Source organism: Cokeromyces recurvatus (assembly GCF_025118155.1).
Source record: "Cokeromyces recurvatus strain NRRL 2243 chromosome Unknown BX663scaffold_35, whole genome shotgun sequence".
Classification (NCBI taxonomy): Eukaryota; Fungi; Mucoromycota; class Mucoromycetes; order Mucorales; family Mucoraceae; genus Cokeromyces; species Cokeromyces recurvatus.
This window is the reverse complement of record NW_026251421.1, coordinates 1-129,210: the sequence shown is the minus strand read 5'-3', so window position 1 is coordinate 129,210 and position 129,210 is coordinate 1. Positions and strand designations below refer to the sequence as shown.

The window sequence follows — 129,210 nt, the reverse complement described above, 5'->3', positions numbered from 1 at the left end:
CTCTACTACTACTATTACTACTACTCCTGTTATTACTGAGATAACCTTTATATCTCCTTATATAGTCACTATTACTCCTTACTTAATGATATTCATTATCAGAGTACTAGTTATTTCCAACAAATTATTTGTTTCGGTCAACATTGAGAGTGTTAAAAGAGAAGAAGGAAAAAAAGCAAATTCTGTGATAATATACATATCTATTTTTATTTTACGTAATTGAAGGATAAAAGCAAAAGAAAAAAAAAAAAAAAAAAGAAAAAAAACAGAGAGAGAGAAAAGATACACGTATTATTTGTATTTTTAAAATTTCTGTAATGAATAAAATAAAAATATGAGTTGAAAAATAAATAAAATCAATAAAATATGTTTTCTTACCCAATCATCAGGTATATTTTGTGCCCATCTAAACTTGTCTATTAATGTCTTGCTAAAAACTTTCTCTAAAGGTACTTCATGTTTTCTACACCAAGCAACAGTAATACGAGGATCAATGTAATTCAATTTAGAAGTACTAAGAGCTACTTCTTTATTCTCTTCTTTATCTGTAATTTGATTTTTCGTAGCATGTATACGATCATCCACTTTTTGAATTTGGGAAATAAGTTTCTCAACTGTCATACTTGCTTTAGGTTCAATCGTTGCCATCTTACGTTCCTTCTTTAAACGCTTTTCTAACTCGTCAGCCGCTTTTAAATTCTCTTTAAGCTGGGATAAGGGCATACGTGGTTGATTTTCGGCAACTAACTTTTCATTTTGCTTTTCAAATTTCGACTTGATTTTTTCTTTTTCCTTTTCAACGAGCTTTTCTTCGTAGTCAACAATCCAATCGTCTTCAAGATCGGATTCCATCTCGGCATATCGAGGATTCTTTTTCATTTTGGGATCAAGAGTAAAAAGTTGTTTTCGAAGCTTCATGCGCTGATATTTGTGTTGTCGAATACGATCACTAATTCGTGAGATGGTCTGCTCGTGAGTTTTTGAAACAGATCTTTGATGGTTACAGAGAATCGCGACTTCACGATTAGCTCGATTGTATGATAAAAGCTTGTTAGCAATTGAATCGTCAGAGTTTGTTAAAAGATCAACCTGTTGTTGGAATGTGATAGATGCATTATAAGTACGGAATACTTTAGCTGATAAACCCTTCATACAAGAATTCAAGTAACGGTTAAGATCAGATGTCGTAAGACGATCAAAGATCATATGACCATGACCCACTTGCTTCTTAAAAATATTAATATTTTTATAGACTTGAGGATCGACTTGAACTGAATTCTGATATCGAATAGAATCTTTACCTAAGAAATCAAAATGCAATGTATTTGGAGGCTCTAATGTGATATGTTCGTAACGAAGAGAGCAACAGCCTACTGTATCTGCTTCATCTTCACCCTTTTCATTACCGGCTCTTAAAGCTAACCTATCAATCAAATACATGGCTGTAGCACGTTGACGTACTTCAGTCAATTTATCCTTTAATTCTTTTGTATAATTCTCACGAATTCGTTTGACATGTTTCTAAAAGACACATGTTAAATTCTACTGTTTGTTTATAGATATACATGTTGTAAATACCTTCAATTCTCTAGCTTTTTCAAACTTTTGCATATCACTCTGACCCTTCCAAGTAGAGTTAGCAGCCAAGAAAACATATTTAATGGAACCATTCACATTTTCTTTCCAAGTAGCTAACCAAGTAGCTGTTTGGTCATGAACAACAGAAGCCCATTTATGTCCTGCAGGAGGCTCAGGGATAGGAGCATCCACACCCAGATTTAATGTTACTTGCTCAGGCATAACTCTAGTCTTAAGTTTACCAGTTTTTGGATGACTACCACGACCACGAAATAATGCTGGAGGTTCAATTCTAAAATTACCAACTTTTTCTTTACGACCATCAACAATAGCATAAAGAAAAGGCTCCTCTGCTTTCGTTTTCTCTTCTTTGATTTTCTATTAAAAATGTCAACTATAAATATATGCAAATTGGGTGACATTCTTTCTTTTTTTCTTTTTTTTTTTTACCAATTTTTCTTCTTTTGTCATATTCTTCTTTCTTTCTTTATCTTCCTCGAACTTATTCCAAATAGGTCTAAAATCACATTTATTAAAATCGGTTATTTCAGGATTCTAAAAAAGAAATAACAATAATAAAAAAAAGAAATTAAATACTATAGCAAACCATAAGAAAAAAAATTTTTTTTGTTACCTTTGGATCCTTTTTCAAAATTTGCTGCCAATCCTCAAAAAAATTCTTTTGAAATACAGGATTTTTAGCATGATCAGTCTCCAAAAGGGCTGCAAAAAAAGAGGCTACTTCTTCAGCCTCAGGAGTAAGTGTGATAGGTTTACCATCATATTTCATTTTGACGCCATGAGGAACGTATTCAGGAGGAAAGAGAACGCCATTATGCTGGAGTGTAGTCCATTTAATTGAACCATCATTTTCAAGCTCACTCTGTTCCTCTTCCCACCATTTATAAAAACTGGGATCATCTTCTTCCTTTTTTACCTTCTTTTCGCGTTTAGTTGACGTTTTAGAATCTGAAGGTCTCTTTCGAGATGGCATATCAATGTCCATAGACTCGACTTTAATTTTTTTCTGTTGAAGACAATATATATATATATATATATATATATATGAGCCTTTTTCTTTTTAATAAAACATTCCTTTGCTTACCTCTTTTGGCTCCTTCTTAACTTTAGGAGACAATTTGCGTTGAGATAAAGGAATATCATCATCATCATCACTGCTTGCATTTTCTTTTTTAACGCGTGATTCTGTTTTTAGTTTACGCTGAGAGAGTGGAATATCGTCGTCATCACTATCGTCAATAGCTTTAGAGGCTATAGTGGTGTTCTTGGGAATAGAATGATTTCGTTGAGCTAAAGGAATATCATCCTCACTATCACTGCTATTATCTATTGTTGGTTTAATTTTGGTTGCTATATAAAGATTGCTATTAAAATGTATACAAATTCAATAAACATAGATGAAGTTTATTTTTTTATACCTAAATTAACTTTAGGAGATGAAAATTTCTTTTCATTATTTTCAAGAGGCATTATTAAAGTTTAGAAAATTACTTTTTCTTTATTAAAGAGAAAGAGAGAGAGAGAGAAATAAAAGGAGAAGAAAAGCTGCCTTAAAAAAAAAAAAAAAAAAAAAAAAAAAAAAAAAAAAAAAAATATATATATATATATATGTGTATATATTAATACATGTATGTATGTCTGTATATATGAATATATATACATGTGGCGGTATTTAAAGTAAAAAAAAAAAATATACATGTTTATATAAATATAATGACTTAATATTGTTTTATATATCAAAATGCACATATCTATTTGTATATATTACTGGAATGGATCAGCTAGTGTTGGCCAGTTTGGTAAATATCTTTTATCTACAAGTGGCCAAACTTGATTTGCATCATACAATTCAATAAATTGTTGATCCATAGATCTAGACTTTGGATGAGAAAACCTTCTATATTCGTCAAAAATTGAGGTGTGGCTCCAATTTTGAATTTTCCTTAAACAACCAATTAAGCAGCCTGTACGATGCTATTTTTAGGGTAATTTTATTTGAATAACAATTCTTTACTTAGCCAGCCACATAATAGTCATTACCTTTCCTTTATTACAATGAATTAAAATTGGATGGTTTCGCTTATCTAACAATGCTGCTAAGGCTGCGCTGATTTTATCTTCGGGAACTAATTAGACTATGTTAGTTATGCAAAGAAAAGATAAAGAAAATTTAGTTACGTCATCTTACTTTGTACAAAGGGCTCCTAAATAGACATACAACTATTTAACAATTAAAGCATATAATAAATAAAATTAAATATATTACCTTATTTCCTGCAATACCAAACTGTAAGAATTGAATATTGTGCTCTTTTAGAAATTTCATGTTTTGTTCAGGATACTCTTCAAGAATTAAGGTTCTACGTAATTAGTCTGTTTAATATTCCATTATTACTTGAAATATCTATATATATATATATATATGTATATACAATACAAAACGCTTTTTAATTTTAATTTCTCTAAAAACTTGTAATGCTTTTTCTTGGGAAAAGAAGATCGATAAACATGTTCACAGACCATGTTGAAATTCTCGGGAGGAATTAATGCTTCTTCAAACATTTCATTATCATCTTGAACATTAAAAGAATCAAGCACAGACCAGTTTGGATCTGTCAATGGTTTTGGAACCGTTACTACTGTAGTCTCTTCAGTGGTTGTATTGTCATTTTCGTCCAAGTTGTTGTCTTCTTTATCCGTCATTTACTTTACGTTGTATAAGGAAAAAAAAAATGGTTGACGGATATTCAATTTTACAGATTTGATAACAATTAAAAAAAAAAAAAGCATTTCGGTTTTATAAACCAAATCTCCTAAATGTATTTACTGCTGTATTATTGTTTCCTTTTTTTCTTCTTTCCTTATGCCTTCTACAAGATATCAAAAAGTATTAGCATAAAGCTAGATGTTAAATTAAATTTCTTAACCTTGAACTTTAAATAATAGCTAGCAACAATATCAGACAGCCATCATGATAATGAAGGCTCATCAACTACCACATCACAGCAGCAATCAGATTTACAGGATTCTTTTGGAGAATCATTTGATAAAGATGAAGATGAAGATAATGTTACAACGGTAACAGATAGGCTTCTTGAATACCACCAGCAAGATACATCTTCGTCACATAATGGAATACAACCAGCCATCTTACCAATATCAAATGATGGTGTTTTTGCCAATATATCAGCAAAACCAGATAATAATAAATTAGAAGAAACACCTCCTGTAATAATAATAATAATAATAATAATAATAATATTTGTTTATTTATATATTTGCCATTTTAGACTTATGAAGAAGCAGCAGCAGATGCCACACCTCCTTATTGGCAAACAACAATCATTACGCCAATAAGTATAGGTGACTTTATATTAGTTGAAGGACTGCCTGTTGGATCTATGTTTTCATTTTTTTGGAATTTAATAAGTAAGATAATATCAGCTTTTGTGCCTGTATGATTTTATTTATATACATATACAATTTCTTTTTTTTTTTTTCTATTAGTTTCTGCAAGCTTTCAATTTGTTGGATTTATGTTGACTTATTTATTACACACTTCACATGCAGCAAAAGTACAGTACATTTTATACATGTATAGTTACTAACTGTAGATATTAATTAATATCTCTATTGTATTAGCAAGGATCACGAGCTGGCCTCGGTGTATCATTAGTTCAGGCCGGATTTTATATTCGTGGTATTAATAACAATAATAATAAGATTCATTATACTTACTTTATATATAGGTGGCACATTAGAAGATGATGAATATTATCCTGATGGAGGGCAATCCTCTTCAAAGACAATGGAAGACAAGCTTGATATTAATCTTCTTTCTTACCTTTTTATGATCATGGGCTGGCTTTTTATTTTTCATTCTTTAGCTCAGTATTTTAAAGCAAAACAAATGGAAAGAATAATTACTTCTCAGCCAACCACTGCAGAAGCAATGGTTTAAACTTATTAAAGTAGAAGCCATGATATGTCAAATTGTGAAAAATGCAATTTATTAGCCTTTTTTTTTTCCATTCATAACACTGATAATATAATAAAATGGAGATAACAATATTGACATAATCAAAGCGAAATCTTTAGTCTTCTTTGATCTGATAGTTATAATAAGGGTCTATAAAGTACTTTTATATATAAAATAAAGATATACTAACTAATTCAATTTTAGTAAATGTTTATTATTTCCTTGTATTTAATCATTAGATTATTTATAATAATAATGAAAGGGTAGTAAAATCTTTGCTGTTATATTATCAGAAGTCGATACTACAATAATTGACATGAAAAATACAAAAAAAAAAGGCAATTTTTGTAAAAGTAACTGGTGAATTGGATGATTATAGTTTGTTCTCTGTAAATATGATAAGTCAACGAGCAGCTAAAGTTATGTGAGTACTGCTAACCTGACAAAATGCTTGAGCCAAATAATAAAAAATAGACAATTAAGAATATTTATAAATACTTATTAGTTTTGCTTTCTATCATTGTTGTGAGAAGGAAGTGAAAACTCTCTGCGTCCTAAATGTATTAGTTGAATATACACAAAGACTTTCTTCAATTAGTTCTCAAGCCTAACTAACGATAGGGAGGCCTTGAAGAAATTAACAGAGGGCACAGAACTGCATTTAATCTATCTTCTGTTGAAAGCATGTAGATATTGCAGCAGCTTTGCTAATGATTGCATCCTTAAAGAAAAAAAATAAATAAATGGCGAATAACTTAGGAAAAAGGTAACGTTGTTTGGCAATGTTTAAACTGCACATTCGAAAAGTTTACTATGCGATAAATTGGGAATAGAGTATGTAAATAACTTCTTTTATCTTTTATGCTTTCGCCAAATGGGGAAAGTAAGAATCAGAGGCTTATGAATGAACTACAAATACAAGGAGTGGCTTGAAGGGTCCCTCAAAAAAGATAAATCACCACTTGACTATTTTTCATTTGCACGAGTATACAATGACATATAAAGTTTGACGAACAGTCACTACTCTGATGTATTGGACAACCTTTCAAAAGATCAATCTAACAGACTTACTGGTATTGCATTTGAGGCAAATAATAGGTTTAAGGTATGACTAGTATTACAAGCCAAGAAAACATGAATTTATTAAATATATATATATATATATGCCTTGAGTAGAAGCAGAATGAAGATGACTCATTTGGTGTCGCATATAAAAAGTCCTGGAATGAAAGGAATCAACATGAGGCAATAGTTAAAATGAATCAGATAATCTGTGAAAATCTTGTATCCACAGCAGAACAAGTAAACTAAAGAAAAAAAAAACTCTAGGGATCTGTATATTTATATATTTTAAATTGATAGATAAGCAATGCACATGAAGTTGTTTGATCCGGCTTAGATCTAAATTCTTGATTTGAATACCAAGATTCGCACCAAGTTTTGCTTCAAGAGAATCATATTGATGAAATATTGAAATGCTCAGCTGACTCCTACGCAGATAGGTGATATATAATATGTGTATGTAAACCTAAATAATGTTAATCTGGTCTTTTTTTTTTTAGGAAAAAAAAAAAAAAAAAAAAAAAAAGGATCCTCCCGCCACTTCAAGTACTCAATTTTCAACAAAATTTTAGAAAAAGGCATCAATATTTTTGGAACTGACTGTGTAATCCCCTTAATAATATTATTATCTAATCGTCTGTCATACTTATTGCAGTTACACAATAAATTATCAGATCAAATTATAAAATAAATAAACAACACTTATTTTCTCACTTATAAATTAATAAACTTATATAATACTGGATAATAATAATAGTAATAAAATAGGATAACTACTGGCGTATCAGATACAATACGTTACACCTCTGACAGAAATAATCCTAACATCTGTCAGATCTGATCAGTAAATAATAATATTATTTAATGTTAAACGAGAGATACATTGGTATTTAATTTATTTATGTAGACTGATGTTTCCTAATAAGTGAAAAGGAGTGCTTGTTTAATGTTAATATTATATTCTATCAAAGATGGAACGAAATAAATACTGCGTGAATTTCATGAAAGATCTAACTGATAAGCAAAAAAGGCAACACAACAAGAAATAAAAGAAAATTCCATGCACCTCATTAAAGAAGTTGACAAAAAATATGCCTTCTGCCAGAATCGAACTGGCGACCTTCTGCTTACTAGGCAGACGCTCTGCCAACTGAGCCAAGAAGGCCTTAGTTGATTTTTGCGACCAAAAAATAAATCATAATTATCTATCAACTTATAAGTCACGTGACTAGTGATGACGTAAATAGTTGATTGCGTCATAACATTTTGTTTTAATCTATAGACGCTATTGGCCTTTTAGTTTCCCTTATTAAAATCTTAATCGTATTTATTATATTACTTCTTAAAAATATATGCTTGTTCATTGTTAATTAAAAAGTCATACAATCAAGGGTGTTGTTACCTTTTTTTTTTTCTATTATTGCTATAATAGCTAAATTAATAGAGAATAGCTATCATCATTTTTATTACAATATAAAGAGGCTATTCAAATAAAATCAGTTTACTATATTATAGTCCACAGTATAATGTCTGCTCAATATTTAGTCATTGTTATATATTATAATGATATTATCATAAATTCAATATGTCCTTTTACATACATACATACATTTATTTATAAGCATACGTTTTATAAATACATCAATGATGATAATTTAATAATATTTTACAATAATAATAAAAGTAGCATATAAATAGTTTATGTTAATATAACTAGAATATTATAAATTATTAGTGTTGACATAATATCTTGGAGGAAATATAGATATGCCTTATTGTATAAATACAGAGTAATTTGGAGATGCAATAGTTCCATATAATTCTTTATAACAGCATTCTTTGCTTGCCAACATCATGTTACTATTAATGCCACCTTACTCTTCAAAAATACATAAATAACTAGTTTCATTATGCATAGTCAACATTACTCTTACATACACATTCAAATATATATACTACGCTGACATTATCTTAGGAGTATTGTCATAGAATGGAGTTTTTATTAATTTTTTTTTTCTTTCTACATGCTCGTAATTTTACCAAAATTTAAAGGAATAAGGAAAACTGTTACTAAACAGACTAATAATTCATTATTAACATAAAGGTAGTCTAGTAGGTTTATCAAGTTAGTTTTTGAATATATATAACAACGAGGAATGTGTGATATTTATAGGGTAAAGTATAATAAAAAAAAACAAGACATGTTGCTGGCGCTTATTATGACATATAAACATTTTTTCAATTTGTATATGCAATGTTTTCATCCTCCTTTTCTTCTTCCCATTCAAATGCATCTTCAATATCCTCAACATCAGATTCATCTTCAAGATCAGAAACGAATTCAGCATTCTATTCAACAGAAAAAAAAAAAGAAAATTAATTTCTTATATAATATAAATTCTGTTTTCATTTACCTCATCCTCTTCCTCTTCTTCTTCCTCTTCTTCTTCAGATTCATCTTCTTCAGCGCCTTCAAGCTCCTCATCCAAAATCTTCTGCCAAATTTCTTCATTAACGTTCAATGGTGCATCACCATAGGCCTTATTCTTTAGTCTTTCAATTAATTCCTTTTCAATTGATTTCTCTATTCGTGCAGCTGCTTCTGCCTTACGCTCACGATTAGCCTCACGTCTTTCCAACTTCTTCTTGATACCAATTAATTGTGGTCTATCACTGTTTTTTTTAAGAAAAAAAAATAGAAATATTAATATATTTTCGGCTTTTCTTTATATCATCACTAACTTACTTTTCTTTAAGCTTCAATTTACGCATACGAATAAGATATTGCGTAATCTTGGTAAGACGCTGCTTACATTTATGAACTAAAAAGTTTGGCCAGAACTGTAACTCTTTATCAATCTACGACAGTGTCAAAAGTTGAGTCAGCTTTTTTTTTTATTAATACATAAGCAGCTTAAAGATGACTATATATACCTGAGCTAAGGCTTGTGCATAATTCTTTGATAGTTTCTTTCTTTCCCACATTTTTGCTGGTGAATGAGCACGTTCTGGTGTCTTCATGTACAAGTAAATAATACCTAAACATAACCATCTATTAGTAATCAAAATAAAGATCCAAGTTAATCTTATTACCCTTTTCTTCTCTAATCGTAGCATATCTACTATTTGCTAATGGACAAGATTGGCGATTGCAAAGACCAGTAACATTATATGGATTACGACAAAAGGTCCCCGTAGGTGTTCTATGAATAAATAAGTATCAACAAGATTGCTGTTTCAGTTGAATCTAGCTTACCTGACTTTATACGAACAAAATTGTTGATTAATAACTTGCCAAATAACTTCGTCAGATTGCATGATCTAAATTGACCTTTTTTTTTTATTGCAAAAGAGATTATATTAGCAAATAAAGAAAACCAGTTTGTTCTTAATTTTTTTATTTTATTTCTTTTTTTTTTTTTTTTTCAAGCAAAGGAAATTCAACAGAATAAGTAGTGACTGTTTTTGCATTTTAAAACAAGCCACTTTATTGTATTTCTTCTTTAATAAAAAAAAAAGGTACAGAATCTAAGCATAATAGATAGAAAATTCCATCTTATGTAAACATCCTTCTTCACTCTCCCCTTTTTTTCAACTCTGGGTTAATGTAAATTATATATTCTTAATATTTAAATTTACTTTTTTTTAATGAAAAACTTTACTTTAAAATGAACATGAACTGAGCTGAGATTTTAAAAGTAGTAATGTCACCTTGATCACTCGTTAAGTAAATTATATATATTAACAACGTTTAAGTTTATATAATCATACACTTTAAATGATATTATAATGATGAGGGAGGACCAATGAAAACATTATAGTTTTTATTTTAATGTTAAAGTTATACATTTCATTTATCATTTATAAAGTATTAGTTGTACATTTTCCCTTTGATGCTTACTTTATTTGTTATAGCCGTTTTAGATGTGTAGCATCATTTCTCTTTCTGTCATTAAGAGTATAATGTATTCCCTTAAAATGTGGAAACAAATAAAGAAAAAAAAACACTTTTATAAGCCTTATATACCTATAACATTTATAAAACAGATTTAATTCTTTTCTATTTTTTTTCCTTTTTTTCCTTTTTTTTTTTTTGCATCAATTCAACGCATTTCATAAACAAATAAATATTTTATTAATTGGTAGATTAGTGTCACAATCGGGACATGTTTTAATGCAGTCACTATCGTTTGAGAATCTCCTATTGGCAGTATCTCACTTCTATTTTTCATTAAAAAAAAGAGGTCTAGCTATTGTCTTTTTTTTTTCTCTTCCCTCCTTTATAATATTTTATTTTCTGTATACTTCTCTTGATATCCCTATTGTTCTATTAATATATACATATATAATGAGCGAAAACGAAGGAAGTATAAAACGCTCCATTGAAGAAACAACAGACATTGATGAACATAAAAAACAAAAGCTAAATTATGAAGACACATCTACATTTGTATCCAAAGAAACAGGAGAATCTGTTAATACACCAGTAGCAATTACATCTACACCCACAGGTAATGAGAAAAAAATATAAAATTAAATTTCAAAAAAAAAAAATACATGTATATAAAATGAAAGAAGGAAGGTTGGTTAAAAGTTCTAATTCACATTGTTTTATTATGAATGGAACAGGAGTTAAAGCCCGTTTAACTAAAAACGACTTAACATCAGGTATATTTTAATACAAGTGACTGGAGCCAATGTAGTCTTCTTTTTTATTTTTATTCAACTCTTTTTCCTTTTTTTTTTTTTTTTTTTAATAGTTGGGGAAGAGATAAATAAAAAGATGAAGCAGGATAATACTGTGTCAGCAGATCGATCAAAGGCAGTCACACCATTACCAGGTAACAACGGATAATTTTGAATTATTTTTAGTAAACTAATTTTTATATTATGCAACAGAACCAGAAAAGAGTGAAGAGATAACGAGTGAACAACTTTTATTTGCTCTTACATCAGTTCCTGAAGATACTCCAACAACAACAAATAATAATAATAATAACAACGATGACAGTAACAGTAAAAAGCTGTCGACACCTATACCACCTTTGACTATGCCTGTTGAAACAAAGCCAACAACAATGTCTACTTCTTCGCTAGTTTCTGGTCTTAATATTCCGCCCAAGTTACCAACTCTTTCACCACCCTCAAAAACGAACACCAATACTAGCCTAAGTTTACCAGACATCAGTGCTGCCTTGCGACGATTAAGTAGTGCATCTGTAATCGAACATCTATCACCACGCTTACCTCTTGAACGTAAAGGTTCTTTAGAACCATCCGAAATTTTAGGTAACGCATTAGCTGCTGTAGCTGCTACACCTAGTGTTCAAGCTACCATAGGCAACTTGGCGGCTAATATCAGCACTCTTTTAAATTCTGGACTTGAGGAAACTCGACGCCGACGTAAAAGTTCAATTGCAGCCAATGTTCTCTTTTCTAATATGATGGTTGATCTTATGACAAGACCTCAACAAAAACCCAAGTTGATTATTAAGAATGAAAAGGTATGGAAGATGGTAGAGGGCATAGAAGAAAAATCATTAGGTGTTTATCTTTATTCACCACACCTAATTTTACCTAATTTCGAGAATGGCGTGAATGGGTTAATAGAGATAAGAATACCGGCTCGATATTTGACATTCGACAATGTACGTGTGAGAAAAAGAGCATTATGGGGTACAGATATTTATACGGATGATTCGGATATTGTAGCAATGGTGATACACTCAGGCAAGTACCAGCCACACTGGATAGAGCCTGACGATGGTCCATTTATATCAGCAATATTAGGCACCAAGCCGCATGAATCAGTTATGCATCGACATAGATATGTAATACCAGATCATGATCTTAAAGTGACAGTGAAGGTGTTACCAACATTACAGAGTTACGCAGGATCAATTCGACATAAGTTAAAGTCTAGAGAATGGGGAAAGCATGATGGTATGAGTTTATTTATAAATAAAGTTGAAAAGATCAAGGTAATTTTCTATCATTGTAAATATATAGTAATAAACATACTTAGCTCTTTTTTTTTTTTCTTTTATTACATTTATAGAAAGGTGATGCCAAACTGAAAGGACGTAGTACATTAAAATCAAATATATTTGCACACGAATCTTATCGAAAACTGGCATTAGGATTGAATAATAATAAAAAAGAAAAAGAAAAAGAAAATGCAGAAAATACAAGAGAAATAACACCAAATATACAAAATGGACGTGTTAAAAAAACAAGTCGAGTGATGCGAATGTTTAAAGTAAGTGATTATGCAAAAAATAAAAAAAAAAAAGTTACCATAAAACAATAATATTAAATAACATGTATATAAATAGATACACTCTGAAATGAAAAATAGTAAATAAAGTTATTTAAAAAAAAACATAATCCTTTTCTTTATTATTATTATTATTTATTTTTATAATTCATCAAATTGACGGGCCAATTCTTCTAATTCAGCCTTTGAAGCCTTATGCATTTCATCTAATTTTTCATACTTTTCTTCCATTTCATTCAATTCCTTTTCGAGAATAATAATTTTACGTTCAGCTTCTTCAGCTCTTAAGTCAGCTTCAGTGAAACTATTAAAGTATTATGTTAATATGGTGTTATTATGTAGGAAGGGAGGGAAGGAAGAAGGAAGAGAACTTACTCTTGAGTGACTTTTTTAAGTTGATCTTCAGTACTCTCTAATTGTTCTTCTAAAATTTTAACACGATTTTGAAGGGATGAAAGTTCGTGGTCTTTGGCAATATGTTCTGTCTCTAATTCTTTAACATGGGCTTCAAGTTCGTCTGCACGTGCAGTTGCATTTTCTGCTTCAGCACGAAGGCTTGCAATTTTCTATATATAAAATTTTCAAATTAAAACAGAAAAAAAAAAAGAAGAGTGAAATTTTGCTTAAATTTACCTCTTTAAACTTTTCCATTTTTTTTTTTATTGAAAAAGAAAGAAAGAAAAAAAAAAAAAAAAAGAACTAATAATAATTTTTATTTAATTAAATAAAGATATAATATATCCCTAAGCTGAGTTTTATTTTATTAAAAAAAAAAGAAAGGCAGAGAATTGTATTAAATTTTTATCAAAGATAAAAAAACAAAAAAAAACAAAGAAAGATTGCTTTATTTTAGTACTTTCGAGTCAAATTGAAACTAGGTTAAAATTATGTTAGATGCAACATTCATATAAATGTAAACAGCATAAAGCTAGCCTGTTAGACATATATATATATATAAATATATACATATATAAATTCCGTTAGAAAAAAAAAAGCCATATTCAAAACAACGATATTAGTGTTCTTGATGAATCACTACAAATATATTCAAATGGGTTATTTCCTAGATGAATACTAAATATTATTTTAGTTACAGGAACCTTTTTTTTTTTTTTTTTTTTTTTTTTTTTTTTTTTTTTTTTTCAAAAAATTGGTTTTAGAGTAAATATGGAAAAAGAAAACGACTACTATTGTCATCTTCTTTGCTCAACAATCATATTCAAGTAGAGAATAACCATTTCTCGGAAAGCAACCGTTAAGCATTGTAAAATTTAATGGAGTGAGCTTTTTTTTTTATATGTGTTTCTACATATAAAATTCACTAATTTGAGTTCTTTTAGAAGTAATTAATTACAAATATATAAAAATCTGTTTGATAAAAAAAAAAAGGATACAATGTAATACTTATTTACCTTGAGTGAATATTGATTCACAAAAGAAGACCAACGTGCTCCATTACAATTAAAAGAAAATCCTTTTTCCTTCTCATTATTCGAGATAAATTATGTTAGCATAAAGAATATAAATCAAACTTATTTTATGCTATATAGAGTAGAAAATAACAATTCTGCATTTTTCTTTTAATAACTGTTAATTCGAACATCACAGAACTAACATTGTGAGTGTTGAATCGGTATATATAAATCTGTCGATTCTATCTGTCATATAAAGACAGTTATTGAAATTAAAGTAAATAAAGATAATAAAGTATTCTTATGTATACAGTAAAAAAGAAAAAGACTATTGCTGTCATCTATTTACATAATTTTTGTTATGAAATAATAAGGCCTTCATAAATGAATATCACAGCTATATAATGTACATTATCTAAAGAAAGAAGCACTGTTAACTATAGTTTATCGTTTCAAAGATATAAACAAACAAAAAAAAATTGATTATTATTATTATTATTATTAAATATATTACAGTGATACACATACAATGAATTCATTCATCTTAAGAGGATGACAATATGAGTTATGTTGGGCTATCTCTTCTATTAAGCAGAAGAGTTCTTATTAACATAGACATTATTATTGTTTGGTATAATTGATGAACGACTCATTCTCTTTTTCTTCTTTTCTTTTTCAGCTACAACACCAGGTGGTTCCTGAGTGATATTTACCAAATTATCACGTCCTCCAGAAGAAGGTGACATTACATGATGAACATGCTGTTTACCTGCTTCATGTACACCACAAACATCAATGGATTGAACCCATTTATCAGCCAATATAGTTTCTAAATTATATCTTCGTTTAGGGTCAATCTCTAAAATACCAGCTAACACAGGCCTTGATTCACGTGGTAGCAATTTAAGAAGCCTAAATTGTTGTTGATGTTGGTTAGTAGCGTAAGCTTTAAAAGATGGGTCCGTTAAACGTGGGATTCTCCAGGGGAAACGACGAATTGTCATGCAGATAAAGACAATACCACAAGACCAAATATCTGAAAGGCGTGGATCATAAGCAGGTTGAATATATTGTTCTGGAGCAATATAAGGATCTGAACCATAAACACCTAAGAGAGAGAGAAAGAGAAAAGAGTATTTTCTTTAGTCTACTACATACATACAAACACACACACATACACATACACACACATACACACACACACATACACATATGTATATATATTAAAGTACCTTTTGTTAAAGTAATGCTATTTTCAAATGGGTATTTGTAAACAGTTGAACAACCAAAGTCAATAATCTTTAATATTCCAAGATGATCTAATACTAAATTATCTAACTTTATATCACGATGTGCAATACCCATTGATTGTAAATATTCTACACCATTTAATAGTTGTCTCCAACAACAAGCAATCTCTTCTCTTGACATCATTCCACTCATTACCACATTAAATAAGTCGTTTGGGGCATATTCCATGATTTCAAAGAATTGAGCACCTTCTTGAATGATATCCAATGTTTCAATAATATTTGGATGATGTAAAGTAGAACCAATACAGAACTCAGCTGTTACCTTTTTTATATAATCTTTTTCAGATTCATGTGGAAAACGTTTTCGAAACTGTTTAACAGCGAATGTCTTTTGATCAGACGAACGTCGTATAAGACGAACTGATCCACCAGCACCTTTTCCAATATATTTACCTAATATAAACAAAGTAAATAAGTGAATACATAAAAGTCATCTTATCTATTCTTACCCCATGTCCCATATTTTCCTCCTATATCTTGTTTAAATTGATTAGCAAATGTATCTGATTCTTGTGAATGTTGTGATGTTGTAGGTGATATTTCTTGTTGTTGTTGTTGTTGTTGGTGTTGCTGCTGCTGCTGCTGCTGTTGTTGTTGTTGTTGTTGAGTATTAACAAAAAATCTACGTAAATCAGACCAAGCTAAAAATAAATCCTTTTGTTGTTGTTGTCTATGAAAATGAGTTTTTAAATATTGTTCATCATATTCAGGTTTTTTAAAGATGAATTGTGAAGGAGTTGAACAAGTACTTGCAGGTCTTCTATTTGATGATAAATTAGGTCTTCTTTGTTGAGCAAAGGTAGGTTCAGCAGAACAAGTAGAAAGTGTAGGAGAAGGAGGTTTAGAAGATTGAAATAATTGAGAACGAGGCCTTGGTTTATTTTGGGGTCTAGCTGGTTTATTATTATTATTATTTGCTGCTAATAGTTTAGACAGTTCAGATAAATCTATAGCGGAAGGATCCCATGATTTTCTTTCACTTGTAGCTATTGTAGGAGTTACTACAGCAGGTGAAAGTGTTGGACTAGAAGGTAAAGATCTCTCTGGTGTTGTTATAATATCATATCTTTGATTTACAAGATGTTGCATCATATTTTATTATAGTTTAAATAAATAAATAAATAAAAAAGAAAGGAAAAAAAAAAAAAACTCAAAAAAAAAAATTAACATATTCACATATAATAACATAATATGGATCCAATCTTTTTTTTTTTTTTTTTTTTTTTTTTTTTTTTTTATTTATTTATTTATATGTATTTATTTACAAATATACACTCGGGACCATATAACGGAGTTCCATCCTATAAGACTTTGATAGGGAGGAAAAGAAAGAAATAAATTACTTAATAAATATGTTTGAGTACTTCTTTAATATAAAATAAAACAAAACTTCATTCTTTTCTCTTTTCTTCTCTGCTGCTTTCCTTCTTATTTATTTATTCATCTATGTTTTATTAAAAAGAAACCATCATCTTTTTTTTTTTTTTTTTTTTTTTTTTTTTTTTTTCTATTTTATGTAGTATGTGTGCGCCTTTAATTATTCTACTCCGCTATAACTGAATAACATCATCCTATATTTTTCTTTTCTTTTTTTTTTATCTTTTTTTTATATATATACACACATACATACATACATACATACATACAAAAGCATCAATAATTACTCCTATTATTTATTTTGTTTGCTTTTTCGTTGGACTAATAAAATAAGGAGGGGAAGATAATGTAGTTTCTACTGCTACTACTACTATTATTATCATTACTGTTGTTAAGTGAAACCATTAAAACAATCTTTTTTTAGGCTCAGATAGGAATACCCACCACCCAGTTACAATGATATATTTGTGATTGCTTATAACGTTTTGATCAATCTTACACATGACTACAACTCGTAATAATAAATAGTTTTCTTTATTTTCTTTATTTTTTTCAAAAACAAAATTTAACACTATATCTAACTTGTAAACTTATTTTTTATTAGATCAAATATGGATAATAGGACGATTTTTTCTTTATCTCTCTCTCTCTCTCTCTTTCTCTCTTTTTAATAAAGAAGACGGCATAAATAGTTAAAGAAATAAACAATTTATAAATAACTCCGATTGAATATTCTTCACGTTGTTTTTTTTTTTATTTGTTATTGTTTGAACATTTTCAGGTGCAGAGTAAACATTGTCATATTTAAAGTAATTACAGCCTTTCTTTCTATCCCTCGTACTTTAAAGTTTCACTACCTGTTGTTATTATTATTATTATTGTTGTTGTTGTTGTACTCGAATTTTTTTTAATTAAAATGCATAATAACAAAGCTGTTGTAAAAAAGTTGTTTTGCTTTATATAGAAAATGACGCCCCTCGGTCTGTCTTTCCCTTTTTTTTTTTTTTTTTTTTATTATGTCATCTTCATTTCCTGGATCTTTTCCCATCTCACAAAAGAATAAAGCTCTAATTAAACCAACATCAAGTAAAAGAGTCAATGCTAAATTAAACTTCAAAACTAATCTATCTAAAATAAGAAATTATTTTCATGGTCAATCCTCATTTTGGAGGAAAAGTAAAGATGCATCATCAGTTACATTGAAACAACAACATGGAAATACAATAGGAAGTCTCATCAACGTGACTGTTCCTATTTCAATATCCAATACAACTCATTACCATGGTGGTAGTCATGGCAGCAGCAGAACCATCACCACTCTAATACAACAATGGGTTATTTTATCACCATTCCAAATCTATGGATTTATGTTTCTTTTTGCATTTTTATTATTCGTTATCGCATTCGGTATATTACAGATACATAGAACTATTTCTATTTTACAGATCGCCGCAAATGGAATTCGTTATACTTTAGTTGGTTTGACCTCAAATTTATCCTTTTTAATACAAAAATTCTTGTATTGCATGTTTGGGAAGCTAAAGTAACCATAAAATTACACATAAAATAAATATTTCTTTTTTTTTTCTTTTTATTTATATAAACAAACATATTATGTATCATCATCATCATAAGATTTTAATAGCTAATCATGGTGAAATAGCGATTCGAATGATAGCTGCTGCAACAGAATTAGGAGTCCAAACTGCAGCTGTTTATTCAGAATAGCAAGATAAAAAGTCTCTATTTATTAGCTCATGAATCTATTTGACTTGAAGATGCTTCTTTTTTTTTAAAAAAAAACTCAAAAGCTATTGTTGATGCAGCAAAAAAAAAAAAGTATCTTTCATTATCATATATAAACATATACATATATATGTAAATACATATACAAAAAAAAAAATTCAGTATTTTATAATATAGTATGAAGGCAACAGCTATTCATCCTGGTTATGGCTTTCTATCAGAATCAAGCGAATTAGCAAATCAATGTAGATAAGCAGGTATTCTATTTATTGGTCCTTCTTCATCTTGTATAGATACGGTTAGATATAAAGTCTCGGCTCGTCAAGTGACTCAATCAATCGGTATTCCTATTTTACCTGTTGCACCTCAACTTCAATATACGAATCCAGATCAAGTCAATACGTTTACGTTTGGCAAACCCATTTGGTTATCCTATTATTATGTTAAAAGCACGAGATGGAGGAGGTGGTAAAGATATTCGTATCGTTTCATAGTCCTAATCAACTGCCTGACTCACTCCCAACGTTGTCTGAAAGAATCTTCTTCTAAAAAGACAAGTCTTTTATCGAAAAAAAAAAGGCCATTCCAGGCGCAAAAACACATTAAAGTTCAAAACTTGAATGACTCGCATCAAACATGTTCATTCATTTATTTGAAAGAGATGGTTCTCTTCAAAGACGATATCAAAAGATATGAGAGGTAGCTCCATGTCCCTCTTTATCAAATGAGTTTCCGTCAAGAGATATGCCAAGCAGTCGTTCGATTAGCTCAACATATTTATTACGATTCAGTAGGGACAGTGGAGTTTTTAGTCATTCTTAAATCAGACCAATTTTATTTTATCGAGGTCAATCCTCGTATTCAAGTAGAATATACAGTTTCAGAAGTAGGATATCGTTCAGGTACAGATTAGAATTGCGTTATTTGGTGAAATTTTAAATGATTTGGGTCTCGTAAATCAACAACAAGTAATGGTAGTAGTAGTAGTAGTAGTGTTTTTTTCTTTTAATTTTTTTCCTCGTCATTTATACACTTTAATAGAATATGTATATAAAAAAAAGATATAAAATATAAACAAACCTGACAAAAAGGAAAGAAAAAAAACCTATTAATTGTCTAAAGTATGAGCGATGCAAAGGCCTTTTTGCTAAATGATATACAGTGGACTTCTTGTAATTCAGAGTTTGTTAGGGGTTTGCGGCATATATATACATATATATAAGGCGTATATATGATATATATATATAATATGCTTTTATCCTAATCGACAGAGTCTTCGTGCTCAACTCCTTTTATCCCCCCCCAGAGAAACGAGGAAATTGTATTTTTTGATAGTTACTTACTTTATTCTACTGCACCAATGTATTTGCTATTTTTTTTTTTTTTTTTTTTTTTTTTTTTTTCACTGAATTTTTTCTTTCCGTTACGTTCATCTGGGGGGATGCTCCATATCATCTTTAGTGAAAAACATGATTCAAGCAGTAGTTAAGAAGGTAGATGCTACCCCTAAGCAATCTCTAAAATTACAACAAGCTTGCATACCATTTGTAGTTGGAAAGGAACGGACCTAATATTGTATGCCACAAGATAAGCGCTAGGATTTTTTGAGAGCTATGTCTATTTGTACACATGGATAGATAAATAAGTAAATATATGTATATATATACTAAATACTTGATTAGAGTAAAGTATATATAAGAAGAGATAAGCATCAGGAAGATATAACAAGGATAGTATTGCTCTATTCTAGTAGTAGTAATAACAATTTAATGGTGAGTAGATAGTAGATAGTGTGTTTTAAAACAGTTAATATAGGATTACCATGAAATAGAAGACGTAATATACCTTTAGCATTAGCATCAATATAAAAGAAGAAGCCAGAAGACTAATCTATAATATATATGTCTATATATATATGTCTATATATATGTCTATATATATGTCTATACATATTTGAAATAAATAGGCGTAAGTACATTTTATCTTTTATTTCACTCTGTTCCCTTTTATTTTATTTTATATAATACCTCTATCGTTTCATTTTATGTATTATATCTGTATATACCATCTTTTACATGTATAGTTGAAAGATATAAAGCTAAAAGAAATACCCTTCTTTTTTTTTTTTTCTTTAAATAACTGGGGTTATGGAAAAAAAACAAAAGAAAAAAAAGTAGAAATAAACAACAAATAAAGATAAGAAAAGATGACGTATACAAACACTCCTTACATTATTGATATTATGAGAGAATAAATAATACACATGTGTATGTATGGATTGATTGACTTATTTTTTAAATTATATGTGCGGTATTTCAATCTTGTCTTGACAGTGCTGATACAAGCAAATTAAATTATATAATCTAGAGGGTACTAAAATAATTCAGGAACAATAAGGAACCAATATAATATTATATACAATAAAAGAGAAAATGACAATAAAAATAAAAAATCTAGATGTTTGAGTCATAATTACACTCCATTACTTGAAATGAGTTGTCAATAAATGATCTAATCTGATCTGATTCAATCTAAATCTTAGCAAATGTTCAAGTTCTATTATATATGATTTATATGATTTATGTGACTTGCATAATTTATATGATTTATATGATTTATATGGCTTATATAACTTATATGACTTATATGATTTATATGATTTTCCCCTTATTAAATCATAAAATGAGGATGATGTAATAGCATAGTATAATATATATATGTGTGTGTTGTCTATGACTACCGTTGGCCTTCAGCTAATTATATACCATTTTAAGCATTAAAATTAATATCAGAAAAAAAAAAAGTTAACGTTGTCTAGGTGATAGTAACTATATAATAATAAAGTAATAGATATATATCGTATAAAGGTAACTATATAATTCATGTTTTCACTTAAAAGGCATAAAATGCATAAAATGCATATAGTAGAATTAATAATAAGCATATCAGCCAGTTTTAGCTAGTTTTAGCTAATTTTAACCAGTATTATTATGCTTTGATTGATATTAATTTATCAGTATATTCCAATAACATAACATAATACAATACAATACAATACAATACAATATAATATAATATAATACAATATAGTAAACTCTATTCCTCTATTTTTACCTATCCTTTGCGATCTTATTCTATCTTGTCTGATTTTATTTTCTTCCTCTCCCTCCCTCTCTCTCTCTACCTCTCTTCCTTTTTTCTTTATTTATTTATTTATTTATTTTTCTTTATTTTTCTTTTTCTTTTTTCTCTTCTTCCCTCCTTCCTTCCTTCCTCTTCTTCCTCTTCTTCTTTCCTTCCTTCTATATTAAATTAAATTTGGGGCGGATACTTAGTCTTTTGACAAGTGTTTAAAAGTAGTTTAATAAAGTTAAACTAATATTGATCTTTTGCTAACTCATCTTTACTTTAAGTTTACTATTTGAATTAATATTGATGAATTGAACTATGTTAAATGAAAGATAGTATAGTATGCAAGAAGTCTTTATTATTATTGCTATTATTATGTATAAGTATATTGATAAAGATAATTCAAGAATGATTTTTGTATGTTGAAGTTATTTTGGACAGTAGTAGCAGTTTAATAGAAGTAGTAATAGCACTTCTTTGCCGATCACTGGTATCTATTCAAGCTCGTCTAGTTGCTGAAAATCCATTTAACGATCATATACCATCTATAGGTAACATTCATCGAATTCAATTTCCTCAAGGTCATGGTATTCGTGTTGATACATGGATTCAATCTCAATGCATAGCACCTCCAGTAAATAAGTTCTTATTATTATTATTGCCATATATATATTTATATACACATATACATATATATATATTTCTTTTTTTTTGGTAAGATGTTTGATTCTCTGCTAGCAAAAATCGTTGTAACTGGTCAATCTTATAAAGACACTTTATTTAAACTAGATCGAACTCTACTATCAATGAAAGGATAGAAACTAATCTTCAGTTCTTAATTACTCTTTTGACAGAAAAGGCTCTTTTTGTAGATCAAATGTCTCATATACATATTCATTCATTAGAATCGAATATGAATCGTCTCATTCAAACTATGAAACAACAACCTATAGTTGTTCCATCATTATCTTTCAATGATCATAACTTGATAAGCAATCAATCTTCTATTATACAATTAAAGTCAGGAGATGCTTTCAATATTCAAATAGATAATTCAATTACTCATTCATTTCAAGTCGAATCTATCCTGACGAATAATTTCCCAAAAGAATTCCCTGCTTAAATCAGGACGACTTTTGAAAAAAAAAAGCAACCATCCCTAATGATCAACATGATTCATTCAACAACTAGTAATAGTAGTGGTAATATCTTACGTCGAAAAGCGAACTCTCGGATAAATACTACAAAGATTGGATTTCCTTTAACCAGTAAATTAATAGAAATGAATGTCAAAGAGGGAGATTGTCTATCTATTAGGCAATCCTTGTTTGTCGTAAGTACTATAAAAATGGAGACTGTTATAAAAAGCATCCAAAGTTGGTCATATAAAGAAGATCTTTGCATTTGAAAATGATTTAATAGAAGCAGGTGATCTTGTAATTGAATTAACAAAAGATAAAGAAAGTAGTAAGTTTTAATAACAGGAATTAAAAAAAAAAAAGCTTATTGTTGTTATGGGAGGAGGAGGAGGAGGAGGAGGATATAAAAAAATAAATAAATACATGTTATAATTCTTAAATACTATTATTGTCTCTTTCATTACGGTCTTTTACACCCATAGGCCGTACCGCATAACCATTTGACACTCTACGTTCTTCCCCGAGTACAACTATGTATATGTATATAAGGGATAAGCAAGTCCATCTGTAAATAGAGATTACTTGTCACTTTACCTCGTTTATAGAGTATCCAAGATGTAACTACTACAAATGGAGCGGAAACAATTATCGTTGCTAATCTAATATCAGTTCATATATATATATATATATACATGTATATACATTTTTTCTCTTTGAGTAAATTGACTGAATAGTATAGTCTACCTTTGTCCTGCTGGTGATAACTTGATTGCCATATTAAAATTGTTACAAAAAACAAAAAAAAAAACAAACAAACAAGGGACGACATGAAGAAGAGTAAAATTGTCATTATCGAAATAAAATTTAAACTCAGATAATAATCGTTTTTAGTAGTAGCATTTATGAATAGTACTTATCTTTTATAATCAAATAAAACAAATGCATATAATAATAAAAAAACAATAAGGAAAAAAAAATGGGGCAGGGGGAGGGAGATAAGAGTGATGAATTATTGTAAGGTGATGAGTGTGTATATAAAAATGAATAGATTTTTTTTTTTTTTTTTTTTTTTTTTTTTTTTTTTTTTGGTTTGTTTATTCTTGTCCAAAGCCTACCGTTTCTTCAACTGCCATAGTTAACTTTGCTACAAGTGCTTCATATGTTTTATAAGGTGGCATATCAATACGATTAAAACTATTGACGAAATTAGAGTTAAATGATAGTACTTAGTTATGTATAACAATAAGCTTACCAGGTATGTGCTTTAGGTAATTGTGTGACTTCTCCTGCCTTTTCAATAGTAAATCGTCTAGGCCCATCACTACCCTGAAGATCTTTAAAACCATTTACAGGAATACGTGATGTACCCGTCGTAAACTGTAAGAATCTTGACTTCTTTTCACTATCCCAACTACGAATACATTGCCAGAACCATTGAATTACATCATCTTGTTCTGTATAACCTCGATAATCGGTATGTTTCTTCCAATCGTCTACATCAATCTCTGCAATACCACCTATCAATAGCTCAAGTTCACGTTCATCAAATACATTAATAAGATCTTGAGGAATTAATTGATTGAACCCTTCTTTAAATGCCTTGAATTGTTCTTCAACCCGTTTCGAAATACGCCATTCAGTCACTAAATCAACGTATTCCTTTTTATTTTCTTCTGTTACATCAATATTTCGTCCATTCTCTTTAAGATCTACAGTCACCATTTCACCGAATCGATCATCATCCACTGAAAAGGTCAAATCAAGGACATCTGTAATATCATTGTCCAAGATCCACATCAAGCTACGATAAAAGTCAGCATCTACACTTTCCATATCAGCCACCAGCACTTTTTTGTTTAAGATCATTTTGTAAAAGGAAACAATAAAGAAGGCATCTAAGAAACGACGATGGAAGATAGCCAAGCCAACAACTCGACCAATAAATCTAAAATAATTAAGATGTTCAGGATTAATACCTGAATGAGGATTAATTTGAAGCGTATAGTTATCGTGTGCAGAGTATTCAAAGAGACAGTAAAAGGGATTAAACATTTCATGTGATAATAAGAAGAAAAATTCTCGAGAGAGACCACCATAGTCAAGACCATCTTCACCTTCAAATTTGATCATAAGTCGTTTTTTAAGATCAGCAGGAACTTGACGCATAATTTCTGCATAGGCATCCTCAAAGATATGGTCTCGTCTAATCTTAATATGACATTGTCCGGGAACTGGACGTAAAGCGGGTTGAGAACGGAAATAGATGAGTTTACGACGGAAATCTCGCTTATATTGTGGAACATTTTGATCAAGACTACTAGGTAATCTAGGATCATCCCAGGTTGTAGTCTTCGTATTATGGTCAACAAAATAGACTCTGCCCGTACTTGTCAGACGCATTTCCCAACCAGAGGGCAAAGGTCCCAATTGAGAAACAGGTTGTACTTGAACTTGCAAATTAGATCCTGGGCCAATTGTATTAATATATTGTTGACGTCTAGGATCCACCCAGGTTGTTGTACGTGTATTATGGTCTACAAAGTAGGGTCGACCTTCTGCTGTAGTACGCATTTCCCATCCAGGTGGTAATGGACCAGAACCAGCTGTTGTCATATTATTTTGAACACCTACAACACCAACCACTGATTGACGATTATTATCTAAAGATGTTGCACTATTATTGACACTTGTTGATGATCTTTCTTCTGGTAATCCACGTGCATTATGTCGACGTCTTTCCATTTCTGTTTGATTTTGTTGGTCTTGTGCAGTTCTTGCTCTAATCAATTATCATTAATAATTATATATAAATAAGTATAGTATTTTCTTTTCTTACGAAGGTCTTTTCCATGTGGTTGTTCTTGTATTATGATCAACATAATAAGGTCTTCCTAAATGATCTACTCTTCTTTCCCATCTAATATTATAAATTATGCAAAGTTTCATGCAAGGATAAGAAAAAACAAAGCAATAAAAAAAAAAAATTAAAAAAAAATTCATTATTACCCTTCTGGTAAGTCGTCATTATCACCTGCATTACTTGTTGTTGTTGTTGTTGTTGCCGCTGATGTCGTTGTTTGCTGTGCATTAGAAGCTTCAACAGATTGACTAGAAGTGTTATTTTGAATAATAGAATTACGAGAACCTGCTGCAATGTTATTTGTACCATTTCGTATAGGCACATTGACATTTGTAGAAATATTTAGTATTAATTTCCCTTGTATAGTGTCATGATTATTCGATTTTTTCAAATCCAATGTTAACATCTCTAGTAATTATAAGAATATAAGTAAATTAAAGTCAGGATTAAAATACAAATATATTTACCATCTCCACCAACAGCGAGGTCAAATACACTGGATACTTGAACATTAACAACACCTAGAAAACCTTGGTCCTTCTTTTTAAATTTTTTTTGGTCAAAAACTTGAACGGCAATGACGCTTTGATTAGTCACTTGCCTATATACAAATGTATATATTTATAAATATATTTTTTTTTTAAAAAAAAAGAAGAGTAAACGTTAATATATTAATATATTAATTTTCTTTATTTAGTTCTTACAAGTCAAAGCTTTCATTCCAATAGGGATTTAATGTTTTTTTCATTACTGTAGTTGTATGTGTCTGTTCACCATCTACTGTTACAACAGCTAAAATAAAATAGGTATATAAATAAATATAAATGTATTCATTATTATTATTATTATTATTATTTTTCTTTTTTCTTTTTTTTTTTAAAAAAAAGGGCATAAAGCCAATATTTACCAAAAGGATCGGGCATTTTAAAAAAAAGGTCCTTTTTAATCAGACCATCTGCAGCAATGACTGTTAAACGAACAGTCCTTGTTGAACTTGGCATGATATATAAGCAACAACAATCTCTATATTGTATAAAGAGAGAGAAGGATTAAAGAAAAAAAAAATAAAAAATAAAAATAAAAATGCGCAAAATGAACCATGATACTTTTATCAACCAATTAAAAAGCTGCTGTGGCTTTTTACGACTCCGTCATGTGACGTTTTAAGAAATACACTCTTCTCTCTCAACTAGGAATAACCTTATTCTTTTTTTTTTTTTTTTATTTTATTTTCTAAATAATGGCCAACGAAGATTTTATTCATGACATTGCCATAGATATTTCAAGAGCCCTTAATTTGACAAATCCAAATGATCTAATTGCTAAAAAAGTGATTCAGTTTGCAGAGACTCATAAAGATTTTGATAGATTTAGTAAAGGTATATGCAAAAAAAAAAAAGAAGGGGAGAGTGTTTATGTTAACTTTTTTTTTTTCATAATCAGTATGTGGCACATTTGGTCGGTTCAGCCAAGAATTTCTTGCAGAAACATATACAAAAATTACAAATCATTTAAAATCAACTTCTAAACCTACGCCGACATCTAGTAACAGTAAACCAGTTCATCAACATGCTGTTAAAAATGAGGTTTTGGTATTAGGAAATAACTTACCAGGTGGCCTCCTTGTTAAAAACAAATCATCAAAAACAGATGAAGAACGACCGATATTTAAAGTACCAACTAATAAATCGCTATTAGGATTAGATGTCTTGGCTCGTAAGAAAAGACATGCGCAAGCTAACGCCGTTGTAACAGAAAAGAAAGTAAAAGTAAATTATGATGAAGATGAAAAGGATGATAAGGGAGATGATAATAAGAAAGAGGATGAAAGATATGACCATAGTAAAATACATTCTAGTCGACATTATCGTTCACATCGTATAGAGACTCCTTCTAATCCAGGTGGTATCTCAGATTCTGCACTAAAACGTATGGAAGACATGAAAAAAAGACATCGACATCACGACGATCATCATAAATCTAAACATCATGACCACAATAAACCACGTCCTGATGAAACTCCTAGACGTCGTGGGGGGCTCATCAAACGTAGTCAATGGACGGAAATGACACCACAAAATCAAGGTCGATTTACACCTCGACTTGAAAGTAGCGGTCGACATGACAGCCTTTTGAGTCGACAAGCAACGGGTGCAGCTACAGCCATGGCTCGTCGTACTTGGGATAATATGACGCCAGCTATTCGTTCTACTGCCTATGATGAAGTTGCTCTCGAATACCCTGAAGAATTTAAAGGTGATGATGAAGATCGTCGTAAATGGGAAGAAGAACAAGCTCAATTAGATCGTGAATGGTATCAAATGGAAGATTATGGTGCAGCTGATTCAACTCATAATCCATTTGCAGAGTATGAACAACATGATCGACATAAAGAAGATGAGTTGGCTCAAAAACAGATGAAAAAGTTATCTGCACGTCAAGCTCAGTACAATCGTGATACTGATATGTGGGAAGCAAGTCGTATGTTAAGTTCTGGTGTGGCACAACGAATTGAGGTAGATACAGACTTTGAGGATGAGAGTGAAAATCGAGTACATCTTCTAGTTCATGATAAGAAGCCACCATTTTTGGATGGTCGGATGGTGTTTACAAAACAGTTGGAGGCGGTTCAGCATGTGAGGGATCCAACATCTGATATGGCAATGATTGCTAGAAAAGGAAGTCGATTAGTGAAAGAAAAAAGAGAGCAAGCAGAACGTGCCAAGGCAAGTCGATTGGATATTGCGGGAACTGTATTGGGTAATGTAATGGGTATTAAGGACGAATCAAAAGAAGAAGAACAGCAAGTTGATTCTAAAGGAGATTCTAAATTTGCCTCTCATCTCAAGACCTCTGAAGCAGCAAGTGACTTTGCACGAACAAGAACAATGCGTGAACAACGAGAGTTCCTTCCTGTCTTTGCAGTTCGTGAAGATCTTTTAAGAGTCGTTCGTGATAATCAAGTAGTGATTATTGTTGGTGAGACTGGTTCTGGTAAAACAACTCAATTGACTCAATACCTTCATGAGGATGGATATACTAAATATGGTAAAATCAGTTGTACACAACCTCGTCGTGTGGCTGCCATGTCGGTGGCTAAACGTGTTGCTGAAGAAATGGGGTGTGAATTGGGTAGTACAGTCGGCTATACAATTCGTTTTGAAGATCAAACTTCTGAACAAACTTTGATTCGATATATGACAGATGGTATTTTATTGCGTGAATCAATGAATTCTCCTGACCTTGACCAATATAGTGCTATCATCATGGATGAAGCTCATGAACGAGCTCTTAATACAGATGTCCTCATGGGTCTTCTTAAAAAAATCTTAGCACGTCGAAGAGATCTTAAACTGATTGTAACATCTGCTACAATGAATGCTGACCGATTCTCACAGTTCTTTGGTAACGCTCCATGTTTCTTTATACCCGGTCGTACGTTCCCAGTTGACGTTATGTTTAGTAAAACACCCTGTGAAGATTATGTGGATAGTGCAGTTAAACAAGCCTTGACAATTCATCTCTCTCAGCCAGCAGGAGATATTCTTATTTTTATGACAGGTCAGGAAGATATTGAAGCAACATGTGCAGCACTTAAGGAGCGAATGGAACAGTTAGAGGATCCTCCTGCCTTGGCTATTTTACCCATCTATTCCCAGTTACCAGCTGATCTTCAAGCTAAAATTTTCCAGAGGGCAGAAAACAATGCACGTAAAGTGATTATAGCTACTAATATTGCTGAAACATCCTTAACCGTAGATGGTATCATGTATGTTGTTGATACAGGCTATTGTAAGCTTAAAGTCTATAATCCACGTATAGGTATGGATGCCTTACAGGTCACACCCATCAGTCAAGCGAATGCAAATCAACGTAGTGGTCGTGCTGGTCGAACAGGGCCTGGTGTTGCTTATCGACTCTATACCGAAGATGCGTATCGAAACGAAATGTTTATTAACAATATTCCTGAGATCCAACGTACGAATTTGGCAAGTGTTGTTTTACAACTCAAATCACTAGGTGTTAAAAACTTACTTGATTTTGATTTCATGGATCCACCACCACAAGAAAATATCTTGAATTCTATGTATCAACTTTGGATCATTAACGCCTTTGATAATGAGGGTGAATTAACGGAAGCTGGCAAAAAGATGAATGAATTCCCTTTAGATCCTTCACTTGCCAAGATGTTGATTACAGCAGAGCAGCTAGGTTGTACAGCCGAAGTATTGACAATTGTTTCTATGTTGTCTGTTCCTTCTGTCTTTTATCGACCCAAGGAACGTATGGAGGAATCTGATGCGGCTCGTGAAAAATTCTTTGTGCCTGAAAGTGATCATTTGACGTTATTACATGTTTATACTCAATGGAAGATTAATCATTATAGAGACGATTGGTGTGTAAAACATTTTATTCATGCGAAAGCAATGCGTAAAGCAAGAGAGGTACGATCTCAATTGATGGATATTATGAAGACAATTAAGATGCCATATGTATCATGTGGAACTGATTGGGATGTAATTCGGTAAGTAATATATAAGATATGTCCTTTTTTTTTTGTATTGTTAATTTTTTTTTTAATAATAATAATATATAGTAAATGTATATGTTCAGCTTATTTCCATCAAGCAGCTCGTATTAAGGGTATTGGTGAATACGTTAATTGTCGTTCTGGTATGAAGTGTCATTTGCACCCTACAAGTTCATTATTTGGTGCTGGATTTACACCTGATTATGTGGTTTATCATGAATTAGTAATGACATCAAAGGAGTATATGCAATGTGTTACTGCTGTAGACCCTTATTGGTTGGCTGAAATGGGACCTATGTTCTTTTCCGTACGTGATCGAACCCATTAATAAATAATATCAGAATGTATTGTAAATAACAAAGAAATCATATACATGTGTATATATTACAATGTATATAATAAACGTGCTATCTTTATTATTATCAAATTCAAATATTTATATTTATAACTATATAGTTTTCATAACTAATAGTAATGCCTTTGTTTCTAGTGAAAGCCTTGATTATTGTTTTTTTTTTTTTTTTTTTTTTTTTTTTTTTTTTTTTTTGGAAGCCATCGTCTCTTCTCCATTGACATAATTAGTATAATTTTCTCCAAAAAAATTTTGTTCGTATCTGTAATATAAAGAAGAACAAGAAATTAACATGATTATAGTAATATTCATAACAAATTATTATTAAATTGTTTTGTGAAATAATATAAAATAAAATTTCTCTCATCATATGAATCCAGTGATATGTATTAGTCTATCACATTACTTTCTTTTTTATTTTATTTTTTTTTTTATTACTTCTATACAATATGAACATTTTTTTTTATACATTAATTTCCACTACCCAATCCATAATTGTCAATTATCTTATTAACATCACGTAATCTTTGAAGGTTGCCTTGAACTACAACTGTGGCCTTACCAGTACCTCCACTAGTAACACTCACTGCCCCGCGTACAACACGTCCAGCCACACGCTTCAATTCGCTCATTGTTACTTTATCAATATTGGATAACATCTCATCAATTCCTGTCTTTTTACCATGCACCTGGATCTGTCGTCCTAAATCCTCTAATTGTACCATACGGCTTTCAAGATTCATTAATAATGAGCTCTTTAATTGATTCTTTGCTCGACTTAATTCAATTTCAGAAACAGCATCGATGTCGCCACGAGCCACAGTATCTAATTCACGACAAATAACTTCAATTAGAGCATTGATATATTCTGGTGGACAAGAACCAGCAATACCAAAGAGTCCGGAATCGGTATAACAATGATTAAAAGCTTGACAGGACTCAACCCAGTAGTGCTGATTGAGAACATTGGTAAAGAGACGAGAGTACATGCCCTTTCCAGGCCCACCAGCAGAAAACGAACCACCCCCACCTAAAAGGATTTGTAGTGTTGTTAGAGCGTAAATATCAGGATCATCAATCGAAAGTCCCTCAAAGGCAACATAGACATGAGTGAAAGGTGTTTCTGGACCCGTTTCCATAAAACTTGTTCCTCCTGTGTATTTAGCAGGCTGTGTGGCTAATTTAAAAGCACTGGTATCCTTATTTTCTTGGTCATTAAAATTCATTGTTGCGCTATTAAGAAGTGATTTGACAAATGATTTTCCGGACTCTCTTCGTTGTTGAGCTTGTTCTTGTTGTTGTCTGAGTGCTTCTTTATGAGTCATAACTGAATCCAAACTTTGAGTTGATTTAGGGACATCACCAAAGTATTTAACAGCCAAATCAACCACCTGTTCATGTTCAGCACCACAAGCGGCAATAACCATACGTTCAGGTCGATACCACGTTTTTCGATAGTTCTGAATTAATTCAGGTGTCATTGACTTTAAGCTTTCAGGAGGACATAAAAGTGGGTTGCCCAAGGTATTATCTTTATAAGCAACTGTATGCAAAATCTCCGGTAAAATCATTTCTGGTTTGGACCAAATTTCATCAATTTCGTAAAGTGCTGTCTGACGTTGCTCCTCTACCTCACTTATATCAATTATAGGTCTTAAAACAACATCAGAAAAGAGTGATAAAACACGACTGAGATCTTGAGAGAAAATGGCTGATTGGTACATTATTGATTCTCGAGATGAAGAACACATAATATTTCCTCCTAACGATTCTAATTCTGCTACAACTTGATCGGCCGAACGATTAGCCGTACTCTTTAATAAAAAAAAAAATGTCAAACTACAGATTGTTCTTCCTATCAGTATTTTTTTTTTTTTTATGGAATTACCTTAAAGGCTAGTCTGTCCAAAATGTGGCTCATACCCCTTGTTGCAGCAGTTTCATAACGACTACCAGAGTCTACATAAACACCGACTGCGCTAAAATGACCTGGTGTATTTTCTGAAGCAACACGAATACCATTTGGAAGTGTTGTAACTTTACTTAATCCAGTTGAAGCTTTTGAATATTCTTGAATGATAGTTGGAAATCCGTTCACTGAAGCCTTAATGAGTATATATGTATACATGTATATATAAAAAAAAAGTTTTGACTGAGAATCATTCATAGCAAAAAAAAAAAAAAAGCATGTAAAAGTAATTACCTGTGATCTACTGTAAGGAACAGTTGATTCTGAACGTTTAATAAATGAAGATAAAGGGTTTTTAGCTATTCTCCTGATTGTCGAGCTCAATAATCGAGATGTCATTTTATAGGAATTGTAAGTATAAATAAATAATTCAAGTTTAAAATGTATAAAAAAACAATCTCCATGCCCCTTCCTATGATAAAACGGGGAAAAAAAAATTGGCGGGGAAGAAATGATTTGTACAAATTCGGACTGTTGTCTTTGTAATCACGAAAATAGACCATCACTTATTATTACATAATAAAAAGGTTATTCGAGTATGACTAATATATTATTATTACACTTTACAGCATCATACTTGATAACGATAGCAAGAATTCAACAATAGAATTATGAGTGGTATAGTTGATTACATAATCATCTATAGACATACAGATTAAATATATGCATTAATGATGATAAATAGCATTATATCATTGTTATAGCCGGAATAATATTCATTATATTTTTAGTAACAGGGACAGCTTAAACAAGATAACATCCGTCTTCACTTGTCAAAACCAAATTTCTACTCCTAATTCTTTTTTTTTGTATTATTTAAATCTCTAATCAACTAAATATTCTCTTTCTTTATTGTGCTATATAATGAATATTTCACCAAAAGCAAAGCAGCCGTCTTTTGCTGGTAAGTCTATAATTGATATTTGTTCTATCTTTCCATGTCTATGTTACTACGGAATATAATAAAATGGCTAAATCTCGATATTTTTTTTCTATTTTTGACACTCTTTTACCTTTTAATGGTGTCTTGCTATAAAAAAAAAAAGAAAAAAAACAGGCTTGCTATTTAATCAAATTATTAGCTGTTAATAAAGTCTTGTTTGTAGTTTTACTTGATATTCATGATAGTAGAGTAACAAATATAGCACTATTCGATATAATGCTACTTTATTTTTCATTTAAGAAATATAATTAGTTAAGACTCTTGATCAATAATAAGCATTATTATATTTTATAATTTTTTTTTTTTTTTATTATGTTTCAAAAGTAACAATGTGTTTGTCTTTTCTTTTTATTCTTTCCTTTCTTTCTTTTTTATATATACATTTTTAGACCTACAAGTATTAGTTATGGTATATGATTATGATGCAACTTCTATTAATGAGGATGAATCTGGATGCCAATTATTAGATGGGTTTGCAATATTCATACAACTTGTTTTAGCTGCTTTAGCTTTTTTAACACTGATCATAAAACGACAAAAGGAATCACCTCAAAGACCACTATTAACTTGGTAAGATTATGAACTGTTTGATTTGACAAGTATTAAATTGTTATGCAAAAGGTCATTTGATGTTAGCAAACAAGTAATCGGCGGTGCAGTCGTTCATACTTTAAATCTTGTTGCATCCCATATTTTTGGAAAGAATGTAGAAGAAGAATCAAACCCATGTGTATGGTAATACTTTTTACATTTATTTTTTAATTATACTTGAAAGTTTATCTCTCTCTTTCTCTCTCTTTCTTTCTTCTTTAGGTATTTTTTAAATATTTTTGTAGATACAACACTAGGCGTTTTAGTCATTTGGGCAATTTTGTCGATTGTTAAATTCTTTGTTCGATTCTACCGTTTGAAAGGATTTCAGAGTGGAGTTTATGGTGAGCCACCTATTACGAACCAAATGAAAAATTGGACGAAGCAACTTGTAGTGTATATTATGACATTAATAACGATGAAGATAGTTGTTGTCATCTTGTTTAGTATATGTCCTTGGCTTGAAAGTTTTGGTAAATGGGTATTGAGTTGGACTATGGGAAATTATAGGATTCAAGTTGTATTTGTTATGTTGATGTATGTGATATTATTACTATTATTATTATTATTGTACTTATTTTTTTTCCCATTTACTATTTGTAGTTTCCCATTAATTATGAATATTGTACAGTTTTGGATAATAGATACAATTGTTAAACATAAAGTACTTGGATCTATTCGATTAAGTACAGATGAAGAATTATCAGAAGATATGTTAATATCAGACGGAGAATATAATACTGACGATGTGTTCTTTAACGAAAACGGAAGTGAAGAAGGAGATGCTAATTCTATATCAAGTATTAAAATTCATACTACTAATAATAATACTGATACTTTTGAAGAAGAGAATAGTATATATGAATTAAGAACAAGTCATGTGAATCATTCATGTATATAAAAATTGTAATAAATACCCTTTCCTATATAAATACATCCTTTTACTTATTCTATACTAATTCATGACCTAATATAATATTAAGAAAGACATGTCAAGCAAAAGAAAGAAAGAAAGAAAGAAAGAAAAATTAGACGTTTTTTTTTTTCTACAGTCCGTGTATTTTATGATTGATAATACTGCATAAGAGATTTTGTTATACTTTGTATATATTTGAATAAATTAGAATGTAGCACAGTAGTAGTAGTGGTGGTGGTGGTGGTGAATAATAAGTTGAAATGACACTATTACGTAAGGTTAAAATGATTATGTTTTATTAAAGAAAGTGTCTTTTCTTCTTATTATTGTTTAAGTGTTTCCGCTGACAAATCTATCGCCTCTTTAAATATTTCTATCAACAAATCCTCATGTGAAAAAGGAAGAACTTTCCCTGCAAGTATTTATTACCCCGCAAAATTAAAATAAAAATTCTTTTTTTTTTTTTTTTTTAATAACCCATTTTTTTTCTTTTCTTTTTTTTCTTTTTCCATTGTTATTAATCTATATTTCATTTAAAGATGTCCACTATGACAGATGATCCTATTGAACCCGTAGTCATTGAAGTAAAGAATGATACAGCTTCATCTGTAAAGTCTTTCCTTTCTGGTGGTTTTGGCGGTATGGCTTCTGTACTTGTGGGGTAAATAATAACAAGAAGAAATTTCGTCAATCTATAAATATATAAATATCTATATACATACTCTAGAGAAATACTTAACATTCATATTTTAGTCAACCTTTTGATCTTGTAAAAGTACGTCTTCAAACAAGTGAAGGCATATACAAGAATACATTTGATTGCTTCAAACAAATTATTAAAAAAGATGGCATATTGGGTTTGTATCGTGGTATGGCGACTCCTTTTGCTAGTATTACACCTATCTTTGCTGTTAGTTTTTGGGTACGTTGCTTTTATATAATATTATTTTTATTTTATTTTATTCTGGGGAGATATGTTTGTATAAATTATTTCTTTTCATATATATAGTCATACGATCTTGGTAAAAAATTGGCATTTGCATTCAGAACAGACAAAGAGAATAAAAATCCACATTTAAGTTTAGCTGAAATTACGTTTGCTGGTGCATTCTCTGCTGTTCCTACAACTTTATTTATGGCACCTTCAGAGCGTATTAAAGTTTTAATGCAAATTCAGGGACAAGGTGGTGAACAAAAATATAAAGGCCCTATGGATGCAGTTCGTCAATTATATAAGGAAGGTGGTATTCGCTCTATATTTAGAGGTACAGGAGCTACTTTATTACGTGATTCTCCTGGTTCTGCTGCTTACTTTGTAGCTTACGAATTAATCAAGAAGGGACTTACACCTGCTGGTACACGTCCAGAAGATTTAAGCTTTGGAGCTGTTTTATTTGCAGGAGGTAAAAAAAAATAGACAAATAGTATTTTAGAAAGTTTAATATTTATATGCATATATGTAAATTTTAGGTATGGCTGGTGTAGCTATGTGGACTATTGCTATTCCTCCCGATGTTCTTAAATCTCGTTTACAATCAGCACCTGCAGGTACTTATTCAGGTTTAGGTGATTGTCTTAAAAAGACATTGAAGACAGATGGTCCTTCTGCATTATTTAAAGGTCTCGGCCCTGCTATGTTAAGAGCATTCCCTGCTAATGCAGCTACTTTCTTGGGCGTTGAATACTCTATGAGAGCCATGAATATGGTCTTTTAACAATATTTAGAATAAAATAGTAATATCTTAAAAAAAAAAAGTGTGTGGGGAAAAAGGTTATTATTTGTAATCATAATAATTATGGGTATTTCGTGTTACAGACTATTTATGCTGACACAACAATAATCTTTGCTACTTTTAATAAACGTGGAGTAAAAAAAAAAAAAAGAAAAAAGAAAAAAAGAAAAATTATATAAAATTATAGCATATTCTATCGTTTTTTTTTTCTTTTTTCTTTTCTTTTTTCTTTATCATTCAAGAATAAAAAAAATATGTCCCTTTTTAGGAATACTTCAAGATTAACTCCTCATCGTTTCTCCATGGTCAATGTAAGTTTCATCTTTTTTTTAATTCAAACTTGAAAGTAACTCATTTGAATTTAGAAATCGACAACCATGTATTATCGTCGAACCTTGGCAACACTACCCAAGACACCTATTGACCCTAATGCAGCTGGACCTATGTTGAAATATCAAGCCAATTTACCTAAATTGCCTGTTCCTGCTCTTAGCGCTACTTTACAAAAATATCTCAAGACCGTTCGTCCTCTTTTAGATGATACTCAATATAGTCAAACAGAAAAGGCAGTAAAGGAGTTTGAACAGCCTGGAGGTCTTGGTCATGAACTACAAAAGAGATTATTGGCGCGTGCTAATGACCCCACTATTGTCAACTGGATGGAAGATTGGTGGTTAGATAGTGCTTATATGGGTTATCGTGATCCTGTTGTTATCTATGTTAGTTATTTCTTTATGTATAAGGACGATAAGTTACGCAAATTGCCTGCTCAACGTGCTGCTGCTATTGCTACTGCTGCACTTGAATTTAAGAAACAAATTGTAGAGTAAAGTAGATTCATTTATGAAATACAGAATTTTTATTATGACTAATTTATATATATAGTAAGACACTTTCGGTTGAAATGGCAAAGGGTGAACCTATGTGCATGGATTCCTATAAATATATGTTCAATAATTGCCGTATCCCAAAAAAGCCTTCTGATTATGAAGTTAGTTTTGACCCTGCTACTAATAACCATATTGTGGTTATTAGAAAGAATAAATTCTTTGTCATTGATACAATTCATCAAGGTCAACAATTATCAACTGCTGAATTACAGCATCAAATTCAAAATATCATGGATGAAGCAGGTACTTCCAAGTCTTTACCAGTAGGTGTCTTGACTTCAGATAATCGTGATAAATGGACTGAATACAGAGACCGTTTAATTTCCGCTGATCCTGAAAATGCAAAGCTATTGGAAAAAATAGAATCTTCTGATTTTGTTATCTGTCTTGACGACCAATCACCTTTTACCCGTGATGAAGGCTCACGTGCTTGTTGGCATGGCGATGGTCGTAATCGTTTCTTTGATAAGCCTCTTCAATTCATCGTATTTGAAAATGGTAAAGCAGGCTTCATGGGTGAGGTAATCTATATTTTTTTTCTCTAAAAAAAAAAAAAATAACTTGTATACATAATAGCACTCATGTATGGATGGTACAGCCACTTGTCGTTTAAATGAATATGTTTGTGATGGGTAAGAAAGAAAAGGAGAATTTAATCTTTTTTTTTTCTTTTTATTTATCTTTCTCTCGATAGCTTGCATCGTAATACAATTCATCATGGATCAGACGAAATCCGTTCAGACCTTCCTAAACCTCAAGAGCTCAAGTTTCATTTAGATGAATCGGTTAAAAAGGATATTGCTGCTGCAGAATCTAATTTTGATGCATTGATTGCGAAACATGATCTTACTGTTTTAGCCTACCAATCCTATGGTAAAAACCTTATCAAGAAATTCAAATGCTCCCCTGATGGTCTTACACAAATGATTATACAATTGGCTTACTATAAGATGTTTGGTGTATCTCGTCCTACTTATGAATCAGCACAAACACGAAAGTTTCAACATGGACGTACTGAAACAGCACGTACTGTTACGACGGAGTCCATTGCCTTTGTTAAGACGATGGAAGATGTGAATGCTTCATCAGAGGCCAAGCTTGCAAGCTTGAGAGCAGCTCTTAAAGCTCAAGGAAGTTATATGGCCGATGCTGTCAATGGTCATGGCGTTGATCGTCATTTATTTGGATTAAAGAAGAGTTTAAAGTCAGGCGAGGAAACACCTTCCCTTTTTAAGGATCCCGCCTATGCTTACTCTTCTCATTGGTATCTCTCTACTTCCCAATTAACCTCTGAACACTTTGATGGTTATGGTTGGGGACAAGTTGTGAATGATGGTTTTGGTTGTGCTTACATGATTAAAAAGAATGCTCTTCAATTTAATGTTGCAAGTGTAAAAGATTTAGAGGTACATGGTGAAAAGTTTATAAACGGTACACATAGATTTAAACAATGTCTTGAGGATGCTGCAAATGATTTAAGAGATTTGTTAATGACTGAGCTCGAACCTGAAGCCAAATTATAATAGACACACAAACACACACACACAAAAAAAAAAAAAAATGTAGTACATATAGTAATAAAAAAAATAAAAAAAAAAGGATGATGATGATATCATTTTTATTATTAATATTTTTTTATAATGATTTATATATATAGCTAATATTATAAACATGTTCATTGACGTAATAGTAGGCAACACATCTTTGAAGCACAAATGAACAATTTGACAAAAAAGGGAATATAATAAAAAAAAAAAAGAAAAAAAAAGAATGAAAGAAAGAAAGAATGAAAAAAAAAAAAAAGAAATTGCATCATTTTTTTTTCATTATGCAGACAATATGTACCTTTATATGATCTGCTATTGTTATAAAAAAAGATAAATATGTATATATAAAAGTGACTAATCAGTTACATATAATATAGTATATAAATGTGTGTGGGAAGGTTAAAATATAAATTATTACACATAAAAAAAAAATACTGCATAGATATGTATAATACACAATAAAATAAAATAATATGTATGTATGTATGTATGTAATGCTATAAACAAGTAATAATAATAATAATAATAATTGGTATCCAATATTTTTTTTTTATAAAAGTTAGTTTATGATTGATTGTTTTGTTAATTTAGTTAATTGCTTTTCTAATTCCAATACACGATGCTTATGAGTTAACACCTCTTGTTGTAATATTCGAATATGATCTACAGATTTTCGTAAAATAGCACCTTTATTAGGTTTATTATTCGTAACAGATGAGTTACTACTAACTAGCTCTTCAAGCATTGATTCAGGTAACATGGTACCTAATTCTTGAATACGTTCATTTATATTTTCTCTTCTTCTTCTTTCAACTAATAAAAGAAGAAAAAGGAAAGGAGAGGGGGGGAAGAATTCAGAATATAAATAAATATATACATATTTATATCCATGTATATACCTGCATTATGGGATTCCCTTCTACGTCTTTTTTTTTCTGCAAGTAGCTGTTGACTAAAAAAAAAAAAAAAAAAGTTAAAGGTCAATTTTTAGGAGGGGTTTTTTTTTTTTTACAATAGAGATGCATTTACTTTATTTGCATAGATTCATATTCTTCTAAACTATGTGCACCTGTTGTAGAAGTATCAAAGGCTGTTGTATTCTCTTGTTGTTGTTGTTGTTGTTGTTGTTGTTGATAATTCCCCATGTGACTCACCATTAATTCATAACCCATATGAGCAGGCGCTGAAAATGGTTGATGTTGATCCAGTTGGTGACTATGAGGACTAAATGAAGAGGATGCCCTTCTTCCTCCATGATAAATAAGTTGAGGTGATGTTATTGTTGTATTCGTAGTTGTAGGAGAAACAACCATATCTTGTTGTTGAGCGTACAAGTCCATAAAATGAGAAGAGGAAGACGTAAACGATTCACTCTGAAAGAGATCAAAAGAGGAAGGATAATCATCCGAGTGGCGAGTGGTAGATTGTCCTTGTTGAATATTAATTGGCTGTTGTTGCTGTTGTAATGGAAAAAATAATTGCTGTTGTTGTTGTTGTTGTTGTTGTTGTTCAGACATGACTTTCATAAAATGGCTTGTGTTAGTATGAGAAGTTGATAATAATGAATCCATGTCATCAAAATCTTGTAAAAGAGGTGAATGAGTTGTAGGTGATAAGAAGAATTGTTGTGCAAAACAATCAATAGAAGGATCTTCCATTACATATAATGGATCTATTGTTGTTGCCTGATCATTTATTGGCTCTGTTGCTAAAAAATGATACTCTGTAGAGCCTTTTAACTTATTATTATCACAAGAAGAACGAAGTGATAATTTTGTATTTTTCGTCATTAAACTATTATTATTAATAAAAGGAAGGAAAGAAAGAAAGTTATGTAGATGAATGAGTATTTATAAACTTTTTTTTTTCTTAGTCTTGCTAAAGTAGCATGATAATTTATGATTGGATGCTGATATTTAAATAATGTTACTTGTTGCCATATCCTTTTATATTCTATCCAATGAAAATACATTTCATGTTTATTTTTTTTTTAAAAAAAAAAAGAGAGAAAGAGAGAGGGGAAGAAAGAGGAAGGAACATATGATGAGTCAAATGAATTAAAGAACAATATTATCCCGCAGTAAAATGATGAAAGTTTGCATAAGTTACTAAATAAAGAACCCTATATATAAACAATGTAGAAATGGTCTGTGCTTTTCTACTTATTTTTACTCTCCCCCCCTTTTTTTTTTATCAAATAGAATACTACGTTGTTGTTATGCTCGAAAATAATAATAACTGAGATCGGAGAATAAAACTATACCGTTACTATCGTTACCATGGAGATTTTTTTTATTTATCTATTTTTTTTTTTTTTTTTTTTTTTTTTTTTTTTTTTTTACTTTAGCCGCATTTTAATAATAGTACAATGAGTACAATAACCAACAGAACCAAATCAATAGATTTAAAGGTAATTTAATTATTATGAGCCAAATAATTTTTTTTCTTATAAACATATATATTTGTTTGTTGATTTAGAAATTATACATTGGTAATCTTGATGAGACAGTTAATGAGTAAGTCTTGAAGTTGTAATACATCATAACGAATTTTATCATCTAACATTTCAAGATACATAATTATGCAATTATTTAAACCTTTTGGAAAAATTACTTCTATTGAAGTCATGGTCCATTGGATGGGAGTTAAAAAAGGATTGTCGAGAGGTTATGGATTTTTAGAATTTGATACAAAAGAGGTACCCATTCTGAAAAAAATAAAATAAAGACTACATGATACTAAATTATTATCATTCTAAATTAATACTAGCAAGCATTAAATGCAAAGAATGCCTTACATGGAAAATTGTTAAAAGGAAGACCTTTAGTCGTCTCATTTGCTTATGTAAAAAAAAACGACTCTAATGTTATAAAAAAAAAATTTTTTTTATATAACTAATTTATTTGTACATGTAGACTTTAGATGAAAATAAGCAAAGTAACAGCAATTATAATAGTAATAGTAGACGTAATCAATCATTAAATAGTGGTAAAAAGCCTACAACCCCCATTTCGTTAATAAAAGGACAATCATTAAAGAATTCTTCGTAAGTGAAATAAGCAAATGTATGATATACATTTTATCTTTGATTAACTTTTATCATTATTAGGACGGATGCTAAAATCAAAGCAATAGAAAGGAAATTAGAAGCATTAAAAAAACAAAAAGTAACAGCATCTCCATCTACATCTCCATCCACATCCTCTGCAGCAACATCTCCTTTAAGGTCAATAAAAAGTTATCAACAACAATCAAATCGTTTTAAACCATATTAAATCAAATAAAAAATACAAGCATTTTACATATATATTTCTAGACCTCTTTTTTTTTTCTCTCAACTCTTTCCTTCTTCCCCCAAGTAGACATGACTAAAATAATAAGAATAAGAAAGACTTATTGTAAAACATAGTATTTGGTTATAAGAATAGATAAAATGAAACCATATCTATTTGTAAGAATAGAGCCATTTTATTATAATAGTAATATTGTTCGAATTTAAGCAGTATACATGTTTGATAAGCTAAAGAGTAATACAATGACATAACATAAATGCTGCTCTTTTATTATTATTGATAAATGAGTTGATCATATCTTTAACTGCTTTAAAATGATAACAGATAACAATGACGTATATAATAGAAACAGTAAGTAGAACGCGTTTATGTAGAGTGACTGAGACAGTAAGTGAAAAAAAAAATCACTAGTAGATCACCAACAACTATATTCAAAACATGACATCTGGTGTCAACCAAAGGAGTTATCAAATAAAGAAAGACAGACAGACTGACAACGGCGTTCATTTATGTTGCCTTGTGGAAAACACTTTAAGAGTTTTTATAAAGAAGGCCGTTAACTGTTTAAAAAATGTTTTTACTAACAATCATGGGGTAGGCTTTTTTATAAAAAAAAATATAATTGTATATGTATATGAATATCAAGTTTTAATAATAGCTCTGTAAAAAATAGTATGATACAGTAAGGATAAAGATAATATTAGAGACTAAATCTGTAAGGCTTTGATACACTTTTGTATTGTCTAAATGTAAAATCCCTTATTAAGAAAAAAAAAACAACGACAGCAGTATAAGAATAATTCAATGTCTTTAATAAGTTGTATTGCAATAGTAGTCATATTATGATTGAATCGTATTATACAATTAGTTTGAGAATAGATATGTATTACATATCAAAGTTCCTTTAGGGAGTCTGTGAACAAGCATTTTCATTTACTTTTGCTAATATGAAACATTCATTCATTCTATAGTTGATAAGAATAAAAGGGAATGTTGTCATTATATATCAGTTAAATGTTGTCAATAAGGTAATCATTTAACATAGCAAGGAGAGAATATAGAAACTTAAAAATGCATTTCAATTTTTTAGTTGTGATGAGAAAAGATAAACAAAGAAGATATGAGTCACGCTTACTAAATATGTTCAGTGTTGTCAAAGAATATGATAGGTTTCTATTTAATATGAACACATGAATTGATTTGATCTTGACAAAATCGTCACTTGACTAGGCCTATAATAATTCATTCATTGCTAAGAGTAGATAATGAATTCCTGATATTATATCTGTAGAAATCATTTGTCTCATTATTTCATTGTATAAATGTATAAAATAATAAAAAAAAAAAAACGTTGAATAAAGACAAAAAAAGACAGATATTTTGTTCATTTCACAAAAATGGAATGATGAATACACATAAATTGGCTTATTATTATTATTATTACTTTTCCTTCTTGAGCAATTATTAGAAAGCACCATGTTAAAAGTAATGAGACATGAATGTAAATATACACAATTGCCCGAACTCTAATTATCTTCCATTACTGCAACAATGTAGTACAGTAGCAATAGTCAACAAACAATGAAATTAATGACTGACAACAACAATAATAATTATTGTTCTATTTAATAGGTGCATTTATTATTAATAATATTCAGGCACATTCTCCCCTTTATGTGTGTATAATAATAAATGAATGCTGTATTTTATCTTACTCTATCCTTCCCTTCCCATCCCTTTTTGAGTGATGAATAGCAAAAAAAAAAAAAAAAAAAAAGGTTTCAGTTTAATAAATGTCAGTTGACTAAAATACAATATGCCAAGACAAAATTTACCTGTAACGTAACAACAAAACAAGTGACATAATATCATCATAGAAAGCAAGACATTATATATTTGTATATGAGGGTGTGGGGGGGGGAAGCAACGTAAACTAGAAACATTACCTAATTAATAACATTTCATTGGAGTAGTTATGGTAATCATTTGAAGGAGAACTCAGACCTGTTGTAGTATCATCGTCATAACTACTACTACTTCTTCTCATTAGCAACCGAAGGAATTATTACTATTAGAATAACACAAATAGATATAAAGAATTGACATTTTATACATATTATTAAATATAATATTAATTATTTAAACGATTTCTAATTGGTTTATATACATATTGTTTGTTATATAATAAAAAAAGAAAGAAAGAAGGAAGGAAAGAAAGAAAGAAAGAAAGAAAGAAATCTTTTAATGTCTTCTTCTTGTTGTTGTATAATAGGTAGGATATGTTTTTTTTTTTAAATAATAAATTATCATCTTTTATTATTATTATTATTATTATTTTCTTCTGAATTTAAAAAATGATAATAAAAATAACAAAAAAACTCCCTTTTTTTGTCAAAAGTCTATTATCAGGAGTTAATATTATAAATTCCGCATTATCAAATCGAATATATAAAAAGAAAGTAAATAAAACAAAATAAAATCTTATCGTTTCTTGTCTTTTCATTCATACTTTTAAACGACGCTGGACGTTATATTGATCAATACACTTGGAGGCTTAAAGAAAAATAAATACATATAAAAAAAAAATTATAGAATACAACATGAAGACTTCTTTATTATTCACTATCCTTTCTTTCTTCTTCTTCTTGTCAATTGCTCAAGCAGCACCTCTTCATAAACGTCAAGCTATGTCTGGTAAAGCCACTTATTATGAAGTTGGTTTAGGTTCCTGTGGAGAAACAAATACAGATAGTGAGATGGTTTGTGCTCTCTCTATAGATTTAATGGGTAGTCATGCTGGTAGTTCCTATTGTGGTAGATTTATTACTATAAAATCTGGTTCTAAATCAGTTAAAGTTAAAGTAGTTGATACATGTCCTGGTTGTGGTAGAGAAGATATTGATTTAAGTCCCTCTGCATTTAAAAAACTTGGTAAACTTGAACAAGGTGTTGTTCCTATTACTTGGTCACTTTAAATAAGTGGAAGAGGATATATATTTTTTTTTCTGTATTTTTATTTTTTTCATTTTTTTTTTTTTACTTTTTTTTTTTTTTTTTTTTTTTTTTTTTTTTTTTTTAAAAAAAAAAGAAAAGAAAAATACTACTGCTTGTTGACGAACTGGTTTCGCATTTTCGTTATAATAAACGAATTATTTTAATAAATAAAAAAAGTTAACATTTTTTTTTTGTTAAATTGTTTAATGTGTTAAACTGTGTTTCACGTTGACAGATGATATTATAATAATGAAAGCTCGAATCTATTAAATCAAAAATATGAGTAAATTCTTTAAAATAGAATAATGCATTGCATTATTATACATAAAAGAATGATGATGCATACAACAACAACAATAAATATGATAAGGGAGCACAGACATGCTATCATCATTATTAATGGTGTAACAAACGAGTCTTATATAACTATTACATAACATCTGTTATTTCCCTTTTTTTTGATATATGTTAAAGGTTACATGTGCGCTTTGACATGAACCTGAAACGCTACTACTACTATTGCTACTGCTATTGCTACAGAAGAGTTCAACATAAATGTTGGCCCCAATTATGCGCATATATTACGTATTCAGTTGTTATACGCATAAATGTATCGAATATTATAACCCTTCTCCTTCTCTAACTTTATTTCTTTTTTGTAATCTTATAATAATGATCATTGAAATTGAGAATACATAAAGGACTAGTCTTTATTACCGTTTCTTTTTTACTTTTTTTTTTAAATAGCTAATAGAATGCAACTATTTTCTTTTTCTTCTTAATCACTACTTTCTTGAATTTGGCAGTTTATATATGACGCTATACATGTCAATAGTTGTAAACAAAACTCAGTTATCATCAGGGGTATACTTCTAATAATAATAGTACTACTACTACTACTACTACATAACATGTTGTGTTATTATATCTACTCCACTACAAGAATACTTTCTATCCATTTTTTTTATAAAGGATTATGTTTTAAACAAACTGATATTTATTTTATGAGTTTAATACATTGTATTATACTTTTAAAATAAAGTCCTTTATTATTATTTCTTCTTTGCTTGAGGAATGCATCTTTTTATTAAAAAAAAGAAAGTAAATAAACAAAACAACATTTAAAGTCTGGACTTATTTACTTGTGTTTCAAATGTCCTTTACTTCTTTTTACAATACATGTTGTGTAGTGGTGAGTAAGAAAAAAGGTGGTGGGGGGGAGAGGAAACCTCTATTTTAATACATGTTTCTAAAAAAAAAAATTAATGAAGGTCATGCTCTATCATCGGAACTGTGGCCCTTCCCCCCCTTCTTTTTTTTTCTTAATCCGCATAAAATAGCATACAAAAACAGTATAGAACAAAAACTACTTTAATGAACTAAAATAATGACTATTTTTTTTTAAAAAAAAAATCCAATTAAAGACTACCAAGACAATCTACAATTAGCTTTATCTAGCATTTTAGGATAGTTACACGTATTATTATCTAGCTCAGCTTCACTTATCTGTGCAAAAAAAAAAGAAATCTCCGATATTATTTTATTCAAGTACGTAGTATTATGTATGCCTTTATGTGAATAAGAAAAAGTAAACCTAATGAAAAGCATACATGTGTATATATAAAGAGAAAAAAAAACCACATCATGTTTTCTTAAGGAAAATAATAATAATAATTAAAAAAAAATGAATTTAATTAGATAATAAAAGGAACTCTATTTAATAGCAGTCATAGTTAGGGTCCATTACTACTTTGTGTTGAAACATGGAAAAAGTTTTTTTTTTATTTGGCAATAAAAATGGTCAATACCCAGACTTGATTTTAGCCTTTTATTTTTCAAGAGCCTATATCTTTTCTTTTAAAAGAGATAAAAAAAAAAATACGGGACCCCCACTGTTTAATTGATATGATTCAATAAGCAAAATAGAGACAAAAAAAATAATGCTTGGCTAATTTGAATCAATTTGATAATAATCAAGACCATTTTTTTGTCTGCTTATTTATTATAATTTATTCCCAAAAATGTCAATGTAAATTACTATTATTAAGACGATCAACACTAATAAGTAACAAATCTGGGTAATTTTTAATAGATTCCCGCTTAAGCAAATAAAGGCTTTCCTAATGACTGGTTTAAAAAAAAAGAAAAAAAAAAGATTTAAACTCATTTCTTTTAGTTCCAGAACAAAGTAGTGATAATCGTCTCTATTCTCCTGTTCTCCCTATAAGAATGCAAGAGTAGTAATCCTATTTAGTGCTACATACTTCTTTCCGTAAGCATCTAAAGATGGAGTCTTAAAAAAAAAAGCTATAAAAGAGCCGAGAAAGAGAGAGAGAGGAAAACAAAAAAGGATATATTTATCTATCTTATTTTATTCCTTCAACGCTGGTCGTTTTTATATTCCCTTCTTTTTTAACCAACTAAGGCTACTGCTTTAATTTCCCTTTCATCGTATATCATCAACAAACAAAATGAAGTCAACTTGCTCTATTAGTCTTCTTTCTTTCTTGGCCTTTATTATTTTCTTCATGTCAACATTATCTCAAGCTGCACCTATTGAAGCTCGTGGATCGATGTCAGGAGATGCTACTTACTATGATGTAGGTCTTGGCTCATGTGGTGAAACGAATTCGAATGATGATATGGTAGTCGCTCTTTCAAGTGAATTAATGGGCGGTAGTGGTAGCTCTTATTGTGGAAAGACCATTAATGTGAAAGGCAGCTCTGGTTCTGTTTCTGTCACGGTAGTTGATACATGTCCTGGTTGTGGTAAAGAAGATGTTGATTTAAGTCCTTCTGCATTCAAGAAACTGGGTGAACTTGGTGAAGGTCGTATCTCTGTTACTTGGTCCATTTAAACAAAAAAAAAACCAAGAAAAAAAAAAGAGGGGCAAACTGGTTTTGCTTACATATTACACATTTTATATGCTTTATTATTACTGTGAATTGCTTGATGCAAATAAATAAATAACCTTTTCTTTTAAATATTTCTTCATAACACGTTATTTCTTTTAGATGAAAAGATAAATTATTTATTGATAGTTAATAATGAGAGAGATAAATAGAGAACATCATGAGTCGACCACACTTGTATTAAAATAGCTTTTCAATAGTAGTAACTTGTTCATAGAATTTGGTGAAAAAAAAAAAAAAAATATTATTTTATCGGAGTAATGAAAGAATAACATTTTTTTTTTTTTTTTTTTTTTGTATCATTATTATTTTTTTTTTATCTTGTGAATTGAACATGGATCCAGTTATAAATCCTCAAGGTCAAGCATTACCATTAATGTATAATCCATATGGAATGCCTACATTACCACCAGGATGGATCGAGTACCGTACACCTACAGGACAGCCTTATTGGTATAATACATTCACGAAACAAACCTCATGGATCTTTCCTATTCATCAATCACAACCACAAAAGAAAAAGAAGCAAATAAAGTAACCTGAAAGAAGAAGAAAAAAAATATACATATATATATACATATATATTTACACGTTTGATAGGAAAAAGATCCCAAATACACATTGGTTGTTTGTTATTACTCATGATGGTTATGAATTTTATTATGATCGAGAAACTAAGAAATCAGTTTGGGAAATGCCTGAAGAACTAAAGGAACCTATGGAATTATTAAAAAAGATGGAAGAAGAGGAAAAGAATAAAAAAGGGAGATTGAAGAAGCAGAACAAGAGAAAAAGGCAAAACGTATAAAGTTAGAAGAGGAGAATAAAGCTCAAGTAAAAGAAGAAAATAAAGACCAAGAAGAAAATAAAGACCAAGAAAAAGAAACTCATATAACTGAAAATAGTGTCGAAACTACAGAGTAAGATTCAACTGCTTTACATGTCAAAAAAAAAAACAAACTTCCCATCATGAATGTTAATTCTATTTAATGTACATAGAATGACTGAAGAGGATATTATGTGGCAATTACAACAAATGGAACAGGAAAATGAACCAATAGAAGAAGAACAAGAACAAGAAATGGAAAACAAACAAACCGAGAAAGAAAAGAAAATAAATTATCAGAAGAAGAATGTATTGCTAAATTTAATGAATTATTAAAAGAAAAAATTACTTCTCCTTTTGCAGTTTATTCCGTTGAATATCCAAAATTGATATCAGATCCGAGATTTTCATGTAAGTGTAAATGAACCAAAAAAAAAAAAAAAAGGACTATTTACGAATAATTTTATTTTAGTGGTAGCCAATAATAAGCAAAAGAACTTGTTTAATAAACATTGTAGTGCTTTAGGGGAAAAGATTAAAAATGAAAAGATTAGTAAAAAAGTAAGAATAAATAAGAGGGGGTATAATGGATGATTAACACGTAAATATAGAAACCAGAAGATGAATTTAGAGATTTGCTTTGGTCCAAAGTAACAGAGAAAATGTATTGGGAAGATTTCCGTAGAAAATATAGAGATGATCCAAGATTTAAAGCCTTAGCAAGTACAAAGGAAAAAGAAATATTGTTTAAAGACCATGTGAAACATCAGCTGGGAAAGAAAAAAAGGAATCCAAAGGAAGATTATATGGAGCTTTTACGTAGCACAAAGGAAATTCAAGTAGGGATACGTTGGAGAGATGCCAAAAGAATCCTTGAAAAAGATGATCGTTATTATGCTATTGAATCTAAACTTGAAAGAGAAGATCTTTTCCGTGATTATTTAGATGAGTTATCAGCAAAAAAATGAATGAATAAATAAATAAAAAATTTTAAATTTTTTTTACCATAAATAGCTGCGGTTATTAACTAGATATTATAATGATATACTTTGGGTGGCTCTGTTGTAAATCTAACAGAAGGATGATGTGATATATTTTTATGACTATTATTTTCCTCTTTTATAACAGATAAGGATGTTAGACTTGTAGACGGACTGTAACGTAATGATTTTGATTTTAGCAATTTTTCTTCTTCTTTGTGTTCTTCTTTTTCTCTTTCTTTCATAATAGCTTGTATTAAAGTAAAACTATCGCATCTACGATGACGACGGTAATTAGATAAAGGTGATGGTGGTGGTGAAGGAATTGAAGCCATATTCATTCTATATTATTTATTTGTATATAAGCCAAAAGAAAAAGGGAAAAAAAAGAAAAGAAAAAAATAAAGAAAAAGAAAAAAGAAAGGGGTGGTTATTGTAATAATAATTTTTTTATTTTTATTTATTTATTTATTTTTTTTTTATTTTTTTTTATTTTTTATTTTTTTTTTTTTTTTTTTTTGAGGCTTACAACACAACCAATCATTTAATGCAGATCCTTTTAATTTATTGTCGATCTTTTCGGCAGCACAAATCAAATTGATTACAAAAAATGTGATCATAGTTAATGCATTTGTTGTTGTTTTGAAAATAGTTAAAATTACTATTTATCACTATGGTGATATACTTTTTCTTGTTATCTTTCAGCATTATATCAGACTTCTATCATCCTATATTTTAAGATTTTAAATAGAATTATATCTTCTTCAAACAAAGTGAATCACACAATTATTAAAATGAATAAGCATAGATGTAAAATATATCATTTGTGGCTATATTATACTTTATGATAAAATGCTTTTTTCCTTCATGTATATAAATTCTTTAGTTCGAACACTAATAGTACTAGATACTTGTCACTGATTACTACTTCCCTTCATGTAATTATATCTCTAAAGTTCTAATAACTTATTGGTTCTATCTGCTGGAATCTAAAAAAAAAACATCAATTACCCAACAACGCATTTCTATTTTCCGGTTATTAATATAAAACCTTCTTTTACATTCATGGACGATTTATAATAGAAAAAAAAAAACCCCCTTACATTAGTGCTCCTTACACCTTATCAAGATATAAAATGATTAGCCAGTATTGACAAGACTACTGCTATATTTCCAATGTTTAATTAGTCCATTTAATCAATCATATTCACTGCTAATTGAAAATAGTTTTTTATGTACGCTCTTTTTTTTCCCGATCTGAAATTAATATTTTAAAGTTCGACTAATAGCAGCAATAGTATTTTTTTTTTAAAAAAAAAGAAAAAAAAAAAGAGGGAAAATATAGAGAAGAACTAGACTGACGTTTTATAAGAAACAGAACTGCATCAGGTCATTATTCGACTACTAGAAGTTAATGTCAGGTTTTACGAAGTAACTAGATAAATCACAAACATTGATATTATAAGAACACACGTGTCAAAATCTTGTTAATCTACTATAGCAGCTATCCATATTTTGATTTTATAGTCACATCTTATGCTTTATTCATACATTATCAACAACAATAGTGTAAGGCGGTTTGAATCTTTTCATGAATTATCCAATATCTTTTTTTTTTTTATATATAATTTATTTCCTGTTACCGCTTATCATATGACGCATTTATTGATTTTCCTCTCCTTACCCCCTCCCCCCCCAAAAAAAAAAAATCTTACGCCAAAACATAATGATTTGTTTCTAGAACCTTATGAGGGGAACCTGTCATTCACTTGAACTTTGCACCTTTTTGGTATCAAAAAGTGATTTAAAATTTTTTTATAGAACCATTAAATCAACACTACTTGTAGACCTTCTTCCTATTATTCTCAAGAATTGAATGACTACACAGTGGAAATGCATTACTACTAGATTCAGTTTACAACTAGTAAAGCAAATGAATGCATGTTAGTAGACTTAGTCATCCAAAAGCATGAAAAAAGAAATAATTAATGATTCTAGATAATTCTTTTTGTTTATGAAAACCCTATAAAAGCAGAGTCAATCCTATATTGCTACATGAAACATGATCAAAGTAATACTTTAAAATAAAAGACAATAAAAGAATATTTTTTGCAAACTAGTTACTCGATAAAGAACAACGATAAAGACAAATAAATAAAAAGTTATCTTTGTTCCAAGATTGAGTGAGTAATCTTCTTGAATTGCTAAGTTAGTAGATCCATCAACATGACATTTCATTTTTATTAATTCAGTAGCGCTTTTGCACTAATAATTCATTTATTCGCTTGGTTGTCTAGGATAGCTTTAAAGTGAATGAAAGACTTATTGTATCTTCCCTTTCTTTTTTTTTTCTGTGTACATACGAACTACTTGATATCCCAAATACACTGGCAAAAAAAGAAAGAGTAGGAATACATGTATATAACATGATTACTAAGAAAATGGGGAGAAAAGTCCCATTCAGCTTCTTGTCATTCGCTTATAATATGATTTCTTTTATTTATTATCGTTATTATTATTTTTTTTTTCTAAAAATCTCGTAAAATCATAATTACATTATCTATTCTCATTTTTGAAACTTCTAGTCGTTCAAGGATCTTTTCCATTTTTTCAATTTCCTTTTTCTCTGCTTCACCAAGTAAATCAGGGTTTTCAATAACATCACTTCGGTTGATCTTATCGATTAAACGTTTACGAATACTCAACTCATACATCTTACGTTGCTGCAAGTTACCAATGGATCGATAACAATCCACCAATAATTGCTCATAGCATTTCTCAAGTGGGACGTACCATAAATGAAAGCATCGACTAGGAGCTCGATCAGCTGACTTTGGCACCTCTTGAATTTCTACAAATCCTTTTAATTTTAAAAGTGCAAGCTTTTCTCTGGTGTCCTTTGGGGGTAACATGGCTAACTTTTGAACTTGAGATTCATCTAATTTTCCACGTTCAATCAAGATTCTTAAAATTCGACTCGTGGCCACACCATATCGCTCACGTACAAGACCCTCTATTAATTTTCTTTTCATCGTATTACGTAATTTAGCAAAATTAATTGCAAATTGATTTGCACCTCTTTCGTCCTTGGACTTTACAAATCCTGCTGCATCTATCTTGAGTAAATGAATATAACCACGCACTATATCTTGTAGACTTGCTTTTTTGTTAGGTTCAATTGGGTCTTTGGGTAAACTGATATCTCCTCTAGAAACAATATCTGTATTTGCAACTCTATTTGCAATATGAATAGGTGTAGCAGAGGCTATAGATAGAAAGATGAAAAAAAAATTTTTTTTTTGTCAGCTTTACACACACACACATAAATATATATCATGGATATAACTTACGAGAGTCTTCTTCTTTTAGCATTTTCATCTTGTCTTTACCATGTTCTAAAAAGGCTTTCACAATTTCACCTGCTGTACGATTAATACGTTCAGTTGCGAAATCTACAATTGACTCATTTCTAAAAATCATATTGAATTTATCATAATTGATAGCAAAAAAGACACTCTCATCTATTTCAACATCCTCCTCCCCTTCTTCTTCTTCTTCTCCTCCTTTATTCATCGATCCAAAATCATCATCAAATGCAACACGTTTACGTTGAAAATCAAGGGGATCAGCTGCTTTACGTTTCATACCAATTGTTTCAGTTGTACTATATTCTGCCTCAATCTGTGCTCGTGCTGTATTTTTTACATGTTCAAGCTCCCGAGATGTCATGATTGTATATTTTTCGGATTCCTTTTCTGTTGCTGCTAAAATTAAATCCATAGTAGAACGACTATGTTCAGGCATGACTGCTTTAATATAATGTTGAACAACTAATCTTGTAAAGACTTGTACACATTTATTTAATTCTATATCCCCAGAAAATGTATATTAGTTTTTTTTTTCATAAATGAAGAGGCCCTTATATTATCTTCTTACTTAATTTTGTTTCATTTTCATTTATCCATTTTTTAACACCTGCAAGTGTCATTCGACCGTTTGTAAATAAAAGTTTACAAATAAGTGAAGCCTATAAATATATGTATATGTTTTTTTTAAAAAAAAAAAAGAATCCGAATATGAATACATATGCATATATATATATATATATATTACCTCTGGTCCAAAACGATCTTCAGCATCTCGAATAATGGGACCCATACGTAAACGTAACATAATTCTTTCGGCATCTGTAGTATAGTAGGTAGGTTCGTTTTTACCTTCAGCTGCTTCTGAAAAAAAGGTCAAACCATGTTGAATAAGAACAATAAGACTTTCTCGAACTTGTCTTCCTGTTAAACCTGTGAATCGTGCAAGATCGCCTAATGTCAAACGCCCTTTAAGAAGCATTTGTTTACCTACTGCCTATGATGAATAAAAAGTGTCAGCTTTTTTTTTTTTTCATTAATAGGTCAATTTGTCTTTTTTTTTTTTTTTTCTTACCGAAACAAAAGGCCCAAATTCCTCATCCAAGATTTCTTTACATAGACGAGCTTGGAATGACATTTGCAAGAGCTGCTACAGCTACTTTTATTAGAAAAAAAAAAAAAAGAAAGAAAAGAAATGTAATGTAATGTAATGTAATGTACTATTATGTTTCGGTCAAAAAAAAAAAAAAAAAAAATTCAAGGCTTAGAGGAGGAGTGTGACCTCTTTTCTCGCTCCTTTTTTTTTGTTGTTGTTGTATACTCAGTTTGCATAAATTTAAAAATAGAGATGTTCACCTTTATTTTATATAGATATTTATTTCTAGCATTCTAGTCTAGTTTAGTCTAGTATAATAAGGTATATATTTATGCTTGCTTTAATGTATCCGTTTAATTTATTGGTAAATTTGGTCTCGCTGTTCTGCAATTTGAGCTAGCTCCTGAAAGAATCTATTCATGTATTTTTTTAGAATACCTCCTATACTAGAGATCTCTAAAGATGTGTTTATCAATTTTTTCTTTTACTTACTTCATTCTAGCAGGTCTTTGATAGGCAGAGACAAGGCCACTTGTACTTGGCATCACATACATCACCGTCTCACCTTGCCCTGATAACCAAGGAAGGTTCACTTCTGTTTCCTGCAAACCCATCCTTTTACATTTTTGGCCCGAATAAATTTCATAAATGCCTTTACCTACAAAGCAAGCTACTCTAGGCCGATAAGTTGCAATTTTATGATTCAAGATAGGGATACCCATCTCTTGTTCAGACCTTGAGAGATCAGAGGCCCTTCGAGTCGTTCGTGCGGTTAAATTGGTAAAACCCAATCGATACAGGGAAGGTAACTGAATATCATCTTCAAATGTCACTTTACGGTCCACAAGACCGCTTTCAGAAAGACAAGGCCAAAAATGATTTGTATGATTTGCATAATGATGACCTTTAGCTGCACTTGTCAATCCTGGATTAATACCTACAAACAATACTTTTAAATCATATTCAAGAAGATCAGGTACCACTTCATTTAATAAAACAGAGGCCTCCTTTTTTATATTTGCTTTCCCTCCCTTTTTAATAAAATAAGGAGAAGATGTACTTGTTGTTACTTGTTTTGTCTTTGTTGTTCTAAGTTGCATAATTTAAAAAAAATAAGAAAAGAAAAAAAAGAAAAAGGAAAGAGCTAATGGATGACTGACAATTTTTTTTTCCCAAAAAAATAAAAAAAAAAATAAAAAAAAATAAAAAAAAAAATAAAAAAAAATAAAAAAAAAATAAAAAAAATAAAAAAAAAATAAAATAAAATAAAAACAAACAAATCAAATTCAAGCATTAGTTCTATAAATATGAAAAATACTAACTATTCGTAGTAATAAACGTTCTTTACAAAAGTCAATGTTTTGAAGAATATGATTATTACCTGTAGTTAAAATGATTGGCTTCTATTTTTTTTTTTATCTTATCATCCTAATGACACATTACTAATAAGATAACGATGATGATGAAGGAAGATAAAGAATGATTGTTCTTGTATCATTTTAAAAGAACGCCAAGTATTATTATTAAACTTTAGTTATTATTGTTAAAAACGTCAATCTTGTGTAATATTCAATCATCGTCAAACGACATAGAATAATGGCAAATAATGATACGATAAATAGCTTAAATCATTTTGTACAATTTGTGTGATGCCTTATTAAAACAATACAATGAATAAAAGCTTTAAAATTCATTTGTGCACGTAACAAGAGACTCTTGTCAGATCAGAAGGAGGGAACAAATAAAGAAACTAAAACTAAAAAAATTACGTTTTGATAGTCAAATACTATTTTATCAAATAAAATGAAAAAAAAAAGGGAAGTGTCTTTGACAGTTTTGGGTAACCAATTAAATTCCTTTATTTATCTATCGTGTGGCCATGGAAGCGGAGCAAGGTTTTTTTTTTTTTTTCCATTTTTTTTTCTATTTTGTTTTTTTTTTATTATCACCTCTATTTTATTCTTTTTACTATTTTTGTTTTCCTTTTTACCGATAATTATATTTTTAAGTGAGTGTAAATTACAACCAACAGGCAATATGCTTAAAAAATTAAAATATATATATATAAATATATAGCATGCAATTATCAAATTAACATATTTCAATATATATTTATATATATATATGTATATGTATATAAAGGATTTAGACCATATAACGAATAAAAAAAAAAGGGGGGAAAATAAAAGAATTTAAATTGAGAACAAAGATATACATATAAAAAAAACATAACGAAAAAAAAAGAAATGAAAAGATTAACTCCAAATGGTTGTTCGGTGGTTATCTTTCATAACAGCTCAACAAAAGAACTTGAATCAACGCTTCAATTACTAAAGAAAGAATTCAGACATGGTATTTAGTTCAATTGACATGTTTTAGTTGGTTGATTAATTTTATCTATGCCCATTAGTTATTGTCGAATCAAGAAAAGTGAATATCATTGCTATTTTGAAAGAACAACAAAAAGACAAAACGACATCGACATTGCTATTAATTGATTCAGAATCATGTCAAAAGAGACCACCTTATGGCTGTCCTGATCTTTTAATAGACATTGTTAAACTCTTGAAAGAAGATTTTATTACCAATGTTGTGCCAATTGGTAAAAAGAGAGAGAGAAAGAGAGAGAGAGAGACAAAAAAAAGTAAATGTTACTCATTTTTTTATTTTTTTTTATTTCACAGTTTGTTCATCACAAGACTCTCCTTCATTTATGTTGAAATGTCTACAGGAAGGTGCAGCTGACTTTATACTTAAACCGTTATCAGCGGATGTTATAAAAACTTTGTTTTTGGTAAGCTTCAGATTAGAATATTTTCTCTTTTAGAGGGGATTACAAAATAATAAATATGCATATTATCATAGAATGTGACTCGATATAAAATAGAGAAAAGTCAACCAACATTAGAAAATATAAATGAAATAACCAACAAGTATACAACAGAAGAATGTGACAAGCAAGATGGACAAGTATGGTTAAAATTTAAAGGACGTCTTAAAAGTGTATTTGAAAGGGAACACTGGTAAAGAAAGAAAGATGATAGTGAGTGGGGAAGACAAGAGAGTTATTTACACGTATAAATGAGAATATAGGCTATCAAAGTGGATTACAGACTACTATACCCCAAATCCTACTGTAAATCAAATATCTATGTCATCTGTTTTAAAGTAAGTTTTTTCTTTTCTTTTTTTTTTTAAATATTAAAGTCTTTAAAACCCTATTTTTTTCTTTAGTGATCGTAAAGAATATTTAAAAAGTCAAATATGTAGTTGGAATTTTTTACCTCTTGACTTGGATAATCAAGATTTAATTCAAATCGTTTTTATCATATTAAATCACGTTCTCTTCACGTTTAATGAACTTGAATCTCTTCGAGTTCCAAGTGGTAAAATGTGTAACCTTAATAGAGGATGAAACGCCTTGACCTTCCTTCTAAAGTGTATTCTATTTTTTTTTTTTTTTTTTTTTTTTTTTGATAGGTGACTTGTATCACTTCATTTTCGACATTTGTAACTCCTATCATAGTGCAAATCCATACCATAATTTCCGACATGCAGTAGATGTACTTCAGGCAAACTATTATTTTTTATGTAAAATTGGTGCAATAGAACCCATGTGTCCTGATATTACATTTGATGAATTTACATGTAAAAATAATGATGATAGTCATTCGTATTCCATCAAAGATCTATTAGAGCCTTTAGATATATTTGCCTTATTAATGGCTAGTATTGGTCATGATGTAGGCCATCCAGGTGTAAATAATAATTTTATGGTAAAAAGCTTCATATTTATCTATTGATAGACTTGTATATTTATTATAATTATGTTTAGGTGACTACATCAACTCCTTTAGCTATTTTATATAATGATAAATCTGTACTGGAAAGCTTTCATTCCATGTTCTTTTTCCATTTAGTCAATGAACATTGTTTTAGCAAATTAACAGATACTCGATCTAACCCGGAATATGCTAGTAAGTTTTAACTATTATCATTATGAATAAAATAATAAGACTAAAATGATCCCATCTTTCTAAATCATGATTATTAGGTTTTCGTAAAATTGTCGTTAATAGTATTCTAGCTACAGATATGAGTATGCATGATGAATATGTACAAAAGATTAAAAATCAAGCAGAAAGATTAAGACAGAACAAGATCAATTTTAATGATAAAGTAGCGTGCGAAAAGGAAAAGATATTGCTATGTAGTGCCTTGATTAAATGCGCTGATATCAGTAATTGTGTAAAGTCTTTCATTTTATTTTATTTTGCTACACATGATGTACATCATAATTATTTCTAATCATCCATATATAATAGGCAAGACCATTTGAATCAGCAAAAAGATGGGCAAAGATATTAGCAGAAGAATTCTTTGAACAAGGTGATTTGGAAAGAGAATTAGGTTTAACAATTCTACCCATCAATGAAAGGGGTAAAATTCCTTTAGAAGACTTTCAATTAGGATTTAAAAGATTTGTTGCATTAAAATTATTTGATTCTGTGAGTGAAACAACGCCATGTAAGCACTTTTAAACAAAACAAAACAAAAAAAGAAGAAAGAAAAGGGGAGAAAGAGATTGAACTAAATAGATGTGTATTATAGATATGCAATTTACTGTAGATCAAATTAATGTAAATATTAATTTATGGGAATTAATGAAATCAAAGAATAAACAACAGCCTAAACTTAGCGATGAAGTTTCAACAGAAGAAATAGCAGCAGATGCAATAGAGAAAGAAATGATGGCAAAACCCAACGATAACATACCACAACAACAACCTTTACCAGAAGGTAAATCCTCAACAAGGCCTAGTAGATCTGGTATTTGAACGAACAAAAAAAGAAAAGAAAAGAAAAAAAAAAGTAAAAAAAAAAAAAGTAAAAAATGAACAAAAAAAAAAAAAAAAGAACTACCCTCCATTTAACACACACACACACACACACACACACATTTGTATAATTTGTAATTCCACCTTTTTATGTATTATATTTTCTTACACACACGTTTTTTTTTTCAGGGGTTTTTTTTTCGGTTTTTTTTTCGGTTTTATTTTTTATTTTTTTTATTTTTTTAATATTCTTTGCGAAAAATATTAAAAAAAAAAAACCGAAAAAAAAAGAATCCTAAATTTATATATGTATAATAGTCATCCTTTTCTTGCGTTTAATAATAAAGTTTTGCGCATGAAAGTTTATATTAAAAAAAATAACCGATTATTATGTAACAATAATAAAACCTTTTTTTTTCCCCTCATCATTGTAACCAATATTACAATTTAGGAAATATCCTATGTAACAATATAGAGGGTATATTCCATTATACCTAATATAATTACGGAATTATAGAATCGATAATTACACTTGATTTGTTAAAGAATAAAAACGTGTCCCCCCCTTTTTTTTTCTTCTTCTTCTCTTTGCTTTTCTTTTCTTTTTTTTCTTGTAATATAAAATGATAGAATACGAGCGAATTGAATTTAAACAATTAAAAGAATCTCCTTTAGGAGAGTGTATTGGTATGTTAATAGTCAAGTGCAAACATATATATATATATGTATATATAATGGTTATTATTATTATTATAGATCTTGCTTCTTCTGCTCTCGGCTCTACTATTGTTGCCGTTACTGATGAATTCTTTGCTCCTGCTATAAATATGATTAATCCTCTTCCTCCAATTCATGCTCCTGGTAAATTTGTTGGTAAAGTATAGCCTATACATATATATATATATCTGTATTAGATAAAACAAACTAAAATCCTTTTTTTTTATTGATTTATTTATTAAGAAACAGGTGCATGGATGGATGGCTGGGAAACTAGACGCCATAACCCTAATCATGACTGGTAAAAACAAAGGAATATATACATGTGTATATATATATACATATATGTATGTGTGTGTGTGCGTGTGTGTGTGTGTGTGTGTGTGTGTTTGGAAGTATTATCGAAAAGAATAAAAAAAAATTTTTTTTTGATATATTAATGAAGGGCAATTATCAAACTTGGATTTCCAGGCTCTTTTAGGGGATTCGATATTGATACAAGCTATTTTACAGGCAATCAAGCACCTTTTGTATCTGTAGAAGGTACTGTTATCTCAAATAATGATAAGAAGGAGATACAAGCAATAACAGAAATTCAATGGACGGAGATTTTACCAAAAGTTGAATTACTTGCATCTCAACATAACCTTTTTATCTTAAAAAAGGAATCTACTGTCTATACTCACCTTCGTCTTCATAATATTCCAGATGGTGGTATTGCTCGTTTCCGTGCTTATGGTTTTATCTTTCCTATTTGGCCCAAGGATATAAAGTATATAGATACAAATATATGCATATATGATATAGAATTTTTTTTTCCTTTTTTTTTTAAAAAAAAGAAAAAAAAAAACTGATATACACATTTATTTATATTTAGTGCAGTGATTGACCTTGCTTTCTGTGGTAATGGAGGTCGTGTAGTTAAAGTGTCGGATCAACATTATACGCCAGGTTCAAATATATTGCTACCAGGTCGCGGTAAAAATATGGGTGACGGATGGGAGACAAAACGTTCACGTACGCCAGATCATACGGATTATGCCATCGTTCGATTGGGTTCTAAGGGTCACTTATTAAAAGCAGTGGTCGATACTTTACATTTTTGTGGTAATTACCCTAATAAAATTAGCCTGAAAGTCATTCTATCAGAGCATGATAAAGTGCCTCCTCATAAAGACGATGATCATACTGAATGGACTACATTGATCGAGTCTGCTTCAATTGGGCCTAACGGCTTATTTTCTTTTGATCTTCCTCAAGCTAATAAAACGTTTAGTCATGCAAAAATCATTCTTATTCCTGATGGTGGAATTAAGCGTCTTCGTCTTTATGGTGTACGTGAAGGTGCTCTCATTCCTTCTCTTCTTCCTATTGATAATTTAATTATTCAATAATGAAGGCATATACATATATATTCTTCACTGTGCATACAATAATAAATAATTTAGCTTTATTGCCTTTTTTTTTCCCTATTTTACACAATATTATAATATCTCATTAAAAGTGTAGATATAACACAAAATATAAGAATAGTAGTTATGATTCCACCAAACCATGTTAAATCTTCTTGATATTGACCAGGCACTTGAACATTCATACCCCATGCACCAGTCACAAGGTTCATTGGCACTAAAATACTACCTAAAGCTGTCAACTTTGACAAGACGTCGTTAATTTCATTATTAGTTTGTGTCATTTCAATGGATATTTGTGCCAAGTAATTTGAATGAGATCTTGAGGATATTTTTTCATAATGGTTAAGTGATTGAGTCATTGATATAATATGATCTATAATTATAATTAAAAAAAAATTATTATTAAGCAGTTTTTTTTTTATTATTATTATTTGACAATAGACTCTTCATCATTTACCTTGAACATCTCCAAGATATAAAGCAACTTCTTTACTCAACGCCGGTCGATTAGTACCATCTTCTGGACTTATCTCACCTCTTTTGACTAATGTCTTTATGACATCTGTTTTTGGACTTAACAATCTTAACAATCCCATCATACGTTTTCTACAATAACCAATACGTCGTAACATATCAGATTGTTCCGATTCCTTTAGTATCAATACAAGCTCATCAATTGAATCTACTTCAAATTCAATAGCACGAATTAAAGGCGCAAAAGAGTCCGTTATATCATCTAATAATCCATAACAAATCCAGTCTATTACAGAAAGGAATTTATGATGAGCATAACAAGATATATGCATCTACTTTATCTTTACCTGGCGTTACATTGATATAATCTTTTAATTGTTTAATTCTTTTTCTTACATTATGTGGATGTGACATTGGTTTAAAATGAAACTAGACACCAAAATGAAAATAAAATAAATAAATATGTGTATGTGTATGCATACTTTATCTATCAAACTTAATACATATAGATTCTATTTACTACTTACTGTTAAGACACCTTCTCTAAGGATAATTATATAAAGTGCAGAGGGCTGCAAATATGTTGATGAAAACTCATCTTGATCAAAACTTCTAAAACAAATAAAGTAATAGTTTATAAAAACTTCACATTTCTCTCTTTGTTCTTCCATACTAATATCTTCTACTGTTAATGGGTGAATACGAAATGCTTTACATAAAGCCTTCATTTCAATATCTGTAGGATTTAAAATATCAATCCAAAAGCAGCCCTTCTTTAACATATCTGATAAAGTTTCATTATCACTATTTCCTGGGATTTCACTTACTGAACGTGTATGAATCGTACTTGGTTCAGCAGATGAATAATAAGTGATTCTATACATATCTGTTTCACTTTTATCAGCAGCATTCATAATTCGATCGCCATATAGACTATATCGTCTGGTTTCAGAAGAATCTCTCATAGTCGACAGACGTCTTCGTCGGTGTTTATCACTCTTTTTTTGTTCAGCTAATTCCTTTTTTTCTTCCATAATAAATTCTTCTAGGGAATCATAATCGATACCTCCCTCTTCTTTCTTGTTGGGTGTTGGGAAACAAACATCCACTTCAACTGGACTCAAACGTGAATTACTCGAGGTTTCAATATCAGAATGATAACAGTTGGGTGGTGTACTTGTGTTTGGATTCATGTTGATCAACACATCTTGATCTTCTATTGGCTGTGGTGAGCGTGAAAGTACAGGTGAATCTCTATCATAATCCTATCATAGATGAAAAAATAATAATCAAGTTTAAAATTATAAAGCTCATTTTGTGCACATGTGTGTGCATGTGTGTGTGTTCGGGGGGGGGCTTTTTTTTTTCTTTCTTTTTTAAAACAACTTACATCATTAGGAATGGCTTGATACTTTACTGAATTAGAACCACTAAAAAGCATATTTAAAGGTTGAAATGATGAATTAGAATCATTATAACTTCTTTGCTGTTGTTGTTGTTGTCTACGTAATTGCTGATTTTTTACTGTTTGCCGCTTTTTTGATTTAGTCATTTCTTGTTAATAATCTATATTTTTTAAGAGAGAGAGAAAAAAAAATAAGAAAAAAAAAATAATGAATATTAATTTATGCCTTTTTTTTTTTTTTTTTTTTTTTTTTTTTCATTACTCCTTTTTCTTTTTCTAATTTTACATATTAAGCATGTTTATTCTTCTTTTAAACAGTTCTTACTAACTCAATATGTATCGAGACTTTATTTCATCCTTTATTATTTTATTTCGAATAATTGACTATAGTTTTATCATTGTCATGCAATATAAAAATCGATTGATAGAAAATTGTAACACTAATGATAATTATGATATCATTTAATATTACTACAAAAAAAAAATGTATGTACTGTTTCGACTTTATAATTATCCCCAACTTCACTATGTTATATTCTAATTTTGCATTTGTAATAACTCTCTTTACTGAATATTTCAAATAAATATCATTTTTTTTTTATATATATATTCATGTATATCTGATTGTTACTGTTTTTACACTTAATTTTTTTTTTTTTTTTTTTTTTTTTTTTTTTTTATTATTATTATTATTATTATTATTATTATTATTATTCAAATGTCAAATGTACCAAGCATCAGAAAATTAGACCAAGCTGTTGTTAACAGAATTGCAGCAGGAGAAGTAAATAAAGTGAATAGCCATTTCTATTTTATGTTTATTCATTGTATTCTATTTAGGTCATTCAACGTCCTGCTAATGCTTTAAAAGAGCTCATTGAAAACTCACTTGATGCAGGATCAACACAGATCCAGATATTGATCAAAGATGGAGGTTTAAAATTATTACAAATACAGGACAATGGACATGGCATCAGAGTAAATAAAATGCATTTATATACATACACATGTGTAGATCCATGTACATGTGGATTTACTTTTTTTTTTTTTTTTTTTTTTTTTTTTTTTTAATTGATCAAGCTATGTATGCTCATTTTTCTTTTTCTTTTTTTTTCCCCTCCCTCCCCCCTTTCTATTATAATTAGAAAGAAGATATGGCTATTGTATGTGAACGTTTTACGACTAGTAAACTTAATTGTTTTGAAGATCTAACTTCCATTTCAACTCATGGGTTTCGAGGAGAAGCTTTAGCAAGCATCTCTCATGTAGCTCATGTGACGATCACTACGAAAACAGCAGACTCACCTTGTGCTTATCGTGCACATTATACAGATGGACACCTAGTATCTCCCAAGGTAGGTCAATCAGCAGATCCAAAACCATGTGCAGGCAATAATGGTACGCAAATTACAGCGGAGGATCTGTTTTATAATGTACCTACAAGACGAAAGGCATTGAAATCGATCAGTGACGAATACAATCGTATCTTGGATATTGTAAGTCGATACGCGATTCATAACTCTGGAGTTAGTTTCAGTTGTCGAAAACAAGGAGCGACAATAGCAGATATACAGACTTCAAATGGTTCAACCATTATAGACAATATACGACAGTTGCATGGCTCTGTTGCATCCGAGTTATTACATGTAGCAAAGTCTGTAGATGAATTGAATTTCAAGTTGGAAGGATATATTTCAAATGCGAATTATAATACGAAACGAATGACTTTATTATTATTTATTAATCGTAAGTTTGATAATGTGAGTGAGTGAGTGTGAGTGTGAGTGTGAGTGTGAGTGTGAGTGTGAGTGTGAGTGTGAGTGTGAGTGTGAGTGTGAGTGTGAGTGTGAGTGTGAGTGTGAGTGTGAGTGTGAGTGTGAGTGTGAGTGTGAGTGTGAGTGTGAGTGTGAGTGTGAGTGTGAGTGTGAGTGTGAGTGTGAGTGTGAGTGTGAGTGTGAGTGTGAGTGTGAGTGTGTGAGTGTATGTATGTGTATGTGTGTATGTGTATGTGTGTATATGTGTGTATATGTATGTGTATGTGTGTATATGTGTGTATATGTATGTGTATGTGTATGTGTATGTGTATGTGTATGTGTGTGTATGTGTGTGTATGTATTTATTTATTAAATTAAACCCATTTATGTAATAATAGATCGAGCAGTTGAAAGTTCATCTATTAAAAGAGCTATTGATGCTATCTATGCTTTACTATTACCTAAAGGTTCACATCCATTTATTTATCTTAGCCTTGAAATTGATCCTAAAAATGTGGATGTGAATGTCCATCCAACTAAAAAAGAAGTTCATTTTTTAAACGAGGATAAAATTATCGATGCTATAAGTCATGTATTTCAAGAAACTTTAGAAAATGCAAATAATTCGAGAACTTTCTATACACAATCTTTATTACCTGGTGCTTTAGATCCCACTTTACAACAACAAAATGAATCAGAAGAAGGTATTATTTATGATTGTAATACATATAAAGAAAAGAAAAACTCACATCTAGACAAGATACAATAGTGCCTACAAATAATAATACGCCAGAATATAAATATGTTAGAACAGATAGTAAAATAACTACTTTGGATACATTTGTACATAAACGGGGTACTACTACTCTAGGACATGATGAAACACATGTTGAAGTTATTCATAAAGCTAGAGTGGAAGTACGTTTAACGAGTGTATTACAATTACGTAAAGAGATCAAAAAGCAAGAAAATATAGGTAATCTTTATAACAATAACAACAAAAGTGTACTCTATTTTATATAAATATTTTTTTTTAAAAAAATATATATATATATATGTATATGATAGGTTTAACACATATATTTTCAAGACATACCTTTATTGGCTGTGTAGATGATAGATTAGCACTCGTTCAACATGAACAAAATATTTATCTCATTGATTACAATGCGGCAAGGTAAGGTATACACATATATAAAGAGAATTACCCGAGTAAACCTCTCCCTTTTATTTATTTAGCGAAGAACTATTCTATCAAATTGTATTAAATGAATTTTGTAATATGGGTGAATTAAAGTTAGCGACACCTATTTCAATAAGAGAATGCTTAAGAATTGCAATTGATATAGAAGAAAAGAATGGTACTTTACCAGAAAACTTGATAAGTAAAGATGATATTGTAAAAGTAAGTTTAATTAAACTTAAGGGGGAAGCGTCTTGTATTGATATTAAAAAAAAAAAATTATAAAGTCCATTACAGATACTTTGGTTTCACGTGCAGAAATGTTAAAAGAATACTTTTCAATGGAGATATCTAATGAAGGAAACTTGATTGGATTACCGATGCTTATCAAAGATTATGTTCCTTGTATGGACAAACTTCCTTTGTTCTTATTAAGATTAGGTACAGAAGTCAATTGGGAATCTGAAAAGGAATGCTTTGATACATTCTCAAGGGAATTAGCTTTGTTCTATAGCGCTGAAGCACCATGTAATAGCAACGAACACGAAGACTATTTATGGAAAGTACAACATTTTATTTTCCCAGCTTTTAAAACTCATTTTGTAGCTCCAATGGGACTAAAAGACTATGTAACTGCATTAGCGAATTTAACTGATTTATATAAAATTTTTGAAAGATGTTAATAAAAAAAAAAAATTATTTTTTATTTCATTTCTACTAAGCACCAAGCTCATTAGGAATATCTTCCTTTTTCATTGTTTCGATATCTTTTAATGCATCAGCAATAATCTTAACGCCTTCCATTAATTCAGCTTCAGTAATACAAAGTGGAGGAGCTAAACGAATGATGTTAACATGAGTAGGCTTAGCTAATAAACCACGTTCTTTAAGTAATAAACAAAGTTCCCAAGCTGTTCTTTCTGATTTGGAATCATCAATTACAATTGCATTTAATAATCCACGACCACGAACTAAAATAAACATAGATTATGAATTTCCTTTTAAAAGTAAATAAATATGTATATGCATGCATGCATGCTTACCTGTCTTTAATAATGGTGATTTAATCTTCTTGAGCTCTTCTCTAAAGATGTGTCCTAATCTTTCTGAATTTTCTACCAAGTTTTCTTCTTTAATAACAGTTAAAGCTGCAATAGAAACAGCACAACCAAGTGGATTACCACCATAAGTAGAACCATGTTCACCAGGTTTGATACATAACATGATATCACGATCTGCTAGTACAGCAGACACAGGATAAACACCTCCTGAAAGTGCCTTACCAAGAAGGACGATATCTGGACGTACACGATCATGATCAACACAGAGCATTTTACCTGTACGGCCAAGACCAGTCTGAATCTCATCAGCAATGAATAAAACATTATGTTTCTTACATAATTCATAAGCTTTCTTTAAATAGCCATCATCCGGCACCATAATACTATATATGGATATGTATATATATATATATATCAATATATCAATATACTAAAAAAAAAAAAATTGTGCACACTTACCCTGCTTCACCCTGAATAGGCTCAACTAAAAAGGCAGCAACATGGTCTCCTACCTTATTCAATACTTTCTCAAGATCATCTATATTATTATAACGAATTGTAGTGTCTTCAATAACAGGACCCACTAAAGGTAAATAAGGTCCAAAGCCACCATAAGATTCAGGGTCTGTACTCATCGAGATAACACCCACAGTACGACCATGAAAGTTATTCTCACAACTCAAGACAATCGCTTTATTCTCAGGGATACCCTTCTTTTCATAACCCCATTTACGTGCCAACTTGATGGCCGTTTCAACCGCTTCAGCACCTGTATTCATGGGCAACACCATATCATAGCCAAAGGAGTCATGCATGTATTTAGCATAGGTACCAAAGATGTCATTATAAAAGGCGCGAGAAGATAAAGTCAACTTGGAAGCTTGATCGCAGAGAGCTTGAATGATTTTAGGATGACAATGGCCTTGATTTACAGCAGAATAAGCAGATAAGAAATCCATGTATTTCTTTCCCTCTGGATCCCATACCCAAATACCCTTTGCTTTAGAGAAAACAACAGGAAGAGGATGATAACTATGAAGAAGATCAGTATATTCATTATGCCGTTTATTTATTAAAAAAAAACCCCCCCCGTTTATTGTTATTTTACTTGTGTGCACTATAATTGCTTTCTAATTCGACAACTTCTTTACTAGAGATCTTGGCCATTTTTCTTTTGTTTTTTCTTTGAAAAAAAAAATAAAAAAAAAAAAGGAAAAAAAAGGATGGTTTCTTAATTTTCTTTATTTCATATATACAATAACCTTTTTTTTTTTTTTCTTTTCTTTTCTTTTCTTTAAAAAAAAATAATAATAACAACAATAACAAGTCACATGATTCAGAATGCTTAATTGAGTAATAATTAGAACTCTTTCCCACGATTCAAGTCTAAAAAAAATAAAAATGATATAAAGTTGGGTCAATTAGTGTCATGTGGCAAACATATTATACTTTATTCTGCATTGTAATATTATGTAATACATAGCGTTTACTAATTAAATGTAACAATCCACCTATGAAATCATTTACCAAAAACAAGTCATCAAAAATTAATTTCCGTATTTGGACAACGGGAAATATTAAAATTATTGACAAGTTTTGTTTGTTATTTATTTATTTACTTGCTTGTAGCGTTGTACAATCACTGAATGATGTATTCTAAAGAAAGCTGTTTATTTCCACTCTATTGAGTAAAGTAACCACGTACTAGACTTCCTCTTCTTTTATCCATCTAATCTAATCTTCTTCTCGGTTATTATAATGATTTACTTTTCTTTATCTCAGATCTATGTTTCAAGACGTAGCTATTTTATTATATGAATTATTCAATCTCCTTGATTGACATTTATTAAAACTATTCAAAAAATAGTCACTCTTGTATTGTGCAGTCTACTTGGTGTAGTTATCATCTAAAGAGCTGTTATAAAAGAATATTAAAAGCTTCTAGAATTCATCATTTTACATGATTCTACGATTGATAGTCCTTTCACTATTCTATTTTTTTTTGTTGTAAAAGACAAAGCAGATCAAAAAAAAAAAAAAAAAAAAAATGGTAAAGTTAGAGCTTATTTCATATCATGGCGGTAATTCTAATTAAAAGAATCACTTATTTTCTGAATCTTTGATAATTAAAATATCAGCGTCTTTTTTCTTTTTTCTTTTTTGAAGTCTAGGAAATCCCTTAACGTGTTAAGCTGATTTTGGTCATCAGAAAACTCTTTTTAATATTTTCTTTCAGCTGACGAACAATAAACGAGCATTATCCAGCTAGAAGTGTCTCTTTTGTAGTAGGTAATTTTTTTTTAATTTAAAATAAAGTAGAACGCTTTAGTAAAATGTTGCATTTCCCTCCAGAGATACTCCCAAAGTAATTCATCTAGTAGGAAAGAAGATAATTGTTGTTAGACACATAACTAAAATATAAAGTATGCAAATTTATCATCCTATTTTCCGTTTTGCCATTTGCTGAGAATTAAAAATGAATTCATATGATTTTGAATTGATTTATTGATTGAAACAATATAGAACTTTTTTTTTTTTTTTTTTTCTATTCTTTATCTTTTTTAATATTATTATTATTATAGAATGGTATGACACGGTGTCAATAAAAAAAAAAGGAGGAGGGGTGGGAAGGAGAAGAGAGTAGGTATAAATGACAATCATTAATGAATGTATTACATAGGCTGATCAACTTACACCAGAAGAAATTGCTGAATACAAAGAAGCTTTTCAGTTGTTTGATACTGATGGTGATGGTAGCATCACAGCTGTAGAATTAGGTACTGTTCTTCGAAAATTTGGTATGAACCCTAGTGATGCTGAACTCCAAGATATGGTAATTAATGATATACCATTAAAACTTAATAAGGAACAAAGGGATTTACCTTTTTTTTTTCTTTCTTCTCGAGATTTATAGGTTAACGATGTTGATGCTGATGGCAACGGAAACATTGACTTTAATGAATTCTTGGGTCTTGTTAAAAATATGAAAACTGGAAATGAAGGCGATGATTTAAAAGAAGCATTCAAGTAAGTTTTTTTCTTTTTTTTGTTTTTTTTTTGTTTTTTTTTTTTAAAAAAAAAAGTGAACATGGATTGATTATTTATATAAATAATAAAAAGAGTTTTTGACGTTGATGGTAACGGTTTAATTGACCGTGAAGAATTACGTAAAGTTATGGCTTCTTTAAATGAAAAATTATCTGAAGAAGAATTAGATGCAATGATCAAAGAAGCTGATATTAACGGTGATGGTCAAATTAGTTTTGAAGAATTCAAGATTATGATGGGCGCTTAAAAAAAAAACTATATTTTTTTTAAAAGAAAAAAAAAATATATATATACACACATGCATATACATTTACTTTTTCTTTTTGTTTTGTTTGTAACATGTGTATAATATAAAATATCCCTTTTCTTTATTTTTATTTATAATATTCTTGGTGAACCTAAGCCATTTTCTAAGCAAGGGTTATATATAAACTAGACTCATTAGAAAACTTTTCTTTCATAATCAGTAAATGGATACAAATTTGATTTTAAACTCAGATACTGTGTTGATTAAATTGGAAATTTTGTCAAGTCATACAAAAGATCATGGATGTACTCATTATTATGCAAGAAATGGTGTTGGTGGTTATATTTTATTTAAATAAGAATTTATTAAAAATAAAAAAAAAAAAAGTTCTTTATTTGAAAACTATTTAGACAGAAGCCAAAATAGGGGGTTCAACGAACTCCTTGGTGGCCTTGGAGCCAACATCTTCACCAGCAGCAGCAGCACCACCGTGAAGAGCCAAGAGAGCAGAGACATCGAACTTGGGTGCCTTAAGGATCTTGACCTTACGGATGTAGGTGTTTTGAAGAGGATAGATACCTTGGCAAGCCTTCTCGATACGGACAGCAATAGCATCTTGAGCGGATTGAGAAGCAGAAGAAGTCACCTTAGTAACAAGTTCCTTGAGGTCACAAGCAGTGGCTTCTTCAGTCATGATCTCAAACATCTTCTTACGGATTTGACGGATTTGAGAAGATTGAGCATAGGTGGTCTTCTTGATTTGGTTACGACGACGAGCAGTGAAAGAGATGGCAAAGAGACGAACGAGGTAACCATCAGTGGTCTTGATGTCAACGAAAGCCTCAATAAGGGTTTGCCATTTCTTGACCATAGAACGAAGCTTATCGGTTGTCATATCCATACGGTAGAAGTTGGTGAGACAGTTCTTACCTTGGATTTCATCAACCTTCAATTGGATCTTACGGAAGGCACGAGATTCGTCCTTGGAGAGATCACCAAGAGACATTTCAACAACACGACCTTGAAGAGAGTCGTTGGCGTTACGGAGACCTTGAGTACGGTTGACAAGAGTCTTACCGACTTGACGGACATCGAACATAGAAGGAGCTTTGATATCATACCAGTCTTTACGGGTGAAGGGGTCAACACTATAAAATAAATAATTAATCAACTACGGCTGATGTTATTTTTTTTTTTAGATGATGAGAAATGTCATGAACTAGAAGAATGTATTGCTGAAAATTAAAGTTGATGGATTGGATCAAATCAGCTAAAAGAAGAAAAAAAAAAAACTAAAGTCTACATGTTGTACACTTTATAATTAATATACTCCATATGTTGATAAATAGTCGTTTCTCGAACCAGCAAAATCAATTAAGCCCGTGTTGAATATATGAATGTACATATATGTATATACTTTAACATTGACATTTCTCATCTTCTAAATTATGAAATCGTTACTTACACCTTCTTCTTCAAACCCTTCTTTCCTTTGCTAAGGCGCTTATTCTTGCCAACAGCTAAAATCAAACATAGGTTAATATCCCTTATTGATGGATGGATGCTTGATACATACCCATATTGTCAATTCAAAAAAGAGGGATTGATAGGTTCAGCGACCTGTCAATCTATTTCCCCTCGCTTCGAGTTAGTGCACTTTTTTTTTTTTTTTTTTTTTTTTTTTACCACTCACTTTACCCTTCTAAGTAAGGGTCCGGCCCGGAAATTTTTTATCCTTCTTCTCCAGTATTGCAGCATATACTATTTTTTTTTTGTTAAAACTAAAATCATTACAAAGATTAAAGGTTTTTCCCCCCTTTTTTTTCTCTAATAATTATCTAAAATGGTAAATAAATAAAAGGGCATCCATCCATCCATCAAAGGAAAGGCATCTGACATAAAAAAAAAACATTTGATGTAGGGTAAAGTTCACGGTTCCCTTGCTCGTGCCGGTAAGGTCAAGTCTCAAACCCCTAAGGTTGCTAAGCAAGAAAAGAAGAAGGCCAAGACTGGTCGTGCTAAGAAGAGACAAGTTTACAAGTATGAATTGATCAACTTAATTTCCAATGTTTTCCTTTTTTTTTATTAACATTATGTTTTTTTTTCTTTTGTAGCCGTCGTTTCGTCAACGTCACCACTCAAGTTGGTGGTAAGCGTAGAATGAACCCTGCTCCTACTGCTGGTCCTTAAGCAACATCAACTAACAATAACAATAACAACAACACCATGATTACAACTTGATGTTTTTATAACTTTGTTTTGTTTTCATTATTATGATTACTTGTAGAATGGATTAAAACAAAAAATAAATAATAATAATAATAAAAAAAAATAATAATTCAAAAAAGTTTGAATGGATTACGAGAGCAATGATTATCAAATGACATGGCATAAATGTACATGCTGGCAAGAGGAATCTAATTAAAAGGTAGAATAGGTCAGGTAGTCTAATTGAGTTGTTATAAGTTCAAGAATATAACAATTAGTGCTGTTGGGTATAGTCATTAGTTATTTTCTGCCTTGTTGTCGGCTCTATTATACTTTTTTCTTTTCTTTCTTTCTTTTTTGTTAAACATGTTTGATATATTGTTTAAAACCTAATGTTTGTTTAATAAAAAGATGAATTAAACTTCTCGTGTTTTACTACGTCATTATAACACATTTTTCTTATTTTATAAAAGTGTTGCAGTAGTTATAAGTTACACTAATAATAATGACATTTTTTTTTTTTTTTTTTTTTTTTTGGTCAACTCAGCTTATATAAATTCACTACTATGCAATGTTCCTCTTCTTGGAAATTCTAAATTAAATCATGGCTTGTGACTTTATTATTAGCCTTCATTTTTTATTTATGTAGGAAAAGAACTGTAAAAGAAGCTTTTGTTTATAAGAGTTTAATCAGGAAGATTGTGCAGCTATCAATTATTATGCTCTTTCACGTTAATCCTATTAAAAGCCTTTCCGGAATAATCGGCCCTATCATCCCTACACTTTTGACCATTCTCTTTTGATTATTTGATCATCTTAAGGAGTGAACAGAATCAAGGAGTTTGTTGAATATCCTTTATGCTAAACGGTTGAGCAACTTAATATTTGGATTTATCTATATTAGGCTTTTTTTTTTTAACAAAAAAAAAATCATAGTTAAATGCTTAAATAATACTATAAACATACTATTTTGATTTACGTTGTATCAAGTTTATGATTGTTTCTTACATTATCATTGAGAGTCTTTATATATTAATTTAGTAGTAGAATATACATGTATGTATATAGCCTAAATTGTCCTCTAGCATAAAAAAGAATTTTATAAAAATAGTAGTTATGAAATATGAATGAGATCATTTAATAAATATGATAATGGCTATAATTTATGCTTTTATATGTATATAGATGTATATAGAAAGTGTCTTTTTTTGGGGGGCCAATAGTATGAAAGACGAAGACTACAGTATGTATTCAAACATTGTTTGCTGGTCTTGATTTATAATGAATAAGCTTAAAGAAAGCATGAGCTGATTGTAATGAATCTTTATGAAAACAATTGTATACAAGTAAGCAGACTTTATTTTTTTTGTTTCTTTTTAAGTTAATTAATCAGATATGTCAAACTACCAGGATATTATTTACTTCCGGAATAAAGATTAATTAGTGTCTTTATATAATTACAGCGCAGTAATGGGATATACATCTATGTTCATTTCTCTTCTAATATTAAACTATTTGTATACATGTAAAAATAAGTAAGCATATAGACTATCTGCATGTTATAAATACCTTACATAATCATAATATCTCCATTTAGCTTTTACACACCATTGAATATCACTAAACTTGTTTTTACTCCAAGGTGCAAATCATTATTAGAACTCCGTCACCCCGCCTTTAGAATTTCTGTACCCAATCAGCTTCTTAATGTCATACAATAATAAAATAAAATCAATCTAGTAATCACACTTTTCAAGATATATAAAGAAGTAAAAGTTTATCCATCCTATTTATATTTTTTTGTTAAAAAATAATAAGCAATATACATACATATATACATACAAATAGTTATATATATTCGTATACATATATATATGTATATATGTATTTATATGTTTATATAAGCATCTATTATTTTTATTAAAATAAAGTTAAACATGAAGAAAAAGAATTATTCTACAACTGAAGTTTACGGTATTTTTTTTTAAAAAAAAATCGAGATATGAACAAGATAATATTTGTTACAAATTAAATTTTTTTTTCTATAAGGTTTTATGTATGGTAAAGAACTGAATCTAATCTAAAAAAAAAAAAAAAAAAAAAAAAAAAAAAAAAGGTCTTTATAATTAAAACCCAGATTGTACCTGAAACATAGACCAACATCTGATAGGGTATAGTCAATAATAGCTTGTAAGTGCAGCAAGACAAAAAAAAAATGTATAAAATCTTAAAAAAAAAATATGCGTATACAAAAAAAAAATCTTTCTTTTTTCTTTCTTTTTATTTATCCCTTGTTATTTTACTTCATTATTATACCATTACTATGTTTCCCAATCCTATATTACAGCAAATATTTTCTTATCTTTCTTTACCAGATAGATTAAGAGTCTCTAGGTATTATTTAATTATACATAATAAATAGTTTTTTTTTTGATTTCCTTATGTTAATGTTAGAGTATCTCGTAAATGGTATTATAATTGTAAGGATCCTTATTTATATCAAGATATCGAATTTAAAGGACTAGAATTCAATGTTTTATTAAGAGCAATGGAAAGTATTGTTTCAATTAGTCCCCGCATTAAAAGTATTACAATTGATGGATGTTATTCTGAATTTATTCAAAATACAGTTGTACCTGTTCAATTCTCTAATCAACCATCACATAATTATCGACCTTTATTATTTTCTCATATTCGTACTTTACAACCTACTCGTCGACTTCAAGAATATCGTAAATTTGGCTTTGAACTTCATAATTATTTTTCTAATCTATTTTTACATATGCTTGAACTGAATCGGTCTACAATACATACTATCAAGATTCTTAACTGTGATTTGGACTTTGAAATGACTCATTTATTTCAAGCCATCATCTGGAATGCTTATTCGCTTGACACTTTTTATTATATGAATAATGGTGATAAAGGTCTTGATTCATCTCATCTATTGCAAGCCATTATTTCAAATTGTCCTAATATGCGTCATTTTCTTGGGTTTCATGCGGGTATGAATGATGATGTTATCAACATGATGGCTCATCACTGGCCTAAGCTTGAATCTTTAACATTATATAGTATCAAATCTCGAGATGTATTCGAAATAACAGACCTTATTAGTGAAGATGGTCATGAACTTCGAGGTGCTTCCCCTACCGGTACTATCTCTAATCGTGCCTTTTGGGAACTTCTCTGCAAGTGCAAACATCTTAAGAAATTAGAGGTTTATGATTTAGCTTGTGTTACTAATCGTGATTTAGCTCTTTATAATTCCCTCAAGGATACCCTTAAAGAAGAACAAAAAATGAAGATGATTGCACCACGATCTACAATGAGGAAAGAGAATCGTTATCGATTCAAGCCTTACTATAAAAAGGTCTTCTTATCTTCTTCTTCTCCACGTTCGAATTTAATAAATACCTTACCTGGCTCCTCTCTTCAACATCTCTGTATTACCAAATATGTGACTACACCATTATCTATCCCCGGCTTTTATGATCTTTTGAAGCTATTCCCAAATCTTAAAAGACTTGAATATGCTACAAACTTTCATACATTTAATAACCAATTTGAAGGTGTAACGCCTGACATGTTTGAAGCTGAATGTATGGCCGTAGCTAGTTTTATGGAAACACAAAAGAACTTGGTTTATGATGGGCAATGGAATAAGCCAATTACAACTGAACAACGGCTTATGGCAGGTATGACTACAAGGTCATATCATTAATCACTTCTTTCGTATACCCACTCCCCTTTCCTATTATTGCCCATTGAATTATTTCCCTTTATCCATAATATAATACCATATATGTAATATATAAATATGTGTATGTATATGTATATGTATATGTATATATATAAAAGTAATAAAATAGCTTGTTATTGTTGTTACCAATAATATAATTAAAACCCTATTCATTATAAAGTTAATGTACAACAAAACACAAACAAACACGAAAGAAAGAAAGAGAGGGTCCGTGTTTAGTTTGTCATTGAAAAAGAAAGAAAGATAAAAAAAGTCCATCTATATACACTACTGAAATAATTTCTTTTTCTTTTAACCTATATATAACACTATATGTATAAATAGGTTCATCTTCGTTTGAATGCCTTATATTTATTTATACACTTTAACAGTCATGATTTATCAAGTCGATCGATATAAACATATAAATATGTATACATATGTGATTATAATATGATTCACATGTTAAACATAATATGTGTACTACCTTTTTCAACAAATAAAGAATATTCATAAGCCGAAATTTCTTTATTTATAAAGTATTTTATTCTTTTTATTTTTTTATTCTTTTTTTCTTTTTTATACATAAATTACAAGCGATACGATTATTCAACTCTTTAAACGAATTACAATTTATTTATAAAATAAAAATAAAACAAAAACAAAACAAAATCATCATAAAAAAAAAAGCAAAGGATAAAAAGGAGCTTCAGATTCTAAACATAAAAATAATATAAAGTACACTTTCCTCTTTATTTTCTCTTTCCTTCCTCCCCCATTCCACTCATTTATTATGAACAATTATAGTACTATGCTTCATCATACTTTATTTATGACTCCAAAAGACGAAAAGGTATAATAATAAATAATAATAATTGTAATTATAAAAACGTGGCGTGTTGTAACAATATATTTTCCTTTTTTTTTTTTGGGTTGTACGACTATAGCAAGAAATCATTGAAATTACTCAAAATCTTGCACCTGAACAATTTCAATACGAATTCCCTCCTCGTTCATTAACGATTCAAGTGAATGAGATAAAAGAAAAGGATTTTAGTTTCTTTGATGAATTTTCTTTTACTTCGAATTCAACCGAGGATTTACTTGACCACTATCTTGATTCTATATCATCAGCCCCTTCTACGACGATTGAAGATAGAATTGATTGGGATAATTCTTCCTTTGTATTTCCTGATTATACTACTGAAAAGGGTAAATATAGAATATAGACTATAAATATACTTATGAATTAGTGCATTTAATAAAATCATAGTTTGTCCTAGTTTACATCCTTATCAACATGATGATGATACTGCTTTATCTTCGAGAATGGTGGTTATGAAAATCAGTCGTCATATGCAACCAACTATTGTCATGGCTACAGAAGAGGATAATGACGGTCCACTCCTAGAACTTCCTCTCGAATCTACTTCTGTCTTCTTATCTACCAATGAGCAACCTACTACTACTACTACTACGTTTAATCATCGAATTCACAATCTTGAAAGACAACTTGAACATGAGAAAGCCATGCGCATTGCCTTTGAAAAGACAATGGAAGAAATGACGGTGCTTATGGATCATCAACATCAAGTCTTAAACCAACGTCTTCAACAAGAAGTGGATATACGACAAAGTTATGAAAAAAAGATGGAGCATTTAATGGATCAGCTTAATCGTGAATCAGAGGCAGTAACATATCTTGTAGACCAATTAAAAGAAGAAGCTGAGCAGCGAAAGGTATTGCAAGTTCAATTAAAGGATACGATTCAGGAAATCGCTACTTTAAAAAAAAGGACAAACACCAATTCACAACAACGCATTCGTTCAGTGACAAAAAATGCAGCTGTCAAAAGGATACCGCCAACATCGACTGTTGTGAAATCCACTTCTCCTGTTGCTACTGCTACTGCTACTGCTACTGCTACTGCTACTACTCTGTCTAGACTTTCTCGTGTTACAGCTGGAAGAACAACAACAGCAACAACAACAACAAAAAAAAAACTAAACCAAACTAAACTAAACTAAACTAAACTATAATATATAATTTTTTATTATTAGATATAACCTTCCTTCTTTTCTTTTTTTTTTTTTAGATTAATATTATCCTATATTAATATTTAAATATGTATTTATAAATATACACTCGTACATAAAAATTCCTAATAAATAATTTACTGTATATTATTATTATGTCCTATCTTTAGTTAATTCACTAATAATAACCGTTGCTATAGATATAGATACACATATACATATATATGTCAGGATAGTTAATACACTATGCATTTATCCATTGACACATCAACATACCAGCTACAAATAATAACATAAGCATAGAGCCAAGTATAATTCGAAATTTCCATAATAAACCATGTTTCTTGACATCATCCTGTTTAGTGTTATTATGTTCTAAATCCATAATAGTATCTTCTCTGATGATGATCGCTTTCTTTTCCGTGGAAGATAGAGCATCCATCATTTGGAATAGAGCACGATCTGTTTCAATGACCGATTGTTTAGGTACACGGCTTCCATAATAAGGGATAGTATTGGTTGTAGCTGAAGAAGAGGGTTTTTTATTTTCGTCTGTTATATTTTTACTTTGTTGATTATTCATAATGAATTATAATAATAATAATAATAAAATAAAAATAAAAATAAATCAAAAATATGTATCTAACTTTTTTTTTTTTTTTTTTTTTTTTTTTTTTTTTTTTTTTTTTGAATAAATATACGATATCAGGTTCATTTTAAAATTGAATTTTCTTCCATGTCAACAATTTACAGTTACCACGAGGAAACCAAAAAAAAAAAAAGGTTACATCCATATTTGCCACGTTTACTTGTATTGTACTACTTACTTCTTTTCTCTTTGATTGTTTAGTAATATATTCAAGCCAATAAATCTCCAAAGAAAGAAAGAAAGAAAGAAAAAAAGAAAGAATAAAAGACAAGAATGGTTCTTCAATACCTATCGAGTATAATGCTTTTTTGAAGGGAGAGCTTTCATCTCATGCTCTTTCTTTTTATGTCTGTTAAAGATGCCATCAGTAATTATCTTAATGGCTTACAATAACGGTAAGTAAATTTGCATGCTTATGTATGCACATGGAAAAAAAAAACGACAAATAGCATATATGAATATACAAGATTTTTTTTTTCAGTTTTTCTCTTTTAAGCTTAGGTTTATAAGAAAAAAGAAATAGATATGCATAATTATCTATGATCGCTTTCTTTCCTTTTTATGCTAATAAGTAGTTTACCCCCAATTGTAGATTGAAGATGAATTGGAAGTTCTCAAAAATGTATATATGTATATGTATATAAAATGCTTCGTTTTATTTCTTTCATACATAATCAGTATCCTATGACAGTCCTCATGGTTAGTTTAATGATGATGTTATTGTTGTTGTTGTTGCTGCTGTTCTTCTTCTTCTTCTTCAGCAATATCATCTGCCTCAGCTTCTAATATCGTTTCATATCCATCTCTTGTTCGTTTCCATTTTTTAAAGACAATAAATCCACCTAGGAATAAAACAGCCAAGATTACAATCCAAATGACTGAAATAATCATGGCTGACCATAACCATGGTAATCCGAATAGGCCTCTTTCGACAGGGAATAAAACACTGTCAATTTCAAACACTGCACCCGCTGTTGTATTGCCTATATCCAGTACACGTGCATAACGACTATATGCCTCCCCTTTAGGACCCACTATCTTAATTCCAAACCCTAATTCTCGAATTACAATCTTATCATGTGTCAATGTCTTGTATTCATGACTATCCCGATCTGATGCTGTTAACGGTAGTACGTGCAGTTTAGCAAGTCGCTCGAGTCTTTTTGTATCATTCCAAATAGATTCCATATCCAACTCTTCAAAGGCCTTGTCAGTAGGTGCCAAGATGATACAATCTGAAACGTTTAAAAGGTTTGTATTCTTTAGGATATTAAGCATCGTATTTGCTCGAATACCACGTAATAAATTGCGATATGCTATATGAATATTATTTGGAATCTGTACATGATCTAACTTGTGTACAACACCGTTTGATACAATTAAATCTGATTTCTGAACACGTCCCTTTGTACCAATCCAAATGTCATTTCCTTGATTGTGAATAGTTAAAGATTGATTAGCAAGAGTCGTAACGTTAAATGTAAGCTGCCCTATCATATCTTGATAATAAAGAGGACGAGTAGCAAGATGATATCGAAGAATATGTCGAAGATCATCATGTCCTGTTGGATGAATAAGATAACGAGAGACAAGTCCAAGTGACTTGAAGGCTTCATTTGTAGGGGCAAATAAAGTCATTGCCTTTGTTTGCTTGATTTCCTCTACTGTTCCAGAAACATATAAAACGGATATAAATGTTGAAAGCTCAAGATCAAGAACGAGACTCGAAAAGATATCGGTTGGAAGTGAAAGGGGATCTGATATACGATAGATCATATTATCTACAATTGGTACTTCAATAGTAGAAGTTTCAATTAAAAAAAAAAAAAAAAAATGTCTGTATTTTGTATTATTTAATAGATCCTTACTATGATGCCCAATTACATTTGAATGATCTCCAAAACGAATAAAGGGACTTTGGCCGTTTTTATCAAGTCTAACTACTAATCTTTGTGATTCATTATTAAGTAAAGATGAATTAAATTCGGTTTTCAATAAAGTGCCATCTGTCAATTTTGAGGGTTCCCAACTACCCTGAAGAAGATGATAACTTAACCATTGTTTCTTTTGATTGTTTGGAATATCGTCTTCATCAATTACTTCATTCGTAGGAGCCAAAATTGTAATATTACTAGTTTGATTATTTAAAAAGTGGCTTAATCCAAATTTATCTATAAGAGAAACAAACTTTGTAGCATTAAGCCCAATAAGGTACTTTCTTGAATCAAATACAATAGAGTTAGGTCTAAAAGGTAAGTCATCCAAGACATGCACTACACCTGTATTAGCTTATTAATATCATTTTCTGAATAACGATAAAAACAAAAATAAATCTGTCATCATACCATTGGCTGCTAAAATATCCTTTTCAATTACTCTATGACCATTAACAGTAATTTGTCCATTTGTATTGACATGAACTTTAATATCGTCACCTGATTCAGCTGTATCTATTATCATATATATATTGAGAGAAAGAGAGAGAAGGAGGAAAGGGAAAACGTTATTAGAACTTCTTTTTTTTTTCATAATAAAAATAATCATTTAATAATTACATGTAATATCGCCCACTGTATGATTATATAGATAAATTGGTTTTGGAATGATAACATATTTAATGATCTGTTCTAAATCATGGATGCCATGCTTGGAAATCAGATATTTTTGTTCAATCTTTTTAAATTTATCTAACAAATACTTTGCAGATACAAATGCTGTAAAAGGTTGTTGATGTTCCAATAGTAAATCGATCTTACATTTCTTCATCAAGTCAAACAACTTGTAATCATGTTGCTGTATAACATGGGCTAATTAACAATCCAAATGTTACTCGTCCCATTTTTACTATAAAAATCTGAATTACTTTCCCCCACCCAAAAAAAAAAAAAAAAAAAAAAAAAAAAAAAAAAAAAAAAAAAAACAACAAACAAACAAACATATACTTACATAAAATTTTGGGTGATTCCAATACACCATCAATGACATGTAAGGTTGTATTTTTATTTACAAAAACATCTTTTTCTTTAATTCTTGCTTCATTCACATAATAGAAAGTTTGGAATGATTGAGTCACTTTGAGCATTTGACCTGTCTCTAGATAACCTTGTCGAACAAAGACTGATTCTAAAACTTGTCCATCTTTAAAAGAGGAGGTCGTATACGGTTGTGATAATAGATGATATAATAAACTATCTTTAGTCACATCGCCTTTGTATTTTGAAAAAGCTAAATTGTCAGGTGCAAAAAAGGTGCCTGCTTCTAAACTATTTATAAAGGGAATCAGTCGTGTACGTTGTAAATGACCAATGAGCATAGAGAATTTCGCATCTTCTGATAATACATCAATAATGGTCTTGTACGCAAAAGTAGATGAAATAATCAGTGATAATAAAAATATGATTTTCATTGGGAAAAAGATCAAAAAAAAAAATCATGTACTGCATAAATTTTGTAATTCTTTTTTTTTTTATTTTTTTTTTTAAAGAAAAGGTTGAGCACATGAATAAATAACTAATTGTCATCATGATATTTAACTTAAAAACAATGCCCGTCTGCGTATGTTTTTTATTTAATGAAATTTATTATACAAAAATTAAAAAAGCATTTTGTCAAATTTAAAGCTTATCATAGTACTTATCAAGACCAGGAATATCTTCAGTAAGACCCTTTCTCTTACGAACAGCACGAATGATATCGTAGACCTTGTTTCCGGGTTCCAATGGGTCACCGGACATAAGTTGCCAGTGATCGAAGACAGCTTGAGGGAAGGCTTGACCACCAGTGGCAGCACGAAGATCAGCGGTGAAACCGAAGGATTCGTTAACAGGCAAGTAAGCCTTGACGTTCATCATGGGGGTACCAGGCTTTTGTTCTTCAGAGAAGACTTGACCACGACGTCTGTTAAGACAAGAGTAGATACCACCAATAGCAGAGTCAGGACATTGGATTTCGACCAAGTAGACAGGTTCTTGAATACCAGGAGAGGCAGTCAAGACAGAGGCGTAGACGACACGACGACAGGTAGGAATGATTTGACCACCACCACGATGGATAGCATCAGCGTGAAGAGTGACATCAAGAATGTTGAAACGACAACCACGGAGGTTTTCATCAGCAATAGGACCTTCCTTAGTAGCCCATTGGAAGGCAGCAACACAAGAATCCTTGATTTCACCAAGGTATTGGACTTGCTTGGTAATATCAACCATGACGTTGGGACCAGTACCATCAGGACCGAAACACCAAATCTTACGAGCTTCAGAGACATCCCATTCGTACTTGTCGGCAAGAATACGAGCACGAGCCTTGAAATCGTCCTTGGCAGAAATCTTACCAGCTTCGATTTCATCAGCGAGTTCTTCGTTCAAGGGCAAAGCACGCATGTAGATACGGTTGTGCTTGTTAGGAGACTTGGAAAGACAGTCAATGCTGGATTCAGCAGTAACAGTTTCACGGTATTGGACAACAGGGTCACCAGTCTTGAGAGGAACTTGAGCGTGATCTTCTTCAAGATCCTTCAAACAAATTTCAAGGTGAAGTTCACCAGCACCAGCAACGATGTGTTCACCAGAGTCAGAAGTGTAAGTCAAGACACAAGGATCAGACTTGGCAAGACGCTTAAGACCTTCAACAAGCTTAGGAAGATCATTGGCATTCTTAACATCGACAGCAACTTGGACGACAGGGGAGACAGAGAACTTCATGACCTTCATGTTGTGAGCGACTTCAGAAGTGGTGATAGTACCAGACTTAACCAAGAATTGATCAACACCAACAAGACCGATAATGTTACCGGCAGGACAGTCTTCAATAGCTTCAACGTTACGACCCATCATAAGAACAGTACGTTGGATGGACTTAACAGCAAGATCAGTCTTGGAACCAGGAACATAGTTAGGACCTTGGATACGGACCTTCAAACCAGCACGGACGGTACCAGAGAAGACACGACCGAAGGCATAGAAACGACCCTTATCAGAGGTAGGAACCATCTTAGAGACGTAAAGCATAAGGGGACCGTTGGGGTCACAGTTACGGATACCGACGGCACATTCGTCATCAGCAGGACCTTCATACAATTGTTGGTAACGGTAAGCTTGAGAGGTGACAGGAGAAGGAAGGTGGATACAGATCATTTCCAAAAGAGCATCACCACAAGGCAAGAACTTACGCATAACAACCTTAAGAAGGGCCTTACCTTCCAAATCCTTTTCATCACTAGCAAGACTGATTTCCAACTTTTCCAAAAGAACCTTAGTTTGATCCTTCTTGAAGTTCATAATAGAATCAAAGAGACGGTAGATAGGGTCCAAGACGAACATGTTGAAAGCACGTTCGAGTTGGTTACCACTAGCATCAGTGCTCTTAGTAGTCCACTTCTTAGTCTTAGGGTTGAAGTAGTTTTCACCCCAGAGCTTGTTCATCATCTTCTCCTTATCAACACCAAACTTCTTGGCATAACGGATAGCGAATTGACGAAGAGTGAAACCCCAACCGTGAAGACCAGAGGCGAAAGCAACGGTACCCTTTTCAGGGTAGACTTGACAGTCACCAAGAGCTTCATCAACGTAGGTAGAGATGATGACGTTAACGGATTCAATAGTACGAGCGAAAGAGTTGTAAAGTTCTTCCTTGTCCAATTGAAGTTCGAGAAGAGCACGATCAACCTTGTTGAGACAGATAACAGGCTTGATACGTTCAGTCAAAGCTTGACGCAAGACAGTTTCAGTTTGGACACAGACACCATCAATACAGTCAACGACAACAAGGGCACCATCAGTAACACGAAGAGCGGCAGTAACTTCAGAAGAGAAATCGACGTGACCAGGAGAATCGATCAAGTTAATCAAGAAAGCGGAACCATCAGTCTTTTGACCCTTAATTTCCTTGATGTCTTCTTCATTTTCCAATTGGAAATACATGGAGATAGCGGTAGACTTGATAGTAATACCACGTTCTTGTTCATCCTTACGGGTATCCATGAAACGAGCTTCACCAGCACGACCGGAAGAAATAATACCGGCCTTGGAGACCAAGGAATCAGATAAGGTAGACTTACCGTGATCGACGTGAGCAATGACGGACATGTTACGGACATTGGTAACCTTGTCCATCAAACCACGGATTTCTTCAATAGTGAAATTCTAATAATTGTAACAAAAAAAAAAGAAATTAATTTAATCGAATTGATACATTGTCATGATTGTTTTTTAAAATTGATTAATGGTGAAATCTACTTACAACTAAATTAATTCAATTAAAATGAAGAATAGATTGTAAAAAGAAAAAATAATTGTTAGTAAATGTATATTCATCTATCGTCTCTTTCCTCCATATTAAATAGATGGATGGATGGATCGCTTCTCCCCCTCACTAAATATGATTCAAATATATTACCCATTTTCGATTGTTAGAGTGAAGGGAAAGATTTAATAGCTTGCCACTAATCGTAATTGATGTACTTCTACGAAAAAAAGGTCGGAGTTTAAAATAGAAGATTTTTACTTTATTAACACTTTGAATTCAGACGACGTTTTTTGGACGAATTAAAATTGCTTATCAGATGATTTGCTTACCTTTTTCGGATAAAATAAAAAAAACTTCTTCAAACACTTTAACAACATTTCTTTTTTCTTCAAGATTCTATAGTATATAATGAAGCAAAAGCGTGAAAATAATCCAATTAACGATTTAACAATATCAAAAGGAAAGAAGGATTTAGCGAGTAAGTATCCAAAACATACACAGCGAGAGAGTATGTGCCTTTTTTTTTTAAGATGTGGATCATGATACATCTACTTTGACGACGTTTGTTTCAACTTCACTTGCTTTGACGCCACTTGCTTCTACAAGTTCTTCTTCTAGTAATTTACCTCATATTTCAAAGAAGATACAAAAAAAAAAAAGAAAAAAGCGTGCCTTGATCAATTTTAGAATGGAAACAGCAAGCAATACAATGGAAGAAACGGATACAGTAAGACATAAATTAAAACAGTGTAAATGCGGCTCAACCACCCATATAAGAGTAAACAGCAATGCATGCCCCCTAAAAAATCAAAAAGAACCAACGCAAAGCCCAGACGAGGAAAAAGATATCTTCGTGATCAAATGCTCCTTGAAAAATATCTGTATAGACGCTAAGCTCATTAATCAAATATCTCTCATCACGGCACACACAACAAAAGTGATGTGGGTAGAATCGTTGTTTATCAACTATCTTTTTTGAAGCTCTTAACGAAGGATGAAGAAGTTCCTATTATGAGTCAGAATGATGTCTACTCCATCTTTACCGTCGTCACTGGTAAGGGCAAATAGCCTCCCAGTTATATTTTGCAATGAATGTGAAATTAATGACACAATGCTACAATCCCTCAAGAGTGTTGGATGTTTTTCTCTTTTATCCATTGTATGTAAACAATACGATGTGCTCATACGCAACCACGTATGTGAGAACCACAAAAGGAGAACAATTCGCTTATTTATGGAATCCTTGTCCGATAAAGACTCTACATTTTTTTTTGCAAGGGCTTATCTGTTAACGACAGAAAATCCCTAGCCAACTATATCTATTCGCTAAAGCTGAAGCAGAAGCAGAAATTTGTATAGCCGTCATCTGTCGAAAAAAAAACAACATTTTAAAGAGATTATACAAAAGATGGAGTCGTTATGGTCTGGCTATCAAGCATTAAGCTGTAACTCAGAAGATCTATACTCTCAACCACATCAATTCTTTAAATGGCTTTTTTACCTTCAGCAAAAAAATAAGTGAAAAGGTGTACATGATGGAAGAAAAACCAGTCACTGTTGCCTCCAAGTCCTACATTTATAGGAAGTTAAAAGAACTAACGTTTACTTCAATACTCAATAGACGAAGCTTCAAATCTTTGCAAGAACAAGTCTTGTAAAGCATTAATTCAAATGTTCCACTTATCCTTGGGCGGAAATTATCCAAAGTCAAGCCTCATTTACTTGCTCTGGAAACGTTTGTCACAAGTGTCAAGTCAAGAATTGCTGATGGAACATTCACGTCTGAAAAATATACGGATAAGCATGGCTACCGGTTTTTCACTCTATTACCGATCTATTCATTTGAAACAAAGTCAGTCCAAATAATAGATGCCACAGCTTTTTGGCGACTAGTGAAGAAATCTAATATTGAAAATTACCCAAAAAGTACTAAAACCGAATCGGATCTATCAGATTTCTACTACAAGCTTTTTGACTTTTTCAAACTGGGATTTTGCTCTCGAAGAGAGTCTTTTACTAGGAAGAAAGCAGTTCGAGTAAGTCAATTCTTCAGTTGTATTGAAATATAAAAGTATTGGTTTGGTTTAATTTAATTAATTAATTAATGTATAGAAACGTCGTGCTTACTGATGGGTATTCTATTTTTTTTCTTTTTTCTCGAATGGTAAAGGAAAAAAAAAGAAGTTTCCGTAGAAAAACAACCAGCCAACTTTCTTGAAGATATTGAAAACGGCTATACTGTCTGGGGAGTAGACCCTGGTGTCAATACAATCTTCATCGCCATAGATAAATTTGGAAGACAAAGGACAACCAGCTTAGACGAATATTACCATTTATGTGATTATAATGATGCAACGTTTATACGAAATCAGCATCAGAAGCAACACATGGCTGAATACTCGAAAATATCAAACCTGAGCTCATTGAAGACATTGAATATAAAAGATTTTATTAAAGCATGCAAAAAAAAAAAAAAAACTTGCGTTATATGACGATATTAAAAAGTATTATAACGAGAATAACTGGTAAGTGTTTAGACACTATAATACTTTCCTTGTTCACTTACAAAAGAGAAATTTTATAGGAAGTCCAAGCTGAAATTCCAATGTTACGTGAAGAAACAAAAAGGTGTGCATGAGATTTGCAAGAGGTTCGTCTATAACAGCAGCAAATATCATCAGAAGTTATCTACTGGTGTAAAGTCAATTATTAATAATGTAAGCAAATTCTATCCACCCACCCCGACCGACCATAAAGAAAGGCCAGTAAAAACGATCATTGCTTTGGGCGATGGTGTGTTTAATACTAATTCACAAGACAACAAGTCGTCGCCGGTCAGAACTGTTACAAAATCGTTGAAGAGGTATTGTGGGCAGAAGTTAGAAGTAGTAATGGTTGATGAATACCTTACTAGCCAAATCTGCAACAAGTGCAAGATCAGAAATGTCAAGAATATGGTGACCAAAAAATCAAAGCGAAGAGTACACACACTATTACAGTGTCAATAAAACACTTGTAATATTGTGTGGAATCGCGACATTATGTCAGCTCACAACATCTTGGACTTGTTTTTATTTGCTTCGAAAAATAATAATCAGCGTCTGAGCCCATTCAAGCGTAAAGACGCAACCATCGATGAACCATCCATGCGTGACTGATACGACTCTCTCATACGTCCGTACAGCGTAAGTTCTATATTTTTTTTTTTAAAAAAAAAAAAGGTTATAAATTTTTCAATTATTATTATTATTTTTTTTTTTTAACAGTCTTTACATTTTTAAAGGTATAGATGATTTCTTGTTGGAACTCGTCTAAAACTAACTTTTTTTTATCTGAATTTCCTTTTTTATTTCATCCGAAAAAGGTAAGCAAATCATCTGAAAAGTAATTTTAATTCGTCTAAAAAAAAAACTAACGCATAAAAAAAAGTCAGTTGATTGTTCTATTGTTAAACATTAAACATATTATCAGCTTATTTTATCAAAGGGTCTCCAAAGAAGGTCCCAGCTTACACTTTTTTTTTCTTTGTATAATTGAAGAAAATTTAAAATAATTATATTTTCATAACTGAAGAAGAAAGTAGTCATGTTTGCTAATATATGCAACTAAAGAACAATTTTTTTTTTTTTTTGTTGGCAGGGGATTTAAGCTAAGAATTACTGCGGTAAGTTTAAAAGGAAAAAAAAACACTATAACCTATATCATAGTAGTTTATTAGTAAATAGTACAAATTAGCATGTTTATTATATTTATGTAGAAGCAATAATTCAACTACTACATTATAATACTCTATTAAATATTAAATAATACATTCTATGATATATATATATACACACATATTAATTATATCGATACTTGTTGTTGTTATTCGTTGTTGTATATAGAACAGTAGAAAGTATAACAATTCCTGTACCAATTATAAATAAAATAGAAGGCTTGAAGTCAAAGAGACAAAAACTGAGTAAGCCAGAGACGATGATAGAGATGCTTGTGGCAAATCCTTTCAAGATATTATCTGCATATTTTACAACAAGCGCTACTAATAATCCACCTAAAGCTTGATTCACGATCACACACCAAGTTAAAGCATTATAACCTTGAAAGAAACCATTCGACTTAATTAAATCAAAATCTCCAATTAGCATAGCTATGAATGAAAAAAGAGCACCACAAAGTGCTAGCTGTATGTTACGGACCCACATAGAAGAGATTGAAGATTTTAAAATCTTTTCAAAGTAACATCCCGCAAATCCCGATGAAATACAGCACATAAGAACAGCAACAAGACCCACCAACGGATTTTGCTGTTGTTCCGTTAAGGAAGAGTGATTGGTAGTGACAACTGTTTCGCTTTGTACAAGTGTAACACCAGCCATTAGGAGCACTAATGCAAACCATTGGGTTGAAGTTAATGTCCGACCTAACATGATAACTGAAAAGATCGCCGTTGAGAGAATTTTAAGTTGGTATGTGACTTGAAAAGTCGCTGCCTCAAGGTTACTAAGGGCAATATAAAGCAAGTTATTTTGGAGAGCATAAAGACTACTGGGTATTAACATTTTTAAAATTTCTCGAGGTTTATGAAAGAAAGTTAAAGTATGTCCTTGATAATAGAGTACAGAGAAACAAGTGATGATCTTGATGATCTCTGCCATAAAAACAGCAGTTGATGCAATATACATTGGTTGATCTTCTGGCAATGTTGTTCTTGAATAACGCATAACTAAAACCAGCATAGTATTTTGAATAATAAGTATAAAAAGTGATAATTGTTTAAGATTTACATTATTGACTGATGAAGCTAAAAAAAATAAAAAGGCGTTTAATTCAATGATCTACAATTAAACAAAAAAAAGCTAATTACCATTAGTAGTAGGATATTCATATGATATTGGTAGTTCATGTTTCTTTTTAAAAATTCGTTTAGAGTAATGTGACATAATGATATGTACAAAGAAAAAAAAATGTGTATTTATTTCCAAAGCATATGTATTCAAATAAGGATTTGGTTTGTCTTAGTCTTTAGAATTATTATGTAAAAATCTTTTTTTTTTCAGTATCCGCGTATTATGTAATCATTCTTTTTATTTATTAAAACACATACACACCAAAAAAAAAAAAAAAAAAAAAAAAAAAAAAAAAGAAAAGATACATATTTTATGTATTGTTTTTGTTTGGTTCTGTTTTCTTGAGCATATCCGCATAACTGAATGACTTTTTTAAAATTTGAACTTTTTGACAAAGAGCTGATAGATCTTCTTCGGTTTTTAATAAGCTTTCATTACTAGTAGGCAATGGAGGAAAATGGATTGGCTTTAATTGGTCTGTTTCTTTATAGGAAAATTTATATAAGGAATTTGTAAAGCTTTGTTTCTTATACAAACTTACCTTCTTGTTTTATACTAATTGCGTTTGTTGAGTAAGATTTCCTTGTTGTAGGTTCTTTTTTCTTTTTATGAAGATAACGATGTTCTGTCGAATCGAACTTATTATTACGATTCTTTTCTTGTTTATTATTCTTATTTGTATCTTGTTGTTCATTATGTATTTTATGATGACTATGGTTTCGATATAAAGGCTGTCGTAATGAATAATGATGAGTCGATTGCTTTCGAGGAATCTGCTCTACTTCAGAAATGGATAATTGAGTAAAATTATTTTCTAATAGTGTGATAGATGATACTGAAGAACCACTACTCAATTCAGATCTTGATTTTTGCTGTCTATTATTTGTATTACGCAATGATTTTCTATCATTTCCCTTGGGATGACTATTGTATCTTTTGTAAGTAGATCTTGTTACTTGTGTGTATTTATTGTTAGTAGAAGAAGGATAAAAGGTATTTGGTACTGATGTTATTGAAGAAGGATGATAATAGTATCCCATATAGAGAGGTGGTAATGATGGGGTATCAAATATAGGAAATGCAGATGGTTTCTCATATAATGTGGAGTCTACTTTGTCTTTTGATAGTACATGATGATTATTTTTAGAATCCTCTGTTATCGTAGTATTCATATTGGTCTTTAAAGATAGTTTATTATTTGTCGATTTATTATAAGGAGAAGTGATATAAATACTAATATTATCGCCTGGCAAGTTGTCGCTATTTGTCTTTCTATTTATATATGAATGAATAGGTGGTACTACTATCTATCTTTCATGATCTATAGACTTACATTCTTAATATGGGTTCAGATTTCATTCTAGCAGCAATATCTTGTCCTTTAAACGTTTTACCTCTAACACTTAATAATAACTTCAAGGCATCTTCCTCTGTCTCAAATGTAAAGTACCACATGTTACCAATATCTTGTTTTATAGATTGAACAAGTGGTGAATCCAACTCTCTTAATAATTCGTTTATTTCCTATATCATTTTACTTGTGATTAATATACCGATCTATACATGATATAATATAATATATATATATATATAAACATATATTCTTTACTTCTTCTGTACACTCAGGTACATCTCTTAAAATAACAGTATTTCGTTTTAATGATATATTAGGCTTTACTTTTGTTTCTGTCTCATCCACAATGACTGCTGAAGAGCTCTTTAATGTCTTTATGATCAGACTCATATCTGTTGTATGTTCACGAATACGTGTAAAATTTGCAACAAGTGAGATTGGTACATATAACTCAGAATCCATTTGTGATACTAAGTATGTATCATTGATCAAATTCTGCCTACATATGCGTATAAAATGTAATATAAATACATGAAATACACATTTTTATTTTATTTATAATCATTGTTATACCTAGAGAAATAAAATTCTAACTGATTCTTTAAATCAAACTGTGTAGTCATTGTAGTAGTAGTAGTTGTTGTTGTGTCTAGAATATAAAATAGTAAGTCTACGTATATCATTTATATATAAAAAAATAGGTACTTTGATCGGAGTTCATTTCATTTATGCTGCTACTACTTTCATCATGCATAATTATTTCTAGATCTTCATCGTCACGCGTTGTTGTGGGACTATTATTATTTGAAGCATTATAACTAAATACGGATTGAGGAGCAAAAGGATAATAATAAAGATGCTGAGGATAATAATAGAGATATGGCATTGTAGGTTGATAAGACATAAAGTCACTACTAAATGACTGATTACTATTATGGTCATGTTGATGACGATGATTGCGATGATAATAGTAATTTGTATTATTTTTCTTATTTGATCTTTTATTATTCACTTCTTGTTCTTTAGTCATTATTTTTTGTTCTTTATGTGTCATCTATGATATATTAAATATGATATTCACCATAGCAGTCTTTAATTGATCTGTATTACCTTATACGTTGAATAGGTATATTCTCTAGTGAAGTAAGAAGAAAGAGAATTAAAAAAAAAAAAAAAAAAAAGGGAAGAAAAAGAATTAAAAGAAAAAAGATAATTTACCAATAAAATAGTAGATAAGAATCGTTTTGAGTAACAAAACGCCAAACAAAGATTATATTCAGGAGTTTTTTTTTTTAACTTTTTGTTTTTATATGCAGGAGGTGTATGTAGCTATTTAATTGAGTATTTTTTTTTTTACTACATTAAATCAAGTTCATTTCTTGCATTATTTATACTACAAATGGCTTGTATATGACTTGGTTTAAGCTATTCGATATTTATTATAAATAAATATTCTATAAATTCAACTTGAATTACTTCTTTTTTTAATATTCGTAAATGTGTCAATAATATATAATATGCATGAAGAAAATATTTCTAACTTAGGAATGTGTAGCTGAATAAAGTAGCAAGTAATAATAACTTATTTTTGTAAAACAAAAAAAAAATAAAAATAAAAAAATTTTATTGGTCAAAGCTGCTGAATTTTGATTTCATAATACCAAACAAACAGTGCTACAATTTTTTTTTTTTATTTTTTTTTTTTTGCCCCCTTTATTTCTCTCATTATTGTAAACAAAACAAAAACAAAAACAAAAAAAAATGACTACCGCCACCACTGAAGATATTAAAGTAAAAGCAGAAGAAATAAAAAATGAAGCTAATGCTTATTTCAAAGGTATTTTTTTTATATATATTGAATTTATTTTTTAATCTCTTTTAATAATCATCATTTTGAAACTTATTATAGATAAACATTTTACTGCTGCTATTGAGAAATATACTGAGGCTATTGAGTTGAATCCTCAGGTGGCTTCATATTATACAAATCGTGCTTTTTGTCATATTAAATTAGAGTCTTATGGTTATGCTATTGCGTAAGTTTAACTTTGTTATTCATGATCATACTTGAAACTCATTTTATATCTTTATATTTAGTGATTCTAATAAAGCTTTAGAGATCGATCCTCATTTTACAAAGGTAGTAAGCAAAATATATGAAAAGATTTATTTTTAATACTTTAACAATAGGGTAACTATCGTCGAGCATCTGCTAACATGGCGCTTGGTAATTTTAAAGCAGCATTGAAGGATTTGAGAATTGTTTCCAAGCGTGCACCTAATGATAAAGATGCCAAAGCTAAATTTGAAGAATGTCAAAAGATTGTAAGAAGAATTGAATTTGAGAATGCAATCAAAGTAAGTCTATTGCATTTGTTTAAAAGCAGTTTGTTTTGACGTTTTTTTTTTTTTTTTTTTTAGGATGATCAAAAACAAAGTGTTGCATCTAAATTAGACATTGATGCTATAGGTATTTTCTTTTTTTAAAACAAAAATAATCTTATAATTTTCTTATATTTTATAAAATATAGTCGTTGATGATTCATATAAAGGACCTCGAATTAATGAAGAGACAAAAACAATTGATCAAGCTTTTGTAAAGGACATGATCAAACATTTTAAAGATCAAAAAAAGATTCATAAAAAATATGCTTTCATGGTAAAAAGATATATTATATTATAGCATACATTTAATTAATGAGTCTAATTTGACTCTATAGATCATCTTGGCCATTCGTAAATATATGATGGAAGCACCTACATTAGTTGATGTTGAAATTCCTGCTGATGGTAAATTAACAGTTTGTGGTGATGTACATGGTCAATTCTATGATTTCATTAATATTTTTGATACAAACGGTTATCCTTCCGAAAAACACGCTTATCTATTTAATGGAGACTTTGTTGATCGTGGTTCTTTTTCAGTTGAAGTCATATTGACCTTATTTGCCTATAAATGGCTCTATCCCAATCACCTCTTTTTAGCCCGTGGTAATCATGAAACGGATAATATGAACAAAGTGTACGGATTTGAAGGTGAAGTCAAAGCTAAATTTAGTGAAATGATGTTTAGTTTATTCTCAGAGACATTTAATGCTTTACCACTCTGCCATCTTATTAAGAACAAAATCTTTGTGACACATGGTGGTCTGTTCTCCAGAGATAATGTAACTTTGGATGAAATTAGAAAGATTGATCGTATTGGACAAGGACAGCCAGGTTCTGAAGGTTTGATGTGTGAGTTATTATGGTCTGATCCTCAACCTGAGCCCGGCAGATCTACAAGTAAACGAGGTGTTGGTATTCAGTTTGGTCCTGATGTGACCAAGAACTTTTTAGAGACAAATAATTTAGAAATGATCATTCGTAGCCATGAAGTAAAGGAGGAAGGTTATGTGATTGAACATGATGGAAAATGTGTCACTGTGTTTAGTGCACCTAATTATTGTGATACTGTTGGCAATAAGGGTGCTCTTATCAATATGACTCCTGACTTGAAGAAAGAATACATTACTTTTACTGCAGTTGTAAGTTATACAGAGACAATTATATAATAAGTTTTAACGTTTATTTATTTATTTATAGCCTCATCCTTCTGTTCGACCTATGCAGTATGCTAGTCAATTTAGTGGATTATTAGGGATGTAAAACAGAAAAAGAAAAAAAAAAAGATTCTATTTAGCTGCTGCATGCATTATTTGATTTAATGCGTATATAGTACACATACACACACACATACACACACACACACAAAAGCATGTATTTATTTTATAGACAAAGAAAGAAAGAAAGAAAGAAAAAAACAATAAAATAGAGATATTTAAACATGTAAAAATAGGATATAATATATATGTATATGTTATTTAAAAAATGACTTCCATTTCAGCTGCTCCAGCTTCTATATTAGCTTCCTTTTCTTCTATTAGTTTCTGTTTTCGATCAGCTTCTAATTTTGCCTTTTTTCGATTTGAATGCTTATTTAATAAATAACCTAAACTAGAGATTGTAAGTCCTGCCAATACAACGCCCGCTATGATAAGAGATTATTAGTAAAGAGAAGAGGATGAGTCATGACTGTTATTATAGTCTGCTTTTTTTTTTTTTTTTTTTTACTTAATCCTTTCCATATCGTCTCCCATCGAACAGCTTCAATTTCTGTTCGAATATCACCTAACTGTAGTGTAAATTTATTATTTATTTCTTGAATTTTGATATCCATCGACTTTTGTTCTTCACGAGTCTCATTCTTCCTATTATTCATATCCATTTGAATTTCATTTTTCAAGTCTGCAAGAGATTCATTTAACTTTTGTTCTAATCCTTCTACTTCTCTCGTTATTAAAGATAATTCATTTTGTAGCATCTGAATATCATTCCTCCTCATGATTTGTATTTCTGTTCTTAACTCTGATAAGGCCGCTTTAAATAAATAAGTATCCTAATAATAAAATAAAGAAAAAATGAATTATGAATAAATATATATTTATATATGTCTATTACATTTTCTAAATCGGATGCAAATAGTAATTGTTGTTTGACTGAGGCAGTGCTGTAAATTAATAGTAATCATATAAGTATACAGATAGATAGATCATGTCACTTGGGGTACATTATTCTTTGTATTACCATTCTCTAATTCGAAATTTAATACCTTTCATTATCACTTCTGCTTGCTTTCTTTTAAATCCATGATTTTCGAGAAAGGTTAATAACTCATAAGTATCAAAATGATGACTTCTTCTAAAACTAGTATCTGCTGTAAATGAATGCTCCTTTTTATTACTGTCTTCTACAATGGCATCTAAAGTGGGTGACGTAGCATTCGCATTATTATTCATGTCATTTATCATATCAACAGGCCTGGTAGGTTGTGGAGGTGGAAATGGTTTTGAAGCATCATTATATGAATTTCGTTTAATTAATGATCTATGAAAGTCTCTTCTGGACAATTGAAAAAGTGGACGAGTTAATGCTGAGAACATTTATAAGGAAGAAGAAGAAGAAGAAAAAACGGAAAAAAAAAGTACCCCTCCCCCCTCCCAATAAAAAATATTATAAATTGTCTATTGGGAAAAAAAAAAAGCAGGTAAGTATAGCATATGCAAATATTACAGAGTAAGGATTAGCTCTATTTTATATCCGTTCCTGAAATTAATAATTATTCACATCTGATAGTTTATATTAAAACATATGATATAAAATATGTAAAACGTCTCTGTATGAACATAAGCTTGTGTTTATATGTATTCATAGTAAAATACCTTCAATAAGCTGAAGAAGACATAATTCATTTTCTATCAAAATTATATCCCTAAATTTTATTTATTCCTAGGACAGTTAAAATGCACCCAAATATATTCATAGTTTACAAAATAAATTATACAGTTCTTCTTTAAAGATATTAGTTCGGAGTTGACATAGTTCTTTAAAGAAAAGATATCTATGATAGCCTTTGCAAATATGATACATAGTTTAAAGGACATAAAGCTAGTATAATCTTCTTAAATTGGTTACTATCATACTTCGTCATATAATAATCACTGCTTGATTGATTCTTAATAAGAAAAACAAAAAAAGATGAAACATTGTCTTCACTGTGGTATTATTATATGTTGGTTCCTGGTAAATAATCTTTTATATGAAAAGTACTCATTATTACACACATATATATGAATTGGAGTGTATATAGCTTTGAAATAAATGGATTTTAACGTCAGAACAGTCCATATTAACTCTAGCATGCAACGTTCTGATAAATTAATGTATCCATATAAACCCCATATTTAGTTAATTAATTTTATGCCACACTAATAAAGACTCATAATATGCACCAAGTGACGTACGATGACATCCTTGCTATGAAACTTGTAAATCAAGGTCTCTTTTATAGCAATCAACATTGTTGGTATGCATTTGATACACGTGTAACATACAAGTGATGCAACCTTATTTACTTATTTCTTCAACTCAGAAAAGCATTGTTGTATAATCAAAGTACATAAAAATAAATAAATAAATAAAAGAAAAAAAAAGAAAAAAAATATGCCTTTTTCATAATTATGATTAACTTCACAAAGGATAATGGTTATGCTCGGAGTTAAAAATGATAAGTCACGAAAAAAAAAATTCATGTAAAACCTTTGTACCGAGACCTCTTTTAAAGTTTTTTTTTTTTTTTTTTTCTTTTAAAACAAAACAAAAAAAAAAAGACAAGAAGGTAAGAAAAAGATATATATCTTGAAAAGATATAATGAAAAACATACAAACGCTCGTATACAGGACCTTTTTTTTTATTCATTTATTTATTTACAAAAAAATATTATTATTATTTTGAATAGTATTTAAATAAAAATGGTGAAGGGACTTTCACATCTTGTTTATGTTGCTAACTCAGAAGAGCTTTTCGATCGTACTATTAAATTCTATAAAGCTTTTGGCTTTAAGATTGTTTGTCCTTCAAGTCAATCTGATGAAAATGGAAAAGAATGCTGGTTAAAGTTAGCTGCTGATCCACATTCTATGTCATCAAATGTTACTATTCGTCTTACTTTAGATTCAAGTGCTGTATCTCGTCAAAAGCCAAGTAAAGATGAGGATTGGGGTCTGAATGAATCTGCTCTTGTATTAACTATTTTTGATGTTGGGGTAAGATTAATATTAAAGCATAAATGAGTGGGTTATTTGTCTTTTTTTTTTTTTTTTTTTTTTTTTTTTTTTTTTTTTGTTCTAATTTTATATATATACACATATTTATATATATATACATATATTATAGGCTGTAAAAGCACAACTGGATACATTAGACTGTGAATATCAAGATAGATCTATTAAATCTTTTAGTGGCACTTTTCGATTAATTGAACTTTATACTCTTGATCCTTTGAATAACACTATTGTTTTTGCTAATAAGCCTGCTTTCCCAAGTCTTCTCGAAACACCTCTTAGTGGACCTGGTTCTGTTGAAGATGCCGCTAAAAAGATGGGAAAATGTAAAAAGATTGGTGTCCTTACTTCAGGTGGTGATGCACCTGGTATGAATGCTTGTGTACGTGCTGTTGTTCGTTATGGTATTTCAAAGGGTTGTGAAATTTTTGCTGTTTATGAAGGTTATCAAGGTATTTATAAAATGCATAAGAGGATAGCTATATATTTATTCATATCATTCGTTTTAAAATAGGTCTTGTTGATAATGGTATTAAAAAAATGGAATGGAAGGATGTTCGAGGTTATTTAGCAATGGTATAAAAATTATTATCTGAGATATTATAGATTTGATAAGATAACACTATTTTTATTATTATTATTATAGGGTGGTACTAACATTGGTACTGCAAGATGTATGCCATTTAAAACCCGTGAAGGACGTCTTCAAGCTGCAGAGAATTTGATTAAGAATGGCATTGATGCACTTATCGTATGTGGTGGTGATGGTTCATTAACAGGTGCAGACCTTTTCCGTTCTGAATGGACTGGATTAAATGAAGAGCTTTTAGAAAATGGTAGAATCACTCAAGAGGAATCAGAAGCATATAAGCATTTAACCATTGTTGGTCTTGTTGGTTCAATTGATAATGATATGTCCTCCACTGATATCACCATTGGTGCTGTTACCTCACTTCATCGTATTTGTGAAGCTGTTGATTCTATCAGTACAACCGCTTTATCTCACTCTCGTGCCTTTGTAGTGGAAGTGATGGGTCGTCATTGTGGTTGGTTAGCTTTAGCTGCTGGTATCGCTACAGGAGCAGATTTTGTTTTCATCCCTGAAAAGCCTCCAGTTGAAGACAACTGGGCTGATACATTATGTGCTGTCGCTCATCGTCACCGCCAACTTGGTAAACGTAAGACAGTTGTGATTGTAGCTGAGGGTGCCCTTGATAAAAATTTAAATCCTATTAAGGCTGATGATATTAAAGATATCCTTTCTGAACGTCTTGGCCTTGATACTCGTGTTACTACCTTAGGTCATACTCAACGTGGTGGTTCCCCTGCTGCCTTTGATCGTATCTTGGCTACTATTCAAAGTGTAGAAGCAGTGGATGCCGTCTTGAATTCTACTCCTGAAACGCCTTCCCCCATTATTGGTATGAGTAACAATCAAGTCACAAGTGGTCCCCTTATGAAGGCCGTTAAATTGACTCATGAAGTCGCTGAAGCTATTGGTAAAAAAGATTTTGCTCGCGCTATGGATCTTCGTGATCCTGAATTTGCTGATCAGTTCGATGCTTATACTGCAACAACCATCTTGGATGATGAATCCATGTTGCTTCCTCAACACCGTCGTCTTCGTGTTGGTATCGTTCATGTCGGTGCTCCCGCAGGTGGCATGAACGCTGCTACTCGTACCGCTGTTCGTTATGCTCTGAATCGTGGTCATAAACCCTTTGGTATCTATAATGGCTTCCCCGGTTTGGCTCAAGGTTCTGTACATGAATTGACTTGGATTGATGTGGATGGTTGGACCCACCGAGGTGGTTCTGAATTGGGTACAAATCGTGCTGTCCCTGGTGAATCCGTTGATATGGGTATGCTTGCTTATCAACTTCAAAAGTTTAATATTCAATCTCTCCTTATCGTTGGTGGCTTTGAAGCATTCTCCTCTGTCATCAATTTGGAAAAGGCTCGTGAACAATATCCTTCCCTTAACATCCCTATTGCTTTAATCCCCGCTACTGTCTCTAATAATGTTCCTGGTACTGATTTCTCACTTGGTTCTGATACTGCCTTGAATGCCATTGTTGATTCTTGTGATGCTATTGTTCAATCAGCTCGTTCTTCACGTCGTCGTGTCTTTGTCGTTGAAGTCCAAGGAGGTCGTTCAGGTTATTTAGCTGTCGAAGCTGGTTTAGCTAGTGGAGCAAGTACTATCTATATTCCTGAGGAAGGCGTTAATCTCGCTCGTCTCCAATCCGACTCTCGCCATTTGATGGCCATGTATATGGATGATGCATCCGATAAATCTGAAGGTAGAATTATCTTACGTAATGAAACTGCCAGTAAGACATACACAACGGATGTCATCTCTGAAATCTTGAAAGATGAGGGACATGCCTTGTTCGATTCTCGTACAGCTGTCCTTGGTCATATTCAACAAGGTGTTAACCCTAGCCCCATGGATCGTATTAGAGCCACACGTCTTGCCAAATGTTCTATTGATTTCTTTGAAGAGCACACCTCTGCTGCACTTGAAAGGGCTTATGCTAATAATGAACCTGTTCCTATTGAATTATCAAATGCGACCGAGTCTGCTGTTGTTACGGGTCTTTCAGGTGTCAGTGTTACTTATAAGCCTGTAACTGAATTGATCGCTGTTACAGATATGAAGAATCGTAAGCCCTTAGATGCCTGGTGGATGGTTCATCGTCCTCTTGTTGACTTATTATCTGGTCGTGGTTTATTCACTCCTCAAGCTCAAGCTACTTTATCTCATGCTAAAAAATAGATAGGTTTATTATATTTTTTGCTTTGTTTTTTTTTATGCATCATAATTATATACATATAATTTTTTTTTTTTTTTTTTTTTTTTTTTTTTACATTAAATAAATAATAGTTCTCAGTGTTTTTTTTTTCCTGTTAACACGCTGGATGGCTTTTTAATTTAATAATAATATCATTATTTGTCAATTATTAATAACTGCTTTAAAGGACCCTTTAGGTCAAAATACTTTTAATTGTCATTTATTAAAGCTAAATTATTATAATATCTTGATTGTATTCATATTTGTTAATCAAATAAATAGGTGGTTAGAATAAAATAAAATAAAAAAAAAAAAAAAAAAAAAAAAAAAAAAAGATCTGTTTGATACAGAAGAAAGAATTCAAGAAGAAATAATACAATAATCACATTGGACTACTACTTTAAATAAAACAATGCTATTCACTACTACTACTGTTTATTTCCTGTAGTTATTGCTTGGTAGAAAATCTTTGATAATAGAATTAAACTAGACACTTTTCTTTATATATCTTCTGTATATACATATATCATTAAAAGATGTACTAAAAAATAGTATTTTAATTGAACATAACCTTTTTTTTTTGTCAAAGAATTGATAATATCTAATTAACACTTAAACATGTAAATACATTGTTATTAGATAAGGAACTCGTTGCCTCTAGATTCATTCTTGGTTTCAAATACAGGAGATAAAAATTAAAAATCCTCTATTATCATCTTTTCTTTTAAATAATTTTTTTTTCTCCCTCAAATATAGGCCAAGTTACCTTTTCTCTTCCTGATGTATGTACAAATCAATTCAATTTTTGATTATAAAAATATATATATATTTTTTTTACTACAGCTACTACCACTCCTTATCCAATTCCCTTTTTTTTTTTTCTTCTTAACTCATCATATAATATAACTTACACCTCTTGATTTCTTTCCGTTCTGTTTTTTTTTTTTTTTTTTTTTTTTTTTTTTTTTTTTTTTTTTGGATGATAAGATTTTATCGATAAGTCCGAATCTCGGGGATAAATTAAAAAGTATATAGAAAATAAATAAAAATATATATACAAGTATAGATATTTTGTTTGTTTATCCTAAATGCTTATTTTTGTGCTTATAAAATGACAGTTCCAGCTCTTAGAAAGTATGTGATACTTTTTGGAAAGATTGTAAAACTTGAAGATTTTATGGAAAAAGAAGGAAGATGGTTATCAGATGATATTCAGAATGATGAAAGCAACATACCTGAAAGCTGTGTTGCTATTTATTATAAACTTGATATAGAAAACAAGACGATCAAAGAACGATTGTTCATGACAACCTTTAATGCGAAATACATAAAGGCATTCAAAGAAATCAGTGTAAACTGGATTGAAGAATATTTTGTAATAGAAGAAAAGGACTTGCAACAATTGAATAAACCTGAAGAAACCATTATTGAGAACGGTGGAGAGATATTCAGTTTAATTAACAAAGAAGGAGTGGTAGTTGGTGTCTCTTCCATGATAATAGAGAGTGATGGCACTGTTGAACTTGGAAAGATGGGTGTGAAAAAGGCATATCAGGGTAAAGGATATGCTCATCCACTTATATATGAAGCTATTTCATGGGCCAAACGATCTGATAAAAAGTTTCCCTATGTTAAGCTTTGTACATCTAGTAAATTAATACCTGCTATTAATTTGTATAAAAAATACGGTTTTGAAAATATGCCTATAAAAGGTCCTCGGGAATTTGCTAGAGGTGATGTGATGATGAAATTAAAGCTTTAACATTCAATTCTTAGCTGTTGCTATTAAAGAATATCTTGTCTCTAAAACAATGCATTCCAATAAATTTATTAGATTTATAATAATAATAATACTAATTAAATAAATAATACACTGTACTGCTGTGACAATTTTTATGTCAGTTTTTATACATTAGATGTAAAACCTAGACCAAAACATTCAAATAGCGAATAATAAGTTGCCAATAATAAATTCTTGTTCAAGCTTATGAAAATTACGGATATTATTACCCAAAAGCTTATGATATTTATACAATATACCGCTAACATGACCATGATTTAACAATATATAACTTGAAAGAAGACAAGTAAACATCTATATACATATAAAGAAAAAAAAATCCAATGTTGCTTCGAAGACCAAGCTTGATAAGGGAAGCTTACATTTTCATACCTAATTCATATAATTTCTCTACCTTTAAACCCTTTGATTTGTTTTGTTTTGTTTATGTACTCAGAGATGATCAAATCCCATGATCTTCCCAGTGCTTTCGGTGAATACAGTACTTAAAAATAGAGATACATTAACGATACAATTAGAAACGTAGACCAGTGATATTACGTCTTGAGCATGCTTAAAAGAAGGGAGAGGAAAGCATGCGAAGAAAGAATATCAAGCCAGGTACAATAGTATATATGATTACGTATTCCAATGTCAAATGTTGTTTTATTAAGTTCCTGAAGATTCTAAACTAATAACGTTTGTATTAAAAATTATGTCATAGTCAGTATAATACTTTAACACTATTCAATTATGGTACAATAATGATCGTTATTGTTAGTTGTTACTTGATGATTATGAGAATATGCAATTCAACCTATAGTTTGACTGTACTACACTTTGGTCTATTGAAGCCGACTAAAAAGTGTCAATGTATACAAATATCAGATGTATTGGTGTAATCTACTATTCTATTATATTTATATATGTATGAATGTACATAAATAATAATTATTATTATATTTCAAGGTTTATGTGTAACGTTATTACCTGTTGTTCAGTGTAAATACACATTGATATAATATATCAAGATATTAACTGGGCTATTCCATCATGTCATCAAGCTTTTAAATAAATCGATATGTCATCAATAATGCTAATAGGGAGGAATTTAGACAAATAAAGGGGCAAAACTTATACTAAGCACGAGAGAGTAACCGACTTTAATTAAGGTAATATTTGAGGCTGTTCAAAGCTTAAATAAGATTTTTTTTTTTTTTTTGAGGCTGCTTTTTTATGACCGAAAATTTAAAAAAAAAAAAAAAAAAAAAATCTCTCACTCCGTTTACTCACCTTTTTGCAACATAATGTATTGAGTAAACCAATATGATAGTATTTTAGATGAAATATAATGACTCAAATTCCATTCATTAATAAGTGTTTAACTTATTAAAACTTATGTCTTAATTGTTTAAAAAGAAAAAAAAGTGAATACACAAGCCAAAGAACTAGATGTGCAAAATAGGAAATAATGATTTTCGTAAAAATAAACATCGTGATACACAAATTCATTAAAAAAGGAACTAAAATATTGACCGCAAATGCCAATAAACTATCTGAAATTTTTAAAAATATATTTGTATATGAATATATAAATATAAAAAAAAGGGGGAAAGGATAAATAACTATAGATCTATAACAGTGCTCTTTTCTTTTCTTTTCTATAATTTATATTTGGTCATGTCAATGAGAAGAGGACCAACACTTCGAGCCAGTCGATACAGACCTCCTATTGGAAGAATGAATATAGGACAGTCGAGAGATGATGAAGAAGAAAGGATTGGATTGACAAATGCTATAAACGAAACTGAACATAATGAGAAAATAGAATCAGATAATGAAGACACATCGGCATACCCTATGCAAGAATATAAAACAACAGTAAATCAACTGCCCAAGTTGCATCAACAAAATAAGAATCTAAATAGGTAAAAAATTCAATACATTTTCATGTTTCTTGGAACAAGTCGTACAGAGGATTAAATTTTTTTTCTCTTTTTATTAGTGATTCCTCCTCACAAAATAATATTCATTATACTCTTAGTAATATAAACTTAATTATAAAAGTAGTAGTAATTTATATTGATAAATAATATAGTATTACATTTTCGTCAGCTTCGAGGTAATCAAAGATTTGTTTTGGATTATGATGCAGCAAATGATTTTTGCGAAAAGGTAAAAAAAAAAAAAAAAAAAAAAAAAAAAAAAAAAAAAAAAAAGAAAGGATGTATTTATAAATACACACAAATATAAATTATATATCTAAGACTACTGCTATTAAAAGTTGAATTTTACTCAACAAGAAAGGATACAATTCAATGGAGTTCGTGATACAGACGGTCTAACTGAATTTCTTTACAAAATTAAGCGAGAATTTTCGATTAAAATTCATCATAAAATAGAACTTCTTCGCTCAGGAGAACATCACGGTCATCATCATCATCATGCTGATAATCATATTATAGAATTTAATGAAAACTTTTATGTAGAATTTAAAGTCAAACATAATCATCATGCAATTAGTCTACCTGTCGAAGCTACTCGTCGTCCCTTTTTTCAACACCCTGAGCCTGATCTTAGCGCAGATATTGGAGAGGAAAAGGCTGCTTCATGGTTGGAGCTGTTTTATGATTTATTTTATGTGGCTACCTTGACACAATTTACGCATAGTCATCATATTATGGATTGGGGATCATTATTTCTCTATGCGCAATGGTTTATTATTACTTGGTGGGCTTGGTTGGCTAGTTCATTGTAAAGTAGATATATTTAAAACTTATTTGCAGTCTGTTTTTATTAGCTTATTTATATCTATTTCTATTTTTTTTTTTTTATTCTATATAGATATACATCTAGATTTGATACGTAAGATTGTTAAAAAAAACAATATATTATTTTAGTGCTTCAATTAATTATAGAGTTGTAGTGATGATGTTGTGCATCATATTTATAAGCTTATAGAAATGTGCGCAGTTAGTAAAGTGATAAAAAAAAAAAAAAAAAAAAAAAAAAAAAAAAAAAAAAAACGGAAGCTATTGTAATGACTACTAAAAATAATTATATAATAGTTGGTATGGCAGGATCATCCGAATACTTTTTAAACTCAGCAGGCTATGTATATGGCTACATTGCATTAAAGGCTGTACTTGCAATAGAATATTTTGTTGGTAAAGTATAAATAAAGTAAGAAGAGGAAGGTGATTTCTTATGGGTTAACCTGAAATTATATATAGTTTTTATTGTTTCTATCCTTGCCAAGTCAAAATCACGAATGGCCTTACTATTTTATGTGGGAGCTAATCTCTTGTCAATTGGATTATGGGTATCCTCACTAACTATTTTAGAAAAAGATATACATCGTATTCTTTGGTATGTAGGTGTTTTGTGTGAAATTTTAGTAAATGTGATTGTGAGAGGAGACAAGAGACTCTCCTGGGCTGCCAGTCACTTAGCAGAGCGACTTGGATTACTTTCCTTAATTGTTCTGGGAGAAAATTTGATGGGTTTGGTGTCTTTGGTGTCTGCAACAGGAAATTATTTAATTACAGCGTACATATAAATATATATTTTTTATATATGTATATGATATACATGTCTATTCATATTAACTAACTATATACGATATATACTTGTTTGGTAGTATTCCTAATTTTATGGCAGTGTTTATCATTTTTGGATTCTTTTTCATGTATTTTGAAGATTTTAACAAGGAGGTAATATATTTTATTATTATTATATGTCATAGTATTTATTTGATATACGTGCTTTATATGTATTTCTTTTGAAAAATAGATTTTCTTACATAATACATATCATCAAGTATGGGTATATCTTCATTTTCCTCTTCATTTATGTCAAGTCGCATTTGGTATTTCTCTAATTGATATGTAAAGGCATAAAAAAAAAAAAGAATAAGATATTCATAAAATATACAAATTCTTCTAACATATAAAATGTTAGCTTGAAAATTTTCAGGTTTCAGTTGATTAGTGATCACAAGTTACCTGATGAAGAGGTAACTCAAGATGATACAACAATAGGATCAGGACAGCATAGTTCTACACCAGCTACTACAGCACATGATGGAACTTCAGCCTCAACACATCAAGAATCAAGTGGAGAATCAGAAAGTCCGCATCACAAAGCTAAACGAGCTGTTCATGACTTTTTATTAGCCAACAGAGATAAAGAAAATGATGCATATTATTATAATCCGATGAAATTGACAAATGAACAAAACCAAATCTCGAATAATGTTAGCCATAAGGAACCAGTTACCACTATAACAACTTGGACATCATGGTGCCTTTACTTTGCAACTACTGTAGTGACAGGAACAATAAGTATGATTGCTGGTAATGATAATAATGCTGAAGAACATGCCATGTCAACTTCGCATCATTTGGCTCGTCGCTCAGAACCCACTGGATCATTTACAGAGACAATATCAGATAGTCAAATTGTCTTTGTCTATAAAACCTTTCTTATTTTTGCAGGCCTCATTTTGATAATAAATTCACTTATTAAAGCATTGAATACCAAAATATCAGGTAGCTTATTAAACAGAAAACTATTATTCAATAATATACACTATCTAACTATGAATTTATAGATATATATGGAAGAATAATTATAGGTTCAAGGCTTTTAAATGCAATTATTCTTTGGTCCATGTGTGCGCTTCCTTTTGCAAAACTAGACGCGATTGTTCTTCTATGCACAATGGTTGGATCATTAGTATTTCAAGGTAATATACATCATATTTATATAAACAAATAATAGTTAACTTCTTTATTTTTATATAGCCTTAATTGATTTATTGGATTAATATCGATCTTTTTTTTATTATTATTAAAATATATATAATGAAAGAGAACATTAAAGGAAAGAGAGAAATGATAATAAAATAGCAAATATTACTTGCTGTAAAGCTCCTTTTTAGTAAGGTTTAATATTTATTTGTAAAAAAGAAAACATTATCCCACCAACATCAAAATAAAAAGGGGTTACTGATGTCGTTGTAATGAGTACTATATAGTATATAACTTCTCTGCACCATATTTATTTGAAGGGATAATGTAAAGCGATATATAACTTTCAAGAATCGTATTATTACACTAGAAAAAGCCAATACACTAGAAATTGAAAGTATAGTAACTCTTATATCGAGCTACTATAAAAAAAAGATAAAATTTTGATAAAGCAAAATATTTATATCGCCCTATAGTGATTTCTATTGTTATTTATATCTAAGGCCGTTAGTAATTTTTTTTTTTCCAAAGGTTGAAAATATTTTGCTGGATTAGAAAAAAAGCAATTGCTAACTGTTTATAAGCGGTTTTGGTAATCAGATTAGTAATGATAATGACGATAAGATCAAACAAATCGATAACCTGCTGGATCCTCTTTTTATTATTGATATTAATATTTGATAGTTGTTCTACAGCCTCATAATATTCAATCAACTGGCGGTGTACTTCCCGTCCTTCATGCAAATTAGACAATAGCGTCATTATTTATAGAATTAAAAAATATCATTTTTAATGGTTGACTTACTTAATTTAAACTACTTGTATTAGCTTCTGGGGCTGTTGATCTTAACAAATTGTTCAAAGACATATATGTAGTATTACATTCATAAACCGATTCATTTTATTATTTAATATTTGTAAATATTTTTTTCGAATGGTTTAACTCTTTTTGTTTTACTCTTACATCGAGGACAATCATACTTGTTTATAATTGCGTCACTACTTGGAGAGTTATACCGGCTACCTTATTCATTGTTCTATTGAACTTAATTATCTTCCTATCAACCGAATTTTATCTTCTATTAAAAGAGTATAATAAAACTAGAGTTAAGACTTCAACCATTTTAAATGTTAAATTATATCCTAGTATAAAAGTAGGATAATAAACATTAATTCCCTCAAAGAAAATAATATTAGGTAAGATTATTACTAAAAGGTCTGTGAGGACTATTGCTGATCATTACATCAATATTTTAAGTTTGTATAAGGAATTTAAAAAAAAAAAAAAAAAAAAAAAAAAAAAAAAAACATACTAGAGTTAATATAGGAAAATTAATTCTTAGTAGTGAATATAACTGTATTTATTTGCTTAAATTAAATCTGATGAAATGGTTTATTTATGCTACTAAACGCAAACAAAAAAGAAAAAAAACTTCTACAAAGTAGTGAAACACTTATTAATAGGATTATTACTCGTGCTTGTAATAAGTTTTGTTTTTCCTCAGTGATTTTGGAAGGATTTTGCCGTTATTCGGCTAAATTGTTGGAAGGCTGTCTTAATAAAGAATTATTTTGAATTTTGCACACTTTATAACAGCAAAAGATTTTAATTTATACGGAATTCAAATATTTATGGAAAAAAGTAGTGCAAAATCTAGCTGTTACTTTTTTTTTTTCTTTTTTATTTTTTTGAACTAACTAGAAGTGCGGCAATTTAGTTATTATACATGCTGCCTGCCCATTGGATATTTTTTTTTTTTTTTTTTTTTTACAAATTTTTATAAATGGTAAAATCTAGCTGTCAAAATTGCAGTAGTGACACTATAATTAAAAAAAGAAAATAAAAAGAAAAAAATATCTGATCTTTTCTAATTTTCTATATTATTGCATAAACATAAACATAAAAATAAAAATAAAAATAAAATAAAATAAAATAACGGAAAATAAAGTCAAAATATTTTTTTTGTTAAACAAATTAAGTGAAAAGACTTTATTCAAGTTTGTTAAGAGAGAAAGCGGTTTAATATAGAATCATACCAAAAGAAAATGTTAAAGATTATCATTTCAGGCTTTTTAAAGAAAGAAGATGGATCGTCGGAAGTCAAAATCTGCCCAATAAATTTAACCTCATATTAGACTGGAACAACATCTATAAACGGGTAATGAATTTTATTAAAGAAGCGCGCTAGTATAAAAAGAAGTAAGGATAGAGATGAGGAAGAAAAGGAAACTAATTTTTTTTTTTTTGATATAAAAACATATATACTATCTTTTCTTCTTATATTTATTATGGTTAAAGTAACTGTTTGTGGAGCCTCTGGTGGCATTGGCCAACCTCTTTCAACATTGTTAAAGCAATCTAATCTTATTTCTCATCTTGCTCTGTATGATATTGTAAATGCACATGGTGTTGCAGCAGACCTTAGGTAAAATACGAAACAGTATTTTTTTTCTTTTCGAAAGAAATTAACGTTATTGTTGGTTTTTTATTAGTCATATTGATACGAGTAGTAAAGTTACAGGCCATGTTGGTCCTCTTGAATTGGAAGAAGCAATAAGAGATGCTGATATCGGTAAATTTTTTATATTCTTTTTTTTTTAGTAATATAGAATATTAAACCTATTATTATTATTATTTAGTTGTTATTCCAGCAGGTGTTCCTCGAAAACCTGGTATGTCTCGAGATGACCTTTTCAAAATTAATGCAGGAATAGTAAGAGACCTCGCAGTAGCTGCTGCTAATTATGCCCCTAACGCCCTTATATGTATTATTTCCAATCCTGTCAATTCTAATGTTCCCATTGTTTCAGAAGTCTTTAAAAAGTATAATGTTTATGACCCACGCAAAATTTTGGTGTAACGACCTTAGATCTTGTTCGCTCCTCTACTTTTTTAGCTGAGCTTTTAGAAGCTAGCCCTAGACACGTAAATGTACCTGTCGTTGGTGGTCATAGTGGTGTTACGATTATCCCTTTAGTGTCTCAGGTGCCTGGTACTGAAAATCTGACAGACCAAGAAATTGAAACCCTTACAAGACGTATTCAATTTGCTGGTGATGAAGTTGTGAAAGCTAAGAATGGAGCTGGTAGTGCAACATTATCAATGGCATATGCAGGTGCACGTTTCACCCTTAATTTGATTGAGTCTGTCTTCCACGGTGTGAATCGTATTGAATGTGCTTACGTAAATCTTCAAGCTGATCCACAGGGTGCTCAATCAGTACGTCGTATTGCAGATGAAGAAATCGAGTATTTTTCAGTCCCAATTGAGTTTGGACGTAATGGAGTTCAACGTATCTTACCAATTGGTAAAATATCTAAATATGAATACAAGTTATTGAAATCAGCAGTACCTGAACTCAAAAGTAATATTGTGAAAGGTGTTTCTTTTATTACCGATGATTCCAAATTATAGAATTATAGCATCAAGATGTACATTTATTTTTATGCATTACCTCTTCTTTTTTTCCTCTCTAAAATATTGTTTATATATTTATATATTTATACATACATGAAAATTTGTATGTACATAATAACCCCTCCACTTTATCCTTTTTCATCTTTAAAACTTTTAGTATCGTTTAATTATTTATTGTAAATATTTTTGTACCAATTTAAAAGAAATATACATATATATAAATTGCTTTATTATATAAACCTTTCTTTTTTACGCTAGACCCTAAAATAGTGCTGAAGTAATATATAGATCGCATGGAGACATGGTTACAAATTACTATCTCTTATCATATTTAAATCCCGAACTCTAATAATGCGTTGTTTCAAATTTGATCAGCATTCAACCAATATTGTAAACAGAATTATCGATCTCTCCTTTTTTCAGTATTTTGTTTAGTCTTTCATGTAAAGGGTACGCATATTTAGTTTTAAAGTATCTTAATTGACTAAATATATTATTTGATATAATATCTATTATTTTGTTTGAATACGAATGCTTTCTAATGAATAAATTTAGGAGGATGTCTTATTTATAAATCGTATTTAGATGTTATAAAAGAACTTATTTTATTGGATAAGTACTGCAGATGTTATGACTTGTAATGAATAAAGATGTATACTCAGGCCTTCCTTATCACTAAATACATAATCCATTTCTTTTTCTTCTTCTTACTTTATAAGTCTTGCATTATTAATGTTTGTCACTCTTATTAAAACTCTTGTAGCAGATATATTTTCAAAGATATTCCATAGTTTAGCTGTAATAACAATTCAAATAATCACAAACCTCTGATAGTCTGGTTAAAAGAATCAAAAACAAAGTTTAAACTACATTCCTAGCTTTTTTCAAAACTCTGCTGCCATATTATTTCTGTAATATTTTATATACTCAGAATAAAGCTTCTTAAGTTTCTGAAGTTTTTTTTTTTTTTTTTTTTTTTTTTTTTTTCCTCTAAAATAACCTCTTCCATAAAGGAAACACTATATCTGCATCAAGTCAATTTTGGTGACAGTAATGTTGGTTAGTTTCTACAGCTATACTACTAGTTTTACATGCTTAGTTGGTATAGTATTTGTATTATATGTTAACTTATTTGAATTTTCGGATTGTAAAGGTAAACACAAGTTATATTGTGCCCTAATGGTTACCTTTTAAGTGTTTCATTACTGTACTATATTTATTCTGTTGTTTTGGACTTTTTTATATTCAGGACCTATAAGGCATCTAATATATGGTTCCTTACATTTAAATTTTGATAATGCATCTATTCGATATAGTTGATTTAAACAGAGCGAAGAGGCCTATTCTTCTCTACATTTATTCATAACTATTCTGTATCGTGAAGATTAAGGTAATATAAGATACATCATATTGAAACACATTACTCGGTACATTTTTTTTTTTTACGACCTTTAAATGTTAAATATATCTAAATTATATTTATACACTCAAATCATTCTCTCCGATATGTATTATATAATTTGATGATTCATTATAAAAATATTTCAATTCTGACTAATATCTGTAGAATGCCTTGGAAATAAATACAAAACTAGGACTTATAGATATTCGAATCAAATAGAAATAATATTCCTAATCTATCAAAAGCTGAAATGATTTACTCTTAAGAAATAAAGCTTCCCCTTTCAATCATGTATAATCAAATACTATCAAAGAGGGAATAATTCATTTTGTTCATTGTAAACCATTCTTTCCTATAACAAAGACGATATCTTCTTTTATATATAGTCATAATATCAATTTTGTTTTAGTAGGGATGGAGCTGCAGAAATCAAATACTACTACAGATAACCATTTCGGTAGTTTAATTTACCGACATTTTTCTGGCGTCTTATAATGTAGTGGAGTGCTTTTTTCTTTTTTCGCTTTCCATTTTTTTTTTTTTTTTCCTTTAATTATTATTATTATTATTCTTTTTTATTTTATTCCAGTACAATCTTTGTTTTAAAACAAAACAAAACCAATATTTAGATTTATTTATTCAAACGACGAGATTATATATAAAAAAAAAAGGATCTATAAACAAAAGGGAAATAAAACCAACTTGAAGATCAACTTTTTTATATATTTACAAGTTTACTTTATAAAAAAGAAGAAATGACTTTCTTATTAAGATCAAAGACAAATAATGAAACAGATGGTAAAAAGCACAGGTAAATATAATCAGATCTTTATGTGATCCTGTACAAAACATGTCTTCTCATCCATCTAAACTTTAGAAATTGGATAAATCAAATGTTCTCAAGTTATCAAATACCTTTAGATTTAGATAAAGATAATGTGGATCCCATTAGTGGGAATACTATTCGTATCCAATCTCGCTGTTTAGGAACAGCTTCTATTATTCCTTTAACTCAATCATCTTTTCATTTGAATGCCTTGTTTTATGAAATCGCTGATTCTGAAATATCTGAAATCGCATTTGACAAAAAGTCGCCAAGTAGTTGCAGTAGTAGTAGTAGTAGTAGTAGTAGTAGTAGTAGCAGTAGTGGTATTAGTAACGGTAGCAGTGATGATGTTTTATTGTCTTCTGTATTGATGACAACAAATAATGATGAAAGTCCATTCATCCCTTCCTCTTCTTCTCCTCCGCCTCCTGTTGTCATTTTGGATTCTGAAAAGTCACCCATGGCATTACCACCAAAGAAACGAAAAAGACGCCGAGTAATACGCTATGAAGTCATATTTTGCTTGCTGGAAGAAGGTCCATCACCATCTCATATTGAAGAAAACAGTATTGATTTATCAAGACAATATTATCTATTTCCTCGAGAGGCTATAGTAGAGTCGATAAATGAAACCCCGCCCTTAGAGGTAAAACATTCATAAAATTTTATTTTAGTGATCATATTAGAGTGAAGAAAGATGTATAAACATATAAATAAATATTTATTTATATATTTATTTATATTTATATAGGCTATTATTTCCTTTCATATGCCAAAAGAAGCACATTCTTTATCGTATGCTTCTAAATTAGAAGAATTTGCATCTGTATGTGCAACTAATATACCCGTTGTTCGTCAAAGAAGACGGTTTACTGATCCTGGATTACACGTTAGTTCTTTTCTAAGTAGCATGAAATCAAGACCAACTTCAGAAAATAGTAACATAGCTAATATACGATTATCTGGTGTTTCAAAGGTCTTGTATGTCGCATTAAAACAAACAGTTTTAAACTTTGAAACAATGTATGGAAAGATGATTGAATTGATGAAATTACATAATCAACAAATATCAGCGCAAAAATTGGATTTATTAGATGATATTGTAGATGAAGAAGATTTAAAATTTACAAATATGATTGCACATAGTTACTTAAGGAGAAGAAAGAGCCGCTACTATAGTAGTGATGAAGAAGAGGAAGATGATGATGATTATGGTAATATTTACAATTGTATTCTTTTTTTTTTTTTTGCACACTATATCTTATCCTATACAATGACATAGTTGAAAATGAAATGAAAGCAGAAGATGATGAGGACATAACAATAGAGCAACAAGAAGTTAGCTTCCATCCTTTTAACAAACATGCAAGGAATGATGAAGATGATTTATCAACAAAATATTCAAGATCTAATAATAACAACACGAATGGATTTGTAAAGAAATGTTTATATTGTGGTTCTAAAAGTACACCCATGTGGCGTCGTGGGCCTCAGGGCGCTGGTACGCTCTGTAATGCTTGCGGTGTTAAATGGAAACATGGCAAAATACTATGTGGTAAAGATACAATAACATCTACAGTAACCAATAGCAAAAAAAAGAAGAAAAATAAACAAAAGTATAATAAAAGAGAAAAGCCTAAAAAGATGAATAGCAGTAGTACAACGACAGAAGATATGGATTATATCCCCTCAAATAAAGATTATTTCAATCAGCCATCCAGCACAACGTCGTCATTACCTATCAATCTTCATCAAAGAAGACATACAACAGATATGTCTCTTGTAGACAAGTTTGGAATTGTGAACAATACATATGCATTGACTACTGCTGGAGTAGATGCAGTAGAGGCTGCTGCTGTCTTGACTTTATTAAAAAGAAGTTAAAAAGTTGTAAATAATAGCTGTCATATTTTATTATATATTTATAAAGAAAAAAAAAAAGAAATAAAGTTCCATTTATTTATATAAAATATATATATATGTGTGTGTGCTTTTTTTTTCCTTCTTTTTTTCTTTAACCAGATCCACCAGAAAACTTTTTACCAAACATAATTAATTGAAGTTGATCATAACCAGACAATACACCTGCACCAGCAATAGCACGAAGGATATTAGCACCAGCACCCTTGAAAAGAGATTTAACACCTTCCTTGGCTACAATTTCACGGAATGCATGAAGAGAAGAATCATATTTGATAGCAGCACCAGAAGTCATCATCATACGACGACGAACTGTATCAATTGGATAAGAAGCTAAAATTTATAATAAATAAATAAATATAGAGAATTCATATCAGTATATATATATATATATATATATATTACCAAGGCCAGCACCAGTAGTAACAGCCCAACCAAGCAAGAAAGTAGCGATAAAAGAAGATTGAAGTGTACTTGGCATAATAGGCTTAATCGAATCATACATACCAAAATAAAGACCACGATAAACAATAATACCTACACATGAGATATTAAAGCCACGATATAAACCAGCAACACCATCTGATTTCAATGTCTTTTTATAAACATCAATTAGGCCATTAAATTGACGTTCACCCCCTTTCTTGGCAGATTTAGCATCATTAGCTAATCTTGTACGAGCATAATCTAATGAGTAGACAAACAAGAGAGAGGCAGCACCAGCCAAACCACCTGAGGCTAAATTACCGGCAAACCAAGCCCAATATCCATCGCTCTTGTTGCGATTAAACATACGCTTGAATTTATCTTTGAAGGCAAAATTAAGGGCTTGTGTAGGGAAATAACGAATGACGTTAGCTGTATTTCCTCTCCAAAGAGAAATAAAGCCCTCATCTTTAATGGTACGCGCAAAGCAATCACTGATACCTCTATAAGGGGTCGAGAGACGGCCTTGTTTGATCATTTCATCTTGATTTTGTATGAGAAGTTTTATACGTTCGATAGGAGCTGCTGCAGTCTTGGAAACAGCGGCAGAGACACCTCCCATAAGGAAGTCCTATTATCAAGGCATGATGTTTAATCAATGGAGTCACTTTTTACATCGTCTTTATTTATACTTACAACGATAAACTTGTTTTGATCAAAAGAGCTACTCATTTTTGTTCTCTAAATAAAACAAAGAAAGAGGATAAAGAAGGAAGGAAGGAAGAAAAAAGAAAGAAAGAAGGAAGAAAAAAAATAAAGGAGTAAACTTATCTTGATTTTAAGAAATATGACGTTTCATCATCATAATAAAATTTGACCTACTTCTTCGCTTGTTGATTATTCAAATACCGATAAGGGGCAGATCATCTTTCTCAAGAGGCGATTCTCCTTCTATTCATGCCAAGTACCGGAACATCTTTAGTTTCTAAAAATCAAATATGAACATTTCCAAGTTAAAAAGAAATAGTTAGAAATCAGTTAAACGTTCTAAGTCAAAGAAATAATTCATCCTTTTTTTTTTCTTCTTTTTTATAGGCTTGCGTTTACAGAGCGACATATAAAATTAATAAACGGTTTTTTGTCAAAAAAAAAAAAAAAAAAAAAAAAAGCATTAGGTGTCTTTGCATCTATTACAACTTGTGTATATTAAATGACTCTGAAACAAATTATTATATTATGTTGATCTTTATATAAAATATATGGGAAAGGGGAAGCAAAACAAATAATATTTGTGTACACTTGGGGGGTTGGGTTATTTATAGAGAATATTTTGCAATCCGAAAAGAATATAAGCCTTTTGTTTGCTGATTATAGTAAATAATAAACTCTTTGGTTTCTTCATCATTTCAAAGACTATCGTGTCTTAACATTCTTTTTTACAGTCATGTTTTGCGGCATTATTTATATAAAAGTTAAGATAGTACGGCAGTGTGAGGATATCATAATAGTGATAATTGACTCTATTAGCACTAGGCAAAATAGATGTTATACAATCAAGTTGAGAAGTCTAGTTGTTGTATGTAAATAAGGTGTTAACCTATATTTTAGAAGATGAACTGAAAAGTTTATCTATTTCTTAAGGTGATTTTAAAAACTTCAAATAGCTTTGAGGAATACTAAAATACAATGTAAGGCTTTATCTAAGTACATATTGCTTCTGCATAACTGCATAATTTTTTTTTTTGATTATCAATGGCTCTGCTATAACTTCGTTCATTAATTGTTGCATATATTAACAAACAATATTTAGGTTTTAAGATTTGGATAAGGAACACGTAATCCTAATCTATACTGAGCATCATATTTAATGCAATAAAGCTAAAACTTTAACGTTATTATTATGTAATAAGTTTTTTTATTATATTATATCTGAATGATTATCAGATCTTTTTTTTTTATCTAACATTACTCTTATATCGTTTGTCTTTTACTATGTAAGCTTTATTGTATATATATATATATATTTTACAAAAGAACAATATATTTATATTTTAGTTTAGACAATACACAATTTACATATTCTAAAAAGATAACTAGTCAATTAAATTATAATTTGAAAACTGAATAATAGACCTAAAATGGTCATATAACTGGTCAATTGATATAAATACTTTATGGTAAAATAAACCATAAGAGGGAAAGCTGCTAAGAATCGCTGATTGCTATTAAAGAAGCTTGAAACCTATCTAATTATAACAGTATCTACTTATAGGTGTATATATATTATATCTTCTATTGATTACATGCCTTAATATGGGCAATAGAAACTATTAAATATTATTAATAAATACTATCATACAATAAGATACATATTTTCTTTTCTTTTTTTCAAAGAAAAAGGTTAGCATTAGTTAATAGCATTAAACTTCCCATACCCTTATCTATAATAGTAAGAAGAAGTAATATTTAAAAACACTTATTTACTTGTATAAATTATGCTAAATAATAATTAATAGCATTATGACCGATAAATATTTTGAGATGAAAGGGCTTGAAGATGGTTGAAAGAAGAACATAATGCTTGACTGTGCTGTAAAGAGTTTTTTTTTATTTATGAACATATTGCTGATTTTAAATGATTTGACAAAAATAATTCTCCATAATTAATTTCAATTGGCTGTAAGAAATAAAAAGAGTCTGAACTTAAAGTATTACAAAATGTTGTCAATTTAAGACATTTGAATTGTGCTTTGAAACTATAATGTCTTGTGAATCAAACAAATATAAACATACATTTTAAACAAATACAAAACATACGTATAAATTATGAAAGTGTAACATCTCTTGTTTATTTCTCTCTTTTTTTTTTTTTTCCTTTCCTTTCATTTTTTTATTTTTTTTTTAATTTTTTTTTCCAACAAATATGTTTATCGATAACCTTCCATTAGAGCTTGAGTTACTTATATTTAAAGACATTTCCAAAACAAGCATGTTACAATGTCTTCTTGTATGCAAAACTTGGCATAGAGTACTGGCTCCATTTTGTTTTAATCAAGTTACCTTATCACGGAAGCACGCTCAATTTGTCGCCATGTTAAGTAAACCACGATCTAATTACCAAAAGTACACACAAAAAATAATCCTTAAATGTCGTAAATCAAATCTCATGAGCATAGACGACTTTTCAAGGCTGTTTTCATTTTTGCCTCATCTAATAGAAATTGAATTTCAAGGTAGAAGTTATCTTGAATGGTTCTTGCAAAATATTATTCACACTGATTCAAATAATTTAAAGGGTGTTAAACGAATCAGCATCAACGATTCATTGTCCATAAGTAAACATCTGAAACTATTATATCTTGATGCAAATCTTCGATTATGCGATTCGATTACCTATTTATCTTTAGGACCTTGTATCTTTAAAAAGCAGCATGAATTGATCGATTATGTATCAAAATTCAAACAATTAAAAGAACTTCATTTACGCAATACATGCCGTCTGATGGACTTTATTGATATCTTATCAGCTTGCCCTCTTTTACATACATTTAGCTTTAATTGTATTTATTCAATTGAAGATAATTCTCAAAGCTGTTCTGATTTGCCCTTTGAAAGAACTATTATGGAAACTGCTTATCCAATTCACTTGAGAAATTTAAAATTGTCCATGAATGGTTTAAAAACTTCTTGTCTTGAATATATCGCATTTTATCTTCCTAAACAATTAACAAACCTTAAAATCGATACTTTAGAATCATCATTGACTCCTATGTTTGAGAAATATCCAATAACGCTTGTCTATGAATTCTTAAACCGTCTGGGTAAAATTGAAAACGTTGAGTTGTATTCTAGTTATCATGAATTTGACCTCTTAACCACAATTCTACGCTACGGACGTGTTCCTCTTATGACTCTGGATTCGCTAAGGATAATTAATTCTGTAGAATTCATATTTAATATATTCAGTAGTCTATGTAATACCATCGATAATCATTGTAGGACTCATATTGAATATATGTGGGATTACAAACTTTACAATGATGTTCCAGAGCCTCGTTTCTTCAAGTCTGAGTCATACAACAAACTCAGTATCCGTCTTCCTGCTGGAAAACGAGGACATAATATACTTAATTCTGGAGAGACTATGGAGAGATACTTGCAAGATCAATATAATCTATTTGTCATATGCAATAATAAACAACGTCCTTTATTGAGTAAAGTAAAATTCTTTACACTTCTTTCTCCAATTCATAACGATTTCAACTTTATTTACGATGATATCTTTGAAGTAACAGAACCTACCTCGGTTTTCCTGGATACGTATTTAACTTATCTGTTAGATAACTGTCCTCAATTGAAATATGTCGCTATTGTACATGGTGGAAATGGTCGCCGTGGTCTATGTGAGAGTCTTGTGATGGGACCTATCCCTAAACATGATATAATGTCTCATTTATCAACCAACAGCTATTACAGAAAGCAATGGATAAAAGAAGAAAAAAGAAATAAAAGGATGCAAATGATGACAACAGAAGAAGCCCTACGATATGCTTCATTTGAAAACTTTCATATCACTAAACGTATCTTAAAGATGATGACCGAAAGACTTCCTAATATAGAGCATATTTTATTAAGGGACTGTGTCTTTAGCTTTGATCAACAAGAGAACAAAATAGAAATTGATCTTCAAGGATTCAAAAATTTAAAATCGTTCACAACAAGCCTTCTATATCTCAAGTTGAACACAATACACATCATTCATATCTTAGTCAGGAAGATCATTCACGACAATGATAAGGAAGTAAAAAGTACTATGGATCGATGTTATCAAGTAGATTTGGATACAAATTTAAATATAATAGTTGAATCATCACTTCAGGAGATTGAAGCAATCCGAGATACAGAAGAATTTTTATTAATTCAAATAAACGTACCTTTGCAATTGAATATGAACTTAGGAATGAAAAGAGACACGGTACAAGATGACTATTATTTTGTTTTGTAATTATTATTATATCATATTTTATATTCTTACAATAAAGAAAAGAAAAGAAAAGAAACATACTTCTTGCATATGAATTTATTCTATATACAGTTTAAGAAATAAATTTATCTAATTCTTCTAATGAAGGAAATTTGTTTTCAAAATCATCTACTGAAGGCTCATGATTATTATTGGCTTTTTGAGTGGAACGAAATCTGGCAGGCTTTGGTGGTGGAGCGGGTTTAGTCTTTTTATTCACGATTGGAGGTGTATTATTATTTCGAGTAGCATTCTTAATGGCCATGAAACGTGCTTCAATACTTGAAGAGACATTTTTGTTTATTTTAGGCATTATGCTATCATCATCCTTGTCGTTATCATTAACTGATTTCTTGTTAATTATTTTGTTAGTAGATACTGTTGGCCTAGGCTCTTTCACCTCTTCCTTCTCTTTTATCTTTTCCTCTTGCATATTGAGGACAGGTTTAACAGGTTGTGTATGTATTACTTTGGCGGTGGTGGCGTTGGCGTTGGCGGTGGCGGTGGTTGCCTTCTTCTTCATTGGTTTAGGGCTAGGGTTAGGGTTATCATTATTGGATAGTGGTGCACTATGTACTCGAGATGGAGGAGAAGATGTTTGTTTATTAAACGATGTAAAGCTATTTTGAAAAGATTCTGGCAAGGTAGTGGCTGTTGATTGTACAGGAGATGGAGTAGAAGAAGTATGATTATTTGGATCAAATGGATCAAATGTACTTGAATTTTGTTCCTTTGTCGACGTAGGTCTTCCTCTTCTCATAGGTTTAATATTAGGTACTTCTTGTGCTGGAGAAGGCATTTTTTCAAATATAGATGAATTTGTAACTGGAGACATGGATGATGATGATGATGATGATGTTTGCTTACCAAAAGGAGGCGTAATAATAGGTTCAGTATAAATCTATATATATATATATGTATATAGTTAGTAGTATATTCATATAATGGTACATAATTAAACCTTACATCTCGAATCGGACATTCTACTCCTCTTAAATGGCATACAGTTCTTAATACTTGATATATATTAGGTCTGAGGTTTTGATCTTCTTGTAACATAGAAATAATTAAATGACGTAAACCTTCAGTAAATATAGGTGTGTTGGGTATAGTATAACGAGCATTTAAAATAGCTAACTGGCCTTCTTCTTCAAAAGGGGTTGTATAATAGCATAGCTTATATAGTAAAACTCCCATTGCCCAAATATCTGCCTTTTCGTTAATGGGTCTCTTTTGATAGATATCAATCATTTCTGGTGCACGATACTGTAATGTTGTATGACGTTGAATATCTTCTTCTATCTTTTGTATATCTTTTATTGTAGTTGGTATATAATTTCCTTTTGAAAGTGAAGCAGAACCAAAATCACACAGCTTATAATGATGATCATTTAAGATTAAAATATTCTCAATTTTTAAATCTCGATGCAAGACGGGTGGATTACAATAATGTAAATAAGCTAGTGCCTAAATATAACTCAAGTTATTAAAGTGCTAATCTATAAAGTTGCCTAACTTACCTCTGCTACATCGCTAAATATCTTCAATATTTCAGGTTCTGTTAGCCTTTGTTGTAATCTTCTATTCATCAAATCAATGACGCCACCACCTAAATGATCATATGAATAAATATACAAATAAATTTACTTTTCCCTATTGGGGTTTTACCAGGACAATACTCCATTAAAATAAAGGCTTCAAATCCGCCTACAGGTAGCGCGTCTATTCTTGATTCATAATATCTAACAATGTTTTTATGGTCCCTTAATTTTGTCTATTATAATCCAATTAGTAACTAAATAAGTGTAAAATTAGGATAATAAACATACCATAAATGCAATTTCCTTCTCAACCATCTTTAATCTTTCGCTATCAGGAACCACTACTCTTTTTAAAACTACATATCCTGTTTTGCCTTCAATTCGAGCAATATAAACATGTGCAAATCCACCTAAATTGTAATCTTAGCAAATTTGTTTTTTTTTTCTATAAAATTGAACATCTCATTATCACCTTCTGCTATAAAATTATGTACAATAACTTGATATTTTCCAACTTGAATTCGAGTTCCAGGAGGCATAGCACCTGGAGGTAGAGGAGGAGAATTAGAAGTATCAATTCCAACAGGTACTGGGGGTAGAGTCTGTCCTATTCCTTGTTGTTCGGGTATTCGTGATTGTCTTGTTCCTTTTTGCATTACTATTTTTGGTTTATAGTGGAAAAAGGGAAAAAAAGGAAAAAAAGGGAAAACAATAAAAAAAGACTTTCGGACATACAAAATAGTATTTAAACTTGAGTTAATAACTATTTTCAATACATATTTTTTTCATTGAAAATAACACTGTTGTATTGCCCGAGTCAGATAAAAAAAAAACAAAGAAATTAAAAAGCTGTTTGATAGTCAAAAGGAGGAAAGAGAAAGAAGTGAAGAGAAATAGAGAACAGTATTGTCAGATACTAGATTATCTACTGCATAACTATTTGATGAAGACAGTACCAAGAGAAGGAGGAATCTTACTATGGTGAAGATGATCAGGTTCGAAGAGTATGCTACATATTGTAGATCAACAAATAATACAAATAGAAGCAAAGGAGCTATTTTGTACGATAGGTGGCTTTCTACATCTACTAGGAAGGTGGTTGAGTAGAAAAGACAAAGGATCAGTTACGGAGCTAGATGTTTGTATATTTAGACAGATAGTAGCATAGGAACAAGTGAAATCATCGTTTGTGATGAAAGATACAAGGTTTTTGGATATCACTAAGTAACTAACTGAGGCTCGAGTGTAGAGCACGACTACGTTCATCTCTAATCATAAATATCCAAAGAATAAGATCAATGGTGGGGTGTTGGACAACAAGTGGATAAAAGAAACGAATAAGATGAATGGAATTATTTATTAAACTATTTATCTAGGATATTTTATCAAAAAGGATTAAAAGGTGCAACGATCAATATTATCAGTATCGAGTGCACATAATTGCCATGGTGGTTATTTAGAAAGTTTGTATCATTGAGCGTTATTAGCGTTTTTTTCTTTTTTTTTAATGTATATTATTTCCAGATAGAATTATTTGTAAGTTTGAAGCACATTTTATACATAAGGGCTTGTACCAAATATATGAAACATCAAGAAATTATTTACATTCATTTTCCTTGAATAGGTTAATCTAGTATTCAATTTGAACAGATACATTATTAAAAAGAGAGAAAATGCTTCACTGTTAATAGTGTGAGTTACAAGAGGTACATTGCTAAAAAAAAAACTATTGCATTATGTGCAATTATTTTAAATACCGCAGTAGCACCTATATCTCTTTTGTTATAATTATTGTTGTTATTTTTTTTATATATACATATTTATATGGATCGTAAAAAACGTCCAAGGAAACGATCATCTCATGTTTCTCAAAAATCAGAAAAAAGAATTGACTTTGTTTCTTTTTTGTTTTCAAAGGAATTAGTCTTGAGAGTATTTAGTTTTTTATCTTCTCAGGATCTAATCACCTGTACTGTAGTCAGTCATAACTGGTCTCGCATAGCTAATGACGAAATGGTAATAATATAATAAATATAGAATAAACATATGTATATATAATGTATACTCATAATAATGAAACAGTTATGGAAACCTTTATTCTATAGAAAATTTCAAAACTTATTTTTATTAAAGGAAACAAGAAAATATTACTATGATCCAGTGATAAGATATAGAGGAAGTTGGAAAACAAAATATAGAATTCATCATAACTGGTTATACGGTAAATATGTAAATACATATGATAATAAATATATGCTAATAATACATGTATGTAGGCAATTGTCAAATTAGAGATGTTACTAATGTATTCCATACTTCACCAAATGTTCATCAATACTTTCAATTCACTCATGACATTATATTTACAGCTCAAAGTGATTCTTCTATAATTAAGGTTTGGAGATACAATAATAATGAAAAGGATAATTTCTTTAAATTACTTGGTCAAATACAATCACTTGAGGTACAACAAGAAGATATCTTTATTACTTACCTTAAACTGACAACAACAGAAAAACAATATTTAATAGCAGGCTATTCAAATGGTGGATTTACTATATGGGAGTTTTCAACAAATGATGTTATGGCTATAATTAATAATACTCTTGTTGATGAGATACATGAATTAATTACTTATTTTCCTACAAGTAATCAAAATAAAGTCAAGTCAATAGGTATGGTTTATCCGATGATTGTAGTTTATACAGAAAATAAGAAGCTTTCCATCTTTCATTTCAATAATGATACATTAAAACTTATTGATCAGCTACAAAGCGCTGTTGATTGGCAACCGGTAATAATTAATATTTACCCAATCTCGAATCATGATTATAAAAAACTATGGAAAGTTGTTTTATGTTTTGGCTTATTATCTGGAGAAGGGAATTATACATCAACCGCTGTTGGCATTCAAGTAAGGAATATACAAATACTATTTCATACTTTATAATATTTATTACGTAATATTAGGAAATTATTTTATCTACTCATTCTATTCTATTTTCAAGACAAGGATTCAGTATTCATTCAGAACCGAATGTATCTTCATATTCTTCTAATTACAACCATAATACAGCATCTAAACAGCTGATCACATCTATGGCTTATACACCTCCTTATATCATTACAGCCCATCCGAATAACACTATGAAACAATACCTTGTTACTTCAGACAATAATAATCAGTTTAGCGTTACATTTCAACAAATCCTTTATGGTCATGCATTTAGAGTTGATGCACTCGCTATATCCGATCAAAAATTAATCAGCGGGGATAGATCAGGCTTAAAAATATGGGATCTTTTTTTATTAAAACAAGAAGATTTTGTTACAGTGAACCATTATAAAGAACAATCCAACATGAATGAGCTTCCAGAATGTCAAATTGAATCACTAAATTTTGATGAAGATAAAATTATGGCCATTATTAATTTGCCTAACCATGAATCTTCGTTTATTCGATTGTGGTCATTTAAATAAAATGCATGTTATAGATTACATATTCAAAAAAAAAAAAAAAAAAAAAAAAAAAAAAAAAAAAGATGACTAATATTGAAATTGCTGCTGGATAAGAAAAATTAGTAATTTCCCCACACATTATTTTTTTTTCTTTTTGCTTTTTTTTTTTTTTTACTTTTGTTTTATATTTGAATAGTATATAATGGACATCAAATCTATGTTTTCCGTACAAGATAAAATTGTACTTGTTACTGGAGGGTCCCGTGGTATTGGTGAAATGATTGCCACAGTGAGTTAAAGGTTTTAATAGTATGTAATAATTTTTCATATAATAATATACATTTAGGGTTTTGTTCAAGGTGGAGCCAAAGTATATATTAGTAGTCGTTCAGCAAATGTTTGTAATGAGGTAATATTAATTCTAATTAAGATAATACTCAATAAATAACTATTTTATTTCATAAGGTTGCTGCCAAATTAACTGCTCTAGGTCCTGGTCAATGTATCGCCATACCTGCCGATTTGCAAAGCGTTGATGATATTAAAAAGCTTGTGAATGAATTAAGCAAACATGAAAATCGTAAAGTGTTACTCTTGAAAAAAAATAATGATATATATTTATAAACTAACTTCCTTAATCTTATTAAATTCAAATATATACATACATACATACATACATCTACATAGATCTGGATATTCTTGTTAATAATGCAGGTGCTACTTGGGGTGCTCCACTTGATACTTATCCTGATGCTGCTTTTCAAAAGGTTATGAATCTTAATGTTACTCGTATTTTTACTTTGACACAAGCGTAAATTGATATGTAATTCTATTTTAAATATCAAATATGTTAACTTTTCACTATTATATCTGTATTTTTAGATGCCTTCCCCTTTTGAGAGCAAAGGCTAACAAGGATTCTCCTTCTAGAGTTATTAATATTGGTTCAATTAATGGTGAATCGGTAAATTACTCTTGTCTTAAAAAAAAAATAAAAAAAAAAAAATTGACACATATAAATAGCCTCCTGGTTTAGAAACTTATGCATATTCTGCTTCCAAAGCAGCTATTCACCATTTGACACGTCATTTAGCCGGTAGATTAGGAAAAGAACATATTTTAGTGAATGCTATTGCACCTGGTTCATTTCCTTCAAAGATGATGGCTGCTACTTTAAAAGAACGTGGAGAACAAATTGTGAGCGCAGTTCCAGTTGGACGTATAGGTACACCTGAAGATGTTGCTGGTACTTGTATCTATCTTGCTTCCCGCGCTGGTCAATATACAGTCGGTGCTGTAATTGTTGTAGATGGTGGTGCTCTTGTATCTTCTTCTCACTTGTAAATTATATATTTTACAATAGAGTATTGGAAACATCCATATGAATAAAAATCAAATGATTTTCAATATATTCAAAGCTTATCTGTTTGATACTTTAGAAACACGCTTATGATATATACTGAATTTATGTATGCATAATATCTAAAAAAAAAAAAAAAAAAAAAAAAAAAAAAAAAAATGAAAAATAAAAAAATTGTAGGACGCTTTGTAATAAAGTCCTCCAATAATTGAGTATACTTCCGTACGTATTTCTTATGCAGAATATTTCCACATACTATTGTTGTCTTTCTTACACACAAACACACAATAGAACAACTTCTCCTTTGTAAATAAAATGAAAATTCTAGGCAATATTACTAGTTATCATATAGTGTATCGTATTAGAAATAACTTACAAACGTTTCTATTCCATACACATATATTGATATGTCTTCTTCGAGATTATTACAAGGCAGTTAAAAAATGTCATTGCTAGATAATTTTATTTTAAATACATGTATATATCATTTACTTATAAGCTGTGTATGCTATATAAATGTGAACAGGGAATTATAGTAAAGCCTTAAATAGATATAGAACATTCTGCTAAATAACTTCCTTTTTGTTTTTCAAGTAAATAAAATTTGAATGACCCTTATGGGCATACAATATCCGAAATATTATCCAAATCAATTTAAAGCAGAAAAAAAGAAAAGAAAAGATGACATACGATAGACTATAAAGCAAACAAGTCAAGTTGCAGGATAAACAATTAAGTAATGTATATCCAAAAGTTTATTATGAGTATATGTTGGATAAAATTATATCAACTTAATGGATAATAAAATAGTTTATTCAATAAAAGCATACAAAATAGCATTTCTATTCGACAGGTGATTAACATAAAACTCATTTATAGAAAATATAATATAGATCGATTAATATAGAGACTATTATGTGAAAATGTTATAATTTGTTTATTTACTAATAATTAAAAGACTACGAAGAATTTTGGATATAATGTATCTGACACTGTAATAGTATTATTTATATGAGACTTATTTATTCATGTTGTCATTTTTTTTTTATTATTGCGTTTTCCGATTTATTTGAAATATGGATTCGATTTTTTTGAAACACAAATTCAAGTTATTTGATATAGAAATTCAATTTATTTGCAAAGATAAACGTAATCAATTGAAAAAAAAATTAACGTCAAGTTAAACAAATAGATATCCATTTACTTTCTAAAGATACTATAACCACATATTTTTTTCACTCAAAGAATAAAACCGACTGCCTAATAATACAGTTGGAACTGTTTTATGCGTTCCGTATGTAATTATTCAGTATCAAAAGGGTTTGTTTTGGCCTTATATTTTAAAATAATTACAACAGATAACATTTAATATATCAAAGCCTGCTTATAAAAACTGCAAAATTTTTATTTTTATCGCCTTTTCTTTCTTTTTTTTCTCTACCTATTATTGCTATCATAGTATGAAACGTAAAAGGAAATCACCACCCTGACCCTAAGGAAGAGGGGGGTCACTCTTCCAAAAAGAGGTATGTAACAGAATAGGGAAAGTATTACTTAATAGTATGCACACTCATGATGTCTTTGTAATAGCGAGTAAAACTCTTCCCCGACCTGCTACTACTATTACCAACTATGATGAACTCCTAGAAGTCTCTGACAATGATTTCCAACCACAAATAAAGCTTTGCAAGAGAACAAGTAAGTTTCATTATATTGAATTAATAAAGTAAAAACCGATAAAATGTAAATTAAGGTGGAGAAAACTTATCATTCAAGAAATTATAAAGAT

At 30.2% G+C, this 129,210-nt stretch overlaps 55 protein-coding genes and 1 non-coding gene across 56 annotated transcripts; 30 read left to right on the top strand and 26 right to left on the bottom strand.

The window, feature by feature from the left end:
- Positions 1-261: 261 nt before the first annotated feature.
- Positions 262-3,160, bottom strand: BX663DRAFT_523196 (uncharacterized protein). The gene is made up of 7 exons (XM_051529486.1): positions 3,018-3,160; positions 2,684-2,949; positions 2,213-2,605; positions 2,029-2,133; positions 1,579-1,956; positions 379-1,521; positions 262-312 (listed from the first exon to the last, which is right to left on the bottom strand). The coding sequence occupies exons 1-7, from the start codon at positions 3,067-3,069 to the stop codon at positions 304-306; spliced, it is 2,346 nt and encodes a 781-aa protein (XP_051378886.1). The 5' UTR covers positions 3,070-3,160; the 3' UTR covers positions 262-303.
- A 221-nt stretch (positions 3,161-3,381) lies between these two features.
- On the bottom strand, positions 3,382-4,167 carry BX663DRAFT_400014 (protein-tyrosine phosphatase; the record flags this gene model as incomplete). Its single annotated transcript, XM_051522206.1, has 5 exons — positions 3,382-3,573; positions 3,640-3,725; positions 3,788-3,803; positions 3,866-3,959; positions 4,037-4,167. Coding segments are annotated over 5 exons (519 nt in total), but the record flags the coding sequence as incomplete, so codon positions are not given.
- Positions 4,168-4,462: 295 nt separating this feature from the next.
- On the top strand, positions 4,463-5,762 carry BX663DRAFT_564376 (uncharacterized protein; the record flags this gene model as incomplete). Its single annotated transcript, XM_051532045.1, has 6 exons — positions 4,463-4,486; positions 4,546-4,827; positions 4,890-5,028; positions 5,107-5,174; positions 5,242-5,299; positions 5,349-5,762. 6 exons carry the CDS (start codon positions 4,463-4,465, stop codon positions 5,558-5,560), a joined length of 783 nt encoding a protein of 260 aa, XP_051378884.1. The 3' UTR covers positions 5,561-5,762.
- A 1,970-nt stretch (positions 5,763-7,732) lies between these two features.
- On the bottom strand, positions 7,733-7,805 carry BX663DRAFT_t126. The gene has a single exon. It is a non-coding gene; the product is annotated as a tRNA-Thr (tRNA).
- A 1,219-nt stretch (positions 7,806-9,024) lies between these two features.
- Positions 9,025-9,958, bottom strand: BX663DRAFT_442153 (ribosomal L28e protein family-domain-containing protein; the record flags this gene model as incomplete). The annotated part of the gene is made up of 5 exons (XM_051523501.1): positions 9,025-9,307; positions 9,387-9,499; positions 9,575-9,678; positions 9,734-9,843; positions 9,897-9,958. 5 exons carry the CDS (start codon positions 9,956-9,958, stop codon positions 9,025-9,027), a joined length of 672 nt encoding a protein of 223 aa, XP_051378883.1.
- Positions 9,959-10,924: 966 nt separating this feature from the next.
- On the top strand, positions 10,925-11,536 carry BX663DRAFT_228054 (uncharacterized protein). Its single transcript, XM_051521803.1, has 3 exons — positions 10,925-11,151; positions 11,270-11,308; positions 11,401-11,536. Exons 1-3 carry the CDS (start codon positions 10,989-10,991, stop codon positions 11,493-11,495), a joined length of 297 nt encoding a protein of 98 aa, XP_051378882.1. The 5' UTR covers positions 10,925-10,988; the 3' UTR covers positions 11,496-11,536.
- Positions 11,537-13,058: 1,522 nt separating this feature from the next.
- Positions 13,059-13,568, bottom strand: BX663DRAFT_533111 (uncharacterized protein; the record flags this gene model as incomplete). The annotated part of the gene is made up of 3 exons (XM_051530505.1): positions 13,059-13,221; positions 13,293-13,483; positions 13,551-13,568. The coding sequence occupies 3 exons, from the start codon at positions 13,566-13,568 to the stop codon at positions 13,059-13,061; spliced, it is 372 nt and encodes a 123-aa protein (XP_051378881.1).
- A 1,348-nt stretch (positions 13,569-14,916) lies between these two features.
- Positions 14,917-16,734, bottom strand: BX663DRAFT_489666 (kinase-like domain-containing protein; the record flags this gene model as incomplete). Its single annotated transcript, XM_051524912.1, has 3 exons — positions 14,917-15,437; positions 15,562-16,035; positions 16,092-16,734. 3 exons carry the CDS (start codon positions 16,732-16,734, stop codon positions 14,917-14,919), a joined length of 1,638 nt encoding a protein of 545 aa, XP_051378880.1.
- A 1,301-nt stretch (positions 16,735-18,035) lies between these two features.
- On the top strand, positions 18,036-18,747 carry BX663DRAFT_555441 (uncharacterized protein; the record flags this gene model as incomplete). Its single annotated transcript, XM_051531622.1, has 2 exons — positions 18,036-18,498; positions 18,665-18,747. 2 exons carry the CDS (start codon positions 18,036-18,038, stop codon positions 18,745-18,747), a joined length of 546 nt encoding a protein of 181 aa, XP_051378879.1.
- Positions 18,748-18,943: 196 nt separating this feature from the next.
- On the top strand, positions 18,944-19,314 carry BX663DRAFT_555440 (uncharacterized protein; the record flags this gene model as incomplete). The annotated part of the gene is made up of 3 exons (XM_051531621.1): positions 18,944-19,010; positions 19,059-19,191; positions 19,260-19,314. The coding sequence occupies 3 exons, from the start codon at positions 18,944-18,946 to the stop codon at positions 19,312-19,314; spliced, it is 255 nt and encodes an 84-aa protein (XP_051378878.1).
- A 20-nt stretch (positions 19,315-19,334) lies between these two features.
- Positions 19,335-19,866, top strand: BX663DRAFT_523178 (uncharacterized protein). Its single transcript, XM_051529485.1, has one exon. It carries the CDS (start codon positions 19,490-19,492, stop codon positions 19,676-19,678), a length of 189 nt encoding a protein of 62 aa, XP_051378877.1. The 5' UTR covers positions 19,335-19,489; the 3' UTR covers positions 19,679-19,866.
- A 3,489-nt stretch (positions 19,867-23,355) lies between these two features.
- BX663DRAFT_523171 (uncharacterized protein) lies at positions 23,356-23,841 on the bottom strand. Its single transcript, XM_051529484.1, has 3 exons — positions 23,778-23,841; positions 23,628-23,692; positions 23,356-23,563 (listed from the first exon to the last, which is right to left on the bottom strand). The coding sequence occupies exons 1-3, from the start codon at positions 23,807-23,809 to the stop codon at positions 23,469-23,471; spliced, it is 192 nt and encodes a 63-aa protein (XP_051378876.1). The 5' UTR covers positions 23,810-23,841; the 3' UTR covers positions 23,356-23,468.
- Positions 23,842-24,097: 256 nt separating this feature from the next.
- Positions 24,098-26,948, bottom strand: BX663DRAFT_564367 (E3 ubiquitin-protein ligase RSP5). The gene is made up of 7 exons (XM_051532044.1): positions 26,801-26,948; positions 26,598-26,685; positions 26,361-26,494; positions 26,040-26,301; positions 25,870-25,950; positions 24,286-25,812; positions 24,098-24,227 (listed from the first exon to the last, which is right to left on the bottom strand). Exons 1-7 carry the CDS (start codon positions 26,892-26,894, stop codon positions 24,128-24,130), a joined length of 2,286 nt encoding a protein of 761 aa, XP_051378875.1. The 5' UTR covers positions 26,895-26,948; the 3' UTR covers positions 24,098-24,127.
- Positions 26,949-31,160: 4,212 nt separating this feature from the next.
- Positions 31,161-33,183, bottom strand: BX663DRAFT_538284 (Metalloenzyme, LuxS/M16 peptidase-like protein). Its single transcript, XM_051530683.1, has 3 exons — positions 32,980-33,183; positions 32,665-32,880; positions 31,161-32,590 (listed from the first exon to the last, which is right to left on the bottom strand). Exons 1-3 carry the CDS (start codon positions 33,082-33,084, stop codon positions 31,247-31,249), a joined length of 1,665 nt encoding a protein of 554 aa, XP_051378874.1. The 5' UTR covers positions 33,085-33,183; the 3' UTR covers positions 31,161-31,246.
- An 807-nt stretch (positions 33,184-33,990) lies between these two features.
- On the top strand, positions 33,991-35,204 carry BX663DRAFT_523164 (vacuolar membrane protein-domain-containing protein). Its single transcript, XM_051529483.1, has 4 exons — positions 33,991-34,258; positions 34,310-34,423; positions 34,502-34,816; positions 34,883-35,204. Exons 1-4 carry the CDS (start codon positions 34,095-34,097, stop codon positions 35,178-35,180), a joined length of 891 nt encoding a protein of 296 aa, XP_051378873.1. The 5' UTR covers positions 33,991-34,094; the 3' UTR covers positions 35,181-35,204.
- Positions 35,205-35,675: 471 nt separating this feature from the next.
- On the top strand, positions 35,676-37,060 carry BX663DRAFT_523161 (mitochondrial carrier domain-containing protein). Its single transcript, XM_051529482.1, has 4 exons — positions 35,676-35,856; positions 35,949-36,117; positions 36,205-36,598; positions 36,666-37,060. Exons 1-4 carry the CDS (start codon positions 35,735-35,737, stop codon positions 36,908-36,910), a joined length of 930 nt encoding a protein of 309 aa, XP_051378872.1. The 5' UTR covers positions 35,676-35,734; the 3' UTR covers positions 36,911-37,060.
- Positions 37,061-37,115: 55 nt separating this feature from the next.
- BX663DRAFT_538282 (acyltransferase ChoActase/COT/CPT) lies at positions 37,116-39,619 on the top strand. Its single transcript, XM_051530682.1, has 5 exons — positions 37,116-37,239; positions 37,294-37,754; positions 37,814-38,339; positions 38,395-38,450; positions 38,513-39,619. Exons 1-5 carry the CDS (start codon positions 37,183-37,185, stop codon positions 39,339-39,341), a joined length of 1,929 nt encoding a protein of 642 aa, XP_051378871.1. The 5' UTR covers positions 37,116-37,182; the 3' UTR covers positions 39,342-39,619.
- Positions 39,620-39,924: 305 nt separating this feature from the next.
- Positions 39,925-41,023, bottom strand: BX663DRAFT_489658 (uncharacterized protein; the record flags this gene model as incomplete). Its single annotated transcript, XM_051524911.1, has 3 exons — positions 39,925-40,130; positions 40,265-40,317; positions 40,395-41,023. 3 exons carry the CDS (start codon positions 41,021-41,023, stop codon positions 39,925-39,927), a joined length of 888 nt encoding a protein of 295 aa, XP_051378870.1.
- Positions 41,024-41,720: 697 nt separating this feature from the next.
- On the top strand, positions 41,721-42,672 carry BX663DRAFT_523143 (uncharacterized protein). The gene is made up of 6 exons (XM_051529481.1): positions 41,721-41,775; positions 41,844-41,881; positions 41,937-42,063; positions 42,135-42,209; positions 42,281-42,411; positions 42,475-42,672. The coding sequence occupies exons 1-6, from the start codon at positions 41,734-41,736 to the stop codon at positions 42,638-42,640; spliced, it is 579 nt and encodes a 192-aa protein (XP_051378869.1). The 5' UTR covers positions 41,721-41,733; the 3' UTR covers positions 42,641-42,672.
- A 2,655-nt stretch (positions 42,673-45,327) lies between these two features.
- On the top strand, positions 45,328-45,624 carry BX663DRAFT_401501 (RlpA-like double-psi beta-barrel-protein domain-containing protein-containing protein; the record flags this gene model as incomplete). The annotated part of the gene is made up of 1 exon (XM_051522219.1): positions 45,328-45,624. A coding segment is annotated over one exon (297 nt), but the record flags the coding sequence as incomplete, so codon positions are not given.
- A 2,000-nt stretch (positions 45,625-47,624) lies between these two features.
- Positions 47,625-47,825, bottom strand: BX663DRAFT_523138 (uncharacterized protein). Its single transcript, XM_051529480.1, has one exon. It carries the CDS (start codon positions 47,817-47,819, stop codon positions 47,655-47,657), a length of 165 nt encoding a protein of 54 aa, XP_051378867.1. The 5' UTR covers positions 47,820-47,825; the 3' UTR covers positions 47,625-47,654.
- BX663DRAFT_523137 (RlpA-like double-psi beta-barrel-protein domain-containing protein-containing protein) lies at positions 47,787-48,735 on the top strand. The gene has a single exon (XM_051529479.1). The coding sequence runs from the start codon at positions 48,124-48,126 to the stop codon at positions 48,508-48,510; it is 387 nt and encodes a 128-aa protein (XP_051378866.1). The 5' UTR covers positions 47,787-48,123; the 3' UTR covers positions 48,511-48,735.
- Positions 48,736-48,899: 164 nt separating this feature from the next.
- On the top strand, positions 48,900-50,359 carry BX663DRAFT_489655 (uncharacterized protein; the record flags this gene model as incomplete). Its single annotated transcript, XM_051524910.1, has 6 exons — positions 48,900-49,099; positions 49,166-49,367; position 49,485; positions 49,731-49,802; positions 49,864-49,952; positions 50,003-50,359. The coding sequence occupies 6 exons, from the start codon at positions 48,900-48,902 to the stop codon at positions 50,357-50,359; spliced, it is 921 nt and encodes a 306-aa protein (XP_051378865.1).
- A 2,540-nt stretch (positions 50,360-52,899) lies between these two features.
- Positions 52,900-54,151, bottom strand: BX663DRAFT_533103 (uncharacterized protein; the record flags this gene model as incomplete). Its single annotated transcript, XM_051530504.1, has 2 exons — positions 52,900-53,636; positions 53,722-54,151. The coding sequence occupies 2 exons, from the start codon at positions 54,149-54,151 to the stop codon at positions 52,900-52,902; spliced, it is 1,167 nt and encodes a 388-aa protein (XP_051378864.1).
- A 916-nt stretch (positions 54,152-55,067) lies between these two features.
- BX663DRAFT_523134 (uracil-DNA glycosylase-like protein) lies at positions 55,068-56,034 on the bottom strand. The gene is made up of 2 exons (XM_051529478.1): positions 55,325-56,034; positions 55,068-55,245 (listed from the first exon to the last, which is right to left on the bottom strand). Exons 1-2 carry the CDS (start codon positions 55,930-55,932, stop codon positions 55,191-55,193), a joined length of 663 nt encoding a protein of 220 aa, XP_051378863.1. The 5' UTR covers positions 55,933-56,034; the 3' UTR covers positions 55,068-55,190.
- Positions 56,035-57,385: 1,351 nt separating this feature from the next.
- On the top strand, positions 57,386-59,373 carry BX663DRAFT_442147 (uncharacterized protein; the record flags this gene model as incomplete). Its single annotated transcript, XM_051523500.1, has 8 exons — positions 57,386-57,434; positions 57,517-57,626; positions 57,698-57,855; positions 58,091-58,218; positions 58,313-58,590; positions 58,668-58,809; positions 58,887-59,080; positions 59,158-59,373. Coding segments are annotated over 8 exons (1,275 nt in total), but the record flags the coding sequence as incomplete, so codon positions are not given.
- A 920-nt stretch (positions 59,374-60,293) lies between these two features.
- Positions 60,294-61,781, top strand: BX663DRAFT_555423 (allantoicase; the record flags this gene model as incomplete). The annotated part of the gene is made up of 5 exons (XM_051531620.1): positions 60,294-60,357; positions 60,427-60,543; positions 60,631-60,688; positions 60,833-61,159; positions 61,265-61,781. The coding sequence occupies 5 exons, from the start codon at positions 60,294-60,296 to the stop codon at positions 61,779-61,781; spliced, it is 1,083 nt and encodes a 360-aa protein (XP_051378861.1).
- An 80-nt stretch (positions 61,782-61,861) lies between these two features.
- On the bottom strand, positions 61,862-63,160 carry BX663DRAFT_442221 (uncharacterized protein; the record flags this gene model as incomplete). The annotated part of the gene is made up of 4 exons (XM_051523504.1): positions 61,862-62,175; positions 62,260-62,562; positions 62,624-62,705; positions 62,804-63,160. 4 exons carry the CDS (start codon positions 63,158-63,160, stop codon positions 61,862-61,864), a joined length of 1,056 nt encoding a protein of 351 aa, XP_051378860.1.
- Positions 63,161-64,382: 1,222 nt separating this feature from the next.
- BX663DRAFT_523114 (histidine kinase-like ATPase) lies at positions 64,383-67,313 on the top strand. Its single transcript, XM_051529477.1, has 8 exons — positions 64,383-64,465; positions 64,522-64,659; positions 64,827-65,427; positions 65,834-66,139; positions 66,196-66,411; positions 66,504-66,612; positions 66,675-66,840; positions 66,906-67,313. Exons 1-8 carry the CDS (start codon positions 64,400-64,402, stop codon positions 67,299-67,301), a joined length of 1,998 nt encoding a protein of 665 aa, XP_051378859.1. The 5' UTR covers positions 64,383-64,399; the 3' UTR covers positions 67,302-67,313.
- BX663DRAFT_523112 (ornithine-oxo-acid transaminase) lies at positions 67,314-68,919 on the bottom strand. The gene is made up of 4 exons (XM_051529476.1): positions 68,788-68,919; positions 68,139-68,711; positions 67,662-68,062; positions 67,314-67,589 (listed from the first exon to the last, which is right to left on the bottom strand). Exons 1-4 carry the CDS (start codon positions 68,844-68,846, stop codon positions 67,336-67,338), a joined length of 1,287 nt encoding a protein of 428 aa, XP_051378858.1. The 5' UTR covers positions 68,847-68,919; the 3' UTR covers positions 67,314-67,335.
- Positions 68,920-70,219: 1,300 nt separating this feature from the next.
- Positions 70,220-71,280, top strand: BX663DRAFT_227218 (uncharacterized protein). Its single transcript, XM_051521801.1, has 4 exons — positions 70,220-70,265; positions 70,360-70,512; positions 70,594-70,706; positions 70,800-71,280. The coding sequence occupies exons 1-4, from the start codon at positions 70,263-70,265 to the stop codon at positions 70,972-70,974; spliced, it is 444 nt and encodes a 147-aa protein (XP_051378857.1). The 5' UTR covers positions 70,220-70,262; the 3' UTR covers positions 70,975-71,280.
- A 100-nt stretch (positions 71,281-71,380) lies between these two features.
- BX663DRAFT_442211 (S-phase-specific ribosomal protein cyc07) lies at positions 71,381-72,073 on the bottom strand (the record flags this gene model as incomplete). The annotated part of the gene is made up of 1 exon (XM_051523503.1): positions 71,381-72,073. One exon carries the CDS (start codon positions 72,071-72,073, stop codon positions 71,381-71,383), a length of 693 nt encoding a protein of 230 aa, XP_051378856.1.
- Positions 72,074-72,649: 576 nt separating this feature from the next.
- BX663DRAFT_523104 (40S ribosomal protein S30) lies at positions 72,650-73,371 on the top strand. Its single transcript, XM_051529475.1, has 3 exons — positions 72,650-72,820; positions 72,896-73,014; positions 73,089-73,371. The coding sequence occupies exons 1-3, from the start codon at positions 72,818-72,820 to the stop codon at positions 73,162-73,164; spliced, it is 198 nt and encodes a 65-aa protein (XP_051378855.1). The 5' UTR covers positions 72,650-72,817; the 3' UTR covers positions 73,165-73,371.
- A 3,280-nt stretch (positions 73,372-76,651) lies between these two features.
- BX663DRAFT_401842 (uncharacterized protein) lies at positions 76,652-76,885 on the top strand (the record flags this gene model as incomplete). The annotated part of the gene is made up of 1 exon (XM_051522224.1): positions 76,652-76,885. A coding segment is annotated over one exon (234 nt), but the record flags the coding sequence as incomplete, so codon positions are not given.
- A 633-nt stretch (positions 76,886-77,518) lies between these two features.
- BX663DRAFT_546066 (uncharacterized protein) lies at positions 77,519-78,991 on the top strand (the record flags this gene model as incomplete). Its single annotated transcript, XM_051530956.1, has 4 exons — positions 77,519-77,777; positions 77,872-78,136; positions 78,198-78,820; positions 78,986-78,991. Exons 1-4 carry the CDS (start codon positions 77,718-77,720, stop codon positions 78,989-78,991), a joined length of 954 nt encoding a protein of 317 aa, XP_051378853.1. The 5' UTR covers positions 77,519-77,717.
- A 123-nt stretch (positions 78,992-79,114) lies between these two features.
- BX663DRAFT_555415 (uncharacterized protein) lies at positions 79,115-79,544 on the bottom strand (the record flags this gene model as incomplete). Its single annotated transcript, XM_051531619.1, has 2 exons — positions 79,115-79,155; positions 79,238-79,544. 2 exons carry the CDS (start codon positions 79,542-79,544, stop codon positions 79,115-79,117), a joined length of 348 nt encoding a protein of 115 aa, XP_051378852.1.
- Positions 79,545-79,960: 416 nt separating this feature from the next.
- BX663DRAFT_523097 (FAS1 domain-containing protein) lies at positions 79,961-83,039 on the bottom strand. Its single transcript, XM_051529474.1, has 6 exons — positions 82,557-83,039; positions 82,166-82,417; positions 81,956-82,060; positions 81,479-81,889; positions 80,203-81,403; positions 79,961-80,005 (listed from the first exon to the last, which is right to left on the bottom strand). Exons 1-5 carry the CDS (start codon positions 83,014-83,016, stop codon positions 80,328-80,330), a joined length of 2,304 nt encoding a protein of 767 aa, XP_051378851.1. The 5' UTR covers positions 83,017-83,039; the 3' UTR covers positions 79,961-80,005; positions 80,203-80,327.
- A 41-nt stretch (positions 83,040-83,080) lies between these two features.
- Positions 83,081-86,189, bottom strand: BX663DRAFT_227040 (elongation factor 2). Its single transcript, XM_051521800.1, has 2 exons — positions 86,186-86,189; positions 83,081-86,073 (listed from the first exon to the last, which is right to left on the bottom strand). The coding sequence occupies exon 2, from the start codon at positions 85,721-85,723 to the stop codon at positions 83,225-83,227; it is 2,499 nt and encodes an 832-aa protein (XP_051378850.1). The 5' UTR covers positions 85,724-86,073; positions 86,186-86,189; the 3' UTR covers positions 83,081-83,224.
- Positions 86,190-86,935: 746 nt separating this feature from the next.
- Positions 86,936-87,896, top strand: BX663DRAFT_523090 (uncharacterized protein; the record flags this gene model as incomplete). Its single annotated transcript, XM_051529473.1, is given in 4 exon segments — positions 86,936-87,185; positions 87,204-87,456; positions 87,517-87,748; positions 87,810-87,896. 3 exon segments carry the CDS (start codon positions 87,392-87,394, stop codon positions 87,894-87,896), a joined length of 384 nt encoding a protein of 127 aa, XP_051378849.1. The 5' UTR covers positions 86,936-87,185; positions 87,204-87,391.
- Positions 87,897-88,361: 465 nt separating this feature from the next.
- BX663DRAFT_523088 (uncharacterized protein) lies at positions 88,362-88,846 on the top strand (the record flags this gene model as incomplete). The annotated part of the gene is given in 3 exon segments (XM_051529472.1): positions 88,362-88,378; positions 88,389-88,391; positions 88,441-88,846. A coding segment is annotated over 1 exon segment (290 nt), but the record flags the coding sequence as incomplete, so codon positions are not given.
- An 849-nt stretch (positions 88,847-89,695) lies between these two features.
- BX663DRAFT_555411 (nucleotide-sugar transporter-domain-containing protein) lies at positions 89,696-90,796 on the bottom strand (the record flags this gene model as incomplete). The annotated part of the gene is made up of 2 exons (XM_051531618.1): positions 89,696-90,657; positions 90,721-90,796. 2 exons carry the CDS (start codon positions 90,794-90,796, stop codon positions 89,696-89,698), a joined length of 1,038 nt encoding a protein of 345 aa, XP_051378847.1.
- Positions 90,797-90,992: 196 nt separating this feature from the next.
- On the bottom strand, positions 90,993-92,689 carry BX663DRAFT_523077 (uncharacterized protein). Its single transcript, XM_051529471.1, has 5 exons — positions 92,631-92,689; positions 92,313-92,556; positions 92,037-92,227; positions 91,245-91,975; positions 90,993-91,140 (listed from the first exon to the last, which is right to left on the bottom strand). Exons 1-5 carry the CDS (start codon positions 92,678-92,680, stop codon positions 91,124-91,126), a joined length of 1,233 nt encoding a protein of 410 aa, XP_051378846.1. The 5' UTR covers positions 92,681-92,689; the 3' UTR covers positions 90,993-91,123.
- A 73-nt stretch (positions 92,690-92,762) lies between these two features.
- On the bottom strand, positions 92,763-93,229 carry BX663DRAFT_523076 (uncharacterized protein). Its single transcript, XM_051529470.1, has one exon. The coding sequence runs from the start codon at positions 92,997-92,999 to the stop codon at positions 92,820-92,822; it is 180 nt and encodes a 59-aa protein (XP_051378845.1). The 5' UTR covers positions 93,000-93,229; the 3' UTR covers positions 92,763-92,819.
- Positions 93,230-93,776: 547 nt separating this feature from the next.
- Positions 93,777-95,892, top strand: BX663DRAFT_523074 (Metallo-dependent phosphatase-like protein). The gene is made up of 7 exons (XM_051529469.1): positions 93,777-93,894; positions 93,967-94,093; positions 94,155-94,197; positions 94,248-94,415; positions 94,479-94,527; positions 94,589-94,716; positions 94,778-95,892. The coding sequence occupies exons 1-7, from the start codon at positions 93,819-93,821 to the stop codon at positions 95,609-95,611; spliced, it is 1,425 nt and encodes a 474-aa protein (XP_051378844.1). The 5' UTR covers positions 93,777-93,818; the 3' UTR covers positions 95,612-95,892.
- On the bottom strand, positions 95,771-97,107 carry BX663DRAFT_523071 (uncharacterized protein). Its single transcript, XM_051529468.1, has 4 exons — positions 96,684-97,107; positions 96,558-96,606; positions 96,171-96,495; positions 95,771-96,087 (listed from the first exon to the last, which is right to left on the bottom strand). The coding sequence occupies exons 1-4, from the start codon at positions 97,037-97,039 to the stop codon at positions 95,921-95,923; spliced, it is 897 nt and encodes a 298-aa protein (XP_051378843.1). The 5' UTR covers positions 97,040-97,107; the 3' UTR covers positions 95,771-95,920.
- Positions 97,108-98,576: 1,469 nt separating this feature from the next.
- On the top strand, positions 98,577-101,499 carry BX663DRAFT_442209 (6-phosphofructokinase; the record flags this gene model as incomplete). The annotated part of the gene is made up of 4 exons (XM_051523502.1): positions 98,577-98,702; positions 98,833-99,172; positions 99,235-99,296; positions 99,367-101,499. 4 exons carry the CDS (start codon positions 98,577-98,579, stop codon positions 101,497-101,499), a joined length of 2,661 nt encoding a protein of 886 aa, XP_051378842.1.
- Positions 101,500-102,598: 1,099 nt separating this feature from the next.
- Positions 102,599-103,401, top strand: BX663DRAFT_523069 (acyl-CoA N-acyltransferase). The gene has a single exon (XM_051529467.1). It carries the CDS (start codon positions 102,627-102,629, stop codon positions 103,275-103,277), a length of 651 nt encoding a protein of 216 aa, XP_051378841.1. The 5' UTR covers positions 102,599-102,626; the 3' UTR covers positions 103,278-103,401.
- A 1,460-nt stretch (positions 103,402-104,861) lies between these two features.
- On the top strand, positions 104,862-108,535 carry BX663DRAFT_523065 (bacterial low temperature requirement A protein-domain-containing protein). The gene is made up of 13 exons (XM_051529466.1): positions 104,862-105,223; positions 105,301-105,338; positions 105,394-105,470; positions 105,580-106,049; positions 106,140-106,160; positions 106,222-106,271; positions 106,364-106,462; positions 106,529-106,844; positions 106,936-107,008; positions 107,088-107,182; positions 107,256-107,845; positions 107,908-108,042; positions 108,101-108,535. Exons 1-13 carry the CDS (start codon positions 104,976-104,978, stop codon positions 108,121-108,123), a joined length of 2,235 nt encoding a protein of 744 aa, XP_051378840.1. The 5' UTR covers positions 104,862-104,975; the 3' UTR covers positions 108,124-108,535.
- Positions 108,536-110,284: 1,749 nt separating this feature from the next.
- BX663DRAFT_523063 (malate dehydrogenase, NAD-dependent) lies at positions 110,285-111,657 on the top strand. Its single transcript, XM_051529465.1, has 4 exons — positions 110,285-110,472; positions 110,540-110,619; positions 110,687-110,901; positions 110,949-111,657. The coding sequence occupies exons 1-4, from the start codon at positions 110,336-110,338 to the stop codon at positions 111,459-111,461; spliced, it is 945 nt and encodes a 314-aa protein (XP_051378839.1). The 5' UTR covers positions 110,285-110,335; the 3' UTR covers positions 111,462-111,657.
- Positions 111,658-113,401: 1,744 nt separating this feature from the next.
- On the top strand, positions 113,402-115,618 carry BX663DRAFT_546055 (uncharacterized protein). The gene is made up of 4 exons (XM_051530955.1): positions 113,402-113,677; positions 113,744-114,338; positions 114,444-114,906; positions 114,975-115,618. The coding sequence occupies exons 1-4, from the start codon at positions 113,622-113,624 to the stop codon at positions 115,574-115,576; spliced, it is 1,716 nt and encodes a 571-aa protein (XP_051378838.1). The 5' UTR covers positions 113,402-113,621; the 3' UTR covers positions 115,577-115,618.
- Positions 115,619-115,632: 14 nt separating this feature from the next.
- Positions 115,633-116,892, bottom strand: BX663DRAFT_479241 (ADP,ATP carrier protein). Its single transcript, XM_051524319.1, has 3 exons — positions 116,735-116,892; positions 116,018-116,669; positions 115,633-115,945 (listed from the first exon to the last, which is right to left on the bottom strand). The coding sequence occupies exons 1-3, from the start codon at positions 116,768-116,770 to the stop codon at positions 115,707-115,709; spliced, it is 927 nt and encodes a 308-aa protein (XP_051378837.1). The 5' UTR covers positions 116,771-116,892; the 3' UTR covers positions 115,633-115,706.
- A 2,009-nt stretch (positions 116,893-118,901) lies between these two features.
- BX663DRAFT_523059 (uncharacterized protein) lies at positions 118,902-121,122 on the top strand. The gene has a single exon (XM_051529464.1). The coding sequence runs from the start codon at positions 118,962-118,964 to the stop codon at positions 121,041-121,043; it is 2,082 nt and encodes a 693-aa protein (XP_051378836.1). The 5' UTR covers positions 118,902-118,961; the 3' UTR covers positions 121,044-121,122.
- A 12-nt stretch (positions 121,123-121,134) lies between these two features.
- On the bottom strand, positions 121,135-122,745 carry BX663DRAFT_533085 (kinase-like domain-containing protein; the record flags this gene model as incomplete). The annotated part of the gene is made up of 4 exons (XM_051530503.1): positions 121,135-121,962; positions 122,028-122,528; positions 122,582-122,670; positions 122,730-122,745. 4 exons carry the CDS (start codon positions 122,743-122,745, stop codon positions 121,135-121,137), a joined length of 1,434 nt encoding a protein of 477 aa, XP_051378835.1.
- Positions 122,746-123,072: 327 nt separating this feature from the next.
- BX663DRAFT_401588 (uncharacterized protein) lies at positions 123,073-123,246 on the bottom strand (the record flags this gene model as incomplete). The annotated part of the gene is made up of 1 exon (XM_051522221.1): positions 123,073-123,246. A coding segment is annotated over one exon (174 nt), but the record flags the coding sequence as incomplete, so codon positions are not given.
- A 1,180-nt stretch (positions 123,247-124,426) lies between these two features.
- BX663DRAFT_555399 (uncharacterized protein) lies at positions 124,427-126,082 on the top strand (the record flags this gene model as incomplete). The annotated part of the gene is made up of 4 exons (XM_051531617.1): positions 124,427-124,618; positions 124,685-124,823; positions 124,879-125,516; positions 125,573-126,082. The coding sequence occupies 4 exons, from the start codon at positions 124,427-124,429 to the stop codon at positions 126,080-126,082; spliced, it is 1,479 nt and encodes a 492-aa protein (XP_051378833.1).
- A 129-nt stretch (positions 126,083-126,211) lies between these two features.
- Positions 126,212-127,536, top strand: BX663DRAFT_523050 (uncharacterized protein). The gene is made up of 6 exons (XM_051529463.1): positions 126,212-126,350; positions 126,408-126,470; positions 126,527-126,641; positions 126,749-126,872; positions 126,944-127,025; positions 127,085-127,536. Exons 1-6 carry the CDS (start codon positions 126,264-126,266, stop codon positions 127,403-127,405), a joined length of 792 nt encoding a protein of 263 aa, XP_051378832.1. The 5' UTR covers positions 126,212-126,263; the 3' UTR covers positions 127,406-127,536.
- Positions 127,537-129,210: the final 1,674 nt, after the last annotated feature.

Bases quoted from the DNA above. Each gene is read 5' to 3' on its own strand.
- BX663DRAFT_523196 (XM_051529486.1), bottom strand. From the start codon at position 3,069: ATGCCTCTTGAAAATAATGAAAAGAAATTTTCATCTCCTAAAGTTAAT. The intron at 2,950-3,017 runs GTATAAAAAAAT...ATCTTTATATAG, and splicing joins ATCTCCTAAAGTTAATTTAG to CAACCAAAATTAAACCAACA. The intron at 2,606-2,683 runs GTAAGCAAAGGA...TGTCTTCAACAG, and splicing joins TTAAGAAGGAGCCAAAAGAG to AAAAAAATTAAAGTCGAGTC.
- BX663DRAFT_228054 (XM_051521803.1), top strand. From the start codon at position 10,989: ATGAGCGAAAACGAAGGAAGTATAAAACGCTCCATTGAAGAAACAACA. The intron at 11,152-11,269 runs GTAATGAGAAAA...TGAATGGAACAG, and splicing joins AATTACATCTACACCCACAG to GAGTTAAAGCCCGTTTAACT. The intron at 11,309-11,400 runs GTATATTTTAAT...TTTTTTTAATAG, and splicing joins TAAAAACGACTTAACATCAG to TTGGGGAAGAGATAAATAAA.
- BX663DRAFT_523178 (XM_051529485.1), top strand. From the start codon at position 19,490: ATGAGTTTCCGTCAAGAGATATGCCAAGCAGTCGTTCGATTAGCTCAA.
- BX663DRAFT_523171 (XM_051529484.1), bottom strand. From the start codon at position 23,809: ATGGCAATCAAGTTATCACCAGCAGGACAAAG. The intron at 23,693-23,777 runs GTAGACTATACT...AACTGATATTAG, and splicing joins TTATCACCAGCAGGACAAAG to ATTAGCAACGATAATTGTTT. The intron at 23,564-23,627 runs GTAAAGTGACAA...ACATATACATAG, and splicing joins TTGGATACTCTATAAACGAG to TTGTACTCGGGGAAGAACGT.
- BX663DRAFT_564367 (XM_051532044.1), bottom strand. From the start codon at position 26,894: ATGCCAAGTTCAACAAGGACTGTTCGTTTAACAGTCATTGCTGCAGAT. The intron at 25,951-26,039 runs GTAATAATGAAT...TTATAATATTAG, and splicing joins AATGACGACTTACCAGAAGG to ATGGGAAAGAAGAGTAGATC. The intron at 24,228-24,285 runs GTAAGCTTATTG...TTTCGTCAATAG, and splicing joins TTACCTAAAGCACATACCTG to TTTTAATCGTATTGATATGC.
- BX663DRAFT_538284 (XM_051530683.1), bottom strand. From the start codon at position 33,084: ATGACATCTCGATTATTGAGCTCGACAATCAGGAGAATAGCTAAAAAC. The intron at 32,881-32,979 runs GTAATTACTTTT...ATACTCATTAAG, and splicing joins TTCCTTACAGTAGATCACAG to GCTTCAGTGAACGGATTTCC. The intron at 32,591-32,664 runs GTAATTCCATAA...TTTTTATTAAAG, and splicing joins TGGACAGACTAGCCTTTAAG to AGTACGGCTAATCGTTCGGC.
- BX663DRAFT_523164 (XM_051529483.1), top strand. From the start codon at position 34,095: ATGGTATATGATTATGATGCAACTTCTATTAATGAGGATGAATCTGGA. The intron at 34,259-34,309 runs GTAAGATTATGA...GTTATGCAAAAG, and splicing joins CAAAGACCACTATTAACTTG to GTCATTTGATGTTAGCAAAC. The intron at 34,817-34,882 runs GTATGTGATATT...TACTATTTGTAG, and splicing joins GTTGTATTTGTTATGTTGAT to TTTCCCATTAATTATGAATA.
- BX663DRAFT_523161 (XM_051529482.1), top strand. From the start codon at position 35,735: ATGTCCACTATGACAGATGATCCTATTGAACCCGTAGTCATTGAAGTA. The intron at 35,857-35,948 runs GTAAATAATAAC...TTCATATTTTAG, and splicing joins ATGGCTTCTGTACTTGTGGG to TCAACCTTTTGATCTTGTAA. The intron at 36,118-36,204 runs GTACGTTGCTTT...TCATATATATAG, and splicing joins TCTTTGCTGTTAGTTTTTGG to TCATACGATCTTGGTAAAAA.
- BX663DRAFT_538282 (XM_051530682.1), top strand. From the start codon at position 37,183: ATGTCCCTTTTTAGGAATACTTCAAGATTAACTCCTCATCGTTTCTCC. The intron at 38,340-38,394 runs GTAATCTATATT...TATACATAATAG, and splicing joins AAGCAGGCTTCATGGGTGAG to CACTCATGTATGGATGGTAC. The intron at 38,451-38,512 runs GTAAGAAAGAAA...TTCTCTCGATAG, and splicing joins AATGAATATGTTTGTGATGG to CTTGCATCGTAATACAATTC.
- BX663DRAFT_523143 (XM_051529481.1), top strand. From the start codon at position 41,734: ATGAGTACAATAACCAACAGAACCAAATCAATAGATTTAAAG. The intron at 42,210-42,280 runs GTAAAAAAAAAC...TTGTACATGTAG, and splicing joins TAGTCGTCTCATTTGCTTAT to ACTTTAGATGAAAATAAGCA. The intron at 42,412-42,474 runs GTAAGTGAAATA...TATCATTATTAG, and splicing joins CAATCATTAAAGAATTCTTC to GACGGATGCTAAAATCAAAG.
- BX663DRAFT_523138 (XM_051529480.1), bottom strand. From the start codon at position 47,819: ATGAGTTTAAATCTTTTTTTTTTCTTTTTTTTTAAACCAGTCATTAGG.
- BX663DRAFT_523137 (XM_051529479.1), top strand. From the start codon at position 48,124: ATGAAGTCAACTTGCTCTATTAGTCTTCTTTCTTTCTTGGCCTTTATT.
- BX663DRAFT_523134 (XM_051529478.1), bottom strand. From the start codon at position 55,932: ATGCAACTTAGAACAACAAAGACAAAACAAGTAACAACAAGTACATCT. The intron at 55,246-55,324 runs GTAAGTAAAAGA...ATACATGAATAG, and splicing joins CAAAGACCTGCTAGAATGAA to ATTCTTTCAGGAGCTAGCTC.
- BX663DRAFT_523114 (XM_051529477.1), top strand. From the start codon at position 64,400: ATGTCAAATGTACCAAGCATCAGAAAATTAGACCAAGCTGTTGTTAAC. The intron at 66,412-66,503 runs GTAATCTTTATA...TGTATATGATAG, and splicing joins CAAAAAGCAAGAAAATATAG to GTTTAACACATATATTTTCA. The intron at 66,841-66,905 runs GTAAGTTTAATT...AAAATTATAAAG, and splicing joins GTAAAGATGATATTGTAAAA to TCCATTACAGATACTTTGGT.
- BX663DRAFT_523112 (XM_051529476.1), bottom strand. From the start codon at position 68,846: ATGGCCAAGATCTCTAGTAAAGAAGTTGTCGAATTAGAAAGCAATTAT. The intron at 68,712-68,787 runs GTAAAATAACAA...TCTTCTTCATAG, and splicing joins AGCAATTATAGTGCACACAA to TTATCATCCTCTTCCTGTTG. The intron at 68,063-68,138 runs GTAAGTGTGCAC...ATCCATATATAG, and splicing joins CCTATTCAGGGTGAAGCAGG to TATTATGGTGCCGGATGATG.
- BX663DRAFT_227218 (XM_051521801.1), top strand. The intron at 70,513-70,593 runs GTAATTAATGAT...CGAGATTTATAG, and splicing joins ATGCTGAACTCCAAGATATG to GTTAACGATGTTGATGCTGA. The intron at 70,707-70,799 runs GTAAGTTTTTTT...AATAATAAAAAG, and splicing joins GATTTAAAAGAAGCATTCAA to AGTTTTTGACGTTGATGGTA.
- BX663DRAFT_523104 (XM_051529475.1), top strand. The intron at 73,015-73,088 runs GTATGAATTGAT...TTTCTTTTGTAG, and splicing joins AAGAAGAGACAAGTTTACAA to CCGTCGTTTCGTCAACGTCA.
- BX663DRAFT_523097 (XM_051529474.1), bottom strand. From the start codon at position 83,016: ATGAAAATCATATTTTTATTATCACTGATTATTTCATCTACTTTTGCG. The intron at 82,418-82,556 runs GTAAGTATATGT...ATTGTTAATTAG, and splicing joins GGAATCACCCAAAATTTTAT to CCCATGTTATACAGCAACAT. The intron at 82,061-82,165 runs GTAATTATTAAA...ATATGATAATAG, and splicing joins TACAGTGGGCGATATTACAT to ATACAGCTGAATCAGGTGAC.
- BX663DRAFT_227040 (XM_051521800.1), bottom strand. From the start codon at position 85,723: ATGGACAAGGTTACCAATGTCCGTAACATGTCCGTCATTGCTCACGTC.
- BX663DRAFT_523077 (XM_051529471.1), bottom strand. From the start codon at position 92,680: ATGACTACACAGTTTGATTTAAAGAATCAGTTAGAATTTTATTTCTCT. The intron at 92,557-92,630 runs GTATAACAATGA...ACGCATATGTAG, and splicing joins TTAGAATTTTATTTCTCTAG to GCAGAATTTGATCAATGATA. The intron at 91,976-92,036 runs GTAAGTCTATAG...ATATATAAATAG, and splicing joins TCTGAACCCATATTAAGAAT to AAAGACAAATAGCGACAACT.
- BX663DRAFT_523076 (XM_051529470.1), bottom strand. From the start codon at position 92,999: ATGACCATAATAGTAATCAGTCATTTAGTAGTGACTTTATGTCTTATC.
- BX663DRAFT_523074 (XM_051529469.1), top strand. From the start codon at position 93,819: ATGACTACCGCCACCACTGAAGATATTAAAGTAAAAGCAGAAGAAATA. The intron at 94,198-94,247 runs GTAGTAAGCAAA...CTTTAACAATAG, and splicing joins TCGATCCTCATTTTACAAAG to GGTAACTATCGTCGAGCATC. The intron at 94,416-94,478 runs GTAAGTCTATTG...TTTTTTTTTTAG, and splicing joins AATTTGAGAATGCAATCAAA to GATGATCAAAAACAAAGTGT.
- BX663DRAFT_523071 (XM_051529468.1), bottom strand. From the start codon at position 97,039: ATGTTCTCAGCATTAACTCGTCCACTTTTTCAATTGTCCAGAAGAGAC. The intron at 96,496-96,557 runs GTAATAGACATA...TTTTATTATTAG, and splicing joins TTGCATCCGATTTAGAAAAT to GATACTTATTTATTTAAAGC. The intron at 96,088-96,170 runs GTAAAAAAAAAA...CTCTTATCATAG, and splicing joins GACGATATGGAAAGGATTAA to CGGGCGTTGTATTGGCAGGA.
- BX663DRAFT_523069 (XM_051529467.1), top strand. From the start codon at position 102,627: ATGACAGTTCCAGCTCTTAGAAAGTATGTGATACTTTTTGGAAAGATT.
- BX663DRAFT_523065 (XM_051529466.1), top strand. From the start codon at position 104,976: ATGTCAATGAGAAGAGGACCAACACTTCGAGCCAGTCGATACAGACCT. The intron at 106,272-106,363 runs GTAAAGTGATAA...ATTATATAATAG, and splicing joins TATAGAAATGTGCGCAGTTA to TTGGTATGGCAGGATCATCC. The intron at 107,846-107,907 runs GTAGCTTATTAA...ATGAATTTATAG, and splicing joins ATTGAATACCAAAATATCAG to ATATATATGGAAGAATAATT.
- BX663DRAFT_523063 (XM_051529465.1), top strand. From the start codon at position 110,336: ATGGTTAAAGTAACTGTTTGTGGAGCCTCTGGTGGCATTGGCCAACCT. The intron at 110,620-110,686 runs GTAAATTTTTTA...ATTATTATTTAG, and splicing joins AATAAGAGATGCTGATATCG to TTGTTATTCCAGCAGGTGTT. The intron at 110,902-110,948 runs GTGTAACGACCT...TTTTTAGCTGAG, and splicing joins ATGACCCACGCAAAATTTTG to CTTTTAGAAGCTAGCCCTAG.
- BX663DRAFT_546055 (XM_051530955.1), top strand. From the start codon at position 113,622: ATGACTTTCTTATTAAGATCAAAGACAAATAATGAAACAGATGGTAAA. The intron at 114,339-114,443 runs GTAAAACATTCA...ATATTTATATAG, and splicing joins ATGAAACCCCGCCCTTAGAG to GCTATTATTTCCTTTCATAT. The intron at 114,907-114,974 runs GTAATATTTACA...ACAATGACATAG, and splicing joins GGAAGATGATGATGATTATG to TTGAAAATGAAATGAAAGCA.
- BX663DRAFT_479241 (XM_051524319.1), bottom strand. From the start codon at position 116,770: ATGAGTAGCTCTTTTGATCAAAACAAGTTTATCGTT. The intron at 116,670-116,734 runs GTAAGTATAAAT...CCTTGATAATAG, and splicing joins ATCAAAACAAGTTTATCGTT to GACTTCCTTATGGGAGGTGT. The intron at 115,946-116,017 runs GTAATATATATA...TATAAATTTTAG, and splicing joins TACTACTGGTGCTGGCCTTG to CTTCTTATCCAATTGATACA.
- BX663DRAFT_523059 (XM_051529464.1), top strand. From the start codon at position 118,962: ATGTTTATCGATAACCTTCCATTAGAGCTTGAGTTACTTATATTTAAA.
- BX663DRAFT_523050 (XM_051529463.1), top strand. From the start codon at position 126,264: ATGGACATCAAATCTATGTTTTCCGTACAAGATAAAATTGTACTTGTT. The intron at 126,471-126,526 runs GTAATATTAATT...TTATTTCATAAG, and splicing joins CAGCAAATGTTTGTAATGAG to GTTGCTGCCAAATTAACTGC. The intron at 127,026-127,084 runs GTAAATTACTCT...ACATATAAATAG, and splicing joins GTTCAATTAATGGTGAATCG to CCTCCTGGTTTAGAAACTTA.